Source organism: Centroberyx affinis, unplaced genomic scaffold (assembly GCF_046629955.1).
Source record: "Centroberyx affinis isolate AG114_WGS23_722 - 3 ecotype Tasmania unplaced genomic scaffold, CSIRO-AGI_Caff_v1 ptg000713l_1, whole genome shotgun sequence".
Lineage (NCBI taxonomy): Eukaryota > Metazoa > Chordata > Actinopteri > Beryciformes > Berycidae > Centroberyx > Centroberyx affinis.
In genome coordinates, this window is record NW_027279330.1 from 307501 (window position 1) to 432500 (window position 125000).

At 41.1% G+C, this 125000-nt stretch overlaps 6 protein-coding genes and 1 pseudogene across 9 annotated transcripts in view; 3 read left to right on the forward strand and 4 right to left on the reverse strand.

Annotated features, from left to right (window-relative positions):
* Positions 1-18478, forward strand: part of LOC139644140 (rho-related GTP-binding protein RhoN-like) — a 29377-nt gene extending 10899 nt beyond the window's left edge. Inside the window, exons 3-5 of the mRNA XM_071519516.1 lie at positions 9374-9483; positions 12865-12999; positions 17389-18478. Of these exons, the coding sequence (XP_071375617.1) occupies positions 9374-9483; positions 12865-12999; positions 17389-17643 (500 nt within the window). The 3' untranslated portion in view covers positions 17644-18478. The remainder of the gene's footprint in view (positions 1-9373; positions 9484-12864; positions 13000-17388) is intronic.
* A 14072-nt stretch (positions 18479-32550) lies between these two features.
* On the reverse strand, positions 32551-58250 carry LOC139644157 (breast cancer type 1 susceptibility protein homolog). Its single transcript, XM_071519538.1, has 21 exons — positions 58232-58250; positions 57052-57139; positions 56801-56854; positions 56599-56679; positions 56389-56477; positions 56257-56293; positions 55957-56099; positions 52493-55456; positions 52115-52188; positions 50774-50918; positions 50439-50496; positions 47700-47818; positions 46383-46621; positions 45996-46083; positions 43837-43914; positions 43589-43629; positions 42851-42934; positions 40642-40699; positions 37120-37193; positions 35109-35169; positions 32551-32775 (listed from the first exon to the last, which is right to left on the reverse strand). The coding sequence occupies exons 2-21, from the start codon at positions 57123-57125 to the stop codon at positions 32681-32683; spliced, it is 4656 nt and encodes a 1551-aa protein (XP_071375639.1). The 5' UTR covers positions 57126-57139; positions 58232-58250; the 3' UTR covers positions 32551-32680.
* Positions 58251-58848: 598 nt separating this feature from the next.
* becn1 (beclin 1, autophagy related) lies at positions 58849-64907 on the forward strand. 2 transcript variants are annotated; one of them, XM_071519523.1, is made up of 12 exons: positions 58849-58980; positions 59236-59368; positions 59490-59554; positions 60241-60299; positions 60615-60705; positions 61004-61140; positions 61289-61483; positions 61598-61744; positions 62110-62259; positions 62852-62912; positions 63019-63161; positions 63849-64907. In XM_071519523.1, the coding sequence occupies exons 2-12, from the start codon at positions 59242-59244 to the stop codon at positions 64015-64017; spliced, it is 1344 nt and encodes a 447-aa protein (XP_071375624.1). In that variant the 5' UTR covers positions 58849-58980; positions 59236-59241; the 3' UTR covers positions 64018-64907. The 2 variants fall into 2 exon arrangements, with proteins under 2 accessions (XP_071375624.1, XP_071375625.1); XM_071519524.1 differs by having other exon boundaries at positions 60244-60299.
* Positions 64908-64914: 7 nt separating this feature from the next.
* Positions 64915-81088, reverse strand: LOC139644146 (serine/threonine-protein kinase tousled-like 2). 2 transcript variants are annotated; one of them, XM_071519521.1, is made up of 21 exons: positions 80685-81088; positions 79210-79304; positions 76910-76981; positions 76392-76461; positions 75972-76009; positions 75641-75733; positions 73624-73731; positions 72366-72458; positions 71649-71759; positions 71300-71436; positions 71038-71190; positions 70457-70523; positions 70261-70358; positions 69732-69813; positions 69294-69385; positions 68671-68760; positions 67537-67706; positions 67058-67196; positions 66670-66781; positions 66433-66540; positions 64915-66070 (listed from the first exon to the last, which is right to left on the reverse strand). In XM_071519521.1, the coding sequence occupies exons 2-21, from the start codon at positions 79300-79302 to the stop codon at positions 65894-65896; spliced, it is 2103 nt and encodes a 700-aa protein (XP_071375622.1). In that variant the 5' UTR covers positions 79303-79304; positions 80685-81088; the 3' UTR covers positions 64915-65893. The 2 variants fall into 2 exon arrangements, with proteins under 2 accessions (XP_071375622.1, XP_071375623.1); XM_071519522.1 differs by lacking the exon at positions 75641-75733.
* Positions 81089-81752: 664 nt separating this feature from the next.
* On the reverse strand, positions 81753-101596 carry LOC139644138 (integrin beta-3-like). Its single transcript, XM_071519512.1, has 15 exons — positions 101423-101596; positions 100264-100349; positions 99019-99223; positions 98412-98664; positions 96515-96677; positions 95966-96127; positions 95699-95794; positions 94221-94310; positions 93360-93494; positions 91619-92063; positions 87852-88074; positions 86985-87085; positions 86487-86606; positions 84474-84640; positions 81753-83201 (listed from the first exon to the last, which is right to left on the reverse strand). Exons 1-15 carry the CDS (start codon positions 101493-101495, stop codon positions 83133-83135), a joined length of 2388 nt encoding a protein of 795 aa, XP_071375613.1. The 5' UTR covers positions 101496-101596; the 3' UTR covers positions 81753-83132.
* A 1666-nt stretch (positions 101597-103262) lies between these two features.
* Positions 103263-105769, reverse strand: LOC139644159 (serine/threonine-protein kinase pim-2-like; annotated as a pseudogene).
* A 7658-nt stretch (positions 105770-113427) lies between these two features.
* cpn1 (carboxypeptidase N, polypeptide 1) overlaps positions 113428-125000 on the forward strand; it is a 15263-nt gene continuing 3690 nt past the window's right edge. The window contains exons 1-6 of one of the 2 annotated variants that reach the window (XM_071519533.1): positions 113428-113959; positions 116160-116356; positions 116752-116781; positions 117887-118042; positions 123659-123835; positions 123975-124086. In XM_071519533.1, the coding sequence (XP_071375634.1) occupies positions 113725-113959; positions 116160-116356; positions 116752-116781; positions 117887-118042; positions 123659-123835; positions 123975-124086 (907 nt within the window). In that variant the 5' untranslated portion in view covers positions 113428-113724. The remainder of the gene's footprint in view (positions 113960-116159; positions 116357-116751; positions 116782-117886; positions 118043-123658; positions 123836-123974; positions 124087-125000) is intronic. The other variant, XM_071519534.1, reaches the window with a different exon arrangement.

Consider the following 125000-nt stretch of genomic DNA (forward strand, 5'->3'; position numbering starts at 1 on the left):
GTTTCCTAGTTTCACACTTCAAGATCCTTGGTTTAACAAATGGCTTGTATTACATTATAAGGTGGTACACAAAGCAGTAGGGATTCACTAATCCCATACTGAGCAGCATGAGCCGGGACCCAGTCGATATTGGTTTATTATGCTGGATTATTATGGAAAAAGCGAACATAAAAATACAATATTATCTAACTGATCCAGTATAAAAACAACAGTTCAGATATTCAGTAAATGGTATTTATTGTTACTTAGACAAAAATGATCCCAAACAAAGTGGGCAAGTTATTTCTGTGTGTGGCTTATTATTATGTCTTTATGTCTATTATGTCTTTATTTAATTACTACTCTAATAAATTACTGCAATAATAAAAGGGGGTATTGGAACATTTTCCTTTAAGGGGGAAATGACAAAACCGCTGAAGAGTAGTATATGATTCAATTTTGACTGAGGAGACATGTTTGCAGAAAGTGGTGGAAAAATGTAAGTAAAACTGTAACTGATAGCAAATATTTTGATCAAAGTTACTGGATCATAATGTGCATGTAAACACAACTTATACATGTGTAACTTGTGATACACATACAGGTTGCAACATTATCTTTCAGTTCCAGGTTTTTCAGTAGATTTTGGTCTGTTAGGAGGCTTTCACACCTACATCGTTTGGTACAGATTTTACGAACATTTTGCAAAGTTCGGATCATTTTGACAGGTGTGAACACGCCATGCAAACTTGGGTGTGGACCAATAACTTGCAAAAGGTTCTCCAAGAATGGGCGGCCTCGGTCCTGTTCCATGTATACTGTGGTACGGATCATATACGATCATACGATCATATAACAATTTCGATAAAGTCCCACAAAAAAGAAGAAATGACAATAGGCGCGTAATGTTTTGTTGGTTCACAGCAGGTTGTTTGGATTGTTTTTAGCCAAATTACATCAAAGCGGAAAGAGATTATGACCCTAGCTTGGTCGGTTAGGGTTAGGTTAAGTGCAAAATGGCACACCTGCCACTTCGGTAAGTATTTTACGAAAGCAAATGTATACCCACTCACCTAATGCTGACATACTGTTGACAGGGGAGTTCTTCTGTCTTGTCGATACTTTTCCCTAGTCGTTATATAGATTTTATGCCTTGAAATTTCACTAGCTAGAGAGAAACCTATCGGCTGCCCCAGAGCGGAAGTACAACCGACACATCGCAGAGGATTATGTTGACAAATTAAAAGTCCCCCGGAATACTACAGGGTTGCTCAATGGCAAGGTGTAGCTTTAATTTGTGAAAACGCCCTCTGGTTTGATTTTTTTGTACTCCCACCAAAATATCCAATAGGTCCACTTGATATTAGGCAATGTGAAACAACCCAGAACAATACAATGTAACAACCTAGCAAACTCTGGTTCTATTACAGTGTGAAAACGCCCTTATTAGTTTCCTCATTTCTGTTGGCTGCACCATCTATCAGGTGGGGTGGGAGCAGCTGGATGAGACGTTTCCTGCTACTGGACAAGATGTTTTGATCGGAGGAGGTTCAGACGTTCTCTTGGTTTGAACTATCGTTGCTGTGCGGCGGAACATACGGCTGTGCTGAAGCTGACAGCATATAAAAACACAACAGGAGACGGGAGGTTTAACGCTAACGGGAGATGCCCAGATGCCAGTCTGTGCCCTCTGTCATTAATCTCAGGGAATCCTGCGGGGTTTACTGCTGATTTCAGGCAAAACTGTGCTCACTGGCAGCGGCTCCCTCTGTGCCCATTGAGCTGTTAGAAATATGCCAGAACTTCACGTAGAGTTTCTCACACTGGCTATATTGAAATGCAGCCTGCTAATCTGTTACTAGGAGTCACTGAGCTCCACTCTAAATGAAAAACCTCATCTAAACACTTGAGACAGACTAGAGTAATTTGATTAGCCTCTGCTCTGGATTGAAATTTTAATCCTGTTGAAGGACCTTGTGGCTGATCGCATCAGACAACTTCAGCTCACACATTTCATCTACGCCCCAGATAGCAGGGAGTTCAGTTTAATGATTCCTACTTCAAGACGACACCGTAGGTAGAAGACTCACAGCGCGGACTTGTTCAGATCAGTTCATGAGATGTAATGGGTGTAAGTGAGCCATTTAACAAATACACACAAACACACATGGAAAATCCAAAGCTATTGTTGCATTGTGGAGGGATAAGCACGCTGAGTAAAGACCATTTGCCTTTTGATGCGATTTTCAGGCTATTGCTTGGTGTAAAAGAAGAGCAAGACCTAAATGTGCATGACAAAAAGCAGTGTGTACTCCAGTTAGATGAACACATGTTGTGTTTACACTTAATGTGTAGGTGGGCCATCTCTATGCAGTGTCTATTCACAGAAATAGGATCACACTCAATTTAGAGAATATCAATGTTTAATTTAGCTATAAAATTGGATTAAACATGGAATTGAATTACCTAAACACCTATCTACTTGAGCTTTGTGGGCATACTATTGTTTGAGATTTTGGTAACACTTTACGTTAAGTGTTCATAATCATACTCACATTGTAAACATGAGCATTTTCTAATTATTATTATCAAAGCAGGATGTATATAAACTATAATACAAAATACAGTTTGCGAAAAGAGTGTTTTATGGAATTACAATAGCTAATGAAACTCTCCTGTCACACTCATATCATATTATTTTTCTGATGACAATTATAATGTAAAAATCCTCATAATGCACTTATAATAATGCACTTCAGGACGTTTATTTAACAGAACTTAAATAAAATGAATTGAAATACCAAGTATCAGTTCACAGATGCAGAATTTATGTTGCACCAGCATGTAGTCTAACAATTTAAAGATTTTATTTCCATTGAGATATCTAGGCAAACAGTATATGAATGCTATACCTTTTGCAACACTCAGACTATAATCTATATTTACTCTCTATATAGAGTGTACAGATATAGCCTACTCATATGCTATCGCTATTGATGATTAATTGACACATTTTCTATAGTAGATTTTCCCTCAACCTAACCCCACAGCAGCTATATATTCCTGCGTGCCTAGAATGTAAATCAACAGTTTGTAAGAAAAAATGTAAGAAAACAATTTATGCGACCTGATCTTTACACCTCAGTGGACGACTCAGTTTAATCAAATGCGGTGTACAAAACGGGAGAAGGAAGGGAAAAAAAGAAGATATCAGGCATGACACATTTCATGTTAGAAGGAAATAGAGCACTGAAATTTGAATTAATTCTGGACAGAGAGAGAGAGAGAGAGAGAGCGAGAGAGAGAGAGAGAGAGAGAGAGAGAGGGGACAGTGTCTGCTCTACAGGGCGTCTGAAAGTGTGTGCATGCATGTACGCTATGTGATTAGCCACGCTGAGAGGGTGTGTGTGTCTAGTGAGCAGACTCCATTACTGTATGATAATCACTGTGGTGGCATCTGAGCATCCAGGTTGAGGCTTGTTTCTCCTCCGTTAGACACCACCGTCATGTTGTGCCCACTTCTCCCTCGGCAAGAGTGTATCAACAATACTTAATCCCTGTGGGGGGCATTATTTCACTGTGTTCAGGTGGTGGCAGAAAAAAATACAGAGATTAATGACATTGGGTTTTTACTGCCATTCCCCCCTGGATGTATTTCAGGAAGATAGACCTGGGTGAAAACATGAAAAAAGACGCACTTTTGTGAGAGAGGCACGACTGTGACAAACAAGGTTTTTAATATTAATGAACTCTATCATGTTGTGATGGAAGTCAGCAGACCAAGATGTCAGAATTAGAATGATGATTCATATCAGTTGATGATTAATACTGCTTTTGTGTGCAAACAACATGTGATGGGGTGCATTTCTTTTGAGTCATGCAGAGCCGTGAACGCTGAGCGCTCCGGCTATGAAACGTAGTCTGATTGTCTGTTATCACTCACCTTGGAGCCTCCATCTTGACTAATAAAAGAGATTTTCAAACAGACAACAAGAGATGTGGGTTTAATAATGAGTTTTACAAGTTGAGACAAAATGAAAAAAAGGAGAAAAAAGGAGATATCTCCAACCACAAACTAGATTTACCTTTACTGTATATGAGCATCGAACAGATAGTATACCTCCCTCCGTTTCTTAATTAAGAAACCTGCCTAAGGGTGCTAATTAAAAGGATAGTTCATCCAGAAATTCTAATTCATATAAAGTTTCTATCCCTCTAAGCTTTTGCGGTACAGTCTGGAATATATTTACATAGTCAAACAATGTTATAGATCAGGGAAATGTTTTTCGGGGGGGTGAATTATATAAGGATATAATATGCTATAACTCCCTATTCTGTGTCAGGAGGAGTGCTTGGCTCTGGTCTCTTCTCACCTCTGCTTTCAGGTGTTTTCTTAGGCTAAAAATTTGGCCAGAGGGAGCATCACTGAAGGAATCACATGTTGCTAAAAGGGACAGGAAATACACGTCTAGCAACTTCCTTAATGCTAAAAACAGCCTCAGTGTCTTGAACGAAGCCCAAATGATGCTGCTCGCTCTGCTCTATCCATCTCCATTTGTCAGAAAATGTGAGTCACATTTAAGAAACTTGCATAGTTCTCACAAAAGGACATAATTCAGAACACATTACATGATTCATTCACATGAAACGGCCACTAAATGTAGGCTAGACAACTGTTAAAAATGACGGCATTAAATTGGGATTACATAAGAAAACAAGGGGAATGGGCAACACATGCTGCCAGTGTGTTGTTGTCAGCAACCAAACAGACAAGTGAAAAAAACAGAAACACAACTCTTGTTAGCATCAGACATCAAATATATGACAACCCCATGTGGAGTCACAGTGTGGTATCGCTGTTTCCCAGAATGTTGAATTTTCCTGCACGTCATTGTGTCAAACTGTATGCAGTACCTACACATCTAACACACACACAATACTTGACACTTCATTGGCCCCTTGCCAGTGAAACTATAAACACAAGTAACCTGTGCTCACTAGGGAAGGCTGCCATTAGATAGTGCTGCTAGAAACACAGATATAGAAAAAACACCTGTTTATATCGTTTTTTCTGCTGAAGATGATGAGGAAGATTATTACCATACTAAAACTGAAGGCTTTCGTGTTAAAGTGTTATACATCCATTCATAAAAAAGTGTTTCAAAAATGATGATTACATCCACAAAAAAGGTAAGTATTTTACTATTTTGCTTGCAAAGTCTTTATAGGATAATACTGGTGTTTTTACCAATCGTCTAGATCAGTGATTCTCAACCTTTTTCATATCAAGGACCCCTAATTTAGTCCACATTAGGGCCCCATACCCCCATTTGATGAGATTTTGTCTCTCAGTCTCAAATCTGAGAATATTTTTATTGTTAGATATGATTTTGTCTAGAATTCCAAGACTATTTGTATTGTAGGTAAAGAGATAGCAGTGAAACTATGACCAAAACAGTCATTCTTCTACATTCTTTAATTGTGTTAACTTCTTGTAAATGAAATAATGGTGAGGTTTAACAATTCATGGGGACCCCCTTGCTGGGGACCCCCTGGAACCCCCTCATGGACCTCTGGTGGTCCCTGGACCCCACATTGAGAACCACTGGTCTAGGTTGCCCCTTTCCTTGACATTGCTCCTCACTCAGCATAGTCAGAAATATCAAGACTCATTCTCCTAACTTCAGAAGAAGCCATTTGCTGCCAATCATTTTTGTACAGTATGAACAACAACTATCTCAATAAACATGAAGGCTTAATTTGGGTTTTGTCAAAGTTTCTTTTATTGTTATTTCATTGAGTTGAGTGCTTTCATATCAATACAGTCTGCTTACTGTCACCTGAGACCCACAGCAAGAAATGGAAGGAAATAATAACTCTATAACTCTTAATGACTGTAACTCTAAATGACACCAGTATTCTCCTTTAAGATAAGACAATAAATGCAGTATTTAAGCGGCTGATGCATCTTCTGTGAGTTTGTTCTTGATCAAGATGGAGACAGATGGGCTGAGGTTTCATTGTGCTGTGCCAGAACAGCAGGCATCCTCCCATGGGGGGCATCATAGTACCGGTCTCAGAGAGGGTCAAAAAGCCGAACAGATCAATAAACATTAGCTTCTGTTCCAGTACTGAACATGGATCAGTTCACGTCATGGAACCTTGAGACTAGAGCTTGGCTTGCACTCTGATGTGTGTGTGTGTGTGGGTGTGTGTGTGCACGCCCATGTGAGTGTGCGCTTGTTGGGAAGGAGCAAGTGAGCATTATCGTTACCCAAGATTATGTTAATACCACCTTTTTGAGGCTTAGTGCAGCTGAATTCATTTTAGGCATTAATGATTTCTTAATTTACTGTTTTTGAAGTATAGTATAATAGCATTATATGAAGTTGCAGACATTGCTGTCACCAAACCAACAAACTTTGATCCTCAAATCCTTATTTCTGAGGATCAGTAGTGAAGCCGTGCCACGTTTCACACAAGAAAACGGCCCAGACCTTCACTGTCAGCACTTCTCTGTTATGTTTGGAACATTAGAAAACATTGATAACATTAGAAACACCTCCTATGTGTTGTTGGGAAGTGTAATTTTGATTTGTAACACAAATCAAAAGCCTTAGACACTTTGATTTAATAAGACTTTTATTCAAAGCTGGCAGGTATCTGTCAGTTTTATTTATTATTTGCCAGCTATTTTGTTGTCTGCAACTGTAATGTGTCCCGGCTTTTATGGGGAATAGTTTTCCTCCTCCATTATTTCTGCTTCAAAACAAAAAAACAAAAAAAGCTATGTAAAATCCCTTTTTAAAATTAAATTAAGGCATAATGGAGTTTTCATCAAGTTGTTATTCAGCATTCTGCTATGCTTATTTTTACCCCTCGCCTCAGGAAAAGTTTGTGTGGAACTTACTTTAATTGGCTGTATCTGAGCCTTTGTGCAGAGAACACCCAAAAAAGGACAACTGAAGGCAAACCTGGCAACAAACCCTTGCTGCATCACATTTTATCTTCCTCTGTCACTTGAATCAATGTTGGTTTTCTGCATTTTCCCCTACAGGATGTTTATAGAAAATGTTTGAGTTGTAATATCTAAGAAGCCTGTAAGAAGGAAAAATATCTCAGCATGAATTATGAACGTAATACAATACACGCAATTCACATTATTGTTATTATTATTGTTGATGTTGAGATTTTTTCCGGCCTTTCATTGGTGATGGCTGACTCACGTCTCTGTTGGCTGTCAAGCCTTCATATGCAACCAATTAGAGACTTTGTGGTGGGAAGCCATAATGACATCCGGTGCCAGCCAGCCTTCTATACATCTGATACATTAAGAGGCAGAAAATTGTGTTCACATGTGGGCATTAGAAACAATTAAGCTATATTTTATTTGGGTTGGTCTCTATATGTGTAACAGTATTAGTTGTGTGGGCAGATACATCATTTGTTATTTTGCAATAGTCGGCAGCAGCGCTAATGATAGCAGCTGACCAAAAGACATTACTCTGCATAGCTGTAGCCTATATAGGCTTGGCTTACTTGCAGAAGTGCTAACTAAGCAGCTCTGCAAATGATGACTTCTTTTACGGCGTCCCATAGTGTTGCCCAGATTGGCCCAGCAATATTTCATAAATAGACTTTGCATGGCATCAGGTAGGCTGAGACTAAGATCTCTGTCGCTCCACTCAGAATGAAACGGCAGCTAAAAAGACGAGGATTCAGCAGCGCTCGCTTGTTTTGACAGTAATTTTCTTTGACTTCACACCATGCGTTTGTCTTTGCTGTTTGAACCGAGCCTCTGGCACGGGCACAAACTTGCTAAACTTTCTGCAAGGTTATTAAAGGTAAAGCTACACTGTCGGTAACAGTCAGAGAGAATCAGCTGAAAATGGGCACTTCTCCCACAATGCTCTGAGAAGAACTGCTCCTGTGGGTTTATCAAATTTAGACTAAAGCTAAGACGAATAACTTGAACACTGAAGATGATCGCAGCTGCTCTCTGATGCAGAAGTCAAGCCGACACAGTGTGAAGCTGAGCTGCAGCTGGTAGCGCTGCTCGCTGCTGCCAGTGGGTGTGTGTGGAAGCTGAGGACACCGTGGGTGGTTTATGGGGACTGTTGGGTACGCTTCAACTCTCTCCAGCTTCCTTCACCTCTCATTGAATTAATTATCCTCATTTGCTGTGTGTCTCTGTGTGTGTGTGGTTAGTTTATGTATTTGCAGCTATAAAATGCTAAAACACAAAGAAGAAAAAATTAAACGGAAATTAAATCAAAGGGACAGAGAATGTGGTTGTGAGTGGGAGTGTGTGTGTGTCTGTGTGTGCGAGGCAGGAGAGAGAGAGAGGATACAGGCAACTGATTTGGGGTCTGGGCACTGTCCCTTGTGGGCTTATGAGGGTTTTTTGTGAAGGTGTGTGTGTGGGTACATTTGTGTGTGAATGTGTGTGTGTGTGTGTGTATGTGTGAACCCCAGGAGCAGGAATTAGTCAGAAAGACAGGGGAAAGAAAGGTTGTGGCCTTTAGTTTGACATTTTTGACCATAGAAACACGACCACACACACACACACACACACACACACACACGCACTTATGTGTTTTGCTTTGAGGCCACATTCTGACAACACAACAGTCAAATTAGGAATTTGGCCGCTTGTTTCCCTGTCTTGCACACATATGTTGGCCTCCAGGTGTGTTGATGAACAGTGGTTAAAAAGTGGAACGACTCGCTAGTTGAAGCGTCTGCGTCAATGTGTTTTGCTTTAAAAGTTGGATAATTTTGAGAAGAATTGGGGATTTAAACTCTGTGAACTGTGTTTGCATGTTTGTATGTATGTATGTGTGACAGCGGCTGAAAGTCAGTCTCGTCTACGCGCATTCTCTCCTGAATAGATTTTTGTTAAGTTGCCAAAGCCTTGTGCATGGTGACAAAAGAATGCAGTATAGGAGACAATCAGGGAGCTGGAGGGGGAATGTTGTCCCCTCTGGGCAGGAATGTGTCCCCTGGGCCAAGTCACAATGCTCAATTCACATTGGGCCCCCTACAAAAAAAAAAAAAAATGCCATTCTGAAATACCAGGTGATGCTTTGTGCGAGCCATTCATTATATCACTGTCACATGTCTATCTGCTCACGTATTCAAGACTGTCAGGCTATAGACCAGGGGCTGTGGATGAGGCCCACTCTGTTGATTTCAACAGCCATGAATTACACCCACGCATTGCCATCCACAGAGTGGGTTAGTGCATGGTAATTACATCTAATCATAGTTAGTTTTGCCAAAGGTGCGCTGTAATGAGTCATGTGGTGAGAAAAAAATTGAAAACTCTTAAGCAAAGTAACATTATATAAAACTCCTTTGGTCATGTATGTGTGTATGTTGTTTTTGCATACAGGTTCAGCCTACTATGACAACGTGCGGCCGTTGGCCTATCCAGACTCGGATGCTGTACTCATCTGCTTTGACATCAGCCGTCCGGAGACGCTGGACAGCGTGCTGAAAAAGGTCAGTGTCAGATTAACAAGTGTGAATGTGATCCTGTGCAATTTGGCCAAATTTGTCTACGTTTTTAAGGTACATTTTGCCTTCAGACAGACCTACTAAAACTGTTCTTGTGTGAGTGACTATCTTGATAAATCAAAATTTTCTCTTAATTTTCACATCTGGGAAAAACATAATCTAAGAGAGAGGATTGACCATCAACATACTATAGAACAGCCACTTTAAGTTTGCAGCATGGTTATATATGGGTATATAGTTTAGACAATTCAGAAAATCTACAAATGGGAACACTAAAGAACGGGCGAGGCTTTCACTGGGTCACATTTCCAAAACCTTGGGGAACCACTGGAATTCACCTCTCAGTCCCACAAAACAGAGCCGTTTGAGCACTGAACCTCAAATGCGTGGGAGCGTTCGACGGCGGCTCTTTTCAGTGTTCCAACATTCCTGTTGTCAACGCCATCACTCATCGGTGACATCATCAAAGCGAGACAAAAACCCTCATGTCTCTATGGTGGTCTCACATCTTCTGGGGGTCCACTTGAGAGCCAACTTGAACCTTGACCTTAGGAGATGCCCTGATTATTCCGTGTTAACAGTGATGAATATACCACTCTCACAATGGGGGGGGGGGGGGGGGGGACGCACACCCAAGCATTCAGATACAAGTGTTTGGACATTGAATATAAGTGCTTCAGTGGTGGCAATGTCCAATTGTCTGTTGTCTTTGTTTCCGTTTACGTCATTTTTTGAAAACTTATTTTCCCTCTGCGCGCTTCCATTCTCAAATATTGGCCTTGAAACAGATAGCACTTGTGTCTTTTCTTCACGCTGCCATGTCTGACAGCCCTCCTCCCCTAACCGACTCTCGCGCCCTCCAATTCTCCTTTTTAGAGAGGCTATTTTTTTCCTCAACATTGCTTCTAAGCTAGAAAAATACCCCTTGACTCCGGATCACTTATCTTTTTCCTTTTTTGTATCCTTTGTTCTCCTCAGTCCAATCTCTCTTCAATCGCTCCTCTAAACCTCCCATGTTAGACTGTCTGTAACTCTCTCTTATCTAGCATCCCCCTACCTAACATGTTATCCCCTTCTCTACCCGGCTCTCACCTTTTTTCATTCCAACCTTTGCTCTTCATCCACCAACTTTTTCTCAGCCTTTTCCTTTTTTCTCAACGTCCTGCCTACAGTACATACCTTCATCTTCCATGCATTCTCCTGTCTGTCTGTCTGGTTTGTATGGGGGTATTGGGTTCCTCGTGAATGAAACGCAGAGGGTTATGAGAGTCGTGATGTGGCAGTCACTACACCCAACCCTCAGGGCTGCTACAGATCCTTGACTTGTACATACTGGATCTCTCATTGTCACTTTTTTGAAGGCAGCCAAAGGCCAGAAGCTGCACAGAAACTACAAACACTTGGCATAGCATCAGCCACACACACGCACACACACACACACACACACACACACAGCATTTGCTGATTATGTAAGGGAGTGGAATTGCAATCTCGGGTCTTACCAACCATCGTGTCAGTGCTACTGGATGTAGCACCCAGGAGTTAGTCAGTGGAAATACAATAATAACAATACTGCACCACAGAGTGTTGTTGTCCACACACACACACACACACACACACACACACACACACACACACACACACCGCTTATATTGTTCACACAAGCTTAGGAACCTGATAGTGTTTTGATCTGGGTATTTTGATAATGCACTTCCCTTCCCTGACTGTAAAAGTGTTGACTTTTATGACACATTTATTTGCGGATGAAACACGTATATGAATGGTCGTTAAAACACTTCCCAAATTGAACTTCTTCAATGAAATTCTTCATACTGAAATTGTTTCAATGAATTTGTCAAAAATACTAAGCCTCCATTTTCAACGTTTGATAAATCAGACTGGCAGCTCTGGCAGCTTGCATTCTGCTCTTTATCTAGGACAAAACTCTTACCATTTCTTACATTAACACAAACAATAAGTCGCTCATCCCCTGGGTCCTTTGTGACTCATCTAAATTGCTGCCATTCACCAGTCGCACACTGTTTGGTAGAGAAGCCTATTGAAGGCAACAGCTCACAGTGCAAAACAGCACAACGTGCTGCAGCCCGTAACAACAGTGACACAGGCATCTGGGAGAAAGGATCTCTTTGTAATGGAGAACAAATGGAGAAACAGTGCTCAAAGTGGTTGGCTGTGCCATGGTGTGAGAAGATAATGAAAGGAATCTCAGAGAGAAAGAAACAGAGTGAGAGAAAGAGAAAGAGAGAGGACTCTTCATAGTTCAAGTCATATCTGTAGTCTCTAATGGGTATTGTCTGTCTCTTACTGCGTCTTCTCCCATGGTACACACTGGCATTTGTTATGTCCATGTGCTCCGTGCTGCTGTGAGCTCATGTTGTAGCAAACCAAACAGGCATATTATTAAACTGTTGTGTTGTTATGGTTTTTCTGTTCCGTCCTACCCTGTTCTGTTGAGGCCTGTTTTCATGTCGCACGATTGTCATGCCTAGTGACTCATGGACTCATGGAAACAGGAGATTCCTATGTCAGATTTTCAGATAGAAGCGTGATTCATGTCAAGTTCCATAGATTTATAATTAGTAATGTGCTGCAGGTCCTTTGGCTCTGGGCCCTTCAGCTATCAAGGTTTTCACATTCTTGTTTCAAAAATTTACTTTTGTTGGACATTTAGATAAGCTGTTGTATTTTCAGATTGACCAACATTTTGAAACTGTCCAGTGGGTTCTTGGGTCCCCAGGTTTATGATGAAATGGAAGATCATGCAAACTTTAACTTAAAATACCAAAGCAAAACACCATTAGTTAAAACGTTTTCCCATAACTGTGAATCTAGTTAAGTGCTGGAGTATAAATGCAGTCAGTTGCAGTCACTGTGTAAAACAGAGTAATCACATTGCAGATCCTCTTGAGAAATTGGAGATTATTGTTGCACTTCTCCTAGCCATGTTTGAATGGAAAATGTTTGTTTTTATTGTGAGATCACAGATATAAACATTTAAGATTTTATACTAATTGTTGATAATGGCTGTGGATGATACGATAAGCACGTCATTGGAATAAATTGTTTACCCTCATATTCTATAGATGGTGAAGAAATCCAAAGAACAGAGAACAGAGTAATCAGAATATATTAGTGATTAATATAGTGGATGATGTTAGTGATTACAATTTTAAGCAGGTAATCAGTAATCTGTAACAGGTTACGTTTTGAAAGGAACCTTCTCAACCTTCTTAATTAGAGATCTCAGATCAGCAGAAGTTTAATCAATACAGGCTGTGACCCATGTTACCCTCTGGTTATCCATATGTGATTTGTACTGATGTGTGGTTCTCCATTGATCCGCAGTGGCAAGGCGAGACCCAGGAGTTCTGTCCCAATGCCAAGGTGGTGCTGGTTGGCTGCAAGCTGGACATGAGGACGGACCTCAACGTACTGAGGGAGCTTTCCAAGCTTAGACTCATTCCTGTCACCCACGAACAGGTGAGGAGTGCAGCCTTAACCCTTGTGATGTCTTCATATTCTGTATGCTCCCCTTGTCCTCAGGTCAAAAATTACCCTGTCTCACTGTCCCTCCTAGTATAAAGCCTCTTCATTTAATTTTTAACCCAAAATCTATTTTCCAGGTCCAGGTATTCTGTGTACACCACTGTATACTGTACAGTGCTGTACGGTTTTACTGTAAAATATACATCATAAGTAGACTAGTACTGAAGCACCCCTGACTCTTTTTCTTGCTAGAAAAGCATTTTTCTCACGAGAAAAAGAGTGCTTCATAGTTACTACAAATGATTTATAAATGTTTTATCAAATTTTATTTAGTCTGTAATTGATTTAATAACTGTCGGGTCAAAAATGACCCAAAGACAATCTTTGTACCCTGATAGTGTACAGCTTATATAAAAATATAAAAAAATTTAATGTTTCACTTTTCTAATTGTAAGATCACTCTAGGAGAAGTCATCAAATTTCATGAAGAAAAAAAATAATTTAGGAGGTTTTCACTGTTGTTAAACTCAGAAACGGGTCATTTTTGACCCGAGGACAACACAAGGGTTAAAGGAGAATTTGTTTGTATTCTTCCTATGAAAGCCCAGTCAATATGTGTGAACTCTCTCCCTAAAGATAGAGACAAGAAAACTAAGACATGAACTTGTTATGTCATCAGCATGTAAAATCTGGAGCTGGAGCAGATTTTCTTCCTATATATGGAACAAAACAACCATCATTATCGACTCAGCATCCCTTTTTTTTTACATTCACTGCGCAATCATCCATCAGCTCCAGTGATGCAGACTCACTGCAAAGGCTTACATTACATTTTCTGCAGTTGGAACATCTGTCAAGACGAAGGGAAAAACAGGGAAATTTCTCATAGATTTCTTGTATCTATTACTTAAACTGAAATTTAGAATTTGCAAGGTCATTCTTCCATACAAATGCAGCACTGGGATAATAGTGGATACACATTGTTGTTAAAGGAGAATACTGGTGTCACTGAGAGTTATAGCCCACTTACTTCTTACTAGGCCTAGTTTACATTTGCCCCAAGAAGCAGAGATCCATTTGCAATGCATACCACATGTAATTCGATTTTTTTAACGTTTACTCGTTTTTTATTGATTTTATGGTGTCAAACCTAGCTTGAAATCAACTGCTGTCAAAGTCAAAAAAGACGCCACAAATAAGAAGACATGACTGTGAATAAATAAAACATAAAATTTGTTAGGCAACATGTTTTGAAGTATTACTTCCTAGTGGAGATTTCCATTTCTTCCTGTGGGTGTCAGGTGATTGACAGTAAGCAGAGATATGAAAACACTCAGCTGAGGCACAATGAAATAGCAATAAAACAGAAACTTTGACAAAACTGAATTAAGGTTTCATGTTTACTGCGATGGATTATCTTTCTCTGTGGAAGTTGTTTTTCACACTGTACAAGAATGAATGGCAGCAAATGGCTTCTTCTGAAGGGAAAATGAGTGCAGATATCTTTAATTCCCTAAAGCCTCATACAGCTAATGATGTGAATGGGTTTGTATGTCTGTATGGGTATGTACTGTATATACCTGCCTATCATGTTTGCTTTGTATCCTCTGATGTCTTAAGACCGAAAGCTTTCTGTATTCTTCCTCCTTTTTATGTGTAAAATATTGAAAGAAAATTATTTATATAAGATTATAATATCTGGAACATGCATGACAAATGTTTTTAACTCTCAGTTCTGTGTAATTTGCTGCAGCAGTGATTTTCATTTGCCCATAGTAACAATGATTTACGTACAGATTTAATAGTATTTTCCTTGACAAATGAGGCCCATTGTTTTGCTCCCATCTGTGCATAAACAAAACTTCAGAAAATGAGTTCTGAAGATGACATTTGGTTCTGATCATAACTTCCCTAAATATGAAAACACAAGGAGCATAAAAGAGCTGGAACTGAACGATGAGGGAGACAAACAGTAGGATGTGCGATAATACAATTGTTTTGTTTGTGTCTTGGAGCAATGAACAGTGGCGTGCATGAATTTTAATAGCCTATTTTCATGTTAATATGAATTCCCCCTTCATAGCAGCCCTTTGTCGACAAATTAATATTTTCTCATACCTCTCAGAAAGCAAAGGTAACAACCTTGACTTTCCTGTCAGTAACAGCATCAAAATTGGTCCATCAAGATCTCAAATTAGTTTCTCTGCATAAACTGATTTAGCTCCCAATCCACAGAACCCTCTGGTTACCAAAACATCCACACTTTCTCCTTAAAGCATAATTGCTCCAGCCATTTTCAGACTGGACCCTATTTTCCCATCTTTTCCCCACCATTCCTTTCATGTTGGACCAAAATCTTGTCAATTGCTTCACTACAGAGCTACTTGCATCTTGTTTGGCTGGGTGTGCAGCTCCAATACAGTCCTAACAGGCCAATGGATACACAGCATGTCTTTTCCAATATATTTACATTCTCTCTGTACTGAGACATGTATACTGTATATTTAATTTTCATCTCATCCATGACTTGACAACTTTCGCTGTGTATTTTGCACTTCTTTACACAGCGGTGCATGTAGACAAGGAGCTACAGTTGGTGAGCAAAGAGTAAACAAGGACAAACAAAGAGTAAACAAACAACTAATGAGACAACTGTATGAGCAAGGCATGACTTTAGATTTTCATTGACCATATTACAGAGTGAGCAATGTGTTGAAAAAGACATGCTTTGGGTGCATTTGGGGTTGATTTTTGGAGTGCAGTCCTATAAGGCACTTGCCTTATAGGACTGTATGAGAGAGCCTGGCACTCTGCTAAGCAAGATGTAAGTAGCTCTCTAGTGAAACAGCTGACAAGATTTTGGTCAGAATTGATGGGATGAGATGGGGAAATGGGGTTGAAAATGGCCAGAGTTATACTTTAAAGTGCATTGTGAACTCAGAACCAAGCAGTCCCACTCGCAAAAGTTATGAGCTGTCCTCAATGAGCCCCATTCAAAGGACGGCCCTGCCTCTAATGCAAATCAAATAGCCGCAATCTGGGACTGGTAAATTCCAGCCACTCAGCCAACTGATGTGATCCCCAGGGGAAGAGGACAGTCACAAGAAAGAACCGCTGATGAACTCTGTGCCTACTGCTGTAATCTGCTTAAGGTCAAAATTGAGACTTGAAGTGTTGGAACATTTCCCTTAGTGCAAAAATAAAGCCTCCCTGGTTACACAGCTCAAGCCTTTAATATTTTTCATAGAGGAGGAATAATATCGCCCTGTCTGGCTGGTAGATATTTCCTCAGCATGGCATGTCTCTAACACTGATGACTGAACACCTATGCTGTCACAGAGTGTAGGTGTTTCATTGCCAATGAAGTTAGTGAAAGCATCTGATGACACTCTCAACAAAGAAAGAGCGAAGTAAGGCGAGATTCTCCAGAGATAGAGACACAGAGGAAGACTGAGTAAGAGAGGTGCTATTTAAACCTCCCGTCCCCTGCTGTGCCTCTCTTCTATGAAAAGACCTAAAGAAGGATTGGCTAAATCAATAGGAATTGTACCTAGGTTCCCCTGTCTTATTACAAGATAGACCCAAGTAGACAGCGTCAGAGTTGTTGGAGAAAAGGTAAGTGTAACAAAATGAAAGCGCCTTGTTGAAGTTCAAGCGGTCCTGATTGAAGATGGTGCTCTCCACTGCTGGGAATAAGCTCAGCTTTTACGTTTGAGTTTTACAGTTGCACAGATAGGCCTTGAATATTTCATAGCTGTGTGGAGGATCTCAGCTTTCTCTATGCCCCAGCTAGCTATCATACTTCTTATAGTGTAGGGTCTTAAGAGGGAAGCATCTACATGACCAAGCGTGATGGTCTAAGACACAACAAGAGCTAGGCGAAGATAAACTAATGGCAGGTAATAAATGGTAATAATAAACTTGATTTCGACAGCGCTTTTCAAACCAGTGTTGTCGGTCCACTGTGTATGCATGACTGCACTCATGGTACTGAAAAAAATAAAAGTGTCCACCAAATGTTATGTTATGTAAATGCTCTATATGCCTTCAGTGAATTGCATTACAATTTACAAGATTAAAGTTTTCCAATGGTTCAACATGGTCTAAAGACATTTAAGGACACAAAAAGCTTCATCTCAACCACATGACTTTACTCTCTCTCTCTCTCTCTCTCTCTCTCACACACACACACACACACACACACACACACACACACAAACTCTTTGTTTCTTAGTTGGCTCAGACTGCTAGCTCTCAGCACTTGAGTCACCCGGTCATGAACCAATTGTGCTTGAAGTTTTGAACCCCCATTCTCAGTGTTGTAGAGTCTTTACTGTTTCTCTGTCCACTCAACAGACTGATATTCTCTCTCTTTCTCTGTAGGGCACTAATTTGGCGAGGCAGATTGGAGCCGTGGCCTACGCCGAGTGCACCTCCAAATATTCCGAGAACAGCGTCCGCGATGTGTTCCACGTCACCACCTTGGCGTCCGTGTCCCGCGTCCATCGGCCTCAGCTCAAACGCACCGGCTCGCGACGCGGCCTCAAGCGGGTCTCTCAGCAGCCGCCCCGGACTGAGATTCACGAGCACCCACCTGCCATTAGAAAGGACCGGGCCAAAAGCTGCGTGCTCATGTAGGGCCGGAGTGTACCAGCAACTCAGATGCGTGTGCAGATGGACATCATGTACCATACTACACATGAACTTAATTTATTGGTTAATTCTTGTCAAATCTTTGCACTGCATAAGGGGACAATGTGATGAAAACAACAAAGAATGCTATACTGTGGAGTTCTTTGAGGAATCGTTTGTCCATCATTGACAAAAGCTCTCATTGTTATTTTTCTTTGTGGCCCTGTTTTCATCAGGGGAAGCCGTTGTAGTGGTGACGACTACTTTTCTTCAGCCCATTTACTTGAGCAAATGGACAAAGTGACCATGGACGCCAATGGGTTGGCTAGCTAATGAAACAGAATGACAGAAAACAGTTGAAAGTGAATGTGGGGAACGGGGAAAGTAGGAAAAAAAATCATTTGAAATATCACAAGATGAGGAACCAGCTGTAAGGGAAGCTGGTCTTGACCTCTATTATGTTGTTTCCTGTTCTGAAATGCTATTCTCTCTATAAGTGTTTAAGTAAATGAAGCACAATAAGATGCACGCAAACTGTTCAGAGTTACCCGTAAATGTCAGGGAATTACATTGTTGTTCCACTTCATATAATCAGTTTAAAAGAAAGATTTCTAGTCTGGATAGACAAAAATGAATGGGCTGAGATGACACTAATTTTCCTAAACCACAAGTGCTTTTAAGATTTAGAATTGAATAATCACTCACCACATAATACTGAAGTGTTGTGAAATTAATATTGTTCTGATAATCTACATTGGGAAGTAAAGTCACAGAGGGAGAAAGGGGGGTGACTGTTACACTGTACATGTGATACTGAAATAAAAGAAAGTTGCTCTGCTAAGTGGTGGAAAGTTTTTAATATATGACATATTCATTTGGCCATGATCCAACACGGTCAGAAACTTCAATGTATTTAAACTGCTTTCCTTGAAGAGGAGCCCATCTTTGATTCATACTTTTGTCTTGGCCAGAATTTTTCTAACTGCATTTCAGTTCATTGGAGCAGAGAGGAGAGTAGTTCCCAGCTCTGAACATTTTGTCAGAGGAAGACAGAACATTTCTCTTTGAAAAAGCTCTTTCTGTTGGGGGAAGATAGAACATTTCACTTGAAAAAGACAACTCAGTGTTTCCAAACTGGATCAACAGCACATTCACAGCTAAACACTGCCCCAGCTCAATAAAAACCATTGCAAACACTAACTTTGCCAGGAAAACATGAAAAACAATAAATCAACCCCACACACAAGGGACCCTATAATAACTTAAGATAAAATAATAACATATAATAAAATAATAAAATGATAAATAGCCAATCACAAGAGAACACAAAGTGCTAGCAAGCGAGCAAAAACAAATTGCAACATGCACCCTTGAAACCTGTGAAACCAAATGTTTCCATGATCAATGAGTGAGAAACAACAAGACACCAAAATCTGGCCTATTTGAAAAGGCTTGCATAATAATTAACATAATCAATTTGGAATTGCTAATTTAAGAGTCAAAGTAACATGAAATTTATTCAATTCTTCTCCAAGGTAATAAGCAGGCATCTCGCTTGCAGAAAAAAACACAAATTTACAAACAAACACAACTACTTGGTTATGTGATGGTGTGTAGTTTTCTGTTATTATGAATTCTAAGTGTGGTAGAGTTGAGCGCTCCATTCACTCCAGCCGTCACGCTCTGTGCTGATGCTATGTAATGCTATGGTCGTCTGCTTTGCACTGATGAGTCCCTCGGCTCTCTGGTCAGTAAATAATGCTTATCATCTCTCTCAAGTCTCTGAGGCAATGACAAATAAGAGTGTGCTTGCAGGCGGGTTTACAGAGGCCATAACGTCCCCATGGCAGCGTCGACACCTGCATGGTCTATGACTTTAATTTGAAGACTTTAATATGAATGATAGCACACCTTGGCATTCAGTATGACATGAATTTGAAGTGTAATCCTGATCATGTTTGAAAAAAAAAATTAAATGATTTTAAATGATTAAAATGCTGGCTTTATTTGCTGTTTTATTAACTTTTTTTTCACTAAACTATTACTATTACTAAAGCAATTTAAAGTAGGTCTAGGTAGCTGCAATATTGAGGGGCTGAATAATGAATGGCCCCTGCCATTGTACACCAATTAAAATAGCTTTTCTCCAACCTGCTGCAACTTTAAACTACTTCACAGCTACAGTAGGTAAGCTGTACACGCAGCACACAAAACAGCAAAATATTAATTGTTTTTACAATAAGAGAATAAGAGAAGAGAATTGTAATTCTCTTGCAATAAGAGAATTGTATGTTCCAAACAAGAGGAGCTGCTAAGACTCCTTTACATGTAGGCTCCCTTGTGTATGAGCTACAGAGACAAAGAGTAAATTAGAGTTAAATCTTCATATGTCCTTTCTTTCTCACCAGAACAGTTGTATCAATGGCAACATCTTCATAATTACCTTTTTATAAGGTGTAATCAGGCATTAGAAGTTTCAAGCTGTGCTCGATGTCACCCCTCCAAACGTATTATGTCCATATAATTTTATAATGCAATGCTGGCAGTGTATTCCATCTCTATGAATGACCTACCCTCCTTTACAGTCCAGAGGATCCTATGAGTAACTAGTTTTTACTAGAAGCGAGCTTTAATATACTGTATATGTAGTGTTGAACGTCCATCCATGTACAACTCATATCAATCAATGAATTGGGTGAGCATAATGTGAGAGGGCCATGACCAAGCTGGCTTTTTCAAACAGGTTTGGTTTGTGTTTTTGTCCATGAGATGTTGACAAAACCAGCCCATATTGTATTTGTCAGCCTAAGGCTAATTTTCACATTCCATTGTAATACAAAAATAGTATATTCACGCTGGTATTATCTTTACACTTATAGAAATAGTTCAGAACTATTCAGCAACATCATATATTCTGTGAACAGAAGCCCCTGATATTCAAAAATGAAAACAGTGGTTTGAATTGAATCTGCAGAACCTTGTGCTCTGACCTTTAACTGTAACTCTCGTTCCATTCGTTCCCCACCGCCACAGATGAGGCCCCGCAGCAACTTGCTGCCTCTGTGAGCAACAGCAAAGTGACATTTCACAGCATCGCTGCCATGTTGCCATGCAGGGAGTGTGAGGTCGCACCACATGCCTGGGGCAAGACCAGAGCGGACCTCCAGTCAAGGAGAGGACATCCACACAGAAGGAATGCACTGTTAGTACTGCATTTATATGAGTTTAGTTATGGTTTGCACTTTGTATTAATTTCATTACATTGTGCTAGCGGCTGTTAATATTAGTTGGTCAGAATCATGGATAATGATTTACACTTACAATATAGTGCCTCAAAGTTTATGATCCATGTACGAGGTCATCTTCTATATTATCATTATCATTATCATAGAATAAGCCTACTGGCTAACTGTGTTGTCAATGTAATCGGGTCCAATTACATTTGACTTTCATACTCACAACTCCAATACTGCGCACTTTAGCTTTGCATAACCACTGCAGCCCTAAAATCAAATCAGGAAAAAATTTGCAGGCTACAACGACAAAGCCTCAGGCACTGGGTCAGCCACTGCCTTGGCGGAAGCATGCTTGTTGATGCTGTGGAGAGCATGGATGATGTCACTTTGCAGTCCTTCTAGCCTTCGGCTAAAGTGAGCAAACATGTTTAGCAAACATTCATCTCTATCAGCTTGTCCTTGTTGCTTCACCTGGCTTTCAATGACATTCAAGTCAACAGCCACCTAATGTAGTGCCTGCAGACGACTTCAAAGACCGAACATACAACACAGTTACAATATAATATATATAAAAACAATATAATGATCAATGATGATGATGAATCATCATAACCATAATAAACAATGTCAGATGACTGTAAAATTTCACAGATTGGTGTCAAGATATTCATTGATACCATGAACAATGAAACATCTGCTGTAACATATGCAATAGTTCAAGTAGTCCTCCCACTTAACCAAGAAGGGGTGTTGGAGGAAAACGGCTGGAACAGGTATCTTACAACATGTATTAAAAAATGATCAGCAAGGTGTGAGATCTGAGACGATAGATACATAAAAGATCATTAGACAATCATATGGCGAATAGAATATTTTCCATTGTCAAAAATGACATAGCAACTCTGGCTATATAATCCATCTTTATGTGTACATGTATAGGTGTTACAATGACAGTATAGCCAAGCTGTGTTCAAATTGGTCAATCCGTCAGTGGTCAAGTTCAAATGATAGTAGAAATGGTATGTATCTCATACTATACTTTGCCTTTTACACTTTAGGCATTGTGCTGACACTCTTAGTCAGAGCAACTTAACAATAACTGCAACAGTAAAATAAATGTAAATTCCTAGATTGCAAGCAACCAAGAGTGAGCCTGGGTGAGTGCCATTACAATATTCCTGTGACTAGAGAATGGACATGTAAAAGACAAGTGCTAGAAATAGAAAAACAGCTAAGTAAGACAGGTACAATGCATTTTTTCCCCAATATAAGAGCAAATTAAACCAAGTAGAGGAGGAAGGAGAGGAGACATGATTCAGTCAGGATAGGGTGATGTGAGGTACTTCTTGAAGAGATGAGTTTTCACCCTGCGACTGAAGATGGGGGGGTGACTCTGTTTTCCTGACTGGAGTGAGAAGGTAATTCCACAACTGGGGAGCCAGCAGGGAGAAGAGATGAGTCTGGGCGGAGCGATAACTGGGTTGTTGGAGGGAAGGGAAATCTAAGCAGCCAGTAATGGCAGAAAGCAGAGCATGGGCTAGCGTGTAGGGCTGGACCACGACCTGGAAGTGTGGGGTTGTGGGAAGCCAGTGGAGGGAGTGAACGAGGGGGGCACCCTGGGAGAATTTGGATAGGCTAGTGTATGGGGCTAGGTGTAGGGGCTGAAGAGAGTATTTTGGGAGGCCGGCTATGAGCAGATTGCAGTTGTCCAGACAGGAGACGATTAAAATTTAAACAAATAGCAGGTTAGGAAGGTTCTGATGCAACAGATTTTTTAGATGGCAAACCTGCAGCACTGGGTGAATATGGGCCTTACAAGGCAGTAGATTGTTTAGAATCACATTGAGATTCTTGGTGGTCTGGACAGGAGTGGTGAAGGAGTAGAGGGCAGGGGAAAAAAGAGCATCTCAGTCTTTGTGAGATTGAGTTTGAAGTAGTGGGCAGACATACAACTAGAGATGACAGCTAGGAGAGCAGAGATGCACACCTCAGTCTGAATGTGTGGGGGACAGAAAACAAAATGTGGAGTTGACTCTCGTCAGCATAGAAATGCTAAAAGAAGTTGTGGTGATAACAGGTCCACACAATCGAAGAAGAGGAAGGGGCCTCAGACTGACACCTGAGGGACCCCACTGGAGACGGGGTGTAGAGTGCCCCTCCTTGAGACCTGCTTAGTGAGGTAAGACAAGTAGGAGGTGAACCATGAGAATGCAGACCCAGAGATCACCAGCAAGGAGCATGTGGTGGATGACAGTGTCAAAGGCAGAAGAAAGGTCCATGATGATGAGGACTGAAAAAAGAGAAGCCACTCGGGCAAAGTGGAATGATTCACTACTTTAGTGGCTGTTTTGAAGCTAGACTGGTTGGCGTCAGACATATTAATACAGAGATCAAAGGAGTAAAGGACAATAAGGAGTCTGAGATATCCTGATTTTTAATGGTGATGTAACGGCACATCCATAACAAAATGGTGTCTCAGGCCAGTGAGAAGTTGTCAGAGGGCCACAACATTCTGTATATGACAAAACCCTTGCAAAATTTGGTAAACATCTTTAAAATAAAGGCATTTTGCCTTTTTTTTCATTTTGCCATACATCATTAATTAATCAATTTATTTATTAATCCCCCAGGGTGGAAATTCTTTTTTGTAGAATTTGGCAGGCACAGCCAGCTAGCACAGCTCCTCTGTAGCATGTAGGAGTTAAGTAGTTTGCTCAAGGATACTTAAGCAGTTATGTTCTGTCTCAGTGGGGTTGAACTATGACTCCAGGATGTCGTCTCTGTGTGAATAAGCTGTGAAGAGGAACCCTTACAGAAAAAACACACCAGTTGGGATTCTTCATTGCACGCACCCCCCTCTCTCTCTCCTATCCTTCCTGTCTCTCTTTCTCTCAACTGTTGACTATCAAACTATCATTTTTAAGCTTGATTCTGTTTCCAGGGTTCACAAGGTTTTTCTGTAAGGGAAGGAACTTTATGTACTTTTGAGCAAGACAACAAGAGAAAATCTATCCATATTTATTGCTTTTCCCACATTATTATTAGATGTACCATTATCTCCAAACAAACACACTTCGCAGGGGGTCCATTTTTCATTTTAATCCCACTATAAAGTAACACTGATCAGTGACCACCTAGGCTCAACCCTTCTGCATCTTTAATGCTTTCCCCGCTTGCACAGTGTCAGTAGTCATAAAACTGCACCCTAATGCTCTGAGGGTAGAAGACACCTGACAGCACTGATCTATTACATTTTACTCAAATCCTTGCCTTTACCATCAGAAGGAAAAGGAATTCAACTGATCTAAGGCTAGCAACAAGCATCAACTATCCAATACAAGCTACACAATGGCAATGCCAGGGTAATGGTTGCCGTGTCAGGGGGAGAGAGTGAGTCATTAAAAATGCAGGACCCATTTAAACAGTATGTAAAATTGAGCAGATTAAAAATATATGTGGCCTGTGTCCACAAGGGCCAAGGCTTCTCCTTCTGTTCTCTCTGTACAACAATGAAGGCGGCAAAAATGTGGATTCAAGGACAGAGAAAGCACATACACACAACAAAGTTCACAAATAACTGCACATGCAAGCACGTTGCTGTAATTATTTTCACTATGGTGTGACCATTGAAATTGTAACTAGGAGTGAATGAAGCGCATACTGGAGGGCATCAGATGTGATAAAAATGCTCTGTTCCAACTCTAACTTCAGTATCCTTTTTTCTACAGGAGGAAATCTTGGTGGTGGTACAGACTTGCTCACAAGTACAAGGAAACCTCTACACTAACTGGTTGGCTTTCTACATATCTTCCCTGTCCATGACCTGGCCTTAAGCATTTTGATGAAAACCCACTTGTATGAGAGTGTTTGGGTTGCGGCCATGGGGTGATAGCAAAATACGGCTGAAATGCTGTGGGAGGCTGCAGGCCAGAGACGAGTGAGAATCACAGTAGCAAAGCGTGAGAGCAATCAGGGTCATCACAGACAAGTGCACTCATTATTCACAGCATCTAGACTACCGAGTGCTGATGTGTGTGTGTGTGTGTGTAGAGTGCACACAAACACCCACATCCTCATGTATCGAAACACAGACAGCACCTAAAATAGCTGGGTTATACCCATTAAACCAATATATTAGAACGGATGGATTTCTTTCTTGTTTAGGTTCACGTTCTTTGGTAACAGTGTCTGTGTAAGAAGTTTATTTTATTTTAGATCAGTCCATTGCCTCATCTGAAGATTTCAACTGAAACTGACCAACCATGTAGTATGTCCAAGACGCTTTTAAAATATGTGTGTAGAATTAAAATAAAGACATTGTCAAATGCTATACAATGCTGACCACAAACATTTTTTGGCACTCTCCCATATGAGTCCATAAACAGTCAACCACTGGGTATATGTTCAGTACTGATGTCACTAAGACATAGATGATCACAGTGATGTGGTCCATATTGAGCAGTTCATATTAAAGTATGTACGCTTATCATTTTAACTCTTCCAGGTATAGATGTTATAACATGATTAGTGAAGGCAAAGCCATTTTAAATCAAAATAGACATTCCAATGCTTAATGCTAATGTTATGCAGAGAAATGTGAGCAGTAAGGGTCACAAGACACTTGAATCTTCAATGTTACTCTCATCAGCCATCTATCATATCATCATATCCATCTATGTTTTAGATTGAGCAACACCGTCCATGAGACTGTTTGTGACTATTGTTTTAGCTCTTGTAGGAGGCGCAGACAAACTCAGGGCAACAATGTTGATGTGTTACTGTAAAAAACAGAAGCAATCACTCTGTCTATGCTGAATTTAGCTGGGGGGTAAATTACTGCCCTCAGGTGTTCCATGTGAATGCCAATCTGCTTGTACGCATGTTTGCATACACACACACACAGACACACACACACACAGTTGCACACCAAAACATTCCAGATGGCCAACCAGATTGTTCTGTACTAATTTCCCCTGCGAAACATTTCAACAGAAATATCATCCACTGTGGGATAGACCATCCCAGGCTGAGGCATTAAGACTCAACAAATCCAGACATCTAACAAGCAACCTACTTTTAGACAAAGGCCTACTCACACATGCACCCTTAACTAAATCAGTGTCCCTAACTCGGGTACCTTGTGACCAGTAATTGACATACAAATCTCTTATTCTCAAAATTGGAAAATTACATTCTAGCGCTTTCTGACAAAACCCTTCTGTCTATGAAACTAACAAAATACTCAAGCTTTGTATTAGCTGGGAAATCACTCATAAAACAAATTATTCAGTTGATTGCGATGTGTAGTCACAGAGAAAGCAAACAGTGTTGCAGTGAGTGAGCAAGTACTGAGACTTTACTCTGTGACACATTGTAGCCCCGCCTCCCATAACGAGCACTGCCACAGTTAGAGACAACTGAGCTGAATCTACACGCCACTGCGGCTCTGCATTGAAGAATCAGCTGATTGGAGGAAAGCCGCATCCTGGCACTCTGGCATTGCACATCTGGCATTTAAAAGCCCTCGGAGCAAAAGCGCTGACATTACTGTTCCTAGAGGGCTGGGTTTTTTTTTTCTATTTTTGGCCACCTGGCTTTTGAGTTGAGATGAGTTGTTGTCATGGCAATCAATGACACTGTCTGCAGCACTTATGTTTGTTGTGTGCAGCCAGATGTCACACACGTAACAATTATTGATATACGTTTATGGCACAATCGAAAATGACCATTCATTCTTTCAACTGGCAGGTGGTGTTTATCTGAAAAAGTCCTGAAGCTAAAAGAGGAGAGCCTCGAAAACAACAAATTGAGAGATTTTGCAGAAGAAAAATCACATTATAAACCAAAAGGAGCAAATTACTCTACTTTTCTGTAAGATATATGGCGGATGCATATCCTCAAAGCCCATCACATCCTATTTGATGCTGGAGATACATTTTTGCCATGTAATTTTCAGCAGCAGATACACTCACCGAGCACTTTATTAGGAACACCTTACTTATACTGGGTAGGTATCAGCTTTCAGCTCAATGTCAACCGGCTACTAAAGTGCCATCCGCCTCAAGGTTCGCTGTGTTGCATTCTGAGATGCTTTTCTGCTCACCACAGTAGTAAAGAGGTTATCTGAGTTACTGTAGACTGTTCTGTCAGCTAGAACCAGTCTGGTCATTCTCCTCTGACCTCTCTCATCAACAAAGCGTTTCCGTCCGCAGAACTGCAGCTCACTGGATGTTTTTTGTTTTTCGCACCATTCTATGTAAACTCTAGAGACTGTTGTGCGTGAAAATCCCAGGAGATCAGCAGTTTCAGAAATACTCAAAGCACAACCACGCCACGGTCAAAGTCACTGAGATCACATTTTTTCCCCATTATGATGCTTGATGTGAACATTAACTGAAGCTGCTGACCTGTATCTGCATGATCTTATGCATTGCACTGCTGCCACATGATTGGCTGAATGGATAATTGCATGAATAAGCAGGTGTACAGGTGTTCCTAATAAAGTGCTCAGTGAGTGTATATACAACATTACTAGCTCTTTGGGCACAATCCGTCAAGGAACAAACATCTTCAACAGTGTGAAACAAAGGAAGTTAAAGTCAACACTTTGGCCTTCAAGCCAACCTCTATGTGGGGTTAATATTGAGTGCAGTCATTCAAGTGGACACAAGGGCTTGCATCCTTGAGGCGTCGCTTTTTCCACTGTAAGTTCATTCTACTAGAAAGGAACAAGCCTATACACTGAGACTGGCCTACAGGAGTATGATGTTTTTCTGCTACGTGTTTGTCCTTCAAAAGCCCTCTTTCCACTCGTTCATTGGATTTTGGTACTAGAGATATGGCTTCCCAACCACATTTGTTCTTCTTATTACATAGTGGACTACATCACACTTTCTCTACATCACACCCCTGCCCTGTCACATCCTCAGGGATCTCGAGTTAGTGCTAGAAGTGGAAGCGTACATTATTAAAGTGGCATGTTTCCCATATGTGAGGAAATGCTGTCCCACGTCTACAGATATTGTCCAGGCTTGATGTGAGTTTGTCTCAGTATGCAAGAATTACTCGCATTTCTCATGGATTTGACAGAACTACAGCACGTGAAGCCTTGAGGATAAAGTTTAATGTAGCTTGATGTTATGCAGGGAAAACAGTGACATGCAGGGCTTTTTCTAACTTTAGCTCTACATTGTACAGAATGCACAACTGGCCAATCAAATAACTCCCTTTTACTAGGAAACTGTCTAACAACCAATTGTCTGAGGAGTGTGATTACATTTTGGTGCACTTATAAATCTCATTACATTTTCAAGTGAGCTAAGAATCTTTAGTTGTAGAGTGTTATTTTGGTATATTGCTTTGCTGTATGTCAATCCAAACACCACCCAGTTAAGGAAAGAGTAATTTGTTGTACAGTTATAGGTAGGCATTTATCTGACAGGCCAATTTCATTCCAAAATCTGGTTCTACATGGAGTGGGAAACCTGGGGTCACAGTTGATTGCAGGATGAATTTAAAAAAAATATAGAAAAATAGAATTGGAGAAAATATATAGCCTACTCATCAAGTTCAACAGTCATCCAATCACACGGATGAGCATGGCCTCCATTATGGAGCACTGGTTATAAGATGAGGGGGGAAATGTGTTGAAGGTTGATAAAGCTAAGGAACTTGCTTATCTAAGTGAAGTTATGTGAACAAACCAGACAGGTAATGATACGCCGTTTTCACTCAAATCTTAGTAGCTGTGAACTAAAATGAACTCCAGACATATAGGGGGCTGATTTTGGCGAGTTGCGCCGGTTATTGCGCAATGTCAGAAAGCTTGACTCGCACTGAATCCTGAACCTGGAAAATGATTTAACCAATTTAAAAAAAAAAAAAAAAAGATAGAAAATGGTGTTAGAGCTGGTGAGGCAAGAGGGAGCATTTTTTAATGGTTGGACAAGCCTAAGAGAGAACAAACTCTTTGACACAAATTGTGTTTACAATGTGAATGGGTGTGCAGAACTTCTCGGCAGAACTATTTTTGTGCTGCACTCAGTATTTTATATTGTTTTTCAAAAAGAATAAATGTATTGATCTGTAAGAAAATATTATATTTCTTGTTCAAATATTTATCTCAAAACTGAATAGCCAGCATTCAATTTTTGCAATATTTTGGTAATGAACCAGGGGGAAATGCTGTCATCAATCTTTTAAAGGACCCAGAACTTGCCTGTTTTGTTTTTGTAACTTTTTTATTTTAGATATGAACACAAATGTGCTTTTTGTTTATCTTCCCAAATAGCTAGAATTTAGACTTTGTTATGAACACAAAATCATTGGCTTCTTCCATGCTGCTTTCACCAACATTTTAGTAGTTATGAACTCCAGACATATGGGGTTTGATTTTTTTTGTGATTTTCGGGCTCCAGTGTGACTTTGGATGTTTCCCTAAGTCTGGTTAGTCATGCTTTTCACTGTGCTTGCTTGACTGGTGCTCGTGGCTCACCTCAAGATAGTCAAGGAAGAAGTGTATCTTATGCATAAAAAGGCTGGCCACTCCCAGAATCTAATCCATATCCACATTTAGTCATTGGTAAGATAGTGGCTCAACAAAGGACTTGTGTTTCATTGGCTTCACAAGGAAAGTGAAAGTAGAAGAGGCCAAAAGTACTATCAAGAAATGCTGCAGGTTATGGATGCCAGAAGACCAAATGAAAGGTTAAGTGGTAATTTGTTGATAATAAGGTGTTTCAAAGCAAGCATGCAAAATGGGGGGATGTCTTCAGGATTGTTCGTCTGACTGCCTTTGGGCTACTAACAACATTAAGCTGTTAAGCTAGTCTGATATTGGCTGCCTTCTATCCATGAATAGTCCATGAATAGTCCAATAGTCTATTTTCATTCATGAGAAGTTTAACACCAACAACTTTAAACTTGGCAATGGCATGCAAAAAATGTCAAATTTGATTCGTCTTAGTCTTTAAGATGTTTGTCCAATATTGGCCATGTGGCACTGAATATATTTCTGATTCATTGGTGATTTGTAGTGTGATGTTACCGTCCAGCTTGAGGCTTTCTCTGCTTACTGCACATTTTTGAAAGATGCAGAGGAATGGGAGCAGAGAGAGAGTGTGTGTGTGTGTGTGTGATAGAGGTTACAATTCACACCTTCTGGCTTGAGTAAAATAGATTGGTGTGTCTTGTGGCAGTACTTCTGCTACAGAAGGATCGTTCCCTCTCTCATCTAAATTTACATTAGGATGGAAATTTTACAGCTCATGCGTATTAGAAGATGTGAATTTGGTGCGGCACTCTTGGTGCTGATTGATTTCAATGCGTTTTAAATTGTACCTTTGTCACAGATTTTTATCTTTTACTTGGTAACCACTGCCCATGAATAAATAAGTTGTATGGCAGCACTACTTTCTACTGCAGTATTTGAATGCGGTCTCGTTTGACGTGTGCCTCTCATCTTCTGAAGCTTACAGGCAAGCTTGTACACTGCTTACAGACAGAGGTCATTGTTGTCCCCTCACATGGCCCATTCCTCTAAATCTCTTCTCTCTCATTTTATTCCCACACATTGGCTGTTCAATAATTCAAGAAAACTCTTGGCAGAGCATGTTCCTGCCTTTTCCTCCCCCCCTAAGCGTATTGGTTTTGTTCAGGGAAAGCTACCGGCTCTCCACCACGACCGGAAAGCTTTTATACACCAGGGCCTTGCAAACACCAATCAAAGAACCGTGGAGCAGGGGTGAGAATATCGAAGAACAGGCATGACACAGGCTTATTAAAATACATAAGACCTTGAGAGGATACCATAACACGGGGGAAGTCAAGGTAAATATAAACAGTTTTTTTCTGAAACCCCAAGGATGAAATTGCTAGTCTAAGGCTTCCACTTTATAGTGAGGGGTTGGGATTTCTTGACCCCTAAGCCAAGCTAGTTTTCTGACCTGCATAATCAACACCCTTCATATTGCCAAGTCCAGGCAGTGTGGTGATGGTCACTCAGAAAAATGTTGAACCCAGCAAAACAGTTTTAAAGTTCCAGAAAAACACACATATAGCATTCATTTCAAGCTACACTATCCTTGACTATGACTTCTGAATTTTTTTCTTTCTTAAAGTAACTAAACACATTTTTTCATAAGATGCACTATTTACTCCCAGGCTGATACATTTTCCATTTCATAATTGCATACTTTGCTGTACTGAACTAACTATGCTGTATTACTGTAGCTGCAAATTGTTCTCCACTATACCATATAGTATCAACTAAAATGTTTCATCATATGTAAATTGGGACTGAGCAAAAACATATATAACAAATCTGGAGACAAGCGTACATCTTCTCTTTCAGAGCCCATAGCACTATGATAAAAACTGTGACAGCAAGCTCTGTCAGGTTTCTGGGCAACTCCGCTTCAGTACTATGGACAGCAGTCAACTGTAAGCACAACATAAACAAAGAGGGCTGAGCCAGCAATTCACACAGACCTGACAACAAAGGTGATTATCAAATCCACAAATTACAAATTGATACTTCTGTTCTTATGGAGAGCGTTCTTCGCAATTTGTCTCGGAGAGAACAAACTTTACAAGAACATAAGAACAGAGAAGGCTTCTTTACAGTTTGAGATGAGCTGTGTGCTTGAAGTCACACCATCAATTAAGAAACACAGGTGTTCATATCCCATATCAACTAGTTTGGACATGATACGTCATTTTTACAATGAATCTTGGGGCTTCTGATTTAATCTCATCAGCCGCTGTTCATAAGTCGCTGTTCGTTGCATCCTTGATATTTTGTGGTTGCCAAGTACATTTCTGGGATTTTGTCCGTCCTCTGTCCTCAGTATTTTTGTTTTGGAATCGTACTTTAGCCATTATATATAACATCAAGTGCATCCTCGGGTGACACGAACGGAAAAGAATGCTTATTGAGAAAGACCAGTCAAGTCAATTCCGCCTGAAGAGTACCACAGCTGCAACCACTCTGCGCCCCTTACAGCAGCACTCTGCACCCCTCTGGCCACATTCGTAGTCGTTTGAAATCTGGCAAACACCAGTACTGCGCACTTCATCCATCGTCCACCATCACAGAGCTGAAAGTCTCACGTACACCAAACCAGCACATTGTGTTTTCAAAACACACTACATACTTAATTGTATGTCACACTTAATATGTTAAATATAGATAGCAGCCAGTTCCAAACACAGCTCAGGACTATACCTCAGCACCCCAAGTCTTATTTTCTCTCAACCCCCCACCAAGACTCTTTAATTAGATCAATAAATCAGCCCACCAATGGTTTGTTTCTTGATTTGAGACTTGGCTCTCTGGCTTTGGGAGAGAGATGTGAACAAATATATACAAATATTGATTGGCCTGTGTTTGACTAGAAGAATTGATCAATTAAGAGGCATTAGTCCCGAAAAAATACATAAGAATACTGAGTGAGGGTTGTTGATCACATTATCACGTCATGTGATAAGTCATTAAGAGGCAAACTGGTACATTAAGCATAAGGTCCTGGTTTCCTACTCTTTGGTTTCCGTACGGCCCATTGTGTGTGTGTGTGTGTGTGTGTGTGTGTTTGTACCCCCCCAAAAAGGACTCAATTCAAGCCTCTTTTGTTAAATAAACTTTATATACATCAGACCAAGCTTGTACATCACACTGTGCTCTCTGTTCCTGAACAAAATGGGCAGATGATAGTTTTACTTATTGGTCATAAAAAATTAGTTGTAGGTTGGTTCATACAAAGACAACATGAGTCCCAGGCAGATGATGACGATGCAACAGGTCCCCCAGCTCATGTTCTGTAGTCGTTGTAGTTTTGGAGGGTGTAGGTTGCCACGGTATCCAGCAGCCACCCGCGGGTCACAACTGTAGCTCGCCTCGAGAGAGCTGAGGAGAGGACGAAGGTGGAGGATGAGCTTTCTCTGACAGTGACAACAAAATCACATATGTGCACAGCCATAATATCTGAAAAGGGAATACTGCTCAAAGGTGTCAAACTGATGTAAAGATTGGAGCTGCTAACATTTACAATGAAGGGGAGACTCTCTTTCTGGACTCAAATGTTTGTCTTGACTTTTACATCCATATGAGCTTTATACTACAATACATTACATTACGTTATTTAGCAGACGCTTTTGTCCAAAGTGACTTACAATAAGTTATATATACATAAGTTACAATTATAAATTATCCCCAGAAAACCTTCACTATCAAACTATCTTTTCCAATTCATCACTATAACCTAAAACTCTTCTCTATCATTTCTAGCTATAACAGACAATAGTGAATGCTCACTAATACTAAGTGTAGGAATAACATATAAAGAGAACTAAGATTTTATCCTATCTTTGGGAAACTTGTAAATTCTTAAAATCAGTAGTATTTTCCTTTAAGGCAATAACCTGTGCTAACAAGTCAAGAGCATGTCATGTAAAAAACATAATCTTGAGTGTGTGTGTACATACCGAACTGTACATGGCTATATGTAAAGAGAATATATTTCCATTACGTGGAGGATGGTCAAGACAGAGACAGAGACAGAGAGAGAGAGAGAGGGAGAGAGTGAGAGAGAGAGAGAGAGAGAAAATGCGTGTGTGATTCCAATCGATGGTGCAGAGGGGGGGTGGAGGGGGCGGGAGGCTACTTGATTACCTGGGCTGTGAGTGCCAGAGGACGTGGAAGAGGAAAGGCCACATTAAATATGCAGCAGCGCAAATTAGGATGCCAGGAGAGGGAGGGAGGGATTCAGAGCCACTCGCTTTCTCTCTCTTTCAAACTGTCAACTTCCCTCTTTCCATGGCAGCCTCTCTGTTCTGTGCCCAACTTGTTTTGACATTTCCCCTCTCTCCAATCTGACATTTTCTCTCGGCCATTTCTCTGCTGCCTACCTTCCTTCACACTCACTTTCTTGGGAAGTCACTCCCCTCACTCTTGTTGGGGACCTGTCTCATTTTCGCTGGCAGCGTTTGCCATTTCATCATTCTGCCACTCTCCAACCAGTTCTCACACATGCACAGACAGACAGACACACACACTAATAGACACACACATGCACTAACAGCCATGCATGAATACTTGTTAATATGTATTCCTACACTTGTGAGGACATTCCATTCACTACATTAATGCCTTAACCCTCTCAGATACATGCCTAAGGACTATGGGGTTGGTGGGAGGGTCTGCACCTCAGGGGGCTCATAGGTTATTAATGTCTGTGAATTTTGTTATTATAACCGTGTCTGACCTGAATGTGTTTTTATTTCGTTTTTTTTTATATTTTTATGCACGATTGCACTTTTCACGCAAGACACATTTCTGGAGACAGAAGTAAACTATCAAATCTAACCTTACCTTATATAGTGCTGAAATGATTAGTCAATTATTCGATCTACAGAAAATGAATAGATTATAATTTTAATAATTGTCAATTGTTTTAGCCATTTAACAAGTAAAAATACAAAACATTTGCTGGTTACAGCTTCATAAAAGATAAGATTTGCTTGTTTTACTCCATTTATATAATTATAAAATGAATACTTTGGGATTTTGTCTGCTGGTCAGATTTGAGATTTTTTGGCAATTTTAAGAATCACTTTGGTCTCTGGTAACTTGTGATGGGCATTTGTCATTATTTTGGACATTTTATACACTAAATGATTAATCAGAAAAATAATCGATGGATTAATCAATAATGAAAATAACCGTTAGTTGCAGCACTAACCTTAACCCAACACTAATGCATATCTAATTAATTAATTCTAAGCTCAACCCTTAAACAGCCCTTTTCAAAATGAGAACAGGTCAAAATGTCTTCACTTACCCAAAACATATACACTTCTAATGCTAAGAACTCAATCTGGTCCTTACAGGAATAATAAAAATACCAACACATACACACACGCACACACACGCACACGCAGACTTCCTGTCTAACACTCCACAGGTCTATCCTAGTGCCAGGCTCTAACCCCCAGGCGAAGCCGTGCATGAATTATGTAACCAGCTCCCCCTGCTGCTGTCAGTCTAATCCCCGTCTTTATGAACTCTGTATGTGAGAGTGTGTGGGTGACGCTGTGTGTGTGTGTGTGTGTGTGTGTGTGTGTGTGTGTGTGTGATTGAGTGAGAAGAGACTACAAGATTGAGAGAATGTTATTTTGTGTTCAGGTATGTGTATAAGTATAGCTGGAGAAAATGAAATTTCATTTTCAGATAAGACTCACTGCTGTATTTGGACTGCGGTGACTCTGATCCAGGCTGCACAATAACCAGCTGGTGGGACTTCTGTGGGAAAATGGAATAGAAACGATATATAACACCCAATTTAACACTACAAAATGAGCAAGAGTTTACTGTTAGAATATATATTCGACTGCCATGCATTGTACTGGTTCAAGTTATTACTTCTGACAAGAAAGTTAGAAGGAAGGTATGTTTTCACCCTTGACTGTCTGTCTGTTTGTTTGTTTGTTAGAAAAAATATCTCAAAGAGTAACGAACAGATTTGGCTGAAATTTGGAGGAAAGATCGCTCTCAGTCTGGGATTTCTGCAATTATCTAAGTCCGACATCTGGGACTTCCAAGTTGGCTGCTAATCAGCATTGCATTCAAGTGCTATTTTCTCTGAAAATCAAACCTGGAAGACAAACGATAAACAAACATAAACCGTTACGGACGCTGACGCTTTGTGAGGTGGAGAATTGTTCAGCGTTGGCAGAGGTTTGTGCTCTGCTGTGCCTTCTTCCTGCAGGTAATACTTTACTTGTGTTGCTCATAATACATGAGTCATCTTAAGCACATTATGAGTGGACTGGAATCATTAAAAATGGAACATGATATACTATATTGTGTGGGAAAAAATCAGAGGTTGAATACTTTATGGGCAGTCGTCAGGAAGAGGATCGAGACGCCATTTGTTTGGGATCCCAAATGTCTGATGCGGAGGAAGACATTTGCACACGATGAAGCTGAGACATTTAAAACTTGAGACATGTATTCATTTTCCAGCTTAAAAAAATACTTTACTAAACAATGTATTGTATGGGCTTATAAGCTTTGAAAAATGAAAACTTTTTGCTGCCGATATCCGTTTCCCTGGAAACACCTGAGGGTAACAAAAACACAATCATCCCTATCCCCTAATTCAATTACTGATTTAAATGATGTTCCTCGGCACAAGAAATTTGTGCTAAAACCACGACAAAAACCCTTTTCTTCATGCTTCCCGTTAATGCTGAAGGGTAGCTTACTTAACCGGAACTCGGGGGCATAACATTTTGATTGACAGCTCTTGGTGAGCTTGAGGCGCTGTGCTGAGTTCTGGTTACCAAGGTAACATTCATACAATGTTCTGTTAGTTCATCTTTACCACAGTTAAGCATCTAAGTGAGATCAAAAAGGAACAATGATCCCAGAAAATATCTTGATATAATTTGTTTGCTGATATGGTGAATTGTTTGGCAACAATCATATTTCATCAGTGCTTTGTTCTTTATTGTCCCCTCCACAAATACTCTGTAATCAGTTGCTGCTATTGAGATTTATGAATGAAATGGCACCCTCCCACATATTCCGCTTGCATAACTCATTCCCATATTTGTTTTCCATCACAAGAATATATCATGGATTGTGCTCCGGTTACCAATACATGAAGTCTTTAATGTGAAATCATTATGCAGTTTCCAACATTACAACTCCAACAAATAGGACAGATCTGAGTAAAGACCTGGCAGCCAAGTGGCTTTCTAGTCCCAAAGGCTTTTGAGCCAGCGAACTGATGATTTGCTAGCAGGGCCAAACCCATTCCTCTTTTCTCTGATCATTGTTGGGTAATCCTGTAGATCAAACTGTGTCATGGCTTGCTGTGAACATTATTTGTCGGGGTAAGTGCTATATTTCAAGATGAAACAGATTATGGAGCATGTGCAGATGTTGACTTCTTAATAAAAATCACTTAGCCCCTAAAACATTTGCCCCATGATGTATGGAACTGGAAGCGGTAGTAGTATACACAGTACCCAGTAGTGATAACGACAACTAGAGGACCAAAGACTATAACCAGGCTATGAGTAGGACCAGCAGATAGTGGCTATGAATACTTAAAATTAAAATCATTGCACAAAAATAATTAAGACAAAACTATTTAGGCAATATGCTACTGTTTACTTTTGTCTACATTTTCTGTTATTATTTAGAATCAATTATTTAGAAGCGGGAAAGGCTGGATGCTCTTACCCGTTTACTGTCGAGGAGAAGTGGATCTTTCACTACAGCTGCTCCACATAGCTCCACCATCCACTCCATCTGACCTGGGATGGACATACACACACACACACACACACACACACACACACACACACACATACACACACACACACACATACACACACACACACACACACACACACACACACTTGAGTAAAAGCTTGGCTGTAATAGCTGACTGTTGAGGAAACCCTTTTTAAACATGGTCAGAACTGAATTGTGATCTTTCTTTTTCTTTCAACCAAGGAGATACTGAGCGTAGATTCATTTCAGGATCAAATTTCCTTTGATCAGAGGGTGGGAGAAGAGGTCAATACAAGACTCTCCACTCATTCGGTGTGTGCATCTCACTCCATCAGTCAACTCGCATTTAACTCAAAAAGAACTGGATGAGGAAAACGTGTTCACATAATCCATCAAACACCAAATGGACCATCATCAAATGAAAATGTCATCCATTGTTTCCCATTCTTTTCCTTTTACATGACAACGCTCATGTTGGGAAAGCATCAAGCAACTTACAATACATGTTACAGATAACCCTTATCACATAACATACACAACATCGAGCAATTAAATAATGCATGAAATCCTGTTGGGATGAAGAAAACAGACTCCATCCTCATGTTGTACCGTGTAAAAGCAAGCCTTTAAACTACTCACGCTAGCTAGCAGATGTTGACCCATTAGCGCAGCTTCATCGATCCAGCAGGCAGCAGGAATATACTGTAGGAGCACTTTAGGAGCCCCGGGAAGAGGGGAAAGAAGAATTTCGGCTTGTGTTTTTTTTTTTTTTAAATGCCCCCCCTGAGACCTTCACCCATGATCTACCTATCCATTCATCCATGTTGTAAGAGTGAAGAGAATGTGCATCAACAGGGAGTATTTTGTATGGAAGGACACTGAACAACTCTCTACTTTACACTAGGAGGTGAAGTGCTTTATAGGCTAAAAGAAACTGTCTACAATCATTAGGACATAAGTTCATGAACAAGGCTGGCGCAGAGACTGTAAGGCCCATTTTCACCGTGCGCACACCATTTCCAGCATTTTGAAAGACGAGAACCTCTTTCAGCCTATTTGTTGCAGGAGCACTTTGGCTATGACTGTGAGCTTACTTTGAAAATAAGTTCCAGAGGGCACACTGACTCCATAGCAACCACTGTGCAATATAAAGATACTACACAAGAAATGACTCACTAAACTCATAAGTCCATACTCAATCCACCCACACTCTAGCATCACTTGTCATTGTTCTCCAGTCCCAAAATGACAGGTGTTACACAGCGCAGGTTTCAAGCTGTTCTTCGTGTCAGTCAAAACCTCTGTGAACCTACTTTAGCAGTCCTTCTTGTATTTCCCTTTTTTCTTTTCTCTCCTCAAAGCCAGGCGGGTGTCTATCGGGGTCCTGCAGGACGCAGACAGCAGTAAAGAGGAAAAAGTATGGTGTAGCAAACTAATTTGTGTCTCAAAAAACAGAACATTGCAACCAGCGTGCCTGTGGCTGGGGTAAAGGGGCATTCCACAAAACACTGCCACCTTTGGGTTTTTTGCATTCCAGTCCTTGGAAACCTTATGCAAATGAAAGTCCACATCCTCTCTTGTTTCATTTGGCCAATGTACAGAAAGTTCATTATCTAGGTGTTACGATTCCTCTGGGGTTCGAGCGTTGTGGTTACGCTCATAGCATGACAACTAGCAAAGCCTAATCAGTGTACCAAGAGAACAAGAATGGACTAGAGGTGGGGAGGAAAATCAAAGGAATTGGAGACGGCTTTAAAATGGCTGGCGGATGGTATCTAATGATAAATTCAATTAAGCCGATTTAACTACCTTAACTAGTCTCTCATACATTATATCGTAAAAAGAAATTACAGTTTTATGTTCAATGGAGAAAGCCTCGGAATAATCTGGATGAAACTCTGACAATTGTGGTTAGGTGGCGGCAGATTTATCCCATTATTGCAGATCTTTTAAAGAAAATAAATTTAACATACATTATCTATTCCCTGTCGTTTACCGCATGGCTTGCCAAAGGTCTGTATTGCACACAGCTCTTAAGAACTCTCAGTACTGCCTTGTGCAGATCTCAACATACTCAAACACCAAGCATGTGCCTCATGCCTCCAGACAATTGCAACATGGGACAAAAAACAAAACAAAACACTTCATATCGCCCCATCCTTTCTGCAAAGCATGCACAGAGTGAACACTGTATATGAGACCAGCTTATGCTATACATGCCCACTTCACTCCATCATTGTGAGAACAACGCTTGGTTGGAGCAAAAGACTGTTTCATGATAGAAGCAACTTTTCATATTAATGTTATTTATTTTAGTCTTTGTGAAGATAAAATAATTCTGTGACTATAACTAAAACTTTTTTTTTTCATGTTACTGTTTATTGTCAGTTATTTGTAACTGAAAAAGCACAAAAAAACTACTCATAAATTATTAGGTGAACATGACTCCCATACAAAATAATGAATTACTTAGAATTTTGCTGACATCATATTCCATGTGCAGTTTTCCAAGTTTGACAGCCCCATAGTGCATTCAAGGCGATGACATAAACCTAATTATCAGTTTATTTGAATGTGATCTCATCTCTTTGATTCCCTAGTGATCAGCTGCCTTCCTCTCTTCTATGGAGAACACAGTAATGTTAAAAAACTTAACTTGCTAGTTAAAGGCGCTGTGTATAGCATTTTATCATCAATAAATAATTACCACATTAGTTTTGAGACATTAGTGCAACTACAATATGTAGCTAGATATATACTGGACATACTGTACATCACTGTATGGCATCAGTTTGTTCTCTCGTTGTATGCCACTGAAATTTGCATATGAAGAGGATTATGTGAGTTTTGAGAAAAATCACAGCCAGCTCATCTTTTACAATCATGCAACTTGTACTTCCTTTCATTAATTAGATATTAGATATTAATTAATTAGATATATTAGATATTACTCAAAAGAGAACAGAGCTGATTTGCAGAATTATTATTTTTTTACCACTTAAGCTTGATAGCACACTGGGGGTGATCCAGTTAGAGTGTACAGGTGTACAGAAGTGAAGTATCTCACTCTATATATCGTCATATCACATTTGAGTAAAATGTACTTAAACTTTTCTTGCTAAAATAATTTGTGTTGTATTGACACAAACCAATGGTCACGTTTTGAGTAACTGTACTCTTTCATTATGTGTGCAAGCCGTTTCCTCAAAATGTTTGAGTTGTGCCAACTCAAAACAGATGAATTGGGGATTACAGTGCATAGGTTCTCTGATGACTCCTCAATTTTGATGCAATTTAATTGAATCTGAATAGTGTTTTGTAAGCACACATACCATAATGACATACATCTAAATAAAGTGAAATGTACGTTAAATTTCTAAATACAAACAAGTTTAGTTATAGTTTTTTTAGCTGGTATATTGTTTTCTTTCCTAGCTGAATATTTCTTATCACAGTGCTGGGGTTTACCTGTGGTCATGTCCGTGAACGGCCCCTGGAAGCAGATCCGGTAGCCCTTCATGAGCAGCTGGAGAGAGAAAGAAGACACAGGGATAAAATAATCTAATGTAGATGTCTGCAAGATTGACTGCAACATTTCTGCAGTCAAGTGAAAGCAAAGTTTGTTCAAGTCAATTGTGAAACAGTTATCGTCTTTCTATTTCTTTTTTTTCCCCATGTATGAATGATGTGGGTGGGTTGTGCGCTTGTATGTGTGTGAGTGTGTGCATGTATAAATCTTTGTTTATATAGTGTTTATTGTACTATGTTAACATGTCCATTGTTAATACCTTGTGCCAGAAAAGAAAATGTAAAAACAATTATCGAAACAATTATCGTTGCTTATTGTGGAAAAAAACATCAAGACCTTGTTCATTCATTGCTCACTTACTCACTGTAGTACTTTTAGTTCAAGGATGAGTAGTAGTACAAAGAACAAACTGCACCACCTTCTCTGTGGCAATGTCACACACAAAGAAAACAAAAAACACAACCTGCACAACACCAGGGACACACTGCTTCACTGCACTCAGGGTCAGTAAGCTTGCCTGAAATGGGAATGAAAAACGCTTCTTTGAACCATGCTAACTATAAAAAGGGAGACAACGCCTCACATCAAAGTCTCATATCCATGGCTGGATGGAAGTGTTTAGAAGATAAATGTCCAAGTTACTGGAGAGAGAAAGGCTGATTTCTCACACCTCCACGTCCATCTATAACGATCATTAGCCAGAGGTGGTTGGTCTGACACAAAACTGTCCCTGTTACAGATTTTTAATTTAGACAACACCTAATGTCCTTCAGGAGGTATTAGAGCCTGTGATGTGATAACACGCACGACAGCCACATGTAAGTGCAAGCTCTTTCTCTCACTCTCACACACACTCACACACACACACACACACAATTGCTTCCACTGATTTCCTGGGAATCAACATTCTGGTGACAAACTCCCTGGTGCACAATTTCATCTGTTAGTCTGTCTTGTCACATTGGTGCAGGCGACAGAAAGGGAATATGAACAGGACAATCTGTCTGACTCCATCAAAGTGTTGGGACTGTGATGAAACCCCCCCTAAATAAGCCTGAAATTACTAGCTAATTCAATTAGTGGGGACTCTTCAAAGGAAGCAATATGGCCAACATGACATCTAGCCATTTCTAATTTTCCCCCTCAGTGGAAAAAGAGCTAGTCCCACTGGCCTTACACCAACAGGAAAATTGCGATTACCTTTTTACAACAGGGCCCAAGCAAAGAGACTATTGCAAAAGGAAGAAACCGGTTCAAATCCAATAACAGCCAGGTCCATGATTTTTGTTCCTGAAAAAGTGCTTTTTTCAGCCTGAGTTTATTATGCAAGAGTAACTTTCCTGTTCATCATTGGTACACTTTTTTTTTGTTTTTCTTCACTGAATCAGAGCACGCTTGCAAAAAGAAATGCCCACAAACCAGTAGAAAACGTGAGAATCCAGTGTATGTATCCATCATTCTGAAGCTTTTCAGTACCTTCTGGTGCTTTAAAATTGATATTTTTTCCAATACCCAGCCCATCTCTTTCCAAGCACTCCCCCCAGCAACTTCAGAAACCAGTTGCTGCAAGTCCATTCATTTTCTAGGACCAGAGAAATATTGGCCAGTGTTGACCAAGGTTGCCTTGCTTCATCCTTTACTGGCAAAGAAAGGTTGGCTGCAGCTAGAACCTTTGCGTAACACTGTCCATCAGCAACCAATCACATACTAGTGTTAATGTCCCACCTATCACTGCAGCGCTATTGATGGTACAGCTAGCTATCAACTTGTTCAAACTGGTCATCAGGCAGTAGCACTGTGACGCGGTTGTTAGCAATCTGCATAGAGAGGCCAAAATTTACTAAAACCTTTAGTGGGTACAAAAACTTTTGCAATGTTCAAAGTCAGCACTAAGACTTGTGATAGGTGCAAGACAATTTGCTTGACCAACCAGGGGTTATGTAATTGGTTTTGCACATGCTAAAAGTTTTTGCATGAAAGGCTTTGGTTAAATTGGGGCCAGAGTTACATGTTAAAAGGATGAGTGCCCCTTTAACATGGTTAATATGGTTTGTCCTATAAAATGTGTTTGTACCATAAACTGAGTCGCGTTTCGCTAAAATAAACAGTGTATAATGGTCAGTGCAGTGTAGTGTATGTGGGACTCACGTTCCTGTCTTCTGTGGTACGAGCTCTCATGGGACCCTGGTGATTGGGCCCATTCACCACGTCACCTCGTACTTCAAAGGGACTCTGTTGGAAAAGAACAACCGACTTCATTAGTATATTATACAGTATGGCAGTATGGCATCCCTGTTGAAACACTGTCACGCCACTACTGGCTTTTTTCATGTCTTGATAATTGGAGCTGCTTTTCACTCTCCAATTTACTGACTGTAGCTGACAGCTTAACATGAATTTTACATATATTTTGTGGCTGTGGCTTTGTCTGCATGATGTGCCAACAAACATCTAATAAGCCAAGGCATCATATACAAGTCAAGCTCTTCAAGAACAAGATGGAACAGACTCAAAATGAGAGTCAAATAAACTCTGGGGTGTATCTTTAACAGTACATTTAACATTTTCCAATTTAAGTATTCATCTTTTGGTTTGTGCGGGATCCATTTACATATATATGATGCGCATAAATTGTTTTCGGACTGACCCAGATGACATTTCAAAAATCATTTTAAATAAATGTTGAAACTAAACAAAGCCTGGCAAAGAACTATACGTGTACAGCAAAGACCCAGATGCAAGGATTGCCAGAGCAATTGGATGACAAATAATTTATGAGGTATCACAGTAAAACACATGGAGGGATTCATCATGCAGCCTTGATTCAACATCTACACGTACAGAGATGTAACAGGAAATTGCCGCTGAACACACAGGCAAACGTACCTCATCTAAGACTTTCCCTTGTTTGAAGCACTCAGTAATCCCTGTGGGGAGGAAATGAGAACAAAAACGGAGCTTATTGTCGAAAGCATAAACACTATTCTGGCGGTTGTTGTATTATGTAAGAAATCACCCCCCTCTTCATCCATGCCTAGTATGTGCTCCCTCCCCCACCATGCTGTTTTACATTTACAGTAATTGTTCCCAATCCATCAGAGATAGGGTTTGATTATGAAGCGAGATGGACTCACACTGGAAGCTCACCACCCACTTTCTGCCTGCAATGCCAAGGAAGTACTTAAGTGTCCGCTCGCATACCAGTTGTCCATCTGGCAGAGGAAAGAGAAGAGACAGAGATGTGAGAACACACGTGCCAGAGTACACACACACACACACACACACACACACACACACACACACACACACACACACACACACACACACACACACACACACACACACACACACACACACACACACACACACACACACACACACACACACACACGCGCACACACACACGCGCACACACACACACGCGCACACGCACACACGCACACACACACACACACACACACACTTCTTGAATCTTCAAACTTGTAACTTAACTGTTATGAATGTGATATTTGCTTGATGATTCAGTCGGGTTAGGGTCATTTGGTTTAATAAGCCAGCAGTATGTTTTGAATTACTACAGAGTTTGTGAGGCTAATTTTATGAGATAATGACCTCGAGGCTAACTACCTCACATATCACTCCTTACTAAATCCTAATTCATTCCATGGAAAGTAGTGAATCCCCAGCCTTCGTTTAGCATGTATCCTACTTTCAGGAAAGAGAAATCTTTTACTTATGAAATAATTGATGACATATTTCATGGAGATATGCTATGATTACATCATCCTAAGGGTCCCATAAGGGATTTATTAAGTGGCACTTGAGGATAAGCAAAGTGGTGGTGGTGAGAGCAGACAGCTCACCTCAGAAATACCAGGCTAGACAGAGTAATGATACAGGATGGAAGACACAACAGTAGTACACAGACAAAAAGGCAACGTGTGTAGGCGAGAACGCCTGTGAACTTCGGGACACTGCTGGGAGCTTTTTCTATCTGGTGCAAAATGAAACACCTCCTGTTTTACTAACTCAAACTATTGCCTAGTCCTCCCTGAGCCTGAAATTACTCCGTTTTATTCTGTTATCAGCCACACTCCTACGGGTTGAATAAATTAGGTAAAAGCCTCATATTACGCAAAGTACTAGTTGCTCTTCCGTTCCCATTTCTGACTGTCTTTACTCAGCTCATCCTACACTACAACGCCCATATGACACCAACAAAATGAGCTTGAATTTCTCCATCAGCCTCTTATTCTTTTCCTTAACTTGTAAGTTAATGGAGGAGGACTACCTCAGCAGTGGACCAGTATTCAGCACTGAATCAAAATTATTGGGCTGATACTGCTGGGCTGATCCTTGGTGTGGTGACCAATGCTCAGCACAGCCATTGACCAGCCTATGTTCACTTCAGTTCACATACCATTGCATCTTTAATATGGCAGGCATAATGTGAACAAGATGGGTAATGTTTTGACTGGGGGTGTGTTTTCATTGCACCAACCTGCTCTTCTAACTCTCCTTGGTTGACTGCAGATTGCAGCTCAATTCTCAACTGAATTACCAATAGCTTCGCAGATGTACCTCGTGGTTGATCAGCAGAGTCGTGTTGTTTTACGTCTCAGGGACTAAGTAATTACATTTGACTCCAATTCTACACAAGAGTCGAGAGCACATTACCGTTCCTGCTCAAATATCATTTCATTCCTAATGATTTGAAACGATTTTCCGCTAATGGTAAGAGTGAGACATCTCCTCCCCCTTTCCAACCTTTAACCACAAAAGATCAACAACCCCAAAGTTCCCATTTTTTGGTTGCCCGGGAAACAGTTGCCATTAAAGAGGCTTCTTTAACAGTGCTAGTTAATATGGTGCTTTGGAGACAGCACGCTTTGAAATTAAAAATAATCTATCAGAGAAGGTAATTAGCAACAAGCGAATGAATGCAGGAGAGACTGTGTGTGGGTGAGAGAGAGAAACAGAGAGAATATCTCTAAGGAGCGTCTTTAAAGGTGCCGGAAATATTCTGTAACTAAATGTAAAGAGAAAAGGTTCTGGAACGGTAAATGTTGTTCTTGTTGAAGCAAATCCGTATTTAAACCCAGACATAAAGAGCCAATTTAATTGCTCTATATCAGACTCATTGTGAACCATTAATGAAAGCCCAATGGATCAGTTCACCGAGTTACAATGTTAACTGAAGGACCCATTTTGCCATATAGTATCATGAGTATAATGATATATGTATCCTCACATGTAGATTATATACACCAAACATACATATGTGCAGACTTACCTGTGCACATTATGACATGGGTCACCTCTGCAGTCACCCGGGAAACCACACGACCACCAACTCTCTTGGCAAACTTCTTTACCATAATCTATGGGCAACAAGATGGGATTGATTACTGTATCTCACAATGTAAGGCAGTGTGCTCAACATCGATTTTATCAACTTACCACAGTGCAACACGATGATTGGTGACTAGTATCTACTCTGCTATGGTGCATTTGCTCACACTTTTGAGACTAGGCTAAGCTCTTTTTTACTGCCTACAAAAAGGCAACATGGCAACCCAAACACATAATGGACACACAGGTGTGGCTAATCTTCTTGCTGTACAATGGTAAGTAGATCAGACAGTTCATTCAAAACTTGTTTGTTTCTTGTGCCTCGCACCTGTTCATTTGAGGCTAATCCTGATGACACAAGCACCAATTTAGCTCTACTCCCATCTCTTTGAGGAGTGTGTGCTAAGGATGTGCTTGTGGCTTGGACATTAGTCTCTTTGTCTTCCTGCCTCACTGATGGTGAACCACTGTTCTTCTGTGTTTTGTTGGCTGGTGTGACCGCTGAACCCAAACTTGACGTCTTGGTAGCTCCACTGCCTCTTACACTCTGGATGGACTGCTGCACCGCTGGGGAAAAGAAGAAAATACAGAAGGAATCGTCAACAATTAGACAGGACTTGACCTGACCAGTCCAATCTCTCACACACACACACACACACACACACACACACACACACACACAAGAGCTGAACCCCTTAAACCACACAGTCAAGGTACCATGAACCAGACAAACCACTTGAAATACTCAACTAGGTCAAACAGACTTGGCTTGTGTACTGAAAAAGTTCTGAGAAGCAATAAAGAGCTTCTATCCCCGAGTGGCACTGTGCCACTTAGACCACCCTATGTGTACTTGGAGAACCAAATCTTGAAAAACATAAAATGGAAAAGAATGGAATTATCAGATTAAGAAAGAGACTGTATTTAAAAACAATATCAGAATCAGAATCAAAATGTTACTATTCCCAGTTTATACCTTCATCATGTTTCTGTTCCCTTGCTATTGACTGTGAGGAAAATCTTAACATGCTCTAATTGAAAAACAGGCTATGGTTACACTTGTTGTTTGTATTTGTGTGACTTTTTCATCCAATCACACCAGGATGCATTAAATGATTTTCCTCACATTACTAATGCATCTTCAAAACAGATATGGAAGTGGCCAGGCTCGCATTGCGATCAGAAGTCTTTGTAGTCTGGACGTCGTAGTGGTGAAGAGAGAGCTGAGCCACAAAGCAAAGCTTTTCATTTACTAGTCATTTTTCGTTCTGACCCTCACCTATGGTCATGAGCTCTGGGTAGAGATCGAGAGAATGGGATTGCAAGTACAAGCAACAGAAATTAGGTTTCTCCGCAGGGTGGAAGGGCTCACGTTTTGTGACAGGGTGAGGAGCTCAGCGATCCAGGAGGAAAAAATGGATGGATGGGAAGTTGCTGACCAAAATTTCATTTTGTTTATAACCAATTCAGGTTATATCTAGTTCTATAGTGGAACATGAGAGCAGAGATGTTGTAATGTTCAGAACAGAATGGCTGAAAATTAATTTCGCTGTCTAACCCATCAGGCTAGGACCCAGACTGTGGTATTGGCTATTAGCATCTGTCACTGCATGAATAATGTTCATTACACCACCAGTAGCCTTACCCATCCCTGCAATACTGCCATGCTTTGGCAGACTGGGCTGAGTGGCCCCGAGGCCATCAGGTGGTCCTGAACCAGGGGGCACTGCGCTGCGGTCTCTCCCTGTGTCTGGAGCAGCAACCCTGGGGAGAGGAGGGAGAGCATCAACCTTTGTAGACCACTGAAGGGAAAGAGCCAACATGGTGTAGACAAGAGCTCCGTCCGATGAGGTGATCGATTGTCAGTAGATGACAAGCTATTTTACATATCATATCAATAAAGTATTGGAAGTTCTTTTCCTTAGTTCTCTCTTGGGCTCATCTCTCTGCACAAAACTCTAGCGCTACAAGACTCCAATAACACAGACAACTGGCAGTGTGCCTACAGTCAAATTACCTGTACCCAAGTGATAACGGCTCAGTGAAAACTTGTCAGAAACTCCAGTGCAAGCCATTCTTTACAATTTCACCAATATGCTCAATGAATATATGCTTTTTAATTTAGAGAGCAAATTCATGCCTCATATAATCCAAGCCCTTCCATGTTTTCATCTTCCCTCTCTTTCCATCTCTCCTTCTCTCTCTCCCCCAGAGGACAGCACTTAGAACCCTGCGAGGCGAGAGGTTGGGGGGTGCAGTCAAGCGGGAGAGATAAATTACCGTGGCAACACAAGTTTCCCTCTAAGTGCTCTAAATGACAGATAAGATGCAGTCACTAATGACTTTTTTATTCTCCACAGCATAAGCAGATTCTGGGTTCATTAGCGAGATTATCCGCCTGTCCTCTTGAGATGCATCACCCTGTGAGAACAAGACTAGCAACACACAGACGCTAGCTAACTTTCTCTTTCAGTTACAGGCGGAAAGAGAGCAATTACATGCTACTTGCTCGAGTTATTGTTCTGCTTAATATGGCGGTACTGCTGAAATGTAGTGCCATTTGAAAAGTATTAACAATGTATACAGCCCTCTGAGGAAGGGAAGAAATACAATGCACTGAGGGCATCTATCATTTCATTAGATCTGTTAATGTATTCCAGGGTTTGACAATAAGGATTGCCCGATGGCTCAGGGCTAATAAAGCACTGACTGTGGCCAGTTGATTGGTAAGTAACTGGCCAAGTTGGGCCTAAGGTTTCTGGTCCTATTTCTCATTCGATTATGCCTTTTTCTTTGCCTCCAAGCTCGGCCCACTCACCTCTCTGTTGGGCATTTGTGTGTATCAGCTTGAACGCCACCTCAAGCTCTGACTTTGTAGGCACTGACAATTACCACAAACACACACTTGATGCCCACACCTGTATGCTGGCAAAGCCGGTAGCTGGAAGCCCCTTATCAGGCCCGATTAATATATTGGCGGATGGCTGAATGGAGAGCAATGCCAGTCTCATGAATTTCCCCTCTGGTTTACGTTTTTTCATGCTGGATACATTTACAACAGAGTTTCTATCAGTTGGTTACGAGGGTTCATCTATGAAGGCAAGAAGTGCAACAAGGGCCAATTTATATATTGGAATTTTACAGAGTTGTTAAAAATCATACATTCCAAATTTATTCAGAAACAAACAGTTTTTGCTGCTGTATTTTAAGAACTTAAAGTGGATACAGACAACTTTTCAACTTTCCCCCCGTTGTCCCCCCCTAGTGTTTCCAAGTGGTATTGTTGTTTGCGCCGCTGATGCAAAGACAATCAGATTGCTTTCCCTTAGAGCCTAGCTCCGTGAAACAGAACAAACCATCTGTCTGCTTATCAACTCCTTGATCATAACACAATATAGTAACTTTCACCACTGCTCATTTTAGAAAGGCCACTGCAAGAAAACGTGTTCTTTGTTTAGATTATCAAACGGACAATGGATCATTTGTTTGTTTCTGGCTGCTAGCGTTAGCGAAGCAACGTTAGCGATGTTGCTAACGCTAGCTAACGCTAGCAGCCAGAAAGAAACAGTTAGATGTTTGTTTCTTTTGTACCATAAAACAAACATAAATGTTTGTTTCTGGCTGGTCCTGGCTTCCTTGTAGCTCCTGGTTCGTTTTCTGGCTGCTAGCGGTAGCGTTAGCAACATGACCAACGCTACCACTAGCAGCCAGAAACGTTAGCAATATGGCTAACGCTACCACCAGCAGCCTGCTACTGTCCAAACTACTACTGTCCAAAGCAAGAAACAATCCCAACTAGAAACCCTGATCTCAGTGCTATGATAGAGGGTAGTGTTTCCACTGTCACTGCGGTTGTTCCGCCGTCCGCCATTTCCGCTACTGGGGATAGCTGCCATTTTTTTTTTTTTTTTTTTTTAATTTTTTTTTACTGGGGATAGCTACCGGACCTCTTTTGGTTGCGCAATGGATGACGCACTTCCTTTGTGCCGTAAATCAAGCCTTCATTCTCCCGGGAGATCGTACCCGGTGGCAGACAGAATTGCACAGTGAAAGCGAGGCTTATAGGGAACCAATCTAAACGCCGATGGTGTCATTATTCTATAGCCAATACACTGTGCAATCAACATTTACTTCATAATGATAAGTTAAAGCAAAAAAGTTGTCTATAGGGTCTTCAAGAACTTTAAAGAACATGCCATTTTATAGTAAAAAAATATTTAAATGTATGAAAAGATGGTTATTTGACTCTCCATTTCATCTGGTTATTTTCATTTTTGCCTGTTGGGCCAGTGAAAACATACCCGACCGGGCAAATGGAAAAAAAACATAACGTTGAAGCCTGTATGCAGTGGTAACTGAAGTCCTCACTTAAGACTTAAATTACCTGTCTGAACTCTGGCTTGTGCCCTGGTCACATGGAAGGGGCATGTGGACATTACGGCCTAGGGAGACAAAAAAACAAGTTCAGGTCAGCTCTTAACATATGCACTTGATACAGAGTAATCTGATCCATGACTTTAGCTAAACAATTAAGACTTTGTACCATTAGTTTGGGGTCACTGACATATAATCTATTTTTTTAATTAGAGAAAAATATCATCCCTCTATGTGTGAAAGAGGGAGAGAACGTATTGAGAAAACTCAAATACACCCTATTTTAGCCTGTTTTCAGCCTAAAAACTGATACTGGTATTTACAAAGTGTCATTGTCTTTTGTACCTGTAGATTTGCGGCTTTGATGTATCAATGAGATTTCTGAGGGGACTTTGGCTGCAGGACTGCTCTCCTTCTCGTGAAGCACCTCTGACACCAGAGCCATCAATTTCTCCAGCCTCACTAGCTCCTCCTGCATTGCTATTTTTTGCTGAAAATGGAGAAAACAAAGCACAGAAAAGGAGAGCAGCGTATAATTACAAATCAGTCATACAGTTTGATAGAATACAGGGTGGACTTAAGAGGAAAATGAATGCTGTAACGACACTTCAACTACACAAAATAGAGGGGCACAGTTGCACAGCTGGTGCCTTGCACAGATATGGGAAAACAGTAACAACCGTTCATCAACTAGGAAGGACCCACACTCAGCTTGTCAGTCATTAATGGATGGGATGCATTTTCTCCCAGACAGCAGTTGTTGTGGAGAATACATGGTAGAGTGAGTGAGAGGGTGAATATATCTGAGAGATATATATGAGAGAGTTGAGAGAGAAAGCGAGAGAAAAAACTCACAACAACTCTTTTATTTGGGGCTGATTTGGAAGAAATCTCGCAGTGTCCCATAGCAGCCAAAGCCATCCAGATATATTAGGGGTTTTCCTGGAGCTCATTACTCACTGGGCACAACTGAACATTCAACCAGCATCAGACAGAGTAATAGCAAGTATGTGTATGTGTTTCACTGCTTCGCTATGTTGATATCAACAGTCTGAATTCCACCCGTTGATTCATTGATTCAGCTGCAGCTACATTAACTCATTTGCACATGCGTACACACACACACACACACACACACACGAGAACACCACTGTACTACCAACACTGTGTATGCTCAGCTGTGTGTAAACCCGGGTCCTCTCTAAGCCCCACAGCGTTAAACTCTAACTCCAAGTCAAATACACTAGACAGATAAAAGTGAGAATACTGGAAGATGGATGGGGTAGAAAACAAGAATCATCTCCTAGGCGGCATTTCCTCCAACGTAAATGAAATGCAATTTAGAAAGCTGCTGAGGGGGACATTTTTTACTGAGCCTGGTAGTCTGTCATCCAAGAACTGACAGCTCGGTCGGGAAAAATGCAGTGGCTGCCCTCTATCGGGCATAATGTGACAATGCATCATTGAATGCCCACTGCAAACAAATAATGCTGAACAAGCAAAGAGCTAGATTTACAATTTCTAATCTTCGATATGATGGAAAATCTATTTGCTTTGACAAGGGCCATGGATGGTTCAAATGACTCTTCATAAACTGAATTAGATGTAATTTTTAAAAACCCAAGGTGCATTTCTACAACAATGAATAAAACAAAAGAAAATCCTTCAGAACATAATCATATTTACCTGTGTAACAAGGACTTCGCTTGAGAATTGTGATGATTCCATGGAAACACCAGTGTAATTTACTGGGACATCACCTAGAAAGAATAAGAAATAATTTAATAGCTTTGTGTCTGAATGCTTGGGTCCAAACACTGAGTAATGGAATTTTTTCACATTCCCAAGACACAGACACACAGACACACACAGACATACACACAAATATTTGCGAGGAAATACAGCATGCACCTCCTTTTGCAAATCAGCACGTACAGAGCAGATTCAGTGCCATGCTTAAGGGCATCTCAGCAGTGTTGGCAGACATAGTAAATGATCATCATTCACTCTCTAATTTAGCCTTTAAAAAAAACAACAAGTTTAATTCAATGAAAATCGACTTACATTCATCTGGTGTGCCAAACAAGTCCACAGATGCTTGGCTGGGATTAACACAGTCAGGACTTGGGCATGCAGGTGGGTGGCTCAACTGCTCTGCTGCATCAACTTCAACACATGCATGTTCACATCCATGTGCTTTGCTAGACTCTCCCTGACACTGAGCATGGTCATCAAGCAAGCAGGAAGAGTCCTGCTCCATTGTAGATGGACAAGCAGAAGTTCTGAAAATTTGAGCTAAAGTGGGTAGTTGCTCCTCCACTCCACTGCAGTCTGACTCAGATGAAGAGTCTAGCCTTTGAGCCCTTCTCCTCTTCCTTGTGCTGTTCTTGATGGGGGAATGGGCACTAAGCTCACCGCTTCCTTGGCCATCTGCCATAACTTCGTGGACCATTTGGACAACTGGTGATACGAGGCCGTCAGGGGTTAAGGAGGATTCTGCATTGGCCACGTGTTCAACTGTGTTCTCTGTACAGGACTTTTCAGTGACAGCTGCACTGTCTGGTGAAATACTGCGTCTTATGTCGATCTGCTTTATTTCCCCAGTTTCCCTCATGGTACCGTCCAGTTGATTCTCTGTGATTTGAGAATGCTGTGAAGATACCGGGGCCTCATTTAGCACAACCTCCCCAGACAAACCAAAGGGTGTGAAGAGCAGCCCAGAATTTACTGCTTGGGAGGCAGCAGAAAAATGGGGCCTTTCTATTTGAGATTTTGCCACTCTATTAGGACTGAGGGTACTACTAACACTATTCCTGGAGAGACAGTTTACAGCACTATCCTGAATCGACTCACTGGTATCAGGGATTGAGCAATCCACTACCACTTGATCTGATTTGACAATAATTGTTTTCTTCAGTTCAATTTCAGGATTAAGTCTTGACTTCTGTGTATTATGGATGGGTGATTTAGAAGGGGGGATCAAATCACTACAAGATGAGTTTTCATTTTCTCTGGAAGATCCCTGATTTGTTGCAGGTTTGATTCCAGGACCAACAATACAGTTCTCTTCTGTTTCAGTTCCCTGCAGATTTTCTGTGTCCAAACCAAGATGGCTCCTCTTCATGTTTGGACCACCAAGAAGGAAAGATTTCCTTTTAGTGGCTTTGAAGCTCTTAAGCAGTTGCTCTGTGTCCAACTCACTGTCATTCCTGTCCTCCTCTTGTTCCATTTCAACACATTTATCCTGACATGCTGAAGCCTCCAATTGAACATTTTCAAGTCGAGCATCATTTGGGGATGGATTAGCTGGAGCGACACTTTCAAGGGCTGGATCTACCACAGTTGCTTCAGTTGGACTTCTAGAACTTGGGACCATAGGTACAGAACAAGCAGCACTAGCTTCACAAGGAGTTTCAGTGTTTGGAACTTCAGCAATAGACTCTTTAAGAGGGGTAACTGCTTCTTTTGCTATCAAATGAGAGGATATACTCTTGCTAGACTCCATTTTCTCAATTCCTCCCATATCCTCATCACAAATACATCCATTTATTTTAGCCAACTTTGCCATGTTTCCATTTTTGTGTGCTGTCATATCGTCTGATGTACTAGCTTGTTCAGATTGTGTCATCACTTTGCTGTCTTTGTCAGGTTTATTGGCCTTGGTGTTTTTTGGAGCACATGCTTTCTTGTGACTCTCCTGGACTTCCTCAGTGAAGAGCTGAAGTCTTCTACTTCTCCTGGTGCTCCTCATGACTGGGGTTCCCAAGTCCTCACTACTAGGATAATTCTCAATTTGAACCTGTATTTCGTCTGACCTTGGTTTAGTCTTGGGTATCTCAACTGGACTGCATTCTCCGCCTTGAACACCAACCAGAACAAGGGGCTTAGGCACTCTAACAGATTTGCCCTTATCTGGCTTAGCATTTTTAATTTTCTTCTTTCCAGTCCTCCTTTTCTCTGTACTTTCCAGTTTTGTGTTAGCTTGTTCTTGCAAATCACTATCAACATGCGGCAAAGAGTTATCCATCCTTTTCTTTGACTTTCTTTCTGGTTGATTTAGCCCAACATCAAACACAGGACTGTCCACTTCATCTTTGCTGTTATTGTCATTCTCTGGCAACTTATTCAACTCTCCCCTGCATTCGTCTGTGCTATTCATGTCATCATGTAAGTCTATGACCATGATCTGTTCTGTTTCTTTTAAAATGCCATTAGTGGTGTCATTAACTTGTTTCATCATTTGTGGCTGTTGCTCCAAGGAACTTTCATTTTTATCTTCAGAGCGGGATTTCTTGATAAAATCAGCAGGGGTGAGATTATCGTTACTGTTCTTTCTCCTTTTGGAAATCTGCTGAGGAGTCTGTGTTTCTTCAGATGGGGAGTGTGTTGGTGGGTCTACAAAAACTCTTAGTGTTGGAGAGGTGATCCTGTTCCCTTTTCGCTCTCGCTTGTAGACTGCCCCGAACACCTGCTCTTCGAGGGGTTTAGCACGCACCTCTCTCATAGGAGTCACATCACTATTGTTGAGTTCTATTGTTGAGCCTGAAGAACAGCTTTCTGCAATACAAGCAGAGTATTCTGAGTCAAAAGTGTCTTCAGTAGTATTTTCCAACTCTGAATTTTCTTGAGTTGGTGGAACTTTCATGAGCCACTCAGAGACTTTCTCTACACTTTTCTTCTGTCTCTGCTCAAGAATTTTGTCACATTCCAAATTGTTTTTTTTATTGTTCCTTGAAGACTTTCTTAAAGGTTGGTGTTGCTTCTCATCTGGAATTAATATTGGATGAGCTGAGGGATTCTCAACTTGGGCGATTCTCTTTTTGCCTTTAATTTTGAGTTGTGATGATGCCTTTTCCACAACTTCTGAGATTTCTGTTTCTGCTGGTACCAAATAATCTACAGTAGGGCTGTGCATTTTCTTTTCTGAAGTTGGTGGGGCATCACCAAGGCCACTATCCAGGCCTTCATTTTCCGTGGTAAAAGGACTTGAGTCTTCAAGACCCATGAGCCTTGCAAATCCATGCTGAGCTGAAGAGAAAGCAAGAGGGGAATGACAACTAATTAATCTTTTAGAACACAACACACTTTCCAAATACAATGGGTATGTGTAAGAAGTGAGGCAATTCTTCCTTCAAAAAAATAAAAGCATAAAATGAATCTAAAAAAACAACAATAGTATCTTCATTCACTACAGATTCACCGTTAATATGTTTACTTAGGCACTTTGTATAGTTGGTGGCTTTGCAGTTGACAACCAGGCAAGAAATACATTTTTTGTGTATAGTGGCGTGAATGTGACACCCCCCCCCCCCAAAAAAAAATGAATGCCATCAATAAGTTAACATATTTCACTGATCCTTTCACTGAGAGTATTATGTGGCATAGCTCACCCTATACCCTAATGAAGAGGCTGGCTCCATGTTTCATTCCTTCAAATAGGCAGCGGTACCAAAATTCCCATGTAATCTGCACTAATTTCAGAATGGCACTTTAAATTATGGCCTATCTGTCAGAGTTTAAGATTTTACCTGCTATAGTTGAGGAGTGAGACCTTGGAAGATCATGGTCATCATGAGTGATCATGACATCTTCCCTGTTGTCAAGGCCAGTGCCAGATGTATCTCCAGATGATGTATTATAAGGATCTTTTGCAACTTCAGCCTCTGTTTCACTGGGTAGAGGAAAAGACACAAGACAACCAATCTATTTACAATATGAGCCAAGATTGTAATTGATTAAGTTGAGAGAGTAAATGTACATTTGTATTATTTTGAATGACCTAGAATAAATGTAGAATTTAGATGATTTAGATGGTTCTAGTTCCTTACATTGGCTGTTTTCTTTGCTGGGACATCCCAGTAAAGTCTGAAAAAGTAAAAGTAATGTCATTAGGTGATGCTACGGAAGTCAATTCTATAATGTCAGTTCTGCATTCTAAGAAGTCAGTAATGTAGCCTTACAGTTTGTGTGGGTGTCATGTTCATAGGCCTGTATCATATCCTGCAATCCCGCTACAAGTCTCTGGAACCCAGGGCTCTCCTGCAAACTCCTGTAAAAGTAAAAGTCAAAAACCACGCACTTATTTCACCATCATGATGCGGGTATTGAAAACAGTAAACTTGCAGTGACTTCATCAAAAGCTACACTTTCAGCTCGTCATCATGCCCAACCTTTTAGTAATCTTGGTCTTGCAAACTGGACAGTTGGCCCCATTTTTTTTTGTGTTGTCCAAGAGCTTTGTCATACAAAATCTTGTGAAAGAGAAAAATATATATATTATTGATGAGTACATGTAAAACGATATTAAAATATTAATTTATTTAACAAAACATAACCAATCAGTGAGGAGATATCAGATATTAGTCTACTTACTTGCAAAACTGATGGTCACACTTTGTAGATACAGGTGTGGTCATTAAATCCAGACTATACAAGAAAGAAAGTATAAATTAAGCACACAGGTGTGGTCATTAAATCCAGACTATACAAGAAAGAAAGTATAAATTAAGCACACAGCATGACAATTTGCCTAAATGACAATGAATGACTTCAGCCTGTAATTTATCACAAATATAATCAATTTTACTCGTTTGACAAAGCTTCCTGGTCTGAATGCCACTCACCATATAGGACACTGCAGGGTCTCCCACAGGACTGCGATCCCCCTTTTGACATCTGTGGCCTTTGGGGTTTTCATGGTTTTTTCAAAAGCTGCACATGAAAATCAAAGCACACAGAGGCTCTCAACAATATGTTGCCTTTGTTTACTTTCTTTCTTGCTATTTTGACTTCCTCATATGAAGTGTATCCCTAGTCCGTAATACTCATAGGTAATACTTGTTTGCTAACCCTAACGCCTTGAAGATTTAGAGCAAAATATCCATCAACTGCTACGCCCCATAGTTAAGGAGTGAATTTTAGTTCCATTTTATTTGTGAAATAATTGAATGGTTGATGACCTATTGACCAGCCACATCATGGTTTTGATATGCCTCGTTTTTGAAAATTAAATGAAAATGAATGGAATGAAATATAGTGAATAAAAGAAATTAAGAAGTGATTTATTGAGTCCAACTTTCTCTGTAATGAAGCACTTAGCAGCTCACCCAGTTAAGTCGTGACAATTGCATAACTGTTTACAGCTTGATTGTTATTGTTCACTTACAGCTTGCAATGTTATCCAAATAGCAAGCTATAATGTGTTATCTAGGGAGCAAGTTACATCATTCTGTCAGCTGCATATTCAGGGTGACTTACTGCACACGTCTCCTTAAACTGGTTGTATAGCATGAAACCTTATTTGCTCATCCATGTAAAGGTTCTGTGTCTGGTGCACTGGGCTAGTTGGGACAAATGGCTAATCACTGTAAGGGCCGTAATAATGTTAACTCACTAGTTGTTAACTAACTATGATGCATCAGCAATGCAATAGCTTGGCCAATATGCTTACCTGTTGTGTTACCGTGCGTTATGTGTTCATAATATGTGTGTGTGTAGGATATTGTAATGAGATCAAAATCATACGAAAAACACTCATTGGCATCAGTGTGCCAGAACAAAGCACAACATAAACAAAGTATGTTGTTGATAGCAAGGTAACATAAGCTAGCGTCTCGCTGGCTAGCTGCGATGACTTGTTTTGGAAGGTTACACAACTAGCAGTGAGGACTTTCTGAGATTGAGACAATCGACGCAAATATAGCGACTGACCACGGTAACATAGCTCAAATTGTAGATCACAGTTTTTTTTTTAAAATGTCATTGGCTAAATTATAAGAAAAAGACATATTCACAAAGAGTTACCTTCTTTCTTACAGTCTACCCTTTCACACACACACGGCCATCAGCTTTGGTTTTCCCGCAACTATACCCTTCTTCTGCGTGTGTGTAACGGCGGTTGACAGTTACGGCGCATTACCGCCATCTACTGGTGCGGAGTGTGGACCAGAGAGTACACACTGTTATTGTTGCATTTGATATTAACATGTTCAACCAATAAGAATAGACCGAAACAACAGTACAGGTTTATTCTGTTAACTATTTTGTTATAGTAGTCTAACAGTGTCTTGTTTTATTATCAATCACAGTGAGTGAATATACAAGTTGTTTGATTTCAGTAAAACTATATGTCACTTACATATAGATGGAGATGTGCCAAAAAAATATTCCATATAAAATAAGAAAATAACTCAGCAGCTTTGTCGTGATTCATAGCACATTCAGATGTTGAGAAATAGGCTATGCTCAAATCCCTCCAGAAAGCACTAACTCTAATCATAAAACACGAATAGTCTCCTCTGTATGTTTACAAAACGAACATACATCTTCAACATCTGAGAATTTAAATAAATCGCGTAAATCGCGTGTAGGGTTTCTTGACTACTCATACTGAAATCTAAACTGACGTCACATCCGTCGTAAACAACAATAAGGAAGTGGATAAGGACGTCCCGTGGTCCAAAAATGCAATAGTTCCGTCGAATATATCAGCGGCGAATTATTATTTCAAGACAAGATTGACATTCAATAGATCTACTTCTTCTTGAGTAACAGTGAGTCAATTGTATGTTTAGTTGCACGCTAGGTCAGTCTAAACAGCTGACAAGCAAGACAGCTAACGTTAGCTGTTCGCTAGCTACCTAGCAAATTAGCTAAACGCCTAGTCAACTAGCAACATACGCAAGACTACGTGTAGACTGTAGAAACACCTCATCCTCTGAACAGTTTATCAAGCTCTCAGCCACGTTGATCATTCGGATGTTTTGGTTGTTCACAATGTGCCTTTTGTTTTATTTGTGTTCTTGTAGCTAGCGATGGAGGGCTCCAAGTCCTCGAGCACAACGATGCAGGTCAGCTTTGTGTGTCAACGATGCAGCCAGCCGCTGAAGCTGGACACATCTTTCAATGTGCTCGACCGAGTTACTATCCAGGAACTCATAGGTATGTTAACAGTTAATCACGTCTGTCATCAATGCTATGTGTGTAGAGGGTAGTGTGATGGAGATGGAGTTCAAAATGTCTAGTGTCATCTCGTGACTTTCCTCTGCTCTCTCCTCCCCAGCTCCATTAGTTACAGTGACGCCCAGTAAACAAACTGACAGCAATGAAGGGGAGGCTGCACCTGAGGTAGGTTTGAATAAATCCCAGTGCCACCAGTATTGATGTTTCCAAGCACTCTCTGGTTTTTCCTTACAAGTTCCTTGACATTGGTGCACTTGGTTAAAGTTCATGCTCCTGTGGTAAGACAGGACACCGGGTTGTCCACTGACCTTAAGGTTGTCCACTGCTCTTGTATTTTGCAGTGGCAGGTCTGTGGCAGGTCTGCCTTGTACAATAGTTTACATGATTTCCATTGGCTCTTAAAAGTCATCACCTTGAGTTTGGTTAGGTGGGCGATTGAGGAAAAAGGAGTGATTTGTATTGCCGTCATGATAGAATAAACCCAGTCCACTCACTTTTGATTCTACCAATCTGATAGGACTGAACAGGTAGGTGTTTTTATAATAATAATTTCCCATCGGAAAAGCATAAGCAGAGGCTAATGTTTTAAATTATTGCCCAAAAGGCAACCACACTCAATGTTTCACTGGTTACCATTATGCTTCTCCATGTACTTAAAAGTTTTTTTTATATTTTGGCAATCAGTGCAGCAGCAACTCACCTTTTTCTAAACTCTTAAGACTTATGGAAGATTTCTAAACCATATAGGATTAAGGATGATACACAACACAGTAACAGTGTTTTTCCAATGCAAGATGAAAATGTTTTGTCAGCAAGCATGCCTGAGCCTCTGAATTTCATTTTCCTCCAAGGAGACCTTTGTAGAAACCAAGCAAGATGGCGTGGCAAGAAAATATATCCCTCCTGCACGGTGAGCACTTCAGTCACTTCACTTGGGAAACCAAGGCTGGAATGAGCCTCATACACCACAATTTTATATCTCTATATATTATCTTTTGAATATCACTGCTTTAAGTAACAAGAAAGCTTTGCAGAATGCTGATTTTGAAATATTAGCAAAACATATGAGAGATTGACGAAAATATTTGATATGTTTCTCTGTCAAGTGAGGTTGGCTACATACAATAAGAGGGACTGGCAAGTAAAGTGTGAGACTTGACCTACAGAGACTCAACAATGTCCAGCAAACATGACCGAACTGCTGCATCTTGCCCTTCTTTAACAGGATGATGTCCACAGAGAGTGCCAACAGCTTCACTCTGATTGGAGAAGCATCTGATGGGGGAACAATGGAAAATCTAAGTCGTAGGCTGAAGGTAAGGTCTACTTTCACACAACTGAATAATTTAAATTCATTTATATCGGCTTACTCTGATCATGTTATTTAGGCCAGTGCGACAGACAATTAGACTGTAACCAAAACAGCTTGGGCAGTGCAACTTATGGCTGCAGTCTGTGTAGGGATTGAACTTCCAACACACATTATCTGTGACAAATGACTACACAGGAGTGGAGAAATCATTTTGAGAGGGCTGCGTTCACATGTTGAACTGACACTGTTTGTGATGTCACCGTATCATGCAACTGTTTCCTCTACAATCCTATCCTGCCCAGGTGACAAGTGACCTGTTTGACATCATGTCAGGCCAGACAGATGTGGACCACCCTCTGTGTGAGGAGTGTACCGACACCCTGCTGGACCACCTGGACACGCAGCTCAACATCACCGAGAACGAGTGCCAGAATTACAAGTGAGCTGGTGCACAACCGAACACCTCGGCCATTTAAATGTCTACAGTTACAATCAAAGAGAACCTCAAGACAGGATTCTGATTTAGTGTGTGTGTGTGTGTGTGTGTGTGTGCGTGTGTGTGTGTGTGTGCGTGCGTGTCTTCCTAGGCAGTGTCTGGAGCTGCTGTCCCATCTGCAGGTGGAGGAGGAGGAGAGCCTCCTGGCAGAGCTGCAGCACCTGAAGGAAGAGGAGGAGGCCCTGGTGCAGGAGCTGGAGACAGTGGAGGATCAGAGGGCTGCCGTGGCTCAGGACCTGGCCCAAGGCAGGAGCCACTCCCAGCAGCTGGACACCGAGGAGCTGCAGTGAGTGGACAGGGAGAGGGGGATAGACAGGTGACCGTGTGATATTTTGGATGATACAGCCCTTAACAGCTCTGCCCCTCTCCACCACTTTGTGTATTTGTCTGTGCATGTCAGGTACCAGAAGGAGTACAGTGAGTTTAAACGGCAACAGCTGGAGTTGGATGATGAGCTGAAGAGCGTTGACAACCAGATGCGTTACTGCCAGATCCAGCTGGATCGCCTGAAAAAGACTAACGTCTTCAACGCCACTTTCCACATCTGGTAACAAACACACCGGGAAACACCTATTGCATTTGCTGTATATTTAGTGGCAGACAAGTCAGTGAGGCTGAAAGAACAATATTTAGCATATAGATATCTTAATGTCAAGGCATGTTTCCCCCAGTGAGTTTGGCAATTAACTCCCATACTGAATGATCAGATGAAACCTGGCCCATGCATGTTAAATCCTGTGTAAATGGAGATGTACTTTCTTCATTATATTTGCATGTTTCTGTCCACCAAGCAACTGTAACTTAACAACCATTCAAGATAAGGCCACAAAATAAAAACTTATAATGCTCAGTGAGGCTCTGGGACAGAAACTTGACTGAGAATCTGACTAGATCGTCTCTGTTGCTGTCCAGGCACAGCGGTCAGTTTGGTACCATCAACAACTTCCGTCTGGGGCGGCTCCCCAGTGTCCCTGTAGAGTGGAATGAGATCAACGCAGCCTGGGGACAGACGGTGCTGCTGCTGCACGCCCTCGCCAACAAGATGGGCCTGCGCTTCCAGAGGTGCACATTATACACACAGATGCAAGGCTTCAGCCTCATGTGTTCTTTAAACCTGTATTTTATCACCAGGCTTGGGATTGTTTGAACTAGTTGATTCCATTAAGTTCAAAATGTGTCTGTAATTGAATTCTATTGTCAAGAAAGTGTATTCATTTTGTTGTTTCCGTGAAAATCTAAAAACGTCAAAGCTAAGGGAGTGTAAATATCATGTGTGTGTTGAGTGTGTTACTCTCTTTCTCACACACACTCACACAATACACCCTCCCACTCATTTGGGTTATTTTAACTTATTTTTATCTCCCATGTGATTTTATGGGTCTTGTTGTTCTACTGTTCTTCACTGTGTTGTTTCTATTTAGATTCAGTTATCCCATGCAATTGTGTCTTAGCTTGTCATCTTAATTTTTTTGTTGGTTTAATGTTTGTTTTGAGGTGATGTTTTTATAATTATTGACAGGATCTCTTCTTTCTGTTTTAGTTGCATTTTATTCGATTTTCTTACCACTCAGTTTCTGTTTTATTACTGTGCAAATCAACTTTTGTACAGTAAAAGTTGATTTGCACTCAAATAACTGTTTTCACTTCTCTGCAGATATCGCCTCGTCCCATATGGAAACCACTCATACCTAGAGTCACTGACTGACAAATCTAAGGTATTGCATACAGTGTTCTCCTGAAGAGAAAGCGCAGCAGGTCCATCATTATTTGATCCTCCCAGGCTCCAATTCTGTCCTTTCATTCTGTCCTGTCTTTGTACAGGAACTACCACTCTACTGCTCAGGTGGCCTGAGGTTCTTCTGGGACAATAAGTTTGACCATGCCATGGTGGCCTTTCTGGACTGTGTCCAGCAGTTCAAAGAGGAGGTGGAGAAGGGAGACACAGGCTTCTGCCTGCCATACAGGTCAGTTACCTGGCAACCAGCATGATGTCCTTGCATCCCACTTAGCTGTCTGTTTGTTTGTCTTTTTGTCTGTGTTTTTCCTTTTGTTAATTGACTCAGATATCTTTGCCATCATTTAAGATAAAGCCATAACAAACAGAATGCTCACTGGGGCAGTGATGCAAAAGCCAAACCACTTTAGAACAAATTTGTTTTGTGTAAAAGCGCTCTATAAATAAATTACCTCATCCAGAGGCTCAGGATGGGCTGGTACACAGGATGCTGCACTCTGCCTTGTTTTGCTTTGGAGTTGGGTGATGATATTGAGGCAAATGGGGTATTTGAAGTATTGTATTTTGAAGAGCAGCCAATAGTTGAACTCTAATATTTAAAGCATGGCCTCCAGTATATTAAGAACATTTACCAATATACTGAAACTCATGTAACTACCATTATAAAACTAGGGCCAACGTCAAACCCAGGCTTTTCTGTGGGGGTGGGGTGTGGATATGCTGGAATTAAGTGGGTTTCTCCCATCACAGATGTTTCATTGAATTAGGCCCACAATACCTCCAAGAGGCTCAACAGTCAGTTCTGTCCCAGGACAACCCCACTATATACTCAGCACCTATCCAACATAAACAGCTACAGTTCACTGAAACTACACTGATCCTGCACCCACACTAAGCATTTTATCCCATGTCTCAGGATGGATGTGGAGAAGGGCAAGATTGAGGACACGGGCGGCAGTGGCGGCTCCTACTCCATCAAGACCCAGTTCAACTCTGAGGAGCAGTGGACCAAGGCGCTGAAGTTTATGCTCACCAACCTAAAGTGGGGGCTGGCCTGGGTCTCCTCACAGTTCTACAACCGATAAGCCTGCCGGACAATGCCTTGGGATGTCGAGCAATTCCTACAGTCGTACGCCCCTCAGATAACTGGGCTTAGTGTATTTATTCTCCCTTGGATACCCGGCCAAAGAAAGGAACGGATATGTCTGCAACATTTTGTGAATCTTTTTGGATTTGAGTGCAAAACGGCATGGAACAATGTCTGGATCTTGAGTCCAGCTTGAGTCGAGAACATGCTGTTCCAAAGAAAAGGGGACAATGTGAATACCGGTACTATGCTGCCAAGTGGAGATCAGAAGTGGGCCTGTGTTATAGGAGTGACAAAGACAGGCATAGGCTTTGGTTATCGTGTCCCTCTTTGTACTCAAGAAGCACGCAAGATAAGGTGACTAGAGGTATGTCTCTCCGTTAGATTCCTTTTGTCATTATGTCTGCTTCAATACTTTGTGTCCCATACCATCTACAGAATTAGTTACAGTGTTTATGAACCTTTATATCTGGTGTTTCCTGTGAGAAGCTGACAATGCAAAAAAAAACCTATTTCACACTTCCTGAGACTTGAATGCACTTCGAATGAATCTTCCCCAAATACAGTACTCTAACTTCTGTAGAATTCGAGACATCCTAGGGCTGCCGTTGCAGTGCGCACCCTCAAATCACTGTGTGGTTCTCTGTCCACAATGAGAAAAGTGGCAAAGGATTTTGTGAATGTACCCAATTGTTCACTTTACCATGTAAGCTATTTGAGTGTGATGTGATAATAAGGTCAAGGGAGGATTGTTGATAGCATAGCATTGTTTGGTATTCTGAGAGTGTATGCCAGTGTATTTCAATAACCTTGAACGCAATTCACATTTGCTGGTAACATATGCTTATGTTTGAGAGCAACTCTTGTAATGTTGCATGATTTACAATAAACAAGAATTTGTCTTATTACTTGCATACTGATTTTCCTAAACCAAGTAAGAGAAGCCACAAAGGTAACCAAATGTTGGTTTTAATGGTTTCATAATCATTTCTGTCGAGGATCTTACCTCTCCTCACAACCCTCATTCATAGTCAGCCCCCCTTGTAAAGTTAATGAAAACATTAAAGGGGGGAAATCTCATGAAAAAATATTGACTGAACAATTGAAATTCGAAGTCAACTTCCAGTTATCCAATAAAATATTCAAAATAGGTCAAAACCAGCCAATCCTTCTTGTAGAATCAGCCCTCTTCTGTGTCAAGTCATTTGTGTACTTCTTCCATAACAAGGCGAGCCTTGAACTTTGGTCTTCAGTCATTCCCCTTGCCTGTACAAGCCCTTCCCAAATAAGCCCCAGGCTTTTAGAGGGATACATCTTTGAAACTGATCATTCTATATACTGAGAAAAATAGTTTGACAGATGATGCATTTCAAGCAGTATGGGATGAAATTTCAGTAATGCATTTTCTTGTAAAACTTCCACAAAATGGAGGCAGGTGATCTTCCATAAATGGCATAACCCTTAGCCTGTCAGTTGTGCATTTTTTAGAGTGCTTTTACTTGTCATGTAAAACAGTCCCTTAAAGTGAGCAAATGGGGGATTCCCTTCTTTGTGGCAGGGGTTTGATTTTTTTGTGTTGGTGCATGCATATGGGCAAATCTTTGGGTTCTACTGAGCCCACTGCCAGGGACTGGCCCTTCACATGTTCACCACTTGGACTATGGGGGTGGGCACGTTTACTCTTACATCACTGCATCATCCATCAAGTTTGGCTCCATTCCCACGTTCAGCTCCCCACCATCCCATCATGCTCTCTCCTCTCTCAAAGCCAAGAGAGCTAAGGAGGAGTTTCATCAAGTGTGCGATGCCTCCACATGGCTTTGTCCCCATGGCGGGTCCTTTTCCAGGTCTTCACTACAGACGGACTGCTCCCTTCAGTTGGAGGCACTGCTGTTGTAGGAGCTGGAGGTGGAGGGAATGGGAGGTGCCAGGGGCCCGCCGCTGGTGCCCAGGGCCTTGCGAATATGGGGCATTAGGAAGGGGTCACTGGCCAACTGCAGAACATCCACACGGTCCTCCTTTCGGTAGGCCAGGCAACGGCGGATGAAGGCCTGTGAGGGGGAAGAGGGAAAACAAATACTTGCTTAGCTCATTTCTGCAGCTACCACTTTTGTTGCTCTTGCTCTACTGCCAATACTTGAATATTAAGATTTTTTAGTACATTTTACTCAATACATGAATTTAAACTCATGCTAGTGTTGTGCTAATTATAGGTTATACTAAAAATAAGTGTACAAATGTGCTTGAAAATGTAATGTAAACAAATAGCCTTGAGGGATTGGCTGTTTATGTGAGTCTGGAAGCTTAAAAGTGGGTGAGAAAAGCAATGAGGGAGAGAGATGTGGATTGTTTTAGGGTAATAGTGCAGTGAGCAAGTTTGTAGTTGTGTAAGAGAAATGAATACCATCCACACCTTCGCTTCTGTGGTGACCACAGGTTTGGGTGGAAACTGCACCTCGGTAGCTTTTAGAATGGTGTTTTCTTGAAGGATGTCCTGCTGCGACTGGTTGTGACCAAACGGCTGGAGTAAAGGAATGGGTAGAGTGTGAACAGAAAGCCTCTAATATCGGAACATTTTGTTCAAAAAGAAGCAATTCCTAACAAAAACCTATCAAGAAAACACTGTTATTGAATTCAGGTTGGTGATTACCTTGCGTCCATATAAGCTCTGGTAGAAGATGACTCCTACTGACCACACATCTACCTTGTTGGATATTTTGGGGGGCTCCTTGCCCACCACAAAGCACTCAGGAGGCAGGTACCTGTAAGCCACACAATCACAATCTGAGCAATGACTGAAGGCAGCAAAGTAAAAAAAAAAAAGAAAAAGACACTTGTAGGGCAGCTATGGATCTAGCTTCACAAACATTCAGACATGTGGCTGACAGATTCAAACAGGCTTTCCACCTGGGATCTGTTGGCCCCTGACCACCTCGAGTATTTTCAACCTTTTTGTCACAGGTCTGCTTCTACTGCATCATTACTAAGTCATTATGGTTAGATGGGGGATCTAAAGGCTGGAAAATGTGTCAGTGTACCAGTAGGTCCCTGCTCCCTGAGAGGTCAGCTCCATTCCATCTACAGAGTTGTAGCTGTCGTCATCCATAATCTTTGACAGGCCGAAGTCGGTGATCTTAATCTCTCCACAAGCTGTGCCATTAACCAGCAGGATGTTCCCTACGGACAAAACAGGAGACACTCTAGTAAAAAGAGCACAAATAGAAGATGTGATTCTGAACTAGCTTATCTAAAGAATATATATTTTATATGCAAATGCATCTCAATACAGAGGGCTGGTACCTCTAAGTCAGAATCTAGAACAGATTGTTAAGGTGTTAACTTTCTTGAGGGACAACTTGAGGAATTATTCATGAGTACCAAATTCAGTTTTAACTGCAGCCCTCCCTCGAGTCCATACACAGAAATTTTGTTCTTCACTATCATGATGAATTTAGGTATCATCGTCAATTTATTACAGGAATACTATGTCCAAACGAAAACACCATGAGGGACTGACCGGGCTTGAGGTCATAGTGAATGATGGGTGGCCGGATCTGGTTGAGGTACTTCAGGGCATTGACGATCTGCATGACGATGGAGCGGCCCTCCTTCTCAGACATCAGCTTATGCTGCTTCAAGTAGAAGTCCAGATCGTTGCCTTCACAGTACTCCAGCACTGTGCAGAACCTGGGAGAGATAAAATGATAAATGGACCATTTGGAGGAGCTTTCACGACTAATAAAGCACTTTTTTTGTGTGTGTCTTGAGCTTCCTGATTTTTGCCCTATATCATTCTGTTCTATGGTTGATCAGTTAGATTTAGCTAGGCTCATTCTCTGTACAGTCCTTTGAGACATGCTTGTGTTAAACGGCTACATAAATAATCAAGCTTGAACTTTTTCCCCTTAAGGTGCTCAAAGGTGCTTCTTGTAGCATTTTAACATCAATAAATCATTACCACATTAATTTTGAAGCATTACCATAATTACAGTCAACAAACAACATCATCGGCAAGAAGATTGGCAGCTTCTACTGGCCTCTACACTGCATTTTTCATTGTGTGACATTGTGTGTATTGCTTTACAGCACAAAAAGACATTGCTTTATAACACAGATGGTGAAACAAGTAAGGCCTATTAAAAAAAAAAAATTAACTTCCAACAATAACCTCTTCAGTAAAGCGAAAGAGAAAACCTCTTCAAATGAAATGCACCTGGAGCAATGCCACGGAGGGAGATGTGGTCTTAATTTTGAGTTATTTTAATTGACAATGATATACTGATGTTTAAAGATTTTGCACATAGCACTTTTTAAGGAATTATTAGCGCACAGCAAAGCCCCAAGAGCCCCCAGGATACATGATCCAACATTAAATTTGCCATCGTAGTCATTTTCATCTCAGGTCCAAGATGCTCCAAGAAAGCCTCTGCTGAAAACACTGGGTTTTTTTTTTAGCTTCTATCTTTTGAATGTGTCTAGGAACAGGCAACTGGGACAAGACAAGCTTGTCAAGGTCTTGGAGTGCACCGTTTGTCTAACAAGTGATTAGCACTACGTAATGCCAAGCAATTAAAATGTGGTACCTGTACTTGGCAATTAAAAATTGTATTTGTCCACTTTTATGAGCTTTATGCAGAGGGAGGGCACTTACGAGTCTGTGTCGAGTGAGAAGTAGTCATAGAGTTTGACTATTCTAGGATGGTCAAGTTCTTTGTGGATTCTGTACTCTCTACAAGCATGTCTGAAAAGAGAAATGCATGGTCAACATTTACCATAAAGCATTAAAAAAATGGCATAAATGAAAGCACATTCAGTTAAAATTTCACTTTTGGAAATGGGTAAGAGGGTGAAAATGTCTTCCATGCATGGGTTAAGTAAAAAGCCCCAATATGGCCGGCGATATATGGCCTCTCTATCACCTTGAAGTTATGAAAGTGTATAGTTCAAACTACAGCTATAAACTATAAAGTTATTCAAATGTTAATGCAAAGTGGAAAAAGAAAATGCAATCGCAAAACAGCATTTTATTTTTCCCCTCTTGTGTATGCGTAATTCAGGTCATAATTTTCATTTCAATAATCCAATTTGTATTTGAATTTTCATGTACTAGCATATACTACATGTGGGTGTGTGTTAAATAATTGGTATGTGTAGGGGCCCAAGAACCACTATGAAATATTTCATAGTGGTTCTAGTGGTAGATCAAAACATTTCCAAGGCTGCAAAGTAGAGAACAGCAGGGCCAGTAAAAAGTAAACAGAGGCTTAGACTCACTTATGGTAGTTTTCCTTCTTCTCCTCCCTCCAGTTCTTGTTGAGCTGGTGGATTTTAACGGCCACATACCTCTGCTCTGTCAGGTCAAAAGCCTGGGGAGGGACAAACATTTGACATCAAATCAAATTACATCTATACCAAGACTACTGAAGTGCCCTTGAGCTAGACACTGAACCACAAACTGCTCCAACAGGGTTGCACTTCAAGCAACACCACACTCTGACCTCGGAGAAATGCATGTGGAGGGCATGTATGTGCATCAAGGCAGAATATGCGCAGGACAAACTCCACTGAACTTGTGTACAATGGTCAATTAAGTAATATCAATGTTTCATCTTCTTCAAAAAGAGGCAGCAGTTAATCAAAAAGATAAAAACTGGCACTTGTGAAGCATGGAAGCCTCTGAAAGGGCATGAAATTGAAAGGGCATATGCTTACCTTGTACACTTCACTGAAGCCACCTCTTCCAAGTAAATGTAATAGTAGATATCGGTCATTCAGTGTGGGGTGATCTTTAAATCTATAGAGAGAGACTTGCTTCAGTCATCTGTGCTAACCAAAAACTCAAAAAGGTGTAATACATAGCTGCATTCTTCTAGACACATTTTGGAGCATCCCATCATCATTAAGACATGCGTGGAGTTCTACGAAATAATTAGAATGAACTTTTCAGATATCCTTGTTCAAGAAAGGCACAGGTAACAGACACAATTCTGCTGATGTAACTGCACTGGATAGCAAACAAAGATTTTGCAGCAAGTGACGTTACAAACAAATGTGTCTGTCACCAATTTTTGTTCACACATATACTGTATATGCGTCACTTTGTAAAAAGTATAGTTTAATATTGGTGTTAGTTGGAAAGGGTGGAGTTAACAGATGATTCACCAAGCCATTCACCTATGCCCTGGAAAGTTTCTAAATGAAGTTAAGTTAAAAGGCAGGTTAAAAAGAGAAAGGCACGTACTGCGAGTTGTCCTCGTTGTGGATTCTCTTTAGCTCCCGAATGTGCAGGTTCCTTACTCGCTCCAAACGCTCCAGCTCTGCCTGGATCTCTGCTTCCTCCTGCAGACAAACACACCGGTCTATCATCTAGCCTGACTGCTGTCAATCAAGTGTCAACAAAACATTAAAAAAAAGTGTGTTCAGTGGTGGGATGGTACCTTTTTTAGGTGACCAATTCGCAGTTTGAAAATCTCCTCTTGCTCGTGATATTCTGCAAGTGACAACCTGTGTGGGATAAAATAGTTATTGTTTGCTGTAATTTACAAAGATACATAGGTTAGCTCACATTGTACACATAGCCGCAGAAAGCTGAATTGTGATTACAATAAATATAGTGACCTAAAAATTTAATTTAGATAAAATAAAGCAAAAACAAGAATCAAGGTTAAAACTTTGTACATAAAAAAAATTAACTCCATATCCTGGCAATCAGGATTGACTGAAAAGAAAATAGCATTACAATTTGAGTCAATTTGAGTTTCTGCCTGCAAAGTGAGATTCTACAATAAACATAAAGCCTTGCATGTCGAAATCATTACTGGTCATGCTTCTGTCACAACTCTGTTCAACACTGTAACCACTAGTAAAGGGTTAATCTCACCAGAAACCTGAAACAACATTAAATTAAATAAATGCAGAAAATTTGATTATGAAAAATACTTTGATTATGAAGAATGCCGACTTTGTACAGTTGGTCCATGTAAAACATGTACTGTGTGAAAGTAATTTATTGCCTTACGCTTCGTTCTCCTGGCCGTTGCTCTTGCTCTTGCGTTTGTTCTGTTCCAGGCTGGGTGGAGGCGTCTGGGCCATGGAGGGAGGTTTCCTCTTCCCCAGCAGCTTCCTCTGCCTCTCAATGTCTTCCCGTTGTGAGTTGATTCGCTCTTGCTGCCTAGAACACACAATATCGACATACATATCCAGTAACATATGTGTGCATATTCTTGCACGCAGAGTACATAAAATACAAATAAAGTATTTGTGTCTATTTGCATGCTGACTTGATGAGGTTCTGGAAGGCATATCCATCTGTCCACTGCTCAGTGAAGGAGGCTCCGTGGCGGACGGTGGTGAAGTGGCCCAGACGCAGACGGTCCTGCATGCTCTTGTCCCTACACGCCATCTTCTCCTGCTTAGACTGCAAAAAAACACAGACACACACGTTACAGGTCACACTTGTACCTTGTAAAGAATTGTCTTCATTTGATGCTTCACAGCTTGATAAACGACGAAGGTGTGGTCAATTAAAACTGAGACTGCACCCTGTGGGATGCCATTGAGCTTCAAATCCAGTATTAAAGCCGTTTCTCTCATGCAGACGTGCTTGTGCAAACACACACGTACACTCACCTTCTCAATTAGGAGCTTCTTGCTCATGGTAACACACTTGTTGAGCCGCTCCTTGAAGCGCTCTAGCATCTTCTGCTGCTCATCTATCTGCCGCCTCAGGTCACAGTTGGCCTGCCAAAACACAAGGAATACTTTACACACCATTGACTTGGCTTATGTCAACTTATTCTTGCTTACCATCAATATTTGAAGACCTAATCCTTATTGCTTGCATAAACAAAGAGGTAGCGCAGGGTAACACGACAAGGCAGTGAAACAGATTTGATTAGAAATAAAATAGACTGATAGATCCTGATTGGCTGCCTGTCTCACTGCTCTAGATAAAGTGGTAGAAACTTCTTTTTCTCCACTGCCTGGATGTATTACAAACTTAATCTATTGTATAAGTGAGTGAACAAGTTTTAAATTAAGACTGTAAATGTGCTCTTGTCTCTTTATTAAATGTTTCATATATTTCACATATTTTGACTGGTAAAAATGATTCTTGATAAGTAAATCTTTTAGTCTACCAGCCATTAGCAGATGAGCCAAAACTTAATTTCGAACACTGCCTGTAATGGATATACTACAAATAAAAAAATAAAAATAAAATAATAATCAGCATGTCAGTATAGATCAGCCAGTAACAACTGTCATATTGAGAGGTCATATTGAAATCCACTGGTAATCTTCAGCACAGGACTAGTTGGTTTCAACATTAACGGTCTCTCGTCTTACCCTCAGCAGGTCATCTATCCTCCCCTCTTTCTTCTCTAGGTCTGAGTTCTTGTCATTCTCTAGTGCTGTCAGCTTCTCCAGCGTCAGCTCTGACTGGGGGGGAGGGCACAAACAGGAACAAGACAACAGTAAACATGTCATCCCCAACAAATGATGCAGACAGACACCCCTTGGGCCAGTCAGTAACAAGATGCATCATCCCTCCAAGTTTCATCAAAATCAGACTGGTGGTGTAGCAGCTATGGCCTTTCAAAGTTAGAAAGTTTGACCTTTAATTATAGCATCCCCATCGGGCTGATCAGTGTACATTTTTAAAGGGTGGAACACAGTGCCAAAATACATCATCGCTCCAAGTTTTGTCAAAAATCAGACCAGTGGTGTCTTAGATATAACATCAGTTTAAAATTTTGACCTTTAATTAGGCCAATCAATGTAATTTGTAAGGACAGTTGGATGTGTGGAGTTTTATGTCATCTGGACCTGCAGTCTAGGCGTTAGAGCCTTTCAAAGTTAGAAATTTTGACCTTTAATTCTAGCGCCCCCATCGGGCCAATTAGTGTATTTTTTTTAAATGCCAGAACACAGTGCCAAGACGTATCATCCCTCCATGTTTTGTCAAAACTGGACCCTCCAAGCTTTGTCCAAATGGGACCAGAGATGTAGCATTTATGGCCTTTCGGATGCAGGAATTCTGCCCTTTAATTATAGTGCTCCCATCAGGCCAATTTGTATATTTTTTTTAAACACTGGAACGCAGTGTGAAGCTGCATCAGTGCGAAGCTGCATCATCCCTACAAGTTTTGTCAAAAATCAGACCAGTGGTGTCTGAGATGTCACCTGAGATATCATGATCCATACAAACACCACAGCAAAGACTTCAAAATCTTTATGATCAATGAATAAAAATGGCAGTCTTAAGGATGTTGCAGTGACATAAGAACTTAGAAATGTGAGATAATACTGTTGAAACTGTAATCCATCATCTCAACATTCTCTCAATGAGCTGCTGTTTGTGAAACACACAATGGAAATGGAAGGACAAGAACGCTGCTTCCTATCAAAAATTGAACATCACTTGTATACCATGAGCTGTGCCAGCTGCAGGGCATGATCCAATACCGAAGTTTTTACCGAAACCAGGGAATTTATCAAGCTTCCAGTAGATGGTATGGTAAGGCACTGTGATTGAGAACATATTGAGAGACTACAATCAGAAAAGCTTGACATATGTGGTGATCCAGGCGAGTTCGTTAGTTACCTGGGTGGCTTTGTGTGAGCAGGAGTGTATGGGGACCATCTTCACAGAGCTGTAAGAGGAAGGGTCTGTGGGGACTGAGCCTGTGGACAAAGGACTGCCGTGCTGAACCTGCACTCCAGAGAGACAGACAGAATAAGAGGACGGGAGGAAGGAAGAGAGACAGAAAGAGGGATGAAAGTAAAAGGAAGGGACACAGAAGAGAGGCAGCAGAAGGAGGCGATTGAAAGGGAAATGAGGAGAACAGGACAAAAATAAAAAGGCATAAACATAAACATCCTGCATGGCAAATAACTAACCTCTTCAATATATCAACAACAGTTGAGACAAAACAAAGAGGTAATGCATCCGGTAGGAGTTAGTGGTTAGTGGGGCTTTACTATAGACTAAGAGGGCTGCCTGAATCATTTGTCAATAAATGGACAGAGTGGACGGAGAGTATTGCTGTGTGTTGGTTTACTTCAGAATTACAGCCTTTGGCAAAATTGTGTTTGTATAATAAGAAATCATGGATCACGTCAGAGAACAGGTTTACACTGTATCTGCTCAGGGCTCTAGAGTGCGACCATTTTTGGTTGCAAATGCAACAAAAATGTAAATTGTGGTAAATTTGGGCGCATTGCCCAAGGTGCATTGCCCTACAAGCCAGTTTGTTTGAACTCCACAGTTTTCATCATCTACTGATACAGAGTTGGGATGTGGCATTTAGAGGGTGGAGAGCCTCGTCAACAACAACTGATGGTAAAAGTGATGTAGACTATTTCATCATCTTAGGTTATTGTTAAATAACATATAAAAGTCACATTTTCAGTAACAACAATATACAACAATAGTAACAACACTGTTTTATCATTTGCTTGTTTGGCTTGGGAACGAAATGTTGTACGACACTGGTGTCTCACTCGTGGCACCAGCAGCAGTTGAGAATACAAGTAGATGGGGGGCGGGGAGTTTGGGCCGTAAAGTGAGTTTTGAAAGCCATAACTCTCAGCACCTGGCAAGTAACTGTCGAGTCATTGGTATTGATCAACAACTCAAAACCCACGCAAATATATTATGGTTATTTTGTGCAATGGCACAATAAAAACCATACTTACTGTACCTGTAACTTAGAGCCCTGCTACTGCAAGAAAATGTTTACATGCTGTTTAGTAGGTAGTGAACAAGGTTTTGAAGTTTGTGATTGGGAAGGATGTTGTCTTAACATAAGATGAATGAGAATGACAAGTGAACAGATTCTCACACCTGACTGTGCTTTTATTAGAAGCATAACTATTACCAGTAAGAAAATATCTGACATCGTCATGAACAATCACTAAAAATTATGAAGGGTATAAAAAATAATATACACATGGACCGCTCCCTTTCCTGACATGCATGCCATCTATTTGTGCCACACCAGCTATAGGAATTGTAAAGACTCCCAAAAGCAAAACTGCTAACACTAACTTTAGCCATCTTTGGCCAATGACCACAGTTCATCCTACCTGCTGATCTTACCAGCTTATAAATACCATACATCTATGGCTGATCTGCCAACCCTGCCCCAACACTGTGGCAGGCTCTCTCTCGTTTTTATCATCCTTTCAAGTCAAACTGTACAATAAAGTTATCTAAAGCACTGCAGTCACAGTCTCCTCAAAGGTCTCAATAGTATGAGTTGCCATCTTCTTCCCTAAATAAACCTAGGGAGTGCCACTTCCATTGGCTACACCGATGCTGACAAAAACGTGTGACACATCTGTCTGTTCCAAAGTGGTCAACCAGCTTATCCTTTCTATTCATCAAAGAGAACAAAAAAATCTTAAAGAGGTAGATACTGCACCAGCTCTGTCCAATTAAGTGGACACCGAAAGCTCTGAAAATACTGAATAATATATAACTGAAAATAGACAGACCAACAGAAAAAATACATGAATTTGGCCACCGACTAAAGCTCAATATACAGCTGGTAAAACAACAGTAAACCAGTTGAGAGCAAAAGCGGGAGAGAGCTATGGAGATGGACAGTGGTGCTCACCGGAGGATTAGAGAGTGAGTGCTGTGGAGAGCAGCGCACCAGTGCGGGGATGCCCCGGGCGGGACTGGTGCCAGGCCCACTGCCACCAGCAAACTGGCCACAGGGCAATTGACAGAGTGTGGAAAACAGACAGACAGAAAGGAGACAGAGTTGTTATTCAGAAGAAGAATTTGATGAATGACCATACTGGCACAGTAGGAACGTGAGGGTGAGACATCATGCTACAGTTTGAGTTTGATTGGAAACCATGCACAACACAGAGGACAGAGGGCAAAATGCATTCAACAGGAGATAGCTAAAAGTAAGATATACACTTCCAGTTTGTACTCACCTCAAAATAATCACTTATTTTGTGCCCTCTTCCTTTTCCTGGATAATACCGAGACAAGCAATAAGAAATTAGAAGTACTGCTCATTTGAGCACGTTAATAATATTTAACTTTTTAATGCATACAGTTCAAAAGTATGAATGGCTAACCACAGAGAGCCATGTAATGTTGTTTCACCCTGTGTACCAGATACAATTTTATGTAGCCTAATTTTGCCCATTTGCAATAATCAATATTGAGATCTGGGGGAAAAGCCTGAATAACAGCAGGGAAAGCAAACCACTGGGCAGATAAAATTGCAGGTTGACCGCTTCTGAATTTATGGAATAGTTTGTGCTGAAAAAATGCAAATGTTCTGTCAAAGTAAAATATCACTTTACAGGCAGATGATGGAGCTCCTTCAGTAAGTATGCAGGACTTACCCTGGCTGCTGTCATAGACGTCTCCTTTTCTCTTCCTGCTTCTCTGGTCACTGGCCTTCTTCTCTGGTGTCTGGAGAACCAAACAGGAAAGAGGAGAAAAGCAGGACTATCATTAAAATCAGAAATGACAGCCTAGTCTTAAATATTTATTCCATTAACCGCACTGAATTTTTGGCAAACCATCTTTTTTTTATTTTATTTTTTTTACTATAGTTCAACAAGATTAATAGCAGTTTGACTTCTGTGTATTCAGTATTTAGTGCACAGTGAACACTCTAATGCCTTTCAGATTATGCTAAGATAAATTTCATCAGTCACTAATCATACAGTATACAGTTTGCTCAAGTGCACCACTGCAAACAAAACACACAAAGCTTGACCTTGACCAATTGTCTGACTCCCCAACAATCACTAGGGATACAACTGTAAGTGGGTAAGTACACACTGGGCAGAAACCTGAGCATCAGGGCACAGACTGCAGTCAACATGTCATTTTGATTGATTTCTCCTCCACCAACCTCCAGTTCTTTGTCACTGAGTGATCCCACGCTGCACAGGGACTGGTTGGATGATTCGTTGTGGGCCGAACTCTGGAAAACAGAAAAAAGACAGCAGTTAACCTGATTGAACACACTCACCTGCCGCCCTTCCAAAATACTGCACTGTTCTATTGCAAAATTTCAATGGTTGGGTTGTGTGTAATGTTGGTGAGTAAAACTGAGGATTAGGAATGTGGAGATACTGTACGTTACTGTTTTTAGTAATCACACTGATACTAAAAAAGACGGTATCTCAATATTGAAGTCCAAGAGGCACATATAACATGTCTGAGTTAAAAGAAGAGTGAGTTGATTTTCTGCCTTTTTTGCATATACTGTAGAATAATGTTAGATCTTTTAAAATGAAGAAAAGTGTATCATATATGTCATATCAAAGGGTCTAATCCTATTCTGTTCAGTAACAGATAAGACTGTCACATTAGCTCATCCCTTATTCTGTTCTTTTCAAAAATGTGACAGGTACAAATCATATTCTGGGGAAGCAAAAGCAAAGTTATATTTCCAATTTCAGCTACAGATGAATAAATAAAGAACTTGTCTGCTCAGTAAAGCAAGCCACAACCATCCCACTATACCCAATATGACAATTTAATTGCAAGTGACACATCTCATACCCTGTGGATGGGGGTATTGTCATCCTGGAAGAGAAAGTTCCCATTTGAGCAGACATGCTTCATCACAGGATGAAGGTGATCACTCAGAATAGATTTGTATTGTCTGCCATTTACCCTGCCTTTGAAGGGGTTGAGAGGGCCTAGACTGTGCCTGGAAAATTCACTCCATCCACCTTCAATAATATTATGCCTTCTTTACTCAGGCATTTCCTTTATTTTGACACTTTGTTGAATGATGAGCTTTGGCAGTTTTGCTTAATTACCCTCAAACAAATGTAAAAAAGGTATTATAAATGATTGTATATATCTTATTTTGTGATTATGTCAGTATATGCATCCAATACATCTTAAAGACATATATCAATAAGACATATCCAAATAGCAACTAGCTATATTTGTGAAAGGCCAAATTGCACTCATAGTATTGGTGCCCCAATTAATCTGCCAACCCTGAGTCCACATCATCCAGTTCGTAGAATTAGTGTGGTGGGGTGCAGACCATCCATGGTCGGCTGTGGAGCCTGATGAGACTAAGAAACAGCAAGCTAATTGGTGCAGGGGGGGCTAATGCTTTCAGGGCCTGCCTGCCTGCCTGCCTGCCTGCCTGCCTGCGTTCTGCTACTGCTCAAGGTCACACATACAGTCGAGCAATTTCCTTATCCTCTTAAAACATGTACACTGCATGTACACACACTCATTCCAATTTCTCAAACCAAAAGTCCCTTTTCACCCCATTTACTCTATCACTCTAAACAACATACGCACTATCTTAATCTTTCACTCTCTCTCATTCTCACGGCTCTCTAATATCACCAACAGCTCACCAAACAATGAATTTCAGTGCACACTAGAGGCCAGGGTACACAGAGGAGTGAATGCCTTCTCAGGGGCTGCCATTTTCTCACATGCATACTTACACACACAGTCATACTCAGTTCAACAGTGGGGTTGCAGCATGGCAGGCGGCCTATGCTGTGAGCCTGAGCAGCAGCGGTGCCATTTCAGTGTCACTAGTCTGCTCTGAAACAAAGAGCTGCTGGCTAGCTCCCATATCAGCCAGGACAGAGCACGTCTTGTTTTAGGTTCAGTTCAGGGAGAGAGGACCACTCTACCGAGAAAAACCCCTGAGCACAGAACAATACATCAATGAGTATTGGCAAATAGAGTAGAAGTTCAAGACTTTCTAAACTGAAGGAGTGACAAAAGTCAATGAGCATCACCAGAGTGTTAACAGAGTGGACTGACTGCTCATGTTTGCATTCACACACTTAAACGGGAGTGTGGATGTGGGCTGTTTGCCTGCGGCCTCACTGAGAGCTGCTCTTTGGTATCTGTGACACTGTCATTTCAGCAGGGATATAAAGGGACCCATGCTTTGCTTTCCAAACAAAATTTTCAAACAGTAAAATACATTCAAGCCAACTCACTTTAGACAGTATTTTAAAGTGAAATGTCTGCACAAAACTAATTCTCACTAAATATCCAGAACAAGTGCTCCTTAAGAGGTAATGAGTTTTAAGTCCACAAAAAGATAAAGCGCCTTGTTACAAGTTCAAACTGCTGTCCATTCTACACAACAGCAATTATGCACTTTGCAATACCACAGCAACACATAGTTCTTCTATTAATTGAGGAGATGCAGACCTTGGCCACACCAACTCCGGTGAAGCGGGCCTCAAGCAGTTCCTGCCTGCGTGGGTCCAGGCTAATAGCCTGGTTATGGAGTTCTTCCATCATGCCTAGAGGGAGAGAGACATAAACAAGAGTGAGCGGCACTGTAACTCATACGGATTAGGTAGTGTTGTATACAAACAAGAGAAGACTACGCCTCATCAGGACAGAGGCAACTTTTGACAACATTTATTTTTGGACAGGATTTCATGTTTCCTCGCTGCACATTTGCTACCAATACCATGCATGTAAAAAAAATGGGCAGGTGAACTGGGCAGCTAATCATTCCTGGGGTCTGACCAGCAACATCATCTTTACACAGTTCTTTCTTGTAAAGAAAGCAATTACATATGTCAGAGTCTGTATACATATAGGCCATTACTGACTATTCTCTCCATTCAGGTTTATAGCTCCACTGATTCCACTAGATAAACTCCTCCTGCATGAGTCCCCCACATCTCCATGGCAGATATTGTGATGGTTGGATATTCAAAATGACAGGCCATAGCAGCAATGGAATATGAGTAAGGAGAGGCTCAAAATGTGAACCTTGCTACAGTGTGGGAGGTAAACCACTCACTCGATTCCAGCACTGATTTAAGCTACAGGTCATTTCTAGTTATAAGAAGGATATCTAGCAGGTCATTAACTGTCACATCAAGATAGAAAATCTTCATCAAATCCTCCTCTCCTTTGAGGAAACGCTTTATACGGTAATCATAACCATATGAAATGGCAGAGAATGACTTCCTTTTGCCATTAGGAAGCCCTATCTGACAAGACATCCATCACCTGACAGATGGATTGAGCTGGGTGCACATCATCAATGTGGTTTAGTAGAACTTGGTTTCAAATAACAAAAACACATTAAAGACAAACATCATAGTTTGTCATAGCTAGTTTATTTTGCCCATTAAGCCTAACAACTTGACCATTAAAAAAATGTTGGCCATCAAACCTTAGTTAGACTCTAATAAAGCTTTATCTCTTTATCTCTATCAAGTTTAATGATCAAGCCACAAGCTCAACTTTATAAACAGTTAGTGAGCGAGTATATTCTCAGTACTAAAATACACCCATCCTTCAACAAAATTGGCAGTAGTATTCATGACAGTCGGTGTAGCTAACATTAATGACTGACAAGAAGATGCTGTCGAATGTTTCTAGCCAACTAGCTAGCTCACGTTAGCAGTCAACTATTTAGCGGTTAGCCAACTTAACTATGCTAGTGAAAATCATGCGAAACTTCAAAGAAACAGATGCGAAAAGCTCTCATGCCTTCTGACAAATTATTCTGCATCTCCTAGAAGTTTGACTACTACGAGTGCTATAATGTCACCACTACTAAAGTGAAAGCTAACGCTACAAAACGTAGGCTAACGTTACCGTTACTAAGTTATCTAGCAAGCTAACATTAGCTCTTACAGTAACGTTAGTGGTCTCCTCACCTGAAGGGTCGTTTGCAGTTTTGACAGTCACCCACAGTCCTAGAAAGGGTCTTATCCGTCCCTCCGGGGACTGCAACCCCTTTACAAGTCCCAGTCCCGACACTTCAAGGAGAGCTGTTCAAATTACCCATTTCTATTTACTTCGAATGCAGGGAAAGACATAACGTTAGCTAACTTAGCTAATGCTAGCTAAGAAGAGCAGTGTGGCTGGCTACTGCTAGTGTCATCAGGAGGCCTTGATCCTCGGGGTTTCCTCGTCCGCCTTGATGCCCCTGCACGGGCAAACCCGGGTTGTTTGTATCTTTGAAGCCTCTTAACAACAACTGTCACATTGCTGCTTCGCCCAGTCTTCCTTATGTCGTTACCGTGCGGTAAAACGTCTACACCGAGAGAAGATATTGAGCCACCTTGTTAGAGTCCATTCCTGAATTGATGATAAAAGATCATAACCCTGCAGCCAGGCCGCAGAGGGCTCCAGGGGCAGCTTTTAGTGCGGCTTTCCATGCGTCTGTTCAATAGATAAGGACCGAGTATCAGCGCTTCAGGTCAAACACTGAAGACATGCAACATAGCTCTTTACATGAGACAACTCCACCCGCTTCAGCTGTCATATCTGACTCGGATAATATAACAAGTGACTGGGGGTGCATTGTGCAACTTGGTTTTGACAGTTCTGAATTGTCCCACTGTCACCAACATCAGTTTTGTCGTGGTAATAAACACATCTGGGCCATGAAGTTTCAATAGAAGCTGATGAATTCATAGGCTGAATAAAGTTAAAATCACCTTTATGCCTCACCTACTGCCCACCTATTATTGGGGATGGGCATCACTTGTATTCATCAACAGGCTGCAGGATACTTGCAATATTGCAATAGTCCACGAGATGGAAGCAGTGCCCTGCAAGTCAACTCCAGTCCTTTCACAGTTTAAACAGTCAATATTTATCATGTATAATTTGAAACAAGCACCCATCAACAATCTGGGTGTTCAATACATTACTTTGTGAAATGGGTGTAAAAAAAATATATAAGGGGAAACACAACAAATCTTGTGTTATTTAGAGTGATTTAATAGGTCATAAATTTGAAAATCCTTGTTGACCTAATATTATACATTAAAGCACTACATCCTTGCTTTTCTGTTCATGCACTGTCTGGCTTGAGCCAACAATGTACAAATCACAGACACTTAAACATACACACAAGTGCAAATACTGTACATCGATTAAATATCTAGAGCATTCTGATAAGGTTTATCCGTTGAAGGAATTGTTTGATGTCACTAAAAATTGTAAACACAACAAATATTGCAGGAAATCATGTGCCTGAATGTCTCAATGTTTGACCACTGGCTTGGAAAAGGGGTTTTCAAGACATTTAGCCTCAAGTACATTTTGAACATTTGTAGTACAAAAATACATCAGCTGAAAGTTAGTCACTACTGAGCCTTTAACATGTGGCGTACATGAGTCAATAGCAGAGTTTCTTTCCAAAATGCCATGTATCCATTTTGAGAAATAGCCTATAATGTCACGTTTATTATTTAAAAAAGAATTATAATGTTCTCTAAAATGACACTGTTTTGTAAGCAACTGTCTTCAGATAACCAATAACTTTAATAATCCATAATGAGTTTTTCTTTACTGTCAGTGATCATTTTGTAGAAGTAGGTACCTATCATGTTTTTTTCCCAAAGTAGTCTCATTTTGGACTAAAAAGCACTTCATTTATTCATAATATTTTTTGGCCCGGACCCTTGTTTTTCACATTTCAATACAGGACTCTTCATATGGTTGCAGAAAGTTCACTGGAACATGATACTGTATTTCCCACCCCATGAGAAAAACCTAGAATGACTAAAACATATTTTACATATTTTAGCAATAAAATAACATTAGCAGGACTGCACGCAAAGTAAAACACTTATCTATGAAGGTCTGCTCAGGAAATGGCACAGTTTTTTTCTTTGAGTGAAGTGACAGTTTCCTCAAAACCACATTATATCTGTAGAGTGTCACTTGACTGAATGTTGACTCTCCCAAAGACAGTTTTATCTTTAGTCCCACTAAGTCCCACAAACAGGAAGGTTTGATCAGGAAGTGATGTTGTGTGTTTCGCATAACATTATCTGCACTTTGCTTCTTGTTGTCATAACCTAAAGCATGTCTCACAGTCAAGTTAATGCAACACAACAATTCTCAGTCTACCATACATAAGGTCAAAATGATATCTGTCCTAGTAAGGTAATATAAGTGGATGCTTATGACAAATCCCTGATAAAATATGTCCATGGAATCATTTCTACATATTTACAAACACAAATAATTATTAAATATTGTCTTGTGACAGTAGAGGCCTGCACATGATTTGGTGGCTTCCCAGAAAGGACTGTAAAAGTCCATTTGGTCCTTCTTCTTCTTCTTCGGCTTCGGATTGCTCTGCAGCATCAATCCTTGCCTCTGTAAGTGATGTTTGTGAAGGTAGAGGTGGCTCCTTTGTAGAGAGGATTGTGTCCCTGTTAAGCAAAGGACAGAAAGAGGGAGAAAGAGAGAAAGAGTATCAGTATCTGAGTTTGACAGACATAGAAATGTTTTTAGTGTTTGTGATTCAAGATGGATTGTAGGTAATTCTAAAAAAAACACCTTAAATGTCCCTCAAGGGAAATGGGTACTTTGGTTATGGAGCTACTGTTCAGAAAAAAAACGTATGGCCTTAATTGTTTTGTTTAGTTTTTTATTACACATACTAGTCATTAAAATAGCAGTGTAAGGAGTACATAAATCCTTTACTTAAAAGTAGAAATAAACTCATAAAATAGAGCTCTGGTAAAAGTCAATATTTTCAATTCAGGGTGCAACTTCAATAAAAATATAAAATAACTTTATGTTAAATATACTTTGGTATCAAAAGCAAAACTATGCTCAGTGTAATGTTGTCATATTTCAGTACTAGAAGGTATTCCACCTTCGATGAAATTGTCCATTTGTACTTGCTCTACTTGCTTCCTAAATGTTAATGGTCTCAAAACTAAAAAGTGTATCATTTTGTTTAACTGATAGGATATCTGTATACAGAACCCTTTTCTTCAAAGTAACTTGTAACTTAAAAGTAAGATATTTGCTTAAAGCATAATATTCCCTAAAATGAAAATACTCCATCTCATTACCAATATATTTTCTGAGGGCTAAGCTTGTAGTTTACACAAATTACCTTGAACAGGAGGCTTATGTTTTCACTTCTAATACGCAGTGAGTATCTTTAAACTATCAGGATTGTGTGGGGTTTTAGGCCCTGCAGAAGGTTTGGGTGTGTGAGGCCACAGCGCAGCCTATTACCAGTAAAGGCTAATTAGCGTCAGCTAATTTCAGACCCAACCCTTCCTTGGGAAGTGGTGGCTGCCTTTTGTTCTGCTGAGAGTAACAGCATGCCGCAAAATAATAAAAAACATCTTCAGAAAAAAAGAGAGAGAGAGTGACTGTGTGTGTGGGCTTGTGTGTGCGTGTGTGTGTGTGTGTGTATGGCTGCGTGGGTGTGTGACTGTGTGTGTATGTGTGTGTGTGTGTGTGTGTGAGAGAGAGAGAGAGAAAGACAGAGCAGAGATGGAGGATTGCCTGGCACCACTGCATAGAAAAATCGCAATGTTACATTTTGAATTCCAATCTAAATGGTTGGTGATACAATTACCTTGAGTTTTATTTTGGTATTGAACCAATTAGTAGTTTCAGCGCAGCCACGCATTCATACATCAATATCTGTACACATGCTGCCCCATGCTACCTTCACTCACCGTGTCCCACTTGGCACGAGCTCGCTCCTCCTCAAATTTGGCAAACTCCCGCCTGTCGTGGATGGTAACCAGCAGCTTCCAGATGAGCAGAGCTGCCAAGCCCAGGAACAAGATGGCCCCCGCCACTGACAGAAGCACCACCAAGATGTCTGGGCCCTTGGGGCAATCTGGAGGGAAGGAGGGAGAGATAAAAGGGATGAGTAAAAGGGGACAAACAGGAGAAGATAAAACCAGAAGCCAGGGAAGTCTGATTTCACAAAGTTGCTTCCTCCCCTGTCTCCTCATATGATGGAGTTGAAAAAGGAAATTAAACTCGCTCCTGCCATCCTTTGTCTGATTCAGCAGTATGTCTTTGAAATGGCTAGATCAGTAACATTGCTATCTATCTTGCTGGCCGGCACAGGGCTTATGGCTTTGAGCCTGGGTAGTGTGTCACTGCGACAGGTAGCCATAGCCCTTGCTAGCATGGATGGTAGGTATAAAAAAAACTTTCCCACTTTCTATCATGTGGCCTACACCTAATTAGGACTATCAGATCTGTGAAGGGATGAAAGAAGTATCATTCAGTATCATTGCTGCATTGTTCTAGGGTGAGATTTGCTTACGATGTGAACTGAAGTCTAGCAACAGTTTGTTTTTCTCATGATCAGCAGAAATGAATTGCCTTTATACTCCACAGTGATAAGATCCATCTGTGTGCGTGTGTGTGTGTGTGTGTGTGTGTGTGCGTGTCTTTCTCCCTGTTTGTGTCCATTTGTCTGTGTGTGTGTGTGTGTGTGTGTGTCTATAGTAGAGTGTTGAGTAACCTAGCGGGGCAACAGCAGACAGGGTGAACTTTTACAGCCGACATCAAAGCTCCACTCCTCCGCTTCCTCTCTCCCTCCACTCTCTACCTCCCTGACTGTCACTCTGTTTCTGGCTCTTCAACCAACCTTTTGATCCCAATAATGATCTCAAGATATCATTATGGCTTACATACCAGTCCTGTCAGGTTGTATGCATCATTCAAATGCATGTCAGCTGCTATACGTTTCTTTTTCTTTTTTTTTTTTTTACATGTTGTCAACTCATATATGTTCTTTTTTACTAGAAATCTAGTACATTTTTGTATTATGAGAGTCAAATATTGTAAAATGACTAGAAATAGACGTTTATGTTTCTCCAACCTTTTTTCACTTGTGTTTGATGTCTGAGCAGCTACATGTGGATTTATTTGATTCTACTACTCTTAACTTCTAAATGAGGAATATATGCTTACTCAACTTGATCAATTAATATTTAAAAGGGATGTTTCTGTTTCCCATCATCTCCTCCTCTCCTCTTCTTCCTTCTTAGCCTCCCTCACTGCTATTTGTCTCCCTTCTTATATGTTGTGTATCCCTTTCTTTGTCTTGCTTAGTTTCCTCTGTTCTCTCTCCCTCTCCTGCTTTCCTCTTCAGGATTTTGTAGTGTCAGCGGGTTCCTCGAGGAGCTGGACGGCTGTTTACGACCCTCTTTTGCACGGCGGGGCGCATTGTGTTCAAGGCATGTTTGGTGTAGTTCTCTGCTACCCAGTCGCGCCTAAATTAAACACACGCATCCATTAAAAGCTAACCCGAGGACAGACTTTCTCTGCGGGCACTGGTGGTCATTAAAGGATCTTTTACCGCCCTGCACTCTTTCTGCAGGGCCACTTAACAAGCAGATGAAGGGCGTGCAACAGGGGAAGTGGCAACTTGTACAAGATGGATGAAGAAAAAGCACTGATACAAAATTTGTATCAGTGCTGACACTGCCACACTCCGAGTGGCAGTGATTGTGTGATTGCTTTCATTTAAAAAAGAAAACAGGATCTATAATGATGCATTTGTGGCTCTGGGTAGCTTTCTTTCCTTGTTATATAATCAGTATTTCACAGTTATCTGTCATAGAGCCTTCCTTCATCCTTCTCATATAGTGTCTGAATTATGAATTCTCAATTACTGTCCTCAAGTTTGTATTACTTCTAGCAAACGTTAAATGGATCTTTCTTACCTGGCTCTTTGACGACATACAAGATGGACTTGCCGCTGGCGTCCTCATAGTACTGAAAACGCTCCACACAGTCGTCCTCATCCTTGTAAGTACAGTTTACAGCATTTGTATCATGGAGCACTGGATGTAAGATCAAGAGGATATGGCACCACATCAGTTAGTCAGGCTGGACTTGAAAAGCTAAATCTAAATGTGTCAATGATCAGCCTCCAAGCTTCATCTAAGAACAGATTAATTTATGCATTCAAAGGGTAGCCATTGAAAAGAACAAACCCACAACCATGACAGCAATAAGGCCATAGCACATTTTTCTTGTTTTTGTGTGAAGAATGCATCAAAATCTGCAATAAATAATTTGTAATTTTACAACAGTTTTTGTCTGAAGTCCATGGAGCAACTTTTGTGAACTTCAGAAACTCAATTTAGCATTCACACACTAATCACATTACTATGTAAGATTGTGCCGCCTTTCGATTGGTCGGCGGCTGCATGCCTCACCTAAGTCTTCCACTAGCTCGATCTCATCCCTGCAGATGCGAGTGCAGGTGTTGTCCTCAAACAGCTTGCCCCTCTTGAAGTGCTTACACTCCACACATTCCCTACCAGAAGAAAAAAAAAACAGATCATCAGCACATTTTACTGTTGAATAGCTTTCCAAGCATCACAACTCTGTTAGTCACACAGTTCAAGTACACACCCAGACTTTTGAAGGTTTTGAAGGTTGATACCGCTACTGATATTTTTGGATTGAAGCTGCCAATAGTCAATATTTTGTGCCGGCACTGAATATATTTAAATATCTTTTCTATATTCATGCTAAAACATTACTCAGTATACTAAGTATTCAGTGTTTCCCACAAGAATGTTATTCTTGAAACAGTATTTAAACCATGTGACACTGAAACTCTCCACTGAACCCAGACTAATGAAATTATTTTTTAGTTGTGTTTTTTTTTTAGGGTTATCTGCTCTTTAAGGCAGGGAGACCCACTGCACCTATTCAATGGCAGGGAAACTCTGAGATAGATTACTACCTTTAACAAAATAATTCATTTACAAAAATGATTATTGATCAATTAAATGAATTAATAACATGTACAAAGAAATCAAATTTAATTGCAAGTTTTACAGACAGAACCTCCATCATATCAGCAGTGGATCACATGACTGGTCAATATCCGATATTCAAATAAAGACCAGTATCAGTCTGATATATCGGCCTAATCCTGGTGCACATGCTCACATACTGTATATACACTATATACTGTATGTGTTATGTATATGTGTGTGCTTTGTGTATTTGAGTTTATGCGTGGGCACATGCATCTATATGCTCTTCTATGTATTCATTGTGTCCAGACTCACTTCTTCATGGTGCAGGCGTCGGGGCAGGTGGGACACTTGTCGCAGGTGGCCCCGTAGGCGCCGGGCTGGGTGCACTCACAGGCCCCGCACACACACTGGCCCCTCCCGCTGCACAGGAGGCCCAGGTTGGACATGCAGGTGTCTGTCCGCCTGGAGCAGTTACAGTTCTCGCCCTGCCAGTCCGGCCCACACTGGCAGAAACCACAGTCACAGGTTCCATGGCCTGGGAGGGAGGGAGGGAGGGAGGAGGTAGAGGGAAGAGGAAGAGAGGAGGGAGGAAGAGAGGGAAGAGACGCCATTGGTCAAAATTGCAATCATTGATCAGATCAGTTAAGGTAACCTCCCTTCATATGCATGGACACCACACACACACCCATATAATTACACTTTCACTCATCTATTCCACTTTATTGTTGTAATTCTCATTCTTCAAATACGTATCCTAACTATTCCCACACTTATTCCTATATACATTTTACAAATCGACAACCAATAGAAGTAGGTATGTGTGCATAAATGAGGAGAATTATAAGGGTGAGGAAAAGAAGGAGGGGGTGAGCGAGGAGGAAGAGGAAGTGAAGAGAGGGAGGGGAGGAAGAGCAGAGAACAAAAAATGAAAGAAGACAATGTGACCATTTGAAATTCAGTGTGAAAGTGAGCGTGCGGTGGGAATTCAGAAGGAAAAAGGAGAGATGGACTATTTAGTGGTTAAAATTACTGTAATTTCAACTGTTGAAATGAAACAACATAGGTTTAGAACTGATAGGCCAAGAGGCTTTGTTATATGGTTAAGAACAGGATTAAATACAGACATAAGCACCAATGTGGTTCCACACTCCATCAGATTTAGTACAGGCATTCCTCATATACTGTATGTTGCTTTTGTGGCTTTTGAAAATATCATGTTTTAATTTCATGCTTCCTCTATAACCTGAGGATATTCTGCCACCCTTAGTGCTCATGAAAGCCTTTCAACACGCCATCGGATAAACTCAAAATGCATGGTGGCTGAACTAAATACAAGGGTGTTTTAATTAGCTACAAGGTTTTCACCCGACAGTGACAATGTGTTTAGACCCATTCCAACAGGAATAAATCTGTAAAGCATTATTTCTTAACCCCAAAACGTTGGTGGTAATCTCTTGCCAAGCCATTTTAATGTCTAAAAATGTGGAACTCTTGGCTTTTGATCCCAAATACTGGAACGGAGAAGTGGTAAGCCATGTTTCTGCAACTGTTGAAGATCCGAAGCTAATTTCATTGTGTGCCAGTGGTGTCTGGAGCGCTTTTTTTTGTCTGCATGATTCAGTGTGTGTGTGTGTGTGTGTGTGCATGTGTAAGCGAGGGAATTTGCGTGTAATTATTCTGACTCTATGTCTCTATGTGTGTGTGTGTGGGGGGGGGTGTGTATGTGCGTGTGCCAGTAAGGGAGTGACAATGCAGAAGACATTACACACATCCCTTGTTGTGGCGTATCACCACAAAGCATTGCCCAGATAAACAATGAGACCGGAAGCTGCTTGGAACAGACTGACTGGATAAAAGATTATCCATAAACAAACTGCCAGGACCGCACGACCGCAGGACCACTGGCTTCTAATTAGACCATTCTGTGGGGGAAGAAGAATGGTCCTCACCCTGAATAAGGCATGTCAAGACACCAGCACACACACACACACACACACACACACACACACACACACACACACACACACACACACACACACACACACATGTACTACACACATTTGCACACATCCAGAACATTTCCAGCGCTCTCCCACTTGGCCCTTTCTTGCCAAACTTGGGGTTTATTTTTAGCCCTATGACACCACACTAGCCAATGAGCAAGCAGAAAGGTATTTTCATGATAATCTATGGCCTTTGGGGAATACAGCAAAACATGTCTGCGAGAACAGGGGGGGGGGGTTAAGCGCTCGAAGCTGGATAGGATCTGATGGTGTGATGAAGTGTGAGGCATTCTGTGTATAGGCTTAACACTGCTCAATTTAAATATTCCCTGAGCAATCTTAGTATCAACTCATGTGTTTTAACTATAAGTAACTGAAAGAAAGTCTAAATCTATTGTGAACAAGGCCATCAGCTTAGGTGAAGTAGTGGACTTGTGATGGATAATTTGACTGCATGGTCCTTCCTCTTGGCAGTTTATGCAGTCACGCTGTCCCTTTTCTCCTCATCCTGTATTTGTGTCTCCTGTCTTCCATCCACATTTCAAGCTAAAAAAGTCAAGAAATACAGAGGAAAGACAGCTCTTCAACACTTCTTTTGAGAGTTAGCCTCCACCTCCATGACCCTAAACACAACAAGATATCATCGATCGTGTGCTCTAGTTTGATTTCCAAACTAATCAGCAGGTAGTTAGGGTATAAACTGAGGTCAGATACCAGTAAAGAAGAAAGGCACTTGCTGCAGAACTTGAAAGCGCCGCTGCTCTGATGCTGTGTGAACAGACAGGACAAGAGATGCTCCTGATGTTCTCAACCTCTTCTTTGATTGATTCTTACTACAGTAGATTTGGTAATTTCTGTTGAAGTGCACCATGCCTGTTAATGGGATTTCTTGCAAGCTGGTGATACATGTATATTAGATCCTATCTGTAGCTACTGAGAGCGAGTGAACTGTTATCAGCACGAGACTGAAATGACAGCAGGTTATGTACGGTCCAATTCACATGATTTACACAGCTCGTGCTAGACTGAAACGCTGCTTTTGGTGGAGATTTCCATTAGAAATACATTCTTATTCCTATCACATCACATTTTTTTCCACTGGCAGACTGACTTGATGACATACTGTCTCTTTTCAAACACTAGTGGTGAGGAAATTCCCACCCTGCCTTGATGTAAAGCTCTCACCAATTATGTAGGCCTGCTTTTCACTAAATCCTACCTAAGGAACAGCATTGCAGTTTATTGTATTATTAATTTAGTTTATTTTTTCATAAAAGATAAAAACAAGGTGCAGTTAAAGGCATGTGGTGCAAGTGAGGTTTAAAAAACCAAAACACCAAAACCAAAGAAAACCTCATCATACTAGTTAAAACAGCATGACGTGACATAATGGATTACTTCATCAAATATCCTCTGTGTCATTCCCACTGTTTGGTAATCTCAACCACAGCAGTTAAATTCCATCAAAACTTCCAATGAACCTAGAAACTGTTAGTCTCTATGATGGGTCAGGCTTGCTTAGGTTTTCTCGGCGCATGAATCCTATTGAACTCCTAGATATGTAAGTTTGGCCTGACTGACACACACACACACACACACCGCAGTGTGTTTGTTGTGAATAGAGCCATGTCCTGGGGAGAGGGGAGAGTTGTTATTGTATGTAATTCTTCCCAGATGAGGTGGGTGGTAAGTCAGTGTGGTGAAGGGGACTGCCAGCCCCGACAGTTAGGGTACACACAGTCTCTGAAACTCTCCCAGGAACACAGACATAAGAGTCATGATGGTCTTTGGGCCATTTTCACCTCCTTCTCAGTTTATTTCTCTTGTAGTGCCTGTCCACTTGTGCTTCTTACACTGTACCCATCTTGTATAGTGTGTAAGTGTATGCAATCAAGTCAAATTCCTCCAAAATGGCCAATAAAGGTCATTCCGAATCTAATTGAAGACTTTAAAAGAAAATTGTGCACTGTGTTTTACAAAGTTGTGGTTACTACATGCAGCAAGATGTTCTCAAGCAAATTCGTCCCACAGTTGGGGGTCATTTTAGCTTATAATCACATGATCACAGTATCTTACCTGAGCACAGTTCACCCTTGTAGCGCAGGCAGTTGAAGTCATCACACTCGCACAGCTTGCCCCACACCTTGCCAAAGTCGCTGCTGTGGCACACACACTGGCCACACACACAGTCGCCGCGGCCGCTACAGATGGCAGCCTGGGGGCCTCCGGAGCCCGCGGGCGCGCTGCAGCGGTCCTGCTCCGTGGGATTATAGTCGCCCTCGGCGCACTCGCAGCGCGGCCCCAGGCGACCCGGGTGGCACAGGCAGATGCCGCACTCGTAGGTCCCGTTGCCCTGGTTACACTGAGGGCTGTTGGGCTGGGCCTTGGTCTGGCACTTGCAGTCGCACTCGAAAGTGACGGTGATGGAGAGGGAGTCCTTGAAGCCCACAGGCTTGATGACGAAGGTTTTCTTCTTCTGTTTGGGGCACCCGCGAGCGCGAGCCTCCACGCTGAAGGAGACCTGGATGAAAGGAGGGGTGGGGGTGTAGCTGGAGGTCAAGTGTTGCACGGAATAAAAAGGACTTTGGTTTTGAAGTTTTTGCATGTCAAATGCTGGAGGAAAGAATGTTTTGGTTCAAAGATATTTTGAGGCCACTTCTTTTTTAAAAAGCTTTTCATGGCAAAGAGATACTGCATCCAGATGCTGCCAAATCCCTCCATTCATCAAGAATGACATTGTGCCATGTGTGTGTGTGTGTGTGTGTATGTGTGTGTGTGTGTGTGTGTGTGTGTGTAGATAGTGGCACATAGGTCTTGTGGCTGGTAGGAGTGACTCAGTCAAATAGGGCACTGCACAGGAAATGGGCTGGTCCAGACATACACACACACACACACACACACACACACACAACCGACCATCCTACTCTATCCACCCTGTGTAGAATACTTAACATATAACGGTACTTTAATGGGTTCATTCAAAGTTCCAGCACTTTCTAATCACTGTAGTCTGCATTCAGGGAGAAACAGCATGAAGGCTTAACACAGGGAATGCCTCCATATGTGTTTCGTCAAAGTAATTGTTCATTCGGCATTGCATCCAAAACTGGTAAATGTCCAAAAGTGGGCAGTTACTACAAGACTATCTGGGGAGACTGCCATATATGGAGAAAAAAGGGGAATAGAGGCAGAGAGAAAGAAATGTTTGAAGGCCAAAAAATGTCACCTGGAGTGAGGAGAGAAAAGGAGAAACAGCCAAAGAAGCTGAGAGAGAAAAAATGCAAATGCCGGCATAATTTGCTCTATTTAGGAAAGGGAGACGGCAGAGGAAAGATGGACAGATAAGAAACCAGCAACTAAGAAAGACCCTAACCCTCAGACAGTCTCCTCATGAACTTGTCTTCTTTCCATCATCTGCTGATAGGAGCAAGGGCGGAAACAGGAAGGGACAAAAGGAGGGTGGAAAATCGTACATGGAAATGACACATTATTTTTACAATCAAGCGAATATGGCCACCAAGAGTGAAGTTGATATTTCCCATGGATCAAAATAGCAAATTCAGAAGAAATAAGTGTGAAGAGAAAAAAGTATATTAAAAAGAAAAAGTAAAGAGTATTAAGAGTAGTGACAGGGACATAATCAATTTTCTCCATTCCAGAGATCTAACTTCCTTCTATGTGGGGAAAAGGTGCATCAAGTCACACTGCTTTGATTTAATAATAATAGCACACACACACACACACACACACACACACACACACACACACACACACACACACAGTACATGCACACACCAAGTCTAATAGCAGGACTGACCGTGTCTCCTATCTTGAGTCCGGAGCAGGACTTGAGGCCGGGGATGAGCTCTCCGTTCAGACAGGTGGCGTTGAAGGACAGGGACAGCTCCTCCGGGACGCCCTGCAGCTCCAGCTCCACCTTGGAGCGGATTTTCTGACAACACCGACAGAGGAAAGCAATGGCAGGAAACACACACACAAGTGCGGCTGAGTATATTGTTGAGTATATTGTTGCTTGAGTCACAAGTCAGCCTGAAGTGATGAGGCCCAAATCCCAAATCAAGTCAAGTCAAATCAAGTTGAGATCAAATCCATTTGACTCAAATCTGATTGCAAAGTTTAACGCATTATCGTCTCTTTTACTTTTATTGTCACTTCACTATAAATGAATAAATTATATGAATTGTATGTCATTTTCGAGTCTCCATATCACGACTCAAAGTCAATTTTCAAGTCAAGTCTAAGTAATTTCCCTCTCTTCCAATTTCTCCTCATGAGACTTGAGTCCCCATCTCTAATTATATGTACAAATAGATTTTCAGCTTTTTTAGTGCAAGAAGTACTGTATAAGCACAACATACTACTTCTAGTCTGGCTCATCCATCCACTCTTCACATAATAACAACTATGTAAAACCTAAATAAGGAACCAAATTTTACATAGTTGGGAGTCGCCCACATTTGGTCAGTTTCACACCTTGGCCAGTGTGGAACCTCTCACTTTGGCTCGCCAGTGTGTATGACTCAGACACTGTGGGTGTGTGTCAACAAACACATGGTGATCATGTCATCTCCTGAAACACTGTCTAGCCTAGGGTGTATATATGTATGTGTGTGTGTGTGTGTGTGTGTTGATGTAAGTCTGTGTGCGTAGCACTCACAGCGTAGGCCTTCAGTATAAGCTGAATAACGTTGCCCGAGTCGTTGGACAGCGTTCCCACCGCAGTGCCAGGAATCAGCTCACTGTAGTTCTACAAGGCAGAAACACAGACAGACTGGAACACTGTGGTCTTCCTTCACTCATTCAGGAAATTTATCTTTTTGATAGGGCTACAAGACAGGTACAAAATATCATATATGGATTATTTTGGCAGATATTGCAGTCAAGTTATTCCATTATTAGTCAAAATTATTAGTTAAATGTCACACCCCTTTTGAAGTAATAACTGCCAGATTATTGTAATAACTTGTGAAAATGTAATAAAAATGTCCCTCTAAACTGGTCAAAAATGTAATAAAACCTGTTGATGTAATACATTTCATCACATTATTACATAAAGCAGCAATTAACATGTTTTTTTTTTTACATATTTTAACTGATAATATAATAATAATTATAATATTGACTAATAATGGAATAACTCAAATTTAATTTTGAGTTTGAATTTAATTTAAGTTATTACAATCTTATTACATTAATATTATTATTACGTCAATTAAAATGTTACACCGCTTATGAAGAAATAAATGCCAGATGATGTAATAACATGATAATAATAAAATAACAATTATTACATTTGTAGGTTTCTCCATGGAAACTGGAGACGGTACCAGTAGAAAAGTTGGTAATAGTTGTTACTCTGATCATATAGAGTCAGTATGGAGCACATTGGTTGTATTATAGAAGTTTCTGATAACTGCTTGAGAGTTGTACCTAACCTTGAGAGCTGTACTTTCAACACAAAGAGAGGAATAGCAGAATGAAAACAGCTAAATAATTTATTTCATTCACTCAGTTGCTGTGGCCACAGTTGGTTACACCACCGAATGTTTCCAACTTGGGAAAAACTGAGTTTGTATCTTGACAGGATATACGTCTAAGCCTTGCTGAGTCTGAACACTGTCTCTCTGTGCTTCTTACCATTAGTGATTAATTTTGAATTTCCATTCTTCCAGTGCCGAATCCAAACTCTGAGGCATTAACCTATGTTCAACACCAATGTGGTTTGGAATACCCCAGCCAGGGCGAAGTTACTAAAGATTATGATTTGTGTGTTTTTGAGTTTCAGGTTCAGTTTCAGTTAATATTACTTTTAAGACGAGGTTTGTATGCATGTATCAGTGAGTGATTTACATGCCCGCCAATTAACCTTTATTATTCACAATCCTCAAATATAACATTTTTCAGCTGGCTCCTGTTAAAAGCATGTTCTGCTCACCATAACCCAAATAAGCTCTGATCCTGATTATGAGAAACCCATATAAGTTCACTTTCTTCCTTTTTATGGTTTTGTTTTTATATAAATCAACTAAAATGTTTTCCTCATGCCTCAAGTTTAGCCTTTTTGTTGTATTTAACTATAATAAAATTGGTCTATGCACAGTCAACATGTTCAGTGTGGACTTCAATGCTGCTGACCTGGTACAGAGGAACCACAGGGTTGGTGACTGCAAAGATGAGGTTGATGTTGTTCTCCGACATCTTTTCTGTGATCAGAGCTAGAGATGGGTAGTCCTGTGGGGTCATACGGGACGCTTGATTAGCACATAAAAAATGCACATGCACACACACACACTGAAATGTTCCTATGCACACCCATGCCCACTGGGATAGTAAAACCGAAGCTTTTCATTTTCTCTTTGTCATACTGTCCATGTGCCCACCCACACACACTCCCACACTGACCATGGTAGTAGACATGCTGTACATATTCTCAGTGTTGAGGTGGCACTGCCCGTCGTTGGGCTGTACGATCCCGGCCAGGCGACCGTCCAGAGCCACGTGGGTCTTGGCGTCCGAGGTGAAAATCAGGAGGTGGGAGGCACCGGGACGCCAGCCGATCCGCTCCTGGTTCCCATTAAACCACAAAGCAGAGGAAGGAAGGAAGGATTGAAGGAAGGTCCGACAATTTAATTCAGCTTATGAATAAAGGAAAGCTTATGAATTCATAGGAAGACACGTTTTTTCAATTTTATTTGCTATTTGTTTAATCTAAAGCACCCAAGCACGTTCCCATTCATTTCAATTCAGTTTAAGATTTGCTCTTAATTCCATCAAGTAGCTTTTCTAATTTTCTCAGCAATCCTGAAATGTGTGAAAAAGAAAGCAAGAGAGAATGCAAGTTATGTGTACGTGTGTGTGATTTGGAGTGTGTGTGTGTGTGTGTGTGTGTGTGTGTGTGTGTGTGTGTGTGTGTGTGTGTGTGTGTGTGTGTGTGTGTGTCTGTCTCTCCACCTTGCAGACGGCAGCCTGGATGATGGCGTCGAAGCCCCCCTCCGGAGCGTCTCGGTTCCTTGACACCATCTGCTTCTTCACCTCCTCGGTGAATCGGCCCACTTCCTCCGTCAGAGACAGCACATGCTTGTAGCCGAACTGGGGCAGACAGGTGGTGTTGATGCTGTCAATCAAACAGAGATGAGTCAGGTGATCAGTCAGTGTCAAGGATCAATAGAATCATCTGCTACCTGCCTGACTGTTTATCTATCTAAACATCCATACATACTTCCATGAATGCACAACATTTACTAGAATGTGTCATCTCCAAATTGACTGATGCTGCTTATTATTAATGCATCCCACTTAAATATGAGGAGGGAAATATCCAGTTGTTTAAGGAAAAATTATCCAGATCAGATTAATAATGTTTCAAAACTTCTTTTTACTTGACAAACTACCTTGCAAAGCCAAAGAAATCATTTTGGTTGGTTGTATGTAATTTTTTTGTTTATATATTGTATTATACTTTACACGCTGTAATTATCAGGTTTGGTTGCATCCATTTTGATTGTTAGATTACATTAAGTCACCAAACCCACCAGATAGTGGGCATGACAGCATGACAGCTCTGCATTACTCTGTATTTTATTGGATTGTGCCTCTTACCAGAAAACAGTTAGGGGAAAACAGTGAAACACTGGACTGTACAGAGGATTTCAGAATGTGTCCACGCAAAACTAATATTTTGAATTTTGCTCCAGCACTTGTATATATTTCACTGTCCTGAACATTTTGTTCTCTCCAAAGACTTTCATTTGGTTAAACAAGGTTCTACTGTCCTGGCAATGTATCCCCCCCCTCCCCCCACCTCTCTTTCTCCCTGCCAGTACTTTGCCGTATTATGGACCAGAATCTCCCCTTGTCTTATCTCTCACCCAAACATTCCTGTGGATGGGATCACAGCAGAATGTGTGTGAGCGCGAGACTAAATGACCTCATGGGACCTTAAATCACCAAATGAACCTGAGCTGAGCCTCAGGGTGGGGTTAACTCAGCTCGCATCACGACACCCTCAAACTCCAAGTGGATTACCTGGGGCTGATTCAGAGGAGCTGACTAAGCACTGGGCAGCCACTGTAAAGCCTTTAACAAGTGCTGTGACTCTAAGAGCTGCCAGCATTTAGACAACACCGGATTTAAAGGTACGCTCAAAAACATGACATCATCGGCCTGCATAATGAAGCTACTTCCCGCATGCAGACATAAACACATACTGAAATCTACACTAATGGCATGTTAAACATTGTTAAATTAGAATTTTACAGGGAAGTTTAGTACATGTGGGAAGGGTTAGAATTTCCAATACAGTGGGATCTGGCTTCAGTTTTGTAATTTCTCTGCTTTGTCAGACAAGGAAATGGGGCAGGGAAGCTGACTCATCAATTCCTTGTCATGAAGTATACTTTTCCCTAAAATTTGCCAAGATTTTTTCGGTTGTTTTATAGGATTTTGAATGAATGTCTCTCAAGATAAAGGAAAATGCAATGCTATGACGTGAAATGTGAGAATTTCCCTTTAGGAGTAGAACATAATCAAATCTGAGCAAATATAAATGATATTAAGCTATGAAGAATCCGCACACTTTTAGCTGTTGTTTCCTCTATCTAATGTGACAGTGTTTTGATCCCAGCTGGATTTTCACCAGGTGAACGACAAGTTGACATGTCAGGTTGAGCACAGGAACCAGGTATCTAGATTGACATTATTGTCCTTTGTAGTGTAAAGTGTCCAAACATCACAAGCTGGCAGCATAATTACACTGTAGAGTGAACTAAGAGAACAGTGAGACATCAATCCATGAGGGTGCAAACTTAACTTAACTTAAAGCACTTGACCGATTCCGCCAGTATTTTACCTGTAGCAGGGGTTCTTCACAGCCTCTTTGGGGGAAATATACATGTAAGGTGAGAGGGGCTTGTCCACAAAGGCCCCAAAGCCCATGCGCAGGTTGCTGGTGGTTCGGTTCATGGCCTCAGCCAGGCCCTTGCCCAGCGTCCTCAGGCGGAACAGGTCATCATTCATGGAGAAGGAGAGGTCCATGAGGTAGTAGAGATCCACGGGATAGTCCTCCACCTGACGCACCTTCACTGTGAAGCGCTTGGAGTCATCTGGGAGAGGGGAAGAAGGAAAGGGGAGTCTTATTTGGCAAAGAAATACCATTGTTTTTTTGCAAGGTTTCACTTGGTGCACTGCATATGGAGCTACTCCTTTTGTAAGAGTTTAATAATGCAATGCTCTAAGATCACCTTTTCTTCCATAAAGTGTTCATGCTACACTTGGATTTAGACGAAAACAAGTTGCCCTGTTGACCGAGCCTGGGAGAAACCATCAAATCTGGGCAACATAGGGTAAGCAAGCTGACTTTCCTGTTTGTGTGTAACTCCAGTTTGAATCTAAACAAAGCCTCCCTTAACTTCAGCGTGTTATAAACTTCATGTCTAACATCAGATGGAGCGGCCCACCTGGTCGGAGGGTGATGTGGAGTTTCTGGGGCTGGATCTGGGTGACGTCCTGCGTGGCTCCCGCTGCCTTGTTGCTGAGCGGCCGGTCCTCGATCACCTGCAGTTTGCTGGTGGGAGACTCCAGACCTGATGGAGCGCAGCCCGCCGCCACCAGGTTGCTCTTCAGATCGCAGCGGGACAAGCCGGCAACCCCCTGCCCAAACTCCTGAGGAAACACCCAGGACATTTTCACAGCAAAGTACTGTCAGTTTGAAGTATTCTAACTTGGCAAAAACTTCATTAAGTAATTGTTAATTTACTTCTGTCTGTATTAAGCTGTGTTAAGGGGAAAGGGTATAAAGTTCATCTAAAGGCTAAAATGTACTGGGGATGAAAAAGTCCAGACATGGTCCAGAACACCATGTTATCTATGAGTAAATCTTCCCAGTAGTGGAATGAAGAAGCACTCGGCACTAACCTTTCTGGATGTTATGGAAACTCCCTAAAACAAAATGTGCATAAAGTTGTTTGTTTAGTCTGACAGATCAACCAGTGCTGGTGAACATGAACAACTCTCTCACATGGCCAGAAACCAGAGTGGTGAGATGGTCATCATCTTGAGGTATATTTGGGGCTGCAATGCTGACTTAAATGGAAGGCTGACTGTGTGGACTTTACAGTATTTCACTGTAGCACTGATAGGTTTGAACCAGTAGCCTAAATGTGGCCATGTCCACATAAAATCACATGGGTTCTGTCACTGCGTCCACAGTGTCAGCCGCTCATACAGTGTCAATGGAGCAAAAAGTGACTCTTGTTGACATTGTGCTTGTAGCTCTGGGAAGGACATGTTCTTGTTCACAAATCACTATTCTTTAAGATTGTAAGAGGAATACTGGTGAATTCTGTTTCAGGGTGAATTTTCCCTTTTGAAAAACCCATGTCATGGTTAAGAAAGTGTTCTTTTGGTCAACTTTTTTAGCATATGACTACTCATTGTCACTGCTTACACCATAATTAATAAGTTTTAACATAAAAGGCTACTGGAGGCTCATTACTTTGCTTCCCTTTATCTATTAAAATCTGATTTTCAATTAGAGCACTCACACAAAAGCACCTGAACCTATTTGGTGTTGTCAGTAAAAGCGAGCATCAGTCTGGGTTTGCATGTAATCCATGTAGTCCGGGAATGCTGTACCACCCTGCACCAGCCAGGCTGGGAGAAAGCACATTGCCTAAATGAAGTGAAGTGGAAAAGGAGCCCACCTCTTGGAAGCACCAGGCACAGCTGGGGTGCACAGCCAGACATTGCTTGCATGTACTGGCCCCTCTGGAAGTGCAGACATTGGAACCTGGAACCAGAGTGGAGTTATTCTTCCAAAACTGCAGAGATCCTTCACTTACTGTACTCAGTCCAAATGAAAAGTCACTGTAATATCCCTGTAGGGATTTACAGTGTGTACTCAATTGTGATCTTATTTTAACCTCATCATACTTTATGTGTTTTTACCTCCTATGATCTCACTATAATATTCCTATAGGGAACATAACACAGTTTTGCTGTCATATTTGTCATTCTATAGTTTTTCTTCACAAGGGAGATTACAATCATAACGCAGAGAAAAACTTGGAACAAAAAAATACAATAATTGAGTTATATCACAAAGCAATTAAAATGGATGAATAGCAAAACTATGGACCATTCAGAAATGCTTATGCACTAATGTCTAGGCTAACAGAAACCTTCTGTCTGGTCTTTAAGTTTGGACTCTTTAGGCTATAACATCCGGCCACAGGTTGGAGTTATTTAAATTGACATCCCCCCAACACAAAAACACACACACACACACACACACTTGTGGATTTATACTCACTCACGATACTGGCTCAGTGGACACGACTCACGAAACCACTAATACAGGGGTTCCCAAATGTTTTCCTGTCCAGTCCAGGACCCCCCAAAACTAGATACACATTATAGGTCACCGAACCTCCATTTGATAACATTTTGTCCCAATAAGGAACCCCATTTGAGAATATTTTAGTCGCTGGATATGACTTCACACAGAGTTACATAACTGTCTACTCTGTTGGCAGGGTGGTTATAGCGCGACAGTGAACCATGTTCTTTCACTTCTAGGGAGTGAGCTGATGATAAAAAAAAGAAAGAAATTATTCCTCCTGGAAACCCTTCAATGACCGCCGGTGGTCCCCGGACCTCACTTTGGGAACCATTGGCCAATTAAGTAGGCTACAGATGCATGGTTAATTCCCCGAGACATCAGGTGGTCAGGGGTCATGGGTGAAGCAAAGAAAGGCACCTACATGTTCTGTATCTTTGAAATGAACACCCTGTGCGCTCTGCAACATAGCCTAATCTATATGAGCCAAGCATGAAAAAGTTAAATAAAACAGTATAACTTACCACAAATGGCTGTTATTCCTGTAAAAATCAACATGCATATCCACAATATTGTTTGCGCGGTGAGAGTACCCATCCTGCTGCGGGCACCCTGCGAGGACGGAGCTCTCTGGGAAATATAGCCTACTGCAACTCTAAAAGAACTTGGAAAAAAACTTTCTTCATCTGCAATCGACACAACTCCAAATAGAGTAAAATCCTCTAAAGCCGCCCCTCTCCCTCCCTCCATTCACGACTCTCATCGCTGTACCATTAGGTGGAGTGGGCGGGGAAAGTGAGGCTGAGGTGTCAAGTGCAGCATCCACTTATCGTGCAGCAAAAATCTGGCAAAACTGTCTGAACTTTCTTTTTGAGCATTTAACCGCAAAAAAGACACACAAGCATAAAGTAACATTCAAAGATGTAAGTTTGATGATAAATAAGACTATGTGGATAACTCAATTTTGATTAAATAAATAAATAAATAAATAAAAAGTCAGAGCCTTATCCAAATTGCACAAACCGAACATTATAATATTCCTATAATATTCCTATAGGGATTTATGATGTGGCTGCGATAGTCTGCTCAATAGTGACTATATAGTGACCTTATCACACTTTTTACTGTGTAGATCTTTTTTGATTTTTTTTAATTTTTTTTTTCAATAAAGAAAAATCTGGTGCTGCTCGACTTATGTTAAATGATGGTCTCAATAATCAGTCGCCTATTGGGCCTATGTGGCATTATCCCCAAGACTCTTCTTAATCACAACAAAAGCACTCTGTTACAACGCTCATTTGCAGAGCAATTAAGTCACTTTATCAAATGTATGGCAATCCTGTATGAACCTTGATAGACCTGTTAGCTTACAAAACCATTATACTGGAGTGGCTCTACATTCAAAGACGGATGCCAACGTCTTTGGAGCAGGAGTGAAGCCAAGATGACACTCAGTGAAGTGAAGTGAGTGAAGCTCAACAAGTAGCCTAACCCATAGAGATATAGCGGTTTTATGTATTTTATCTCTATGGCCTAACCTATCTAAAGAAGTTCCGTTATTAAAAATATTTGTTTATAATGAACACTGACCCATGTCCACACACGTTTTATTACATGCATTTACAATTATCATTACATTTCAATTGCAGTTTAATAAATGAGATTAGAAATATGTTTTGTTGTTCTCTATGCTGAGTTTATTAATCTTGTCAGTTAGAAGTCATGATGCTATCCAAGACTGTAAACAAATGACTTGTAAAATCTTTTAGCTCCAAACCCTTTGTCGTCTCAATAAGTGGTGTTACTGAAAGATTAGAGGTGTTTTCTGCATCCGTGACTGTCACAGAAAAATGTTGTTGTTACATATGCTCATTATTTGAGCATATGCCTTCTGATCGTATCTATGTTCATGTAGCACTGACTTGTCTGATGTGTTATTAAAGTGTTATCAAATATCTTCCTCCAAGCTTGTGAATTATTGGACTGGTTCCCTAGTGCTTAGAGCATGAAGAGTAATCTTTGACTTTTACTGACCTCTACCGGTGACTATAAGAACTACAGCATCGTCAGGTCATGGCAGCTTACTGTGACCTGTGGTTGACACCACTGTTGTCAACTCAGCGCTGTTGTCTCTAGACTTAGTGACTTTTCAGTTTACCCAGGTGACTTTATTTCTCAGGAAGGACTAGTGACTTTTTCAGCCTAAAGGGGAAAATGTTTGTGTCCCAGAGCGCAAAGTTTTATGGGTTTAAGGAAACAGATGTTGATATCTGATATCTGCCAGGAGTTACTCATGCTTGGAAAGCATAGAATAACAAAATGAACCAAGGGCAAACTCCAGTCTGGACTGATGCTCATACTCAGCTATTTCTTCATGAGTTCTTCACTGGTATGAACACCCGAGAAGGTAAATTATGGCAAAGAGCGCAGACAAGTCCATCATGCTTCACCAAGGTTACAGGGTCTGGAATCAGATTTGTTTTTATCTGGTTATGCTTGTAAGAGCAGGGAGTTTCTCGCACTGGAGAGCTGCTTAAGGTTTACTTCTGAAGATGTATAAACTGCTAACAAAAAATGATCTACAATGTTCAACCATGATCTATAATCTTTCAAGGATTCAAATAATCAAATAATTCACCAAGACTGGTTCAAAGACATTATATTTTTTTAAACAGATTTTCAAAAATATACAGATTTTCATGGTGTTTGATTATGTTATCTCTGCAAGTCGTAGATTCATCCAGTGTAGATCTGGGGTGCCAGGGGTGGAGCTGCAGGCGCTCCAGGGTGAAACGGCGCTCAGGAGACTTGGCCAGACACCTTCTCAAAAAATCCTGGCAATCTGGAGAGAAAATCAGGAATCAAAGACTAACTCAAACCCGGTCTGTTTGTATGTGTATGACGTGTGTGTGTGTGTGTGACTATGCGTCTTACTTTGTTTAGGTTTCTTGTGGACGATCTCCCTCCTGGCGTCAAAGGGGAGACATCCAGCCAGCATGCTGTACATCACCACCCCCAGCTGCCACACTGTGGTGGGACCCGCTCTCTAGGAGCCGAGCTGGTACCACTCTGGAGGGGCGTACACAGAGGTTCCTATATTCAGACAGAGAGATGAAGGGAGAGGGAAGGAGGTAGCCTGAAATGGAGAAAGAAAAAGGGGAGAGACAGTGAGGGGAGGCAGGGCATTGGGTAACCTTGAAAACAAATTAAACAGTTATTTCAGAGATTGGAAGAAAGAGTGAAGAGCAGGAAGAGAAGCCAGGCGGCGTACCAGAGACATTAGTGGAGGCTCGTTCCTTAGGACGCCTAAAGCCGAAGTCTATCATCCGGACATATCATCGGAAGTGGGACATCAGAGCCTGTTTCTACTAGAATATTTTCAAGTTTGATGTCTCACTTCATTATGATCTGAGATAGAGAGAGTGATGGAGAGAAATACAATATTAGATAGATTGTCAGGGTGGAAATGCTTCTAAAACAACATTCAGACCATGGGACTGCTCTTCTGAGGGACACCACACACACACACACACACACACACACACACACACACACACACCTTAGCCTCATGCTCCTGGATGGAGTCCCCTCTGGCCTGGAAGTACTCAAGGTCCATGGAGGGCACGGGTCTCTCCAGCACAAGGATCAGTTCGCCGCACAGATCAAACCAGTCCAGCAGGGTCACGGCTGCGGTGCTGCCTACTGATCCTGGTTGAGATCCTGCTCCTGCTCTTAGCAGCAGTATCACCTCCAGGGGAAAACTGCACACCTTCCCGTTCAGAGTCTAAAAGAAATAAAGCGGGTGCAGTGAGGAGGATGAGAAAGAAAGCCCACACAGAAAGCAAAGCAATGCTGATGAAACCTGTGTGTATAAATGTGCAGCACTCATACGTTTCCAGAAATCCTATCTAAGCTGCTCTTGTTCAGTTCTATAAGTTCCAGCTAGTGTAAGAAGAATAAGTCACAGTAATGTGTGGGTTTTATATATGCATTCAAGACACTGTGCTTCAAATAAAAGCAGCTGTAAGTTTGACAGTTTGTGTACGCATGTGTTCGCATGTGTACCCCTCATACCCAATATAAAAATAAGCAACCTAGAGATGTCAAGAGAGATGTTAAACATTCAAATGATAGTGATAATTTAAACAGAAAGAACAAATATGTCACTCACCATTCACTTGTAGACCACATTAATCTTCGGAATATGTTTTATTGCAACTTACAGGACAGAAACACAAATACTTAGACACTTAAGGCTTAGACACTTACACAGCATATAGTGAATTGTAAATTGTGTGTGTGTGTGTGTGTGTGTGTGGCTTACAGGCAAACAGGCACACTGTAGACTAATCCATAGCCTCCCTCGCCCAGCGGTGCCACCTCCTCAAACATGGCCTCAAATTTGGCTACACACACACACACACACACACACACACACACACACACACAGATATTTGTTTTAACATACTTATGAGGATCTTTCATTGATTACGTTCATTCCCTAACCCCCAGTCCTAACCTCAATTTCCTTAAACCTAATTCTAATCTTAACCCTAAACTTAACTTGTAGAAAACTAAGGAAAACTAAACCTTGTAGAAATGAGGCATTTAGCTTAGCACTTACATATGGAATACACACACACACACACACACACACACACACACACACACTATCTATCTTTCTGTTGGTCTCATCTGACCTCTGCTGTTTGCTCTGCCAGTGTTGACTGAGGAAGACCTGGCTGTGTTGTGGGAGAAGGGCCACTGGAGCTGCCGCTGTTGTCCTGGGAGGAAGCAGGTGAAGTTCTTTCTGCTTTCACCTCCTCCTTCAACTCTACTCGAGGGCTTTGGGTGGTTCCCCTCATCTTCATCTTGGCCTCCTCTTGGCTCTTCCCAGAGCTGGCCTTCCTCTTGATCCTCCTCCTCCTCCTCTCTGCTCATGCATCCTCCACCAGCAGGTTGTTAAGTTCATTGCATCTGTTGGTTGCTGCTGGGCTGCTGTGGCTGCCTAAAAATGGAGGGAAAAAAGCCATGTAGTCATTAGGTTGTTTCTGGCATGTGGTGAATAGTTGTAGTGTTGTGTGACATGGCCTTCCTATCAGGTCAGGAGGACACAAAGCCAGATCACAAACATGTTATCAGGATGAGAAAAACAGCAAAACAACAGGAACCAGAGCTATAACTTGAGGTACTGGAATTAGTGTCCACCCTACCTGATAAATCATATGAATTAAAATGTAAAAGGGACTGCAGGTTTTTGCCAGGATTTCACACTCACCTTTTGCGCTATGGGGCAGGAAAAAAACGTACTTATTGCCCCTTTAAACCTGGATTCAGTAGTAATGGAATTCATAAAATCAGGGTTTTTTTTCCTGCTGTGCTGCCCCATGTTTTATTGTGTACGTGTTATAGACTGAATAAAGTGCAATGTTTAATGCCTGATGGCTAGTGTAGTATGTTTCTTTAGATATGTCTAAAATGTTTTGACCTAAGTTAAAGTATTTTTCTCTGTTTTTGCAGCTCAGAGTTCATGCGGCATACGTATGTGGTCTTTACTACATCAATGGCTGACCCCCTGTGGTCAGTTAAGCTATGGCACATGAGCATGTTAAAATCCACGGCATGGACCCCTGGGCCTGTGCCCAGAATGCCCTATGGTCTATGTCAAGGTGTATTCCTAGAACATGTTCAGCAGAACAGAAAGATACATAATTGGTGGGGGGCGTCTGGGGGTCCTCCCTCAGAAAAAAAATTGTAATGTAAAACAAATTTCCTGTATTTCTACACCACATAACCTCTTGGATTAAGTCAAGAAACAGCCACCTGCACTAGTCTAGATTAGTATACTACCATAGCATACTGCTGTTAGAAACTGAGTACAATTAGCTGATAATCAGCCTGATCAGCCACCGTCAGTAATCAATACAAACACACATTATTAAACCATTAATCAAACCAATAACTAACAGCAGTCAGCATCAGACAACCTTATCATACTTTAGCAGTTACCTAGTGTTTCTGTAGTGGTGACACAACCTTAACAAATATAGATATTAGCAGTTTGAATTAAACCGAAGCTCCCTGAGCTCTCCGGGGAAAAAGTACGCCAAACTCCCTTTAAGAAATATGACATTAACAATTCTTTACGTGTCATTAAAAACACATAACTCTAGAAACACAAGATAAAAGGATCATATTAGATCATCATATTATTAGGCATCATAGACAGTCTTCTTGTCAATTCGGCATCAATATAATCCATAAAAATAAACTGTATTTCCGTACAAACTTTACATTTTGGATTTTGTCGCCTCAACTCGCTACCAGCCTCTGTTGGTTAACGTTAGCTGCGCTATTTTAGTGGGAGAAGACCGTGGGAATGAGAACCGTTTCAAAAATTTGATTTCTCACTGAAATAAATGCTGGTTGGGGGATCAGATACACGCCGAACACTGTCATAACACTGTTAATTTACCGTCTATCATGTGTGTGTGACGGTATTTGAGGATTTTTTTGGGCTGTTACCAAAGTAACTACCCGGTTTGCTGCTTCCTGTTTGGTGCTGGAGAGAGCGCATCTACCTTCCGATAATATTAAACATGTTTGATTGGCTGGCAAAGTTAGCTAACGTTGACTCGCTAATCGGTTCGTCATTTCAGGCGACAGTACTACTTTTAGTTAGTTTAAAGTTTGGCTGGAGTCAGTGGGCCAAGCAGGTTCATTCAACATACGCTAGCCTATCTTTTCCTATGTTCTATATTCAGTCAATGATCGCAGTTAAGCTAAATGGCATGTTTCTTACCTTTGTAACAGACTCCTGTGTGGGTTCATTGACCGACTGTGATTGACAGCCAAAGCATGCTGTGGCAAACGATCAGCGAGGGGTTCGACTGAACCAACTCAAAGGGTGGTCCAAAATGTGTGATTTTTTTATTACTTGTTTTTATCAGTTGCTGAAAATAGTAAAGTGTTCATTGATATAGGATGCTTAAATATAATCACCTGATTGCGGGGACTGCATGATGATACGTTTATTTTTAAAAAGACAAAAAGTGGGGTAGCAAAACCATAACTTTGCTCCCCCTAATTGAATAATGGGGATGCATTTGCTCCACTTGCTCCATTGCTCAGGTGCCTATGCTCACTTGTATCATATGCCAGATGTCTAGGCTTGCTGTGGAATGAGAATCCATTCAGTTTAGTGTCATGGTTGCAATGGATTGGCTTTAGCCAAGTTTCTGTAACACAGATTATGCTTCCATATACCTCTTGTCTTGTTTCATGTTTTCCAAATGCAATAGCAGCCCTTGAACATTATGCAAAAGGATCTTACATGCTGATGTTGTTTTATTTAATGGTTCAATAAATGCAGGCATGCCTTGTCTTTTGCATATTGCCCTTGGGTCAAAATCTTCTATAATGAGTCCTTTAAGTGATGTTACACAACGTAAAGCCACATATGCTTGTCCTGGAGAAAGCAAAGAGTGTTCCCCTCTGCTGGTGCCACAGACAATATGTTCTCAAAATATTGGTCAATAACCTCTTGAGCAACAGAGAAAACATATCCATAGCATACCAGAAGGTCCAGTTTTGAAAATACAGTCTTCAATACAAGTGTCACAGCATTTGTGAACATATGTTTCAGTTATGCATTTACTGGCTGTTGCAGCCATATAGATATAACAGTGTTGATATAACAACCAGATATAACTGTTATATCTCTATGGTTGCAGCTTCCAGTGGTGCTTTTTTGGAATACTCTTCCGTATTGCATTTTAATACTTGATGCTGAAACAGTTGCCGATGACATACAGAACACACATACTGTCAACCAGTGCTGATATTTAGTCTGAATTGTTCAGTTACAAACTCCATTTCTTGCCTTTTATTTTGTAAGTCAATCCGTCTTTCTGCATTTTTCACTTTGGGTTTCTGCAAAAACTTTGTCAGTTTTGTATTGATTTGAACTGTACTGTCTGACATCTCTGATGCTCTTTGTCATTTGCATATTGGTCCTTACTGTACTGTCTGACATTTCTCTGGTGCTGTTCGTCATTTGCATATTTGTCCTTACTGTAGTGTCTGACATTTCTCTGATGCTGTTCATTAGTTGCATATTTTTGTGTACTTGACTTTATCTTCTTTATCCTGTATTGTTTATTATCTGTGTGCATGTCTTGAGTGTATTTTCTTTTTTTTTTGGACTTTTCATCATGGGTATATAAATCTTTATTGTATTGTTTTTTCTTCCCTGTACTTTTCGTTATGTTTATAAAGATATTGTTGTTTCTCAAGTTTGCGCTGATGTGATATAACCACACATGGGTTTGAGTTTCTTTGATTTGTTGCACAGATGAGCACAAATGACATCATCTTTCAATTTAACACAAGTGACAACCTCATAATGACACTGGTTGCAATGTTTCAGGTAAATTGCTCCCACCTCATTCGATTTTGGCTTTGACGTGGAGTACTTAATCCACTTTTGCTGAGTGTGTGTGAAAATGTGTACACCCAGTAAATCTGCAGCAGCTTGTATTTCAACTTCTGTTGCCATACGTACTCTGGCTATGAACTCATGTGTCCTGTGTCAAGAGGCTATAGGATAATACTGATAGAATTCAGCTTACTGCAGCATACAATTTAAGACAGGCTGTCTGGACCAAGCTTTATTTTCAAAATAATAACAATGATAATAATAATAATAATAATGCACTTTATAGCTACAGAATTACAAACAATTAAACATGTTTTACAATATAAAACAAAAAAATGTGAGCAATAATTTAAAACATAAACAGTAAAAGCAGAAGAATGGGCTTAGCTTTATCCTTTATCTTATCGGCAGCTCTTGATGGTCTCATCTGTGTCCTCCATCGACCTGATGGACGACACGGGTGAGATTCATTATTCCCCTAAACTTAATCAAAATCCAATCTGTGGATATCATGTGTGATGGACGGACGGACAAATAAACAGACAAAAAAAAGTAGACGGAGGCTGCAGCTCTCAGGTGTCACATTCCCAACAGTTATCAACGACTCTTCTCTAGGTGGTAGAAGGCTCCTCCCATCTCTTCTCTTCACCTCCCCTTTTCCCTCAATTTCTTCTCCCTCCTTCCCCCTTCTCTCTCTCCATCTCCTCCTATGCCTACACGGAGCTGACCCTCCCCGTGGTATAGTCATTCACGGTGTTGATCTGTCCCTGCTCTTGTTCTCTGGTCATCCTGCACCGACACAGGCAAGCCAGCAGCTTGTCTGCAGCTCCTTTCCTCATGAAAACATACAGAACCAAGTCCACAAGAGGACTGAACTGGAGGACGATGATATATAGGCTAGGATGAAAAAATTAGGCCAGTTGAGCTTGTTGCTGCCATCAGGAACCAAATGATCATGGGCAGGAACAGCAGCGTGTAGTTAAGCAGCACCAGAACCAAGGCTCCCACGATTCTGCGTTTCTCCTCTGGGGGGACAGAGATGGAAGCAGACAGAGCTTTGAAGGTCCCAGCCAGGAAGAAGATGAGCAGGGGGAAGGGGAGGAGAAAGACGATGGAGAAGAGGATGTATTGCTCCATGAAACCAAAAAGGTAGGTGAAAAAGAGCAGGATGAAGGGGAAGGCCCAGACCACAATGACTTAAAAGAATGAGGGTGAGTAAAAGATATGAGGAATGAAAGAATGCACAAATCAATGAATTAATGCATAAATGTGTAGATGAAATAATGGTTGAACAAAGGCACAAATAAATGAAACACATGAATCAAGGCTTGGATGGAGGAGGAACGGAAGGAAAGGAACAAACTACATGTAAACCTACATGTAAGCCTACAGGTTCAAGCCTTTACAGACTGGTATATCGATAAAAAGTGTTAGTGGTTCTAAGGACATGGTCCAAATATATCCCTTAATATATCTGCCAAGTTTCGTGATAATTGAACAAAGGGATATTGGTCAATGTTGCCATTCATAAATAAATAAATAGGCCTAAATAATAAATAATAGGCCTTACTTACTACATTACTTAATTTTTCCCATATCCCACTTTTCCCCATTTTCCCCCAAATCCCATGCACTATCCCTGTGGCCTAAAATAATTAATTTTAAATTTTGTGAACATTACTAGAATTCCACCAAAATTAATGGATGGATGACTGTGGACTGCTAATGTTTTAATGTGCTTTAAGTGGCTTGATAACAGCCACCTTGTACAACCATATTTCTCATACAGCTTCCTGGTTGTAGTACCATTTATTACCGCCAGATGTCACTATGTCTACACAATGACATTGAAGTACACCTACAGAACACTTGTAAAATTAGACTTAGAATTAGCTTTGACATGGAGAACTGACTTTGACATATGGCTTGTAAAAGCGTGTGCAATTCATTATCATCTTCTGAACTGGAGAAAAGTTTCCCCAAACTTACAAATAAATGCATCTATATTATTTTCCATAACATATTTTGAAAGCAGATGTCAGTATACAAACTGTTGCATCTGCTTTTGTGAATCTAATAATCGTTGTATCAGACTCATGCCGTCTGGGTTTCTCTCTGCATGTAAAAGAAGGTTTCATTTTCAACCTTTCAGACATTTGAAAGAACTGAGATGTAGCAAGGAGCCAGACCTAGCTGAGCCTGAAATATGAACGACTTGAGTAAGCTGCACAGTCTGGAGCTGTGCAACGGCTCGTCCAATGAGACAGGAGAACAGGGCATAATGCAGTCAAGGTGAGATTATATAACTGCCTGTACAACATTAACAGACTAAACATGTTCCCAAGTAGGAAGTATGTGTTAACCAGCTTCTTAGTGCTGCTCAAGGTTTAAACATGAATCAAAGATCAAATCAAGTCAAAGATGACTCCTGATATCTTTGACCTAGGCTTGATGCTAGGAGTTCAAACATGAAGAGAGGGAAGTTATCATGAGTTGTGTTCAGGGACTTAAGGCCAGTAACGAGGACATCAGTTCTGTCTGATGTTAGTTGAAGGATGTTTTGGGACCTTCATTTTTAGAAGGCCATGCCATCTTGCCAACTTGCTGGGATTGTTTCATTTAACTGAGAGATGCAGCTGAGTATTGTTAGCATGGCAGTGAGATGTGAACAGAGCTGGCGAACCACATGGAGCCTTGAGGCAAACCACATGTAAACAACGGAGCAGAAGAAACAGAATCACCAATAGAGACATGGAGAACCAGCCCAAAGTCTGACAGACACCAACCCAGTTCTCATCAGGACATCATGTGTAAACTTGAGAAGGACAGATTCAGCACTAGGTTAACCAGGAAAACCAATGGATTCTGTTAATTACGGGAATAGTCAACTTTCAAGGGCTTCAGTCAAAGACCATCATGCTCTATTGCAGTTGATCAAGCCTCATCCTCGCAGACACTCTCTTTCTGTCATCCTCCTTGTCTCTCTCTCTCTATTTCTGTCCCTATTTCTGTCTCTCTGTCATTTACTTCATCTCTCTTCTTCACTGTGTCTCGTTAGTCTCTCTCTGTCAGTTGCTCCTTCTCTCTCTCTTACTATCTCTCTGTCTTTCTCCTTTCTCTTGCACCTCCTGTTTCTCGGTTTTCTCTGTGTGTAACTCATTATTTATCTTTCTCTTTCTCTCTCTCTCTCTCTCTCTCTCTCTCTCTCTCTCTCTCTCTCTCTCTCTCTCTGTTGTTCTCTCTTTTTGAAACTTCCACAAGCAGCTGAACAACATTCTGAGAGAAAAAGCTCCTCTTTTCTACAGCGGGCTTGATTGACAGCAACCCCTGCGCACTCCGCTGTGTGTGTGTGTGTGTGTGTGTGAGTGCATGCATCCTGGCATCAACATGTGACTCTTAGTAGTTTAATTGCAGTATTTGTTTTTTCTTTTTCTCTGACCCATAAGTGCATGTCTGTGTATGTTTGTGTTGTGTGTCTATGTGTTTGCATGTGTGTATTTGAATCCTGTTTCAGGGAAACAGAGTAACAAACCAGACCAAAGGTTGAGAGAGAGCACCCACACTAATTCATCTGAGGGGTGTACACACACACACACACACACACACACACACACACACACACACAGAGTTAGTGTGTTGACTTAAGAGTTAATGAATGGGTGATTGAGGGCTACAGGGGTTGGGGAGAGTAGTACCGTGGAAACAAGCCTCTTTCCCAGAAAGGGAGTATGGAACAAGAGTTAGAGGCACACACACACACACACACACACACACACACACACACACACACACACACACACACACAACACACACACAAAGAGGGAGACAGAAAGAGAAAGAGAATGAGCGGCTCAGAGAAAGAAAGAGATTCAGAGTGGGAGATGTGGGGGTGAGGGGGAACTACTTGGAGCAGATGTAGTCTAAGTGCCAATAAAGCAAGTAGCATGTACTTGACAAGGACCCAAAGGGAAAGAGAGAGAGAGAGAGAGAGAGAGCGCGCGAGAGAGAGAGAAGCAGCTGTTGGAGGAGGAGAGTGAGACAAAGAAGGAGTGGGGCTGTCCTTACTTGCTCTCCAGTGTGAGTACTGTATGTGGGAGGAGGCGGAGAGAGAGGGAGAGGGAAGGAGAGAGCAGGAGGGAGAAGAAGAGTGAACAAGAGAAGAAAATAACAAGCAGAGAGTAAGCACTATGTTCGGTGTGTGTAAAGAGATATAGAGAGACGTGTGTGACTCGGGACAGGTCCCAACTCTGAAAGAGAGGCAGAGAGAGAGAGAGAGAGAGAGAGAGTGAGAGAGAGAGAGAGTCTCTAGCTTCAGGCAGTTCAACATCTCCTCTCCAGCCTCTTCTTCTCCTCTCCCTCCTGTGCTGCAGAGCACCGGACCGAGGGACCATGCTGCAGCGGTGGAATCTTCCCCGGCTCGGTGCTCTCCTGCTGGGGCTGATGGGAACTCTGGTCTCGGGGTCGGACTTCCAGCATCACCGCTACGAGGACTTGGTGCGAGCCCTGTTTGCGGTGCAGAGCGAATGCCCCTACATCACACGCATTTACAGCATCGGGCGCAGCGTGGAGGGGCGCCACCTCTATGTACTGGAGTTCAGTGACAACCCGGGCATCCATGAAGCATGTGAGTAACACTTTATTCACTGTTTGAGATTCCAGAGTGGATGGACATGTCTGGAGCTGCAGAGAAAAAAAATCCCATTCAGTAACTATGATTTACATAAAGCCCAAAGGTGTTTTCATGAGAGATTTCATCATGTGAATGAAAAGTATCTTAATCAAATCACTGTATGCAAACAACTGCTTCTCTGCAAGACTTAACACATTTACACCTTCAGGCATTATTATTTAAGTTGGATACATACAGCAACTGAATGCCAAGTGAATATATTTAATAATAATCTGGAAAGCACTGACTTCAGACCCTTTTCAGTGCTGACAAGTGAGTGTAATGCCACTGAGCTACTTCTGAAAACATCTGATAAACAATCCTAGTCATTGTTCTGGCAATGTAGTAAATGCATTTTAAAATGTGATGGATTTAAAATGGACGTGCTCAACCTTATCGTTGGCTGCCCATTTGTTTTGTACTTCTTGCTGTGGGGAGTGAGAACATTGCTGGCAGGAGACAGCGCAGTCTGTGGGGCTGTGGCTTTTCCTGAGGAGATGAAATGCAAGCTTTCTATTTGGCTCTCTGAAGTCAAATTTCTGTGTAATATATTATTGTGTGGCTTAATAGTGAGGAAGAAAAGCATAGTTTAGCCCGGGCTGGCTTCTTTCCCCACTATTGCTAGGAAAACATCAGTGAACATAATTTGTGGAAAACCATTCTAAGTGTTTCAGTGGAATGGGTTTGAAGATTGTTTTCAGAAGGCAGCACCAAATGAAAGAATTGAGTGTGTGGGACATCTGTGATTCATTTCAAATATTGCTATCCAACCAATGTCGAAATATGGGGCACTTTTCGAAGCTGAGCAGATGACACAGAAGTTCACTTTGAGTCAACTTTGAACTCTTGCGAAAGCTCTGCTTGGTTTTTGCCCCTGAATCAGCTCTTTAGGTGTTTATTTTTCCTATCAGTTGCAAATTGAAACCCATACTGTCATTACAACCAATGTATATAAAGAAAACAGGCCACAAGGTCACCTATGTGAATGTGTTGATAAAGATAAAGGGCCTCCTTTTCCTTTCTTATTTTTTTTATAGCAGCTAATGTGAAAAAAAGCTTGACAACTGAGACTTTCTGCAGGGAATGCTGTTTTGGCTGGGGCTGAGCTTGCTTTTTTCCTTTTGCACACGTAGGGGCTTCCTTCACTAGAATTGAAGGATGTGTGCGTGTTCTGTTGCAAGGTGACAGAGGCTGAAAAACAGGAACCGTGCAGCTCGCGGAGGGGAGTGACCAGAGGTCCCGTCTGGGTCAACCCTCTTGCACCCTTTAGGAAGTTCATGTCTTTCACATGCTGCTGAGTATGGCGTTTATTGAAGCTGCACACTGGAGCCTATAGGTCCACTTGGCCCCTTGTTGAACAAAAGGGGGTGAATTACACCGTTTCTGTTTGACAAAATTGCCATTTGAGTTTCCGAAGTACTTTGTGAGTGACATTCATACATTTGGAGGCGATCCAAAGTTCAGCAGCTCTGTGTAGCTGCAGTGTTTAGGGTTCCTCTCTGAGCTGCAGCAGTGATTAATGAAGTAACCCCCGGGAGGAGGGAACCCTATACCGAGAGGGAGACTGTTTGGATAGGTGTCTCAGCCAATCAGTGACAGATACCCACAGGAACGCCAAATGACCTTATCCAAATAATCCAATCACTTCCAATCAGACTGAGTCTCCAGAGCTCACCTTCATCAGCATAACCTTGAGGAGATTCGCCTTATCAACAAGTACAGTTATAACAATGTAACAGCAATTGAAAAACATTAAGCTTCCAAATCTTGTTTAACTTGAGTACCTTCTTCGTTTAATAATTAGTTTGACTAGGTTATGTCAACATAAATTTTTAGTGCTTTAATTTAAATCCTGTTAGTTAGAAACATCATGATGAGAGGAGACTCTGGGCAGCCATACATAGAAAGAAGAAACACAAAACAGGGCCAGTGAGGGCTTTTAGCAACTCTCTACCATTGTACATTCAACCTATTGAGCCTTGAGTCTACAGTATATGTGTGTATGGGTGTGCTCCTGCATATGTGTGTATGTGTGCGCATGCACAGACAGTCATTTTAATTTCATGCTTTGCTGCTCTATGTGGCTTTTTGACCTTATACCTTATGCCCCCCCCCCTCCTCCTCCTCCTCCCCCAACTCCTCATTTCCTTCCCAGTGGAGCCGGAGTTCAAGTACGTGGGCAACATGCATGGTAACGAAGTGCTGGGCCGTGAGCTGCTCATTAAGTTCACCCAGTTTCTGTGTGAAGAGTACCGGGCCGGAAACCAGCGGATCATGAGGCTGATCCATGACACACGCATCCACATCCTGCCCTCCATGAACCCTGACGGCTATGAGGTGGCCGCCAGACAGGTAAACACTCCTGCACACTCCTGCAAGCCTGCTAGTCACAGGCTTTCACGTGCCAAAGGATAAACGGACACCCTGGCATTTTGAATTTGGCTGTTTTTCCACATCAATCACTTATGTGGGGAAAGTTCTGACACACAGACAGACAGACTGAGGCTCTGATGCTGCATAGAGAGACTGACAGGAAGACACACACACACACACACACACACACACACACACACACACACACACACACACACACACACACACACACACACACACACACACACACACACAAACATACATACAGTATGAGACCCCATCAGGTAACATCTACAGACATCTGATTTGACTCAAAGGGAATGTGTGTGTGTGTGTGTGTGTGTGTGTGTGTGTGTGTGTGTGTGTATCCATAGAAGACAAGACACTCAGAGCCACACAAACAGGTAGATTTTGTTTTTAACTTGAATCCTCCACTGTTTGCTAATGTCTGTTATCATCCCATCTATCAGCCCCCTGGGAGAACCCCTGCCTTTCTGCCGGGGGTAATTACATGGGCCAAGAAATAACACACACACATAAATACAAATATGCATGGAAGCTTGCACGAATACAAATGCACATACACAGACACATGTGCACACACGCACACAAATCTCTTTGAGACTAAATATATGTCCTGAGGAGGCCAGTTGCACATGGCCGTCCCTCGCTTTGCCACTCAGATGACAAAAGGACTAAATGCCCAGCACACTGTAATTTGTTGCATCAACAGATTTTTGGGTATTGCAGCATCTGGACAACAAAGGGCAGGCTTCTTTGTTTTCCAACATCCCAGATGGTACAGTGTTGATTTTGGATGATAATGTACTCACTGAGAATAACAACACAAATATCTCATCACGCCTATGAAATCAGAAATGTAATAGTAACATCTGTGGCGATACACACTCTGTAAATCCTGTGCGAACCCGACGAGAATCTCACCTATTTTGGAACCAATCCTTTTTTTTTTTTTTTTTTTACAGCCATAATGAATAACAATGAATGAATAACATCCTTTAAAATTATATTGGACAGTTTAATGTCTGTCTAAGTACCATAAGATTCAGATAAAAGTCTGATTGGATCCTTATAGATTGTGCAAAAGTCCTAAAAGAACAAATTCATCACTGGGAAAGAAAATTTACAATTCACTTTTACCTCAAGGATTGCTTGTGTATTTTGTCAGTGTAGATTTAAAGCCACATAATTTATTTTTTGGTATCAATTATGATTATATATATATGCAGATTTTTGAAGGGTGGGAGAAGCTAATGTAAAATGATCTCTTCACAACCTACAAGTCAAAATACAAATCCATTTTCCTCCAGTGTTCCCAAACAATACAAATACTAACAAACCACTTATAGCATGAAAATACATACATACTTAATTTGAAAGTGACAACCTGTCATTGAATCCTAAGCAGAAGCAAAGCCAGTAGTGAGGTGACTGTGTACAACTGCTTTCGGCCTTCAAAAGCATGACATGTCTCCTGTGGGTCAACAGGGTCCAGAGTTCAACGGCTACCTGGTGGGCCGAGGGAACTTCAGGGAAATGGATCTGAACCGCAACTTTCCGGACCTGAACGCGCTCATGTACTACTACGAGAAGACCAACGGACGAAACCACCACCTGCCCCTGCCAGACAACTGGGAGCAACAGGTAGCTGGATAAACACAAGCAAGACACATACAAATGTGTGCATGTGTGTGTGTAAGTATGTGTGTGTCTGTGTGTGTGTGGGTGAGAGAGAGAGAGAGGGAGAGAGAGAGAGAGAGAGAGAGAGAGAGAGAGAGAGAGTCTCTGTACTATGCTTGAACATTACACAATAATGAGTAACTGTAATATACTTGAGTTAACTTGGCTTAGACTTTGTTGACATACATTAACTCACGAGATTTGTATTGGATCAAGTTCCACTGCCAGTTTTGCTGGTGAGCTTTTGACAAATTAAAAAAATACTGTCCATAAATTCAAGCAAAACATGGATCCAGTGCATAAAATGGACTAGAATGCCAAGGAAATCCCTATATATTTATATCTTTGAGTTTATGTGGATAGGATCATTTAACGCTTACTTCTTGCTGTGTGTGCATGTGCTGTGTTGGGCTATATGGTGGCACAGAGCGTGTTTCCTGACCATATGGGTGGGCGTGTTTGCTTGTCTTACTGTAGAACTTAAATCTTTCCATAGCAACTGTGCTTTTCTTTGTCTGGGTCAAAACGGGGCCACACACCTTTGTCCTAGCAATCTGAAACGGACAGGCAAAATGGCAAAACTCACTCTTATGAAGTGAGACGACAAAGTGGGACAAAAGCATCTTTAAAATTATCTTTAAAATCAGACCTTTTCAGACTTTTAATCAGACTTTTAATCACAAATAGCACAAGTTTTTGTCCCTATGGAATAACATCTTTACATCTGTTTGCTGCTGTTGGCTTTGGATGTACAAATGCAAGAGGACAAATGCATGTAAAACTATGAAAATTGGCTTTTTAAAAGGTTTTATAAGGATAAGAGAGTGAGAAGAAGAAAATTGAATAGATGTAGATACAGAAGTGCACAGTGAACTGAATTTACAAGTTCCTTGAACCGGCCAAGGTTCTCTCAGTGTTTTCTGGCTGGAATCAGAATATGCAAAATACCGGATAAGATATCCCAAGATTTTCCAGCAAAATCTAAACATTTTTGTCTTTCCATCACCGCCATGACCATAAGAATTTGAACAGGCCTACTGCATGGGCCTGTGGGAATCTCATAATCTTACCCGCAAGGATAACTGAGATAGCGCCTGAACCTTCAGATATCATACAAACCTGTGATATCAAAAGGTTTAATTCAAAATCATTAATTCATTGCCTGGTATTCAAGGCTCAGTCTTTCAAAAGCAGAGATGATTACTTTATGATGATTGATGATTGATGATGATTAATTTAAATGCTTATTTTAACTAATAATAACCACAGCACTGGTTGCGGATATTTTTGTTGCTATGAGACGATTGAAAACACACTTTTCAAGCTCACTTTGCTAAAAGTTTAAATATTTTTAACGTCTAGTGCTGGGCAAAAACACACTAAGCTCTCAGCACAGTCCGTACAAGCAACGGCATGTCCTTACCATTGAAAATCATGAGAAATAGAAGCCTGCACTGTGAACAGCACTGGCTAAATCAACTTAATCCTTTCGTCAGAGTGGATTTCAAGTGGTGCAGAGTTCATTTGGAAGCTTCTCTTCACCCAACTCAAGCTTTTACTTGTGTGGCGGTCATCTTAGAACAAATGCAGCACTGAATTACTTAAACATTTAGGCTGGCGATCTATGTGAGTAACCATACTATATGCATGGAGCTGTAATTTTGGTTAAATATTTTGGTTTCATTGCAGGGTATGGAGTGCAGAGTGGGTGTGGCAGGCCTCCACTATATTTCATTGACCAATTAATTATTATTTTAGATCATTACAATGTTAAATGAACAGAGAAGAAAGGGAAGGATGAGAGCAGATGAATGGCTATCAGAACATAGACTCTTAAAGTGGAAAGTATAATATATGAAGGGAAGGTCAGACCCTTGGAGCTATCAGTCTCTCTCAGACACAAAGGAATTTTTCATGGCTAAGTTCCTTGAAGTTTTCGTGCTTCCTGCTTACAGCAACTGATAATTGAAAAGTGGTTGACAACATAATAAAACATGTTAATGTAAAAAAAAAAAAATTGCATAATGTAATAAGATCACATTATTACCTATAACCATCATAAGAGTGCAACATAATTTTAATTGATGATGTATAATAATGTTACCTGACAATGTAATAACTGATAAGAATAAGAAGAATGTAACGACTCGAGTTTCATTCATTATTAGTAATTATTATTATTACATCATCAATTAGAATATGTTATAATCTTTATAAATTAATAACCATGGGTTAATGCAATAACATGATGAATTATCTGGGAATATTACATTAACAGGTTTTATTACATTTTCAACCTATTTAGAGGTAGATTTTATTACATTGTGACTATTTATTACATTTAGGTAGTTATCACGGTATCAGTTGCTGCACTGCTGTAACTTACATATCATATAACAAATTGATTTTGTTCTCAAACAAGTGACGGCCTAACATTAATTTCCCAATTAATTTCTCTCTACAAGTTCCTATACTGCAAATGCTTTGAGAAAACTAAAACACTGGTCCCCCCATTCGCGGGCCGGCTGTCTACCCAGATGACTGGCTCATGAAAGGGAAACACAAAAGAGTAACTGTGCCACTGTTACAGATACCTCATTCATGCTAGTAAGGACTATGCTCCCTCAGACTGGGTTCCCCTCAGTTATGAACCATGGCCAGCACTTGCCCTGTTCTCAGAATCTCCCAGTGTGGCTGTATTTTGTCATGGCTAATTCCACTCAGGCATCCATTTTGAAAAGATTTCCGCCACCCACAGACTGACAGCAGGGTCTGTTCTTAGAAACACCTTATTTACACAGCCCCTGAAAAAGAGCATTCCCAGTTTGTACCGTGAGTCCGGGCTGCACTTTTGCAAGAGTATCCGCTGGCAATTGATGGCTCATTCTTTTTAACAGCAATCATGAATTGGCTTCCAGTGCCATGTCTGTTAATTAAGAGTGAACCAGAATGAGTGTAATTTGGAGTGTTACTTATAGGTATTTATTTGTTTTTGAGGTATTTATTTGTTTTTGAGGTGGCATGGCATTCTCTCTCTCTCTTTCTCTCTCTCTCTCTCTTTCTCTCTCTCTCTGTGTGTCTCTCTGTCTCCCCCCCTCTCTCTCTCCTCTGTGTCTCTCTCTCTTTCTGTCTCTCTGTCTCTCTCTCTCTCTGTCTGTCTCTTTCTCTCTTTCTGTCTCTCTCTCTGCTCAAGTATTTGGATTTGTAACACCAAGGTATGAGTGTGTGTGTGTGTGTGTGTGTGTGTGTGTGTGCACACTTCATATGTAACCCTACACCGTGGTGACAGCTCTGGGCTCAAAGGAAGTGTGGGTGTATATAAAGATCCACAGATAATAAATATCAGCCTGTCCCCAAAACAGAATTCCCCCTTCTAGGTCAACATTACAGCTGCTGCGTCCAAGGGCAAAGGGCTGCGATTGGCCAGTTTGATTTCCCTTCAGCCAATAAGAGAGCCAGGCTTTGTTTATTTTCCTCCATACTTCATTTGGGGAGAAGTATTACTCCTTGTCTCCATGATATATGGCTAAGAGTGGGTATGCATAGTTAGCGCTGACACAGAAAATATATGGCAGCCTAAACTGGAATTTGAAGGTTTCTGATGTCTGCATGGGAGATCCCATCTGTTTGTGTTGTGTGGCAAAGGCTGACCCATAGCTGTGCTTGCAGAAGTAATTAACACCACGTCAATGTGAATAACTGTGTGTAACCTTTTAACAGGTCACCCTCTTACTGTAGTCTGCTTGTTGAACACTTGCTGTAGAATCCACTGTTCTATTTACATCCTGCTTTCCTTTGCTGAAATCCCACATCATCTTGTAAACTTGTCTCTCTCCCTCATAGTTTCAAAAAGAGACAAGGAAGGGCTTTTAACAAATGTTAAAGACCATGTCTGGTCAATTCTGTATGTATGCGTGCTGACATGAATGTTTTCTCCTTCAGACCATTAAAAATAAGTCAGGTCATTAATGATTGATCAGGGACTCTGAGGAATGAGTATAGTGTTTTAATACTGCAGCACTATTTTAGTAGCACAAGCGATAGTTACATCAGATCTTGTGTATTAGTATATGTTGGTAAATGTCTTGAATAGATTAATCTACTGACTTCTGTGACAGCTGACAAAGACCATGTGACAGTTTGAAATAGAGCTGACCAGGCTGTCCTGGGTTATCAACCCATGGCAGCAGTGTCCAACACTGGCCCAGTATGTTGGATAAACCCTCAAAACTGTGAACTATAAGCCCAGAGGAAAAATAACCCTTGCATGTGCAAAGGAAGTGGTGGAATACAGTATATCACCGGTCTGATAACATGGCAACACAGGGAGGCATGAATGTGAGAGACAAGAGAGTGGAAGAACAGTTATGAAGGGAAAAGACGCTCAAGTTTTCCTTTAAAGGGCTTTAAAACTCAACAAGGAGTGCTGGACAGAGGGAGTGCAGTGCAGGGACTCCACTTAGATCAGTACTTCTTGTTAGTCAAGTCAGTTGGATGAAGTACAACAGCAGGTAGCAAACTACAGTTTGCAGGACATTAGTACCCCTGTCACATAGGAGGCAGGCATTAGCACTGGAACACAGGGAGCAGGGGGCAGAGAGGTCAGGCAGCCAAGGAGGGAAAATATCAATGGGCAGAAACCTAGAGGGAAATGGCCCTGGGCTGCTGAAAAGAGGGAATGGGAATCAGCTAACACTGATGTGGAAATATAGACTTAAACTGACAGTTGATAATGACTAGATAAAATGGGTTATATTGTGTATGACTACAGAGTATAAAGATTTGAAGTTTGCGAAAAGGGACAGAAGCCAGTCTCAGAACCCGAGAGACAGAGTGACAGAGAGAAATACACCAGCTAGTGCATGAGAAGCAGCTCAGAAGGCAATGGAGGAAGGCATTAAGATTAGAGCCTCGATTTATGATATGATGACATACTTATGGTGGCAGAATTTGGTAATTATACACTGCCAATAGCCTGTTGTTGTTGAGTGGAAAATTTTTGGGGTGAGATGTTGTGTAAGCCTAAGTGTAGGTGCAGTCACAGTGTAGCATAAGTATAGTGTAAGGTCTGATGGATGCTGAGAAAGTATTGGAGCGTTTGGTTTTGGGATGCACGCGTTTTCTGTTGAGCCTTCTGAAGGTATTTTGGGACTAACTGAACAAACCAGTAATGAGAGGTGCACAAGATACATGTTTCTATGTACATGCTCATCCAAGTCAAATAGGGTAGTAACTGCTAGTGAATTGTTAAAAGTGTTTGTGTACTGGTAAAAGCCTTAGGTTGGTTAAAAGAGCTGTTTAGTAGTCAAAGTGGTGCTGTTTAATCCCTGGTACCAACACTGCCCACTACTGCCAAAATACTCCTAAGCAAAGGAACCCCCATATATGTATGTGTACCGACCTGCTCCGTGGATTGATAGTGAAAACTGACAAACATTACCTAAATACTGTAATACAGTGCAATGGGTAGTTGCCTGCAATGTGTTTGTCTATATTTTTGTATGTGTCCTTGTAAAAACAAATCCTACATTTACATATTCTAAGGTCTTGTGTATTGAGAGTTACTTTCTTCTTCCTCAGGTTGAACCAGAGACTTTGGCAGTCATAAAGTGGATGCAAAACTACAACTTTATTCTGTCAGCCAACTTGCATGGAGGAGCTGTGGTGGCCAATTACCCCTTCGACAAGTCGAGAGACCCCCGGATTCGAGGGAGGACCACCTACGCAGCCACTGCAGATGACAAGATTTTTAAAAAGGTATGCAAGAGATGAGAAATGGTCTCCAGATGGCAATGTTACCCACGTCTGATTTCATCAATGCGTGTATCTGTGTATGTGTATGTGACCACATGTTGTGCATGATTGGGCACATGTGCATTTGCGTGTGTGATGACAGTTGGCGAGGACCTACTCGTACGCTCACAGCTGGATGCACAAGGGTTGGAACTGTGGAGACTTCTTTGATGAGGGGATCACCAACGGGGCCAGCTGGTACTCCCTATCCAAAGGTAAGCAAACCTCTGCTCCTGAGCAGCCAGCAGAGACAGCCAAGAACAACAAGAACACTACCAACTCCACTGCAATCATGGAGAGCATACCCATATTCTATATATGTCACTATAGTTATTAAACCACTGTTCATGTGAAGGGTTGAAAGTAGCTTTTATGATTTTGGTGGGGTTAATATGGTTGATGTTTTCTTTACAGACCCCTCATTAGAAATAAACGTAGTCATCACATTTGAATGAGAACATGTATTGTAGGCAAACACTTAACCTCATGGCAACAATCAAAACTTGCACAAGATCAGATATGTATTCATGTAAAATCTTGTCCTAGATCAGCTCTTAAATCCTATAATAATAAAGATGGCAAGATGGCGCCTGCCAGGTCGCCTTGGTGAATTGGTGCTTCCTTGTGCTTACTCAGCTTCCTGTCTACTTGCTGATTCTCATCTATTTTGATTTACTTTTTAACTAGTGCTTTGTTTAGTTGCAAGGAACATGTGTGTTTCCTTTAATAAGAGGAAACCTCTGGACATTGGCGATAAATTTGACCTATTATATGCTCTCGTGGAGATACTGAGGAACAATGCACACCAGCGCGCACACACACACACACACACACATATACACACATGAACTTTGACCACTCCACATGCAAAATTCCCATGTGCTTCAAGATAGCCACCATTCTTCCCATTCCAAAGAAGGACCAGGTCACCTGCCTCAGTGAGTACAGACACTGGCACTGACCTCAGCAATAGCGAAATGCCTTGAGCGGCATGCAAGGCACAGTGTATCCCGTCCATCTGTCACAGGATCATGACCTTTCTGACAGACAGGAGCCAGTATGTGAAGACAGGCTCCCTGCTGTCCAGGTCTTTCTGAGGGCTTGACAATGACACCACTTTAAAGGGTCT

Bases quoted from the DNA above. Each gene is read 5' to 3' on its own strand.
- LOC139644157 (XM_071519538.1), bottom strand. From the start codon at position 57,125: ATGAAAACCCCAAAGGCCACAGATGTCAAAAGGGGGATCGCAGTCCTG. The intron at 52,189-52,492 runs GTAAGTCGATTT...TATTCTTTCTAG, and splicing joins GTTTGGCACACCAGATGAAT to GTGATGTCCCAGTAAATTAC. The intron at 50,919-52,114 runs GTAAATATGATT...CTCCATTTTCAG, and splicing joins GCGAAGTCCTTGTTACACAG to CAAAAAATAGCAATGCAGGA.
- LOC139644138 (XM_071519512.1), bottom strand. From the start codon at position 101,495: ATGGGTACTCTCACCGCGCAAACAATATTGTGGATATGCATGTTGATT. The intron at 93,495-94,220 runs GTGAGTGCTACG...CGGTGTTGTCAG, and splicing joins TTATACTGAAGGCCTACGCT to AAAATCCGCTCCAAGGTGGA. The intron at 88,075-91,618 runs GTAAGATACTGT...CCTCCCTCCCAG, and splicing joins CAAGGGTGAACTGTGCTCAG to GCCATGGAACCTGTGACTGT.
- LOC139644146 (XM_071519521.1), bottom strand. From the start codon at position 79,302: ATGATGGAAGAACTCCATAACCAGGCTATTAGCCTGGACCCACGCAGG. The intron at 75,734-75,971 runs GTGAGTACAAAC...CCCTGTGGCCAG, and splicing joins AAATAAGTGATTATTTTGAG to TTTGCTGGTGGCAGTGGGCC. The intron at 73,732-75,640 runs GTGAGCACCACT...TCTGGAGTGCAG, and splicing joins ACTCACTCTCTAATCCTCCG to GTTCAGCACGGCAGTCCTTT.
- becn1 (XM_071519523.1), top strand. From the start codon at position 59,242: ATGGAGGGCTCCAAGTCCTCGAGCACAACGATGCAGGTCAGCTTTGTG. The intron at 59,555-60,240 runs GTAGGTTTGAAT...TTTTCCTCCAAG, and splicing joins AAGGGGAGGCTGCACCTGAG to GAGACCTTTGTAGAAACCAA. The intron at 61,141-61,288 runs GTGAGCTGGTGC...GTGTCTTCCTAG, and splicing joins AACGAGTGCCAGAATTACAA to GCAGTGTCTGGAGCTGCTGT.